The following is a 109,400-nucleotide window of genomic DNA, read 5'->3' as shown; positions in this document are numbered from 1 at the left end:
AACTGAGCTTGCTTGCTTGCAAAGTCAAATCAGGTAGCTTTTCTGTGCTTCCAGAGGCCTGGCTTCCCCCTTATACCCCTGCATGACGGCTGGATGAGCCCTCACCCTGCCTCTCACTGGACTCCTGACCCTTGTGCCAGGACGGGTCCTGGTAGGCGCTCATACGCTTGTGTCAGATTCACACACTTCAGCCACCTCCCTGCAGCCAAGGCTCCTCCATACCTTCCTCCCGGCCATCCGCACCCATCAGCTGCCAAGGTGGTGGCGTCTGTCATTTAAGCATCACAGGCAGAGTAGCCTCAGTAGGGGCGGGGGCTGGGCAGGGGACTTTAATGTCAGGCTTGCTGACTGTAGGAACACGTTTGATAACCATCAAGAGATGGTAACCGCAGAGGATCTTGGTGCACCCTCAGCCCCCCCAGGGGCTGTTTCTCTGCCTCCTGGGGATCTGATGTGGGCTCCCTACTCCGCTCCACCCAGTCTGACAACCAGGTTCTGTATTTACAGGATCTTTTATCCAGGGAACTCAAAGAGCTCCGTCACCAGGTGGCAGGTGCAGTTAAGCCTGTTTTATGGAAGGAGAAGTCCAATCCAAGGAGGGAAAGGTGATGGATCCAGGTTATTGGAAACAGCCGGGGTGCCAGGGACAGACTGTGGGTCCCCCGCCGAGAGGGGCTCTCCCAGGCATGTTCTAGTGGGTGACTGTGCCTTAGTCATCGCTGTTCCCCCACGCCTATTACAGTGCCCGGCTCCTCATGAATGCCCAATAAACGTGCACCAAGTACCTGCCTGACCGCACCTCCCCAATCTTCAAACAGCCCACTCCCCTGCATGGCCTTCGAAGGCAGCAGCTGGAAGCCCCCTGTGGCCTGGCTTGCAGTCAGAGCTGAACCCTCCACAACCTCGCCCTGGGGCCCCTCACACTCCCACACCTTTGCTCAGGCTGTGTCTGGGCCTGGAATGCCCTTGTTTCTCTGCCTGATGAAATTCTAATCTTTCACAGAGGGCCTCAGAGGTCTCTTGTCTCATGAAGGCTTGCTTCTCTGCCTCCAAGTTCCCAAGGCAGAAGCATGGATCCCACATCCCTCTCTCAGCGTACTTCTCAGGCTGGGTTCTGGAACCAAAATAAGAGTCCCCTATGGTGCTTTATTTTTTTGGGCTCCAAAATCACTGCAGATAGTGATTGCAGCCATGAAATTAAAAGATGCTTACTCCTTGAAAGGAAAGTTATGACCAACCTAGACAGCATATTAAAAAGCAGAGACTACTTTGTCAACAAAGGTCTGTCTAGTCAAGACTATGTATTTTCCAGTAGTCATGTATGGGTGTGAGAGCTGGACTATAAAGAAAGCTGAGCACAGAAGAATTGATGCTTTTGAACTGTGATGTTGGAAAAGACTCTTGAGAGTCCCTTGGACTGCAAGGAGATCCAACCAGTCCATCCTAAAGGAGATCAGTCCTGGGTGTTCATTGGAAGGACAGATGTTGAAGCTGAAACTCCAATATTTTGGCCACCTGGTGCGAAGAGCTGACTGCCCATTTCCTGAAGGCTCTGCTTTCTGAGAGCCAAAGCCCTCCAGGTATGAGGAATCTTGGGTGACCGGCTTTGGTAGCACACAGACGGGGCGAGAGAGAGCTGCAGAGGTTAAACATGGTCACCTGCCGGGCTCAGGCCTACCATCTGGCAAGCTCCTCCACCAATACCTTTGAGGGCCCAAAACCCGTTCCTCTGGGCATCATACCAGCATGGCTGCACCCGCCAGCCCGGGGCCTCCAGATGCTCACAGACTCTCACGTGCCATCCCTCGGGTTGTAGGACCTGGTGGTCAGGAGCCGTGGGCTCAAGAAGATTGTCTTCTTGATGCTGAAGAATGAGGCGGGAGGGGAGGATGGGATCAACGGGGGATGGCCTGGGTCTGCCCCTCCACCCCACTGGTCCAATACTGGACTTGCCTTTAGCAGCTGAGGTGTATGTGTGGCTGTGTGCACAACTGTGTCTGTGCAAAACATGGACGGTAGACATGGGCTACCACTTGGGAGTGAGGTGACCTCGGGCAAGCCTCAGTCTGCCCACCCAGGGGTTGAACGAACTGCCTCTGGGGTCCTTTCAGAGCCCACCCAGGGCGCAGCCTTCCCACTGGCCGTAGCTGCCCCATCTTTGCTCCGATCACCCTCCCAGACCCTTCCCAGCCCCCAGGACATGCGGGAGAGTGAGTTATCTGCCTCCACACCCAGCGCAGTGCCTGCTCAGTCAGGGTATTTATTTATTTATTTATTTCAAATTTTTTGGTCTTAGCTGCAAAGGGTCTTAGCTGCAGCACTTGGGATCTTTGGTGTTGAGTTCGGGCTCTGTAGTTGTGGCATGTGGGATCTTTAGTTGGGGCATACAAACTCGTACTTGCCGCATGTGGGATCTAGTTCCCCTGACCAGGGATTGAACCCTGGGAATCTTGCATTGGGAGTGTGGAGTCTTAACCACTGGACCACCAGGGAAGTCCCCCTGTTCTGTTCTCTGTCTGAAGTGCTCCAAGCATTCATGTCCGGCCCCCTGCTTCTCTGGTACTCCATCCTCCTGTGTCTAGTCCTCAGGACCCAAGGAGGCTGAGGTTATTTGTAATTCAGGCAATTTCTCAGCCTTCCTCTTCTGGCCTGTCCCCAGCTCCCAGCCCAGATCCTCCAGAGCTGGGTCCCTACCAACCCTGTGCCCCGCCCCTAACGACCAGCCTTCCTCCCAGGACAGGTTCCTTGGAACCTGAGCCACCTTCTGCACCCCGCCCCCCCACAACCCACTCCCACCCCAGCCTCCACAAAGCTTCCAGAAGGACCTTCCCTAAGCCCAGGCTGGGGCCTTGTAACCTGCCTCCAGCTTATCACCTGTCAGTGGCTCCATCACCCCCACTATCAAGTCCAGCCCGGCCTCAAAGGCCCTCTGTGACGTGGCCTCCACTGCCCCCTACCCAGCCCCTCCCTCCCTCCCCACCTCCACTCTAACCATGCAGAAAAGAAGGAACGCAGCAGGCCTGAGACAAAGGCCTGCTTGCAAGGCTGGACCAGGGCTGGCATCTGGACACTTGGATTTCAGGAAGTTCCCATCACTCCTTGATAAGAGTGGTCACTGAGGGTAAACTGCTGGTGCAACCAGCGTGGTTGATCCTGAACCCCTGCTTTCCTTCTGGGAGTCTGGATTTGGGTACATGCCAAGCAGAGGGTACCTCCATGACCAGCCCCCAGTGAAAGCCTTGAGCCTTGGGTCTCTAACGAGCTTCCCCAGTTAATGACTCTGCATATGTGTGGTCATAGCTGGTTCCTGAAGACGTTAAGCATGTGTGACTCCACTGGGAGAGACTCTCACAAGGTCTGAGCCTATAGAAATTCTGAACCTCAAGAAATGGCCCTTGATTTTTTTCCTTTTTTTGCCATGTGACATATGGGATCTTAGTTCCCGGACTAGGGATCAAACCTGCGCCCCCTGCACTGGAAGCGCAGAGTCTTAGCCACCGGACCACCAGAGAAGCCCCTCCATTTGCTGGTTAAGCTCCATATCCTTTTGTGAAATAACGGTGAGTATGACCCTGGGTGGCACCCTGTGAGTCCTCCTAGCCAATCATGGGATCTGGGGTGTCCTAGGGCCCCAGCTCACTGATCCTTTCTCGAATACTCCGTGGGTGTTTGGCCTCCATGCCTTTGCTCCCGCTGCTCCTGGTTCGTAAGCTGATCTCCCCATTTCACTTGGCGGGCCCGTCTGCACCTGTATGTCCAGGACACAGGCGACCTCCTCCAAGGTCCCCCTGCCCTTCGCTGTACGTCTGTGACCCGGTGCTGTGGGCACTGTCTGGCCTTGTGCTGGCTGATCCAAGGATCCCTAAGAAGTCAGGGGGTGGTTATTCCTTTCTCAAGTGCTTCTAGGCTTGACCAGGGGAGGTGAAGGAGGATCCTTTCTCGAATGTTTTGTCACTAACAAGCTTGTTGTGTGCATTATCAATGAAACACTGGTTATTTGCACAAAGCTTTTGAGGCTATGGCTGGCTGTGAAGCATGGTAAGCCTGAGGGTCAGGCTCGTGACAGTTGGCAGGACACCGAACTTGGTTCGTGTCTTGATAACAACACTCCTTGCAGAGTAGGGGCTCCGGCTGCCCCCTCCTACCGTGGTCTGGAGCAGCTGGCAAAGATGCCTGGCTGGGGACTTCCCTGGCGGTTCAGGGGTTAAGACTCCGCTCTTTCGCTGCGGGAGGTGAGAGTTCAGTCCCCGGGGATTGGGGCGGGGACTAACATCTCTCACACTGCATGGTGCAGCCAAAAAAAAAAGACACCCTGGGCAGCAGGGAAAGAACCCGAGAAGGAGAATCATCCCCAGCTTTGGCTGGCTCCAGGGCCCATCCTGGGGTCGTCACGGCTGTCCCAACCGTGAGGAGGGAGGTCAGGTCACCAAGGGCCACGAGGCTCTCTGAGTGGACCTACTCCGGCCGCAGGCCCAGGAGGGAACCAGAAGGGGACTGTCGATGCAGCCCATTCAGCCACGGCCTCAGACGGGTTCGGGGGCAGGTGCGGGGCGGGGCGAGGCCACGATGAACCCACGATGAACCAGGAGCGGCTGTTCGGGGCAGCGGCCAGGAGCAGGGGCTGTCGAACCCTCGAAGCTGCCTCTCTGGGGACAATAGGGTTTCATAGGGTTCTGGTAATGGTTACGTGAAATGATCTTTATCTCAAATGAATTTCTTCAAAAAAATCGTTTGAAATATTACGGCTGAATGAATGAATCTGTGTTACACATTTCAGGATAAAGAGGACATCCTCTGGGTCTCTCCCCGGGCCTGAAATGCAGTGTCCGTGTCTGACCCTCACCTGTGGTGGTTCAGGGATGTCTTCAGAGCTTGGATAGCATCATCCCCTCCCTGGGGCAGCCCTCCCTTGCTCTCTTAGAAACAGAGAGGGAAATTTGTGGTCACTTCCAAACACATGCCAACACACATACACACACACAAATACACAAAAATACAGACCGCACAGGAGACATATACAGGCACACATAGATCAGGGACACAGATACACAGAGTCCTACTAAGACACACACACTCCCAAGGAGCCCCTGCTGGTCCTGGCCTAACCTCCGATTGTTGTCCAGGTGTAGCAGAAAGTTGTCATTGCCGATATTTCAGCATCTCTCATAATAGTAGAGGTGCAGGTTTCCTCGTGGGGGGAGGTGGGGTAAGGCAGGGAGGGGAAAGAGAATCTAGCAAGAGCTCCCCCTGGGGGCGTTCCCAGGTAAAGGCAGGAGGGTCTGCAGGGTCACTGGAGTAACAGTGAGGGGGTTGCCCATTAAAGACTTAGAGCAGGGACCTCCCTGGGGTCCGGTGGCTAAGACTCTGTGCTCCCAGTGCAGGGGTCCCCAGTTCAATCCCCGGTCAGGGAACTAGATTCCACATGCCACAACTAAAGGTTTCACCTGCTGAACTAAGACCTGATGCAGCCAACACAGGAGACACACAGAGGCACAGAGATACACAGAGACGTACTAAGAGACACACGCATGCACACACACACTCCCAAGGAGCCCCGGGGAGCCCCATGTATGTATATATCAGATACTGACTGTGTGTGTATATATATATATGACAGTAGCTATAAGTCACATATATATGACACACACATATATATATGACAGTAGCTATGTGGTGTGGAATTCGCTCAATTGTGTCTGACTCTTTGCAACCCCATGGTCTGTAGCCCACCAGGCTCCTTTGTCCATGAAATTCCCCAGGCAAGAATATTGGAGTGGGTTGCCATTCCCTTCTCAAAGGTATCTTCCCAACCCAGGGATCGAACCTGGGTCTCCTACATTGCAGACAGACTCTTTACCATCTGAGCCACCAGGGAAGCCTGCAACAGTAGCTATAAGTCACATATATATGACATATATATATATATGACTGTGTGTGTATATATATATATATATGACAGTAGCTATGTCATATATATGACATATATATGTGACTGTATATGTGTGTATATATGTATATGACTTACAGCTACTGTCACCCTAGAAATGCTCAGGTCGGGAGGGCCATCTAAAGCTGGGTGAGGGGAGCCAGAGGAGGCCACAGGGAGGCCGCTGGGACCCCAGGCGTGGGGAGGCTGCAGACTGCAGGGCCCACCCACTGAGCTGGGAGTCAGGAGCCAGCTCCCACCCAGCTCCAGAGGAAAGGCCTGGTGGCAGTGGGCCCAAGCAGCCAGACTGACCAGCTGCTCAGAGCTCAGACCTGAGCCCACTGGCCCATGGGCAGGGGGCGGATGAGCAGGTGGCCAAGACAGCAGCTCACCCAGTGTTGCCTCAAATGTGAGGGGGCTCAGGGGGGCTCCTGGAAGCCAGGCTTTCCCCATCCCCTCAGCCAGAGCCATTCTGTACTGTCTGTTCCCCACACGGGGGCTCCGTGGGCAAAGTAGTTTGCAAAAAGAATTCTGCTGCCAGAAAACAAGCCAGGCAAATGAAAAGGACAACTGGCCTGGCCGACTTCCCAGAGCCCGTGTCTCACTCGGGAGGAAGTCCAGGATGGCCAGGGAGCAGGTGGGAGGCCCTGGGATCTGGCACAGCAGTCCAGGTTCCCTCCCGCCTGAGAGGAAGGCCTGGAAATGGGGGGCAGCTTGGCTCAGCAGCGCTGGGCAGCCCATGCTCACCCAGTGATGGGGAAATAGCCAGGCCAGGCTGGGTTAAGGGAGGGGGCCAGTGGCCGAGACAGCACAGGGTGTCATGAGAAGGGCCTGGGGGCTGTTGGCAGATGGGGCCCTAGTCCCACTTGTGCCCTTAGCTCGGGGAAGGAGCTTGGCTCAGATGCTATTCCGCTCTGGGTCCCGGTTTTCTCTAGTAAACGATGTGACCACTGATGAATTCATCTGACACGTGCCAGGCCTGCGGGTCCTGGTGAGCTGGATCATGATGCCTGTCCTCCAGGGGCCTGATTCCCAGTGGGGAGAAGAGCCAGTGCCTGGACCACGCCAGGGGCTGCGCCCACGTGACTCTCAACCCCACCTCAATTTTGCGGCTCCCCTGCCTGGAGCCCATTCTTGCGATGGCTGCTTGGCTCATTCTCCATCCTCCCAGTGAGGCCCTGTTCTTCTCAAACCACCCCGTTGAGAACTGTCCCACCATCTCCTCCCTCCAGTCCCCCTTCCCTGCTTCATCTGCCCACTAGATCACCATTGAACACACCCTACATTTTACTTGTCTGCGGTTGTTATTTATTGCCAGTATTTCTCCTCTTAAAAGTAAGCTCTCTGAGGGCAGGGATTTGACCCATTTTGTTCACTGCCATACCGTCAGTCCCTAATCGAACATCAGGCACATAGTAGGTGTTCAGTAAATATCTGTAGAATGAATGAATAACAACCATCCCCATTGTTGTCTCCATTTTACAGATAAGAAAACTGAGGCTCAGAGACGTGATTTATCCAAAGTCACACAGCCAGTTCCTAACACAGCCAGGGCCTTCTGATTTCTAAAGCACATTTCTCTTTCCCTTTGACCAGTGACTGCCTTAGACCTCAGAGGAGAAGCCGGGGAATGGCGCTAGGCAATGAGAAGGCCCATGGCCTTGACCAGAGCCATTCTAGAGGAGAGGTTTGCCCTGACTCACTTGGCCTTCTTGCTCTTGCTGTGGGGGCATCTATGCGGGCTGTGCCAGCCATGGCATTAGGCCAGGGTGGCTTTGGGCAGAAAGGGGAGTTCGGGCCCTCCAACACGTGGGGCCATGGCATAGCGTGGGCTTCCTAGAGCAGTAGGAGGTATACGCTGTTATTTGCTGCGGGAGGAGGGAGGCCGTATGGGCCACATCTGGGGCAGGTTGGCCTGGCTCCTGTCCCTCACCAGGCTCCCCCAGGCTCAGCCCAGGCAAGGCCCTGGCTCCCGCCAAGGTGGGGGTGGGATGAGAGGACAGAAGGACCCCTGCCCCACATTCTGCCAGGAAGAGGTGACTCCCTTGGGCTCTGACTCTGCCCTGGTTGATGTGATCTCTGCCACTTTCCCCAGATCCCAGCAACACCTGTGCCTAGATTCTGACAACCGTGCCCTCTTATAGCCGGCCCAGGGTAGGAGAGAGAGTGCGGGCCTGGGAGCAAGACTGATCCCCCAGCCAGAGATGCTTAATCAGGCACTCCACTTCTCTGAACCTCAGGCCCCAGTCTGTTCCTTTCTTTCTTCAAATTCCAATAACAGGGACTCCCCTGGTGGTCCAGTGCCTAAGACGCCACACGCCCAATGCAGGGAGCCCGGGTTTCATCCCTGATCTGGAAACTGGATCCCACTTGTTGCACTAAGACCTGGCACAGCCAAATAAATATTTAAAAATTCTAAAAACAGCCTCAGCAATGCTTTCCTCACCTGTCAGACTGTTCCCAGGCTCCACGCCTCTGGTGGTGCTGGGACCTCCACCTGGCAGCCCATCTCGCCTGTCCTCTCTCCCCTAACTCTCATCTAACTCACACACTCACACACACACACACACACACACACACACACACACACACACACTCATAAATCCTTCAAATCCTAGTGACAATAGCATCTCCTCCAGGAAGTCCCCCTGGACCCCAGGGTGGGCTAGGTGTCCCTTCACTGTAGCCTGTAAATTCTGCTGCCTTTGTCATTAGCACTGTCTCCCTGTTCCCTGCCAGACACAGGCCAGTGTATGAGCTCCATCTCTGGGGCTGGCCAGAAGTGTATAGACTGAGTGGGTGGAGTCCAGAGGACCGCCTTGGCGTCTACCCTGGACGCAGGGTGCCCAGGGAGAATCACTAGAGTGTGGCCGGTGTGGGGAGACAATAAGGGGGCGGGAAAGGCCTCAGAGGATGTCTCAGCATGAGGAGAGCTCTCAATCCACTTCCTCCCCGGGCCTGGGACTCTGGAGAAGTGGGCCCCATCATCAGGGGACATGAGGAAGGTTTTGCAGAGCTCTCTTATCAGCAGTGACATCTCAGATCGCCTTGACATTATTCACCTTTCAGTTCATGACTGAGGGGACCCTCCTGAGATGCAGGATTCGGCCCCAGAATAAAGGGAAAGGAAAGGAAACTGCTCGTACTTACTGCCTGATAGTCAGGCTTCCCTGGTAGCTCAGACAGTAAAGAATCCGCCTGCAATGCAGGAGACCTGGGTTCTATCCCTGGGTTGGGAAGATCCCGTGGAGAAGGGCATGGCAACCCACTCCAGTATTCTTGCCTGGAGAATCCCATGGACAGAGGAGCCTGGCAGGCTACAGCCCATGGGATCGCAGAGTGGGACACGACTGAGTGACTAACACTTTCTTTCACTTTCAGTCAGGCCTTTGGCACTTTATACCACCTAATAGTTCACTAAAATCTCTGAAAGGTGAGACATAGGGTGATCATCACCTTTACAGGAAGCTGGGCTTGGAGAAATTAAGGGACTTGTCCAAAGTGAGCATCTGGTGGATGGTGAGGCCAGAGGGTCTGACACACAGTGATGCCCTTTTTCACCCCCAGGTGGCCCCCAGGCATTGAGCTAAATGTCAGGGGAAGAATCTGTCCCCAGAGGGTGGAGGTGGGTCAGGGAACCCCAGGGCTGGGAGGAGCTGGAGGAGACAGGAAGACCTGTCTCTGCTCTCAAGGGGCCTAGGGCTACCGGGAACCTGGCCAGCGGAGGTACAAAGAGAAGGGTTCTGAATTGTGTTGCTCAAAGTTGGAAGCTGGCAGGGGTCTCCTGGTCTTGGGTCAGCTTGATATTAGATGGAAAGGCCCCCTGACTGCTCCCTACCTGGCCCTCCACCCCCAAGCCCAGTGGTCGGATTCCTCACTGGAGGCCAGAGACCTCCCTGTGCTGGTGGAGGGGATGTCCCAGCATCCTGCCCACAGTGTTAGGGACCAAGTCCGGCCCCTGTGAGAGAGCTGCATGACTGTGGGAGTGGCCTTGCGTCCCTGGGCCTTGGTTTCCACATTTTGTCAAAAGTGGAACAGTGGGGCTTCTCTTGTGGTCCAGTGGTTAAGAGTCCGCCTTGCAATGCAGAGGACACGGGTTCGATCCCTGGTCTGGGAAGATCCCACTTACCACTGGGCAACTAAGACTGTGCTCCACAACTACTGAGCCCACGCTTGAGAGCTGGGGCTCTGCAACAAGAGAACCCTCTGCTCACTGCAACCAGAGAAAGCCTGTGCACAGCCAGGAAGACCTATCACAGCCAAAAATAAAATTAATTAAATTTAAGAAAGAAAAAAAAAAGTGGAATGGCGCCATCTATCTTGAGGGACCACGGTGAGGATGAAATGAAGATTGATATGGAGCCTTGCACTTAACTCACTGGCTCCCTGGCTTCCTTCCCAAATTGGTCCACAGGCAGGCAAGGCAGGTCTATCCGAAGTTGAGCTGGAGGGTCCAGGAAAGCAGGCCTGGGGTCTCTGAGGAGCACTGCACTTGCAGCCTGCTCTGGATTCCCCCTCTGCACAGTTCCTGTGGCTGTGTGACTCTGGGCAGGGTACTCAACCCCTTTGTGCTTCAGCGTCCTCACCAGGTAAATCACAGATGTATGAGTGGCTGTTTGTTTTTTTTTTTCTTTTCCTTTTTAGGGTGAAATGTGGAGGATGGTAAGAGTCCCTCCGCAGGGTGACTGTAGGTTTGGGGTGAGGGGCTCTGCACTGGAGGTGACACACCCAGGCACAGCATGAAGTGTCCAGGGTCTGCCTTCTTGCTTTCTGGGACGACCCCCTGGCGGCTGAGAGGGACTGGCCCAGCCTGTGTTTTCCTCCAGGGCCTGGGGTGATAGCACCGAAGCCCACATGCTCTGGCCTGGCTTGGCCATTGGAGTGGGGAGGGGCTCAGTACTGCCTTGCTTGAAGCGAACCCACCGAACAGAAAATTCCCAGGGGTCCTGAAAGGCAAATTTTAGAGTGCTCCCTCACTCTCCGAGAGGATCTTCATTGTTTTGAAAAGTTCCCCAATCAGATTCCATTAACAGGACCGACCCCTTCCCTGGATGGTGGGGGGAGGTGGGGGAAATCTTGCAAGGTGGGGACTGTGGAGCTAAGTTACAGGAGGAGCGTGGGGTTCAGGGTGTGAAGTGGAGGCGCTGGGGCCTGGCTGGACCATAACTTCAGTGACGGTGGGGACCCACCTGTTCTTAGGTACTGCACCTTGGTACCCACACTGCAAGGCACACAATAGGTGCTCAATAAATGTTTGGGAGTGAAGAGCCAAAGGAAGTCAGGTCCGAATAACTCATGGTTTTTCCCACTTGGGCTTGATGAACCTGAGGAAGTGGTTGTGGCCCCCTACTCCAGGCCTGGGAGTAAGGGCAGGGTGTGGACAGAGCCGGGCGGGCCCCTCCAGCGCCGTCCTGGGGTCCCGGAGCGGGCAGTCGCCAGGGAGCCTTGTGCACACATGTGGCCACGAGAGGTCGCCCCGCACCGTCAGCCGCCGTGAATCCAGCCTCCCAGAGGACCCCTAGCGGTGGAGAAAGGAACTCGCCTCGCAGAAAGCAGGATGCGTTCGCAGCAGGGTTGGAGAATGACCATCTGGAGAGTCAGCTGAGGGACACTGAGAAAGGGGCCCTTGGGACACAGAGGAAGAAATGAGTCCAGAGAGGGGTGGCTGGTCCCGGGGACACACGGCTGGTCCACGGCCATGCCCAGAGGACCCCTCCCAGGTCCTCATCTCATGGATTTGAAAAGGGCCTCCTGTTGTTGGGCCACTTTGCCTGGGTTCCCCCAGACTTCTGGACTGCAAGGTGGAGATGGGGGTCAGGAAGGGCAGGGCTGGTAGGCAGGGAGGATGGGGGGTGGCCATGGGGTGCACTTGGCTTACCCAAGGCCACTACCCTCTTGGGTAGTAGCCATCTCCTCCTTCAGGGCAGGCTCAGCCAGTCACGCTGTGGGTACAACTCGTCTCCATTGATGTGAAAGCATCACCAAATGAGGCAGGTACTCCAGGGGCTCTGGCTTGGCTCTTGCTGACCCTGGAAGCCCATGCCCTAGGGGCAGGCCTGGCCCTGGGCACCCAGGCAGTGGGTTCTGCTGAGAGGCAGAGAGGCCAGGCCATGCTGGGCCTTGCAGGCCAGGTGACGAGCTGGGTTTGTCCTGGGCCATTGGGAAATCTATCAGGTGGCGGTTAAACCAGGGAACACGTGGTCCTTCTAGTTCAGTTCAGTTGCTCAGTCGTGTCCAACTCTTTGTGACCCCAAGGACTGCAGCATGCCAGGCTTCCCTGTCCATCACCAACACCTGGAGCCTACTCAAAGCCATGTCCATCGAGTTGGTGATGCCATCCAATCATCTCATCCTCTGTTGTTCCCTTCTCCTCCCGCCTTCAATCTTTCCCAGCATCAGGGTCTTTTCCAGTGAGTCCATTCTTCACATCAGGTGGCCAAAGCATTGGAGCTTCAGCATCAGTCCTTTCAATGAACACTCAGGACTGATCTCCTTTAGGATGGACTGGTTGGATCTCCTTGCAGTCCAAGGGACTCTCAGGAGTCTTCTCCAACACCACAGTTCAAAAGCATCAATTCTTCTGCACTCAGCTTTGTTTATAGTCCAACTCTCACATCCATACATGACTACTGGAAAAACCATAGCTTTGACTAGACGGACTTTTGTTGGCAAAGTAATGTCTCTGTTTTTTAATATGCTGTCTAGGTTGGTCTGGGTTAGTAAGATGTGGGTGTGGAGCTGGGTTAGGAGGCTGTGGTCACCTGCACCTGTGACACAGCTCACAGCCCAGCTCACACTGACTCCAGGGCAGGTGACTGGCCCTCTCTGGCTGGCTCCTCTCAGCCCTCCAGGCCGGGAGAGGAGGCCTTTCTCCTGGCTCTCTGGCATCACAATCCTGCCAGACGCCCTCCCTGGCTCCCCACAGCTGGTCAAAGGGCAGGTGGGCATCTCCCCCAGCCTTGTCCTTGCTCTGCCCACTCCCACCCACAGTGACTTCAGCTGCAGTGCTCTGACCCCTCCTTATCTCCCTGGGGCCTGCAGAAATCCCTTCTGGGCCCAGTTCAAATATCACCTCCTCTGAGAGGAACTCCTGGCCAGTGTGGGCATCGAGGCCTCACCCTAGCACCCCCATCCCATGGGAGTTCCACGCTCACCATGCGAGTGGGGTTGTCGGCCAAGGCCCAGGGGGTGGAGCTGCCTGAATGCAGGGACTGGCCCAGCGGCAGGTATATCATCCAGCGAGAGGGGTGTGGGGAGAGAGGACAGGGGGGTCCAGGGAGGCTGAGCCCCACTCTTGAGTCCCCGAACTCGAGTTCAACATTCTCACTCATTGGTCAGCGAACTTATAGGTGTGACACAGAAGAGCTTGTCCTGCCCCAGCACTGACGTGGCCATGTACACGGGCTGGGCAGAGGACTCGCCCCCGCCCTGTTTGCCCTGGCCCGGCTGCTGGGCTGTGGCCCCAGGCTCTGTTGGGCAGCACCCCCTTCTCCACGGATCCCTTGCCACCCTTGAAGTCCTATGACTCCTGAAGCCCCCATGGCTTCTGGCCAAGCTGCGGGGGTGGGGGGGTGGGTCAGGCATGGGCTGCCCTGGCTGTGACAAGGCCACCTACAGGGACCCGAGAGGAGGGGGAAGCCAAGAGTAGAAGCAGGACCACGGAGAGGAGTCCCAGGAGCTGGAGGTAGTACCATGGCCGCTATTCAAACAGGTGCAAGGCCAGGGAGCTGGACCGCACAGGGTAGTCAGAGGTGGCATCTCCTGGACCCAGCCATGGAGGGAGGGCATCTCCCGGAGGGCTGTCCAGAGATGGAGTCCAGAGAGTGTCCAAGGCCCCAGGGAAGCCGTGGAGCCGGCCAAGGGAGGGAGCCCTGGCCGGTGGGGTGGGGCGGGGTTAGGGGCACTGACAAGAGAAGGGGCCGCAGGTTAAGGGGCCAAGGGACCAAGCGGAAGACAGGTTTGGGCTCTGGATTCCTCAGGAACAGAATGCTTACCCCGCCCCACTCCTGGCCCTTGGCAAACCTCCAAAGATGCGGGTCCATCATCAAGGTGGCGTTGCCCCTCCCAGCTCCACAGAGGCTCTGAGTTGGGGGTGCGGGAAGTGCAAGGACCACGCAGGCAAGGAAGGACTGAGCCACCCCTCTGCACGCATCCTTGAGGCCCTCCACCCAGCCCTGTGTTCCCAGCACTCAATGGATCACCGTGCACTGTTGCCTCCCCGGATTCAACACCATCCTGGTGCAGGCCTCGCCCTGAAACCCCAGCCTGCCCCTGCCACGTGGATGCTGTTGCCTCCTTCACTGCCCCCCACTTCCATCCTTCCTGCCATGGAGGAGGCCCACAAAGGCCTGGCCCTGCCTGCCTCTCTGGGAGCCATTTCTTGGCTCATCTCCCCCACCTTTCCGCTCCATCCAATGGCCTTCTTTTCTGAAAAGTGTGTCCACACCCTGACTTCTGCCTCAATTCCTTCCCCTCCTGTTGAACTCCATGTCCACTTCCGCTGTGTCCCTTCTCTGGTCTCAGCACCCCTCCCGGGCACACCCACCCCCCACGGTCGCACATTGCATATGGAGCTGTCCCACTGGCCCCTGTGTCTGCCTAACTGCAAGCTCCCACCGTCCTGCGTCCCTGGGCCCCAGCAGAAGCAGCACAAAGAATGTGCGGAAAGGTTTTGCAGACAAGGATGAGGACATTCACTTGATAAACACTGGTTGTGTACACAGCCTTGCGCTAAGCCCTGTAAGTGAAAGTGAAGTCACTCAGTCGTGTCCGACTCTTTGTGACCCCATGGATTGTAGCCTACCAGGGTCCTCTGTCCAGATGGGATTTACCAGGCAAGAATAATGGAGTGGGTTGCCATTTCCTTCTCCAGGGCATCTTCCCAACCCAAAGATCGAACCTGGGTCTCCTGCATTGTAGGCAGACGCTTTACCGCCCTGTTCAGAGGTTACACAATGCAAGGCCCTGTGGCTCTCAGAAGAGCTCTAGACCACACGGTGTTCAAGGGGGAGGTTCTGTGCCTGCCCGGGGCAACGGGGAGCTTTGGCGGGGGGCTCTGCCCAGAACACTCCTGAATAACCCGCCGGCTTACCTGCACTTGGCCTGCACAATGTTCTCCAGGAGCCCCTTTAGAGTTCATCTCCCCTAGACTGTGCTCCCAAGGGCAGGGACCAGAGTGGGGCCCTATTTCCTCTGCACAGGGTCTGGCATCTCTGGAGTTTATTAAATACTTGCTGAGTGATGTCTGGAAAGAGCATCAGGCCAGCAGGCCAAAGGCCAGCCTGGGGCACAGGGTCCTGGCTGATGGCTTGCTAGCCAATGACGATGCTCTGGCAGAGGCTTTAATAGCAGGAGCTCAGCCCTGACCCTCTTCCTGGGGCTGCTCCATTTGCTCAATCCTCCCCGTGACCTCTGGGCTAGGAGGGCAAGGACTTCACTCTTTTTTACATCTGAAGAGAACAGGGCTTAGGAGAAGGGACTCACTCAAGGCCACCCAGCCAGCAAGTGGTGGAGCTGGTGTTGGAACTCAGGTCTGATGGCAACCCCGATGTTCTTCTTGGTGTTCCTTAGCAAGCTCTTCCAGCCTTGGGAATCAACTCGCGCTACTTCTGAGTCTTCATATTTTCTTATTAATCAGATCAAAGTGGAGTGACTTTCTGAGTTCCAAATAAACTTTAGGTCTCCTGTGAGGAGCCTGGAAATTTGGCTGAGGGCATCAGAAATAAAGGGACGCCCCTGGTTCAGCCATCACTGGTTTTTTTTTGCTCATGTGCTCTGTTGCTCTGAGCTTCCTGGAGAATTTTCTACTAATTTATCACCCATCCATCCATCCACCCATCCATCTGTCCATCTATCTAACCATCCCTTATCCATCCATCCACCTTCCATCCATCCAACTATCCGTCACCCATTCATTCAACTATCCATAATCCATCCATCCAACCATCCCTCATCCATTCATCCATCCATCTTCCATCAATCCAACTATCCATCATCCATCCATCTATTCATCCCTCTAAGCAGCCTTATTCATTTGCTCACTAGTCACAATGCACCTCTGATACATAGCAGGTCCTATGCTAGAGAGATAAGACATAGTCTCCACCAAGTCAATAAAACGTAGCCGGTGTAGATACAATGATGAGGCACAGTGGGGACACAAAGTGACCTGGAGTGTCCAGGGACTGCAGTGGGGGGAGGAGTCCTAGAGGAGCTGGCAGCACCCTTCCCACCTGTCTGAGGCTACTGATGTGTAGAGGAGAAACCTCTGCCCCAGGCCAGCCCCCATCCCAGCACATCCCAAGTTCTCTATGAGGCCATTTCCTCACTGTTGGGGCAGAGACCCTAATAGAATCTGCCTGGCTCACTTCCCTGGGCCATTCTGAAGCTCGAAGGACAGACATGGCTTGGAGAGTGCTCGGCAAGAGCAGAGTCCTCACAAGTTCCTGCTATCGGGACAGTCCTTCCCAGCTCAGGGTGGAAGGACAGCATCTGGTCCCGCCTGTTCGGGATCCTCAGTCACTGGACGTATGTGTGGTCACCCTGTGTCTCACGCTGTGACCCTGCAGAGCCCAGATGCCAACAGGGCCTTGGAGGCAACTACCTACCTGGCCCGCTGAGCCCTGGCTTCCAGATTCCCACGTCTCCCAGAGGTCATGGGGGCTCCCCAGACTGGTCCTGACCCCAATTCCTGATCAGCACTTCCCACCTTCAGGCATTTCCACCTTCATGACCACCATCTCCGTGGTGCCCTACCAAGGAGAAGAGGCAGGACAGGAGCCGGGAACCCTATTTTGCAGCCGAGAAGCCGAGTGGCTGTCCCGTGGCGCACAGACCTTTGGAGAGCTGGGCTCTGGTGCCCTGTGGGCCTGCGGTGAATCCTGGTCGAGTGACCTGGAGCTTAACCTCTCTGGGCCTCGATGCCTCATCTGTAAAAGGGGCGCTGACAGTATCTCCTCACAGGGTGGACGTTTGAACTACAGGAGACAGTTTGGAAAATGCTTCCCAGGTGGCGCTAGTGGTAAAGAACCTGCTTGCCCATGCAGGAGACATAAGGGACACGGGTTTGATCTCTGGGTCAGGAAGATCCCCTGGAGGAGGAATTGGCAACCCACTCTGGTATTCGTGCCCAGAGAATTCCATGGACAGAGGAGCCTGGCGGGTTACAGTCCATAGGGTTGCAAAGAGTTGGACACAAGAGAAGCAACTTAGCACGCACACGATAGTATCTCTTCACAGGGTGGACATACCAACTAAATGGGACAGTTTGGAAAATGCTTAGGGCAGTGCCTGGCACGCTTCGGACCCCGAATAGTTTGGAAGTATTATGAGTACTAATTCAGATCCTCTACCTCCTAAGCTTGCTCCCTTTCTACCCCGCCCCCGCCCCGCCTTCCTAAGGATTAAAGACAGCAGCTGGCAGTGGGAGGCGGTTACTTTAAATATGAGATGGGGAGAACAAAAGGAAAATAGAACAGGGTGGTGGCTTGTGGCTAAAATTGAACAATTCCCCTCCCAGACTTGGGGGAGGATCTGAAGGACATTATTGATGTTCCCTGCTCCTTCTTCTCAAGGAACTAACAAGCCCTGCCCCTGCAGCTGTGTCAGACCTGCTGGGGGCGGGCGAGATGCTGGCTGGGGACCCCCACCACCCCAGGGGACACCGCCTGCCTGCCCCAAAGGTTCTGTTCTCGGGAGAAGCAGGAAGTAGGTTAAGCAGGACCCTGGAGCCTCTCCGCATCACTTCCGAGACAGTATTAAATATTCACCAGATTTCTCTGCGGGCCCACCGCCAGCTTCAAAGGCAGCCCGCTCGCCCCCTTGGCAGCGTGCCCACCGTCTTGGTTGCCGTCTTGGTTGCCGTGGGGCCCTGCTACCCAGCCCCTGCCCTTCATCTGCTCACACTGACTGCCTCGGTGCCCCTTGCCCCGCTCCCACCCCCAATCCTGGGGAGGCCTGTGCAGGTCCTGGCGGAGGGGACCAGTGTTCGGTTCTCTCATCTGGCCAGCACTTGCTGCCTCCCAGGCAGAGGGCCGGGGCCCCGAGGGTGGGGGGCCTATGACGTGGCCCTCCAGATGTGTCCAGAAAAGGCTGCCCGACTTCCCTTACGCTGAGCCGGCAGAGGGACCGAGGTGTCTGGGCAAGTCCCCGCTGCCCACACACGGATGGCACCAGAGGGGCCTGGGCTGACGGTGGCGGCAGGGCTGTGGTCACTAATTGCCTGGGGCTGCAGCAGTCTGAACAGAGGGAGATGGGGGCTGATGGCAGCGGGAGGGAGTGGCTGGATGGAGGGGTCAACAAGCTGTGGGACCCCAGCTCTCTATGGGGCAGGAGGTAAAGAGAGCGGGCCTGGGAACTCAGCTGGTGCCCCGATGAGCAGGACTGGTGAGGCCAGCAGGCGGGGGGGTCTGGGTCCCAGCTGGAGCTGCTTCCTAGCTGGACTCAGGCAAGATCTCTCGCCCACCCAGCCTCAGTTTCTTCATCTGTAAATGGGGATGACCACCTTGGAGGTCTGTTGAGGATACAGGACACCATGTCATAAGGGAGCGAGCCTAAGCGCCTCCCAAGTGGGGGACCCTGAGCGGCTTGAGTCTCCTTGTCCTCGACCTCTTCCTCCCTCCGCCCTCTTGGGAACTCCACTCGCACATCCGCCACCACTCTCAACACCCGTCTTGGGCTCCCTCGGGCACTGCTGTTCTGCACATGCTGGCCCCCCTCACCTGAGGCTGCCCTCCCCAGGTATCCCCCCTCCCCATCTCATCCCTCCCCCGGGGAAGCCATAGCCTAGCTCAATGCCACCTCCTCTGTGACACCTTCCCCAGCACCCCGGGGACAGTGACAGCGCCTCCTTCCCTGAACCCCACATTCCCCTGAACCCCACCCTCCCTCTCCCTGTAGCAGATGACGGGTGGATGAGTGCGGCCTGCTTTTCCATCCCTGGGTCTGCCTTCCTCGGTGGACTGCCAGCCGCCTCTGCCAAGGCTGGGGTGTCCTGGTGTGTCGCTCAATGGTCACGACCCTCTCCTTTTCAGTCCTTGTCAGCAAATGCTTGTTGAATCTCTGGCCGTGAGCGGGGAGGGGCCTGGGAGGATGGTCAGGGTGACCACGGCTGGCATGGGTCCCAGCGGGGAGAGAAGGAAAGCCACCGAGGTCAGCAGCGTCGTGCTGACTTTCCACCCTGCCTTGCGGCGGCTGGGTGTCAGACGGGTTCCCATCTCCAAGGTGGGGAGATCGCAGCACCCCCAAGGACACAGTGTGCATGGGGGGGGGCACCATCTGCTCCAGGGGCAGGCCTGAGGCTCTCAGCAACCTCAGGAGCTGCTGCGTTTCATCCCCATTTTACAGACAAAGCCACTGAGGCTAGAGAGATTAGGAAGAGCAGGGCTGGCCGGAGTCAGGCCTGTGGGCCTCAGAGCCCACACTCCCCGGATGCCACCCTACCACCTGGGATTCAGGCTGAGCCTGGCTTACTTCATGGCACCTACGTGTGGCAGATTAGAGGCGAGAACAGCTGCCAAGGCGGCAGTTAATAAACTGTAGCTATTCCAGGCCTCAGCGCCCACCTCCTTGTATTCCCATCTGCCCGCCTTGCCAACCGCCCCCCGCAGCACCCGGTGTGGCCCAGGGCTCGGGTCAGTGCAGGTCCAAGGGAAGGGAGTTGCCCCCACCCCCAACCCCCATCCCACAAGTCCCAGAGGGTCAGATGACCAGTTAGGTCTAGATAACCAGCCTTGGGGCAGTGACCCTGACCTCCTCCTCTTTCTCAGGACCCCACGTGCAGCAGCAACTCAGCGAACACTTGTGAAATTCACCAGTGGTCCGCTGGGCTCCCCTCCCTACTCAGCCGCCTGGGTCTCTGCGTAGAACTTAGAGGAAGGAGGGGATACCGTCCAGCAGAGCAGTCGACAGATTCCATGACAAATGGACTCGAAGCCTTAGGAGGCCGTGACCAGGCCAGGGCCCAGGGCTGCCAGGCCTGGACGTTCTGGTGAGCCATCTCAGGAGGGGAAGGTAGGCTGGGGGGCAGGGCAGGCTGGCCCAGGTCTGCCCAGACTCGGCATTTCTAGGGGTGAGACTCAGACTGGGGGGAGGGGGCTTCTCAGGTCTGCAGGGCGGCCCCTCACGCCACGTATTTACTCCTAGCGTCACTTGGCCCGGAACACCTCCTCCCTGGGGAAAAGCCCTCTCTCCCTTGAGAGCTGGCTTTCAGGGCCCACCCCGCCAGGGGCTCCTCGACACTCCCTAGGCTGGGCGTGGAGGCCTTCCGTCCACCCCCACCATGCCCCGTCCTCTCTTTTTCAAAAACTTAATTTATTTTTGGTGGCCCCGGGTCCTCCTCGCTGCGCAAGGGCTTTCTCTCGCTGCGGCGAGCGGGGGCTGCTCTCTAGCCGTGGAGCTGGCTCCTCCCCTTGCGGACCACGGGCTCTACAGAGCGCAGGCTCCGCAGCTGTGTTGCAGAGGCTGAGCTGCTCCGCGGGATGTGCGATCTTCCCGGGCCAGGGATTGAACCCGTGCCCCCTGCACTGGCACGTGGATTCTCAACCGCTGGACCAGCAGGGAAGACCCTTCTTTTATTTCATCACTTTTCACGTCCAGTTGAAATAACTGGGTTCCTGCGTTCCTCCTCCACAGACCGCGAGCTCACTGAGGGGGGTCTGTGGCTTCTCCGTCTTGGTGTCCCCACTCCCGGGGGCCCTGGCCCTCAGCGCTGCTTGAAGAAACATCTCTGAACGGAATGACACAATGTGAGGCTGAAAGCGTCTTTACAGTGGCCCAGTCTGGCCACCAGGGTGCCTAAGTCAGTGACCCCGGGGGCCCGCACCGTGAGGGAAGCGGGAGGGGCAGGGCCTGGGCGCTGAGACGCCAGCAGCCTCACCAGGTTCCTGGGACCCCCGCACAGCCTGGCAATACTGAGCCTGGCTCCCCAGCCCCGCCAAAAGACTATAAGATCAAGGTCAGTTTTTGGTTATTTTAATTGTAAAATCCAAGACATTTATATATAAATAAGACCGCTGTGTAAAATAGGATTCACCCTTCTACTAAAACCCTTCTCCCCACACTCAAAAAGAATATAGAAAACCCAGCAGAGATAAGAAGTACAAATCGGCATGCGGTCCCTGATGAGAAGTAAGTGGCAGGCCAGGTTTCCCTGCTGAAGCAGGCCTCGCGGCGAGGGCGCTCCTGGCCCAGGCGTCTCACCGGAGGTCAGTGACACTTCCAGAAACCGCGCAGGCGTGGTTCCCGCACCCTCAGCCACTGGTTACCAACTGCACACGTGGAGGCAAGGTGGGGGGAGGGCCGGGACGGAGCGGGGGTGGGGACAGGCTGCTTGGTCCTCATGCCAAAGCCAGGGGGCCGTGGAGCTGTGGGCCCGACGAGACGCGGCGGCTTGTTCAGCCCGGGGCCAGGCGGGGAAAGGGGCTTCTGGGGGTGGGGGTGGGGGTGGGGGGTCACTGCTTCTCCAGAAGTCGAGGAGAGAAGCCCTTAGTGACCCCCTAAGCGGAGAGGCTCCCTCGAGGCCATCTGCACACGCCCCGTCAAGACAAGGACGGGCGGATGCCTGCCCACAGTGCTGGGTGTGGGCAGGCGTGGGGGGCTGGCAGGTCCCTGTGAGAAAAAAATGCCACCCCCGCCCCACCTTCGACCCTGTCACACCCCCCAGCCCCCCCTGCTGCCTCCTCACACCCGGGGACTCGGCGTGAGATGGTTGCGGATGCACACGCGGGGCGCAGCTCAGGACACGGAACACAGGACAAGGAAGAAAAGACCCCAGCTTTCCTCTAGAAGGTCAGGACCTGCCGGTGGCTGCTCCCCCCTCCCAGGGGAACAGCGGGGTGGGGTGGCGGGGGAAAGGGTTGCGGGGGCGGGGCGGGGAAGGGCGGGGGGACAGTGTGTCAGGAGCACTTCCAGACACACACAGCCAGGGTCCCCCCGAAGTACAGGTAGAGGAGGTTCTTCACCTCGTGTGTGATCTCAAAGCCGAAGCCTTCACCGATCACCACGTGCCAGGAGGAGCCGAACTTCTTGTCCATGGTCTCTTTGATCATCTTGGCAGCGCTCTGCAACAAGACCAGGCTCGTCGGGGGCGGGCGGGCGGGGGGCAGCTTGGGGGAGAGAGGGGTCAGCAGGAGAGAGGCCTTGTAGCCTCGGGGCTGCTGTTCAGCTCTCGGAACCTTCAGACAGCGTTTCCGCCCCTCCTAACCAGGGGTCGCGACACAGCTACGGCGAACCGGACGTTCTACCTCAGCCGTCGGAAGACACGGGTGAGGCGGCAGGGCGGGGCGTTGGACCTGAGACGGGGCCTCCGGCTGGAGCTCGAGCTGTGCCCCCGGTGCCCGCGCCCACAAGGCTGCTGTCAGCCCTCAATGAGCCAGCGCCCCCGAGTGCGCGCTCCGAGTGCGCGCTGCGGATGCAGCGATTGCCATCATCACGGTGCAGACTCAGGGCTACCTTCAGGGCGCACAGAGGCTTTCCCTGGCGTGTCTGGTGGGCTCTGGGAGAGAAGCCGGCCTTGCCTCTCTCAGCTGCAGCAGCGGCGCCCCCTGTCCTTCCCGAGCTCGCTCTTTCAAAAGGTCTGGGGAGGGGCGGAGGCCCGGCCTTCGCGGGGTGAAGCCCCAGGCTCCAGCATTTGCTGCGCGCTGGCCGCGCCCGCCGCCATGCCAGGCGCCTCACCCACATCATTTCAGGACGTCTGTCCTCAGGACCACCCAGCGAGGAGGCAGCATCCTCGCCTCTGGCACAGACCGGGAAACTGGGGCCGGGCGATGAGAACTGGCCTGTCCAAGGTTAAAGAGCTAGCAAGGGGCTGGAGACTGAGATTTGAGCTTGGGCCTGCCTGGCCTGAAGCCTGGGTGCACAGTGGCCAGGGTCGGCCTCCCCCACAGGCTGCCACCACACTGGCTTCCTTCTTGTTCACCAGCAGACTGATGAATGGCTTTTCCTGTGTCGATGCCTACCTGTCATATTGCCAGCACCTAGAACAGTGCCTGGCACAGGAATGGTGTTTAACATCTTTTCTGAATGGATGAATGGATACATGAATGAATGCCTGGGCGGGCCTCTGTTCTCCACTGGGATGGAGCCAAGGGGAAAGGTAACCTATTTTGCAGCCCACCTGAGACGGGGCATGTGGACAGGGGCGTCACAGAAAGTTCCCCAGCTCTTCTCCCTCTAGCACTGGGTCAGTGCCCGAGATAGCACCAGCTTCTGCCCTCACCGGCCTTCCACGCGCTCCGAATGCCTCCCAGGAAGGATTTAGCCTGGCCCCAGCGGCACTCTCTGTAGCTGGATGCGGGGACTGGGGCCACAGGGGTCACCCAAGGCACGAGGGGCCGCACTGATGGCAATACCTCGTTGTTGTTGGAGAACTTCTCACAGGCCGTGACGCACAGCTCCATGGTCTCCACTCGCATCTCCTCCGGCATGTCCGAGTGCTGGAGGCGGGGCGGGGACAGACAGACAGAGCCTCAGCCTGTGAACCGTCTTCTGGGCTGGCCTCTCGTCCCAAGCTTAAGGCACGGGCAGAGCCCAGAGAGATGACCCGTCTGCTGACGGAACCGAGCGAGGCCTCGTGGGCTCTTACGCCCGGGGCCCCTGTGTAACCAATGCATCCCAGCGACATACAGGGGAAGGCGGCTGGCCCAGGCAGAAGCACGCCGGCCGCAGAGACGCTTCACCAGCAGCCTCAGGGCACAGCTGACTCGCTCAGATCCTGAAGAGATGGTGTGGCCGCGCTGAGGGCCCCCTGCTGTTCTTCCTAGCCCTCTCTGGGTGCCCTCCTCCCCTGGGCTCCGTCTCCACCCTCGCCTCTTCTCCAGCTCCTGCTCTCCAGGGGCCCCGCCCTGCTCTGTGGGTGCAGACACCTTCTATGCGGGCAGGGTTCCCACATGTTCACCCTTACTTTAACTTCTTTTTTGGGGCTCCGGATTCCTATGTCCAACTGCCTACTTGCCAGCTTCAGAGGTCTGAAAGATAACGCTTGATGTTCCCCCACAAATCTAGTCCTCCGTCTTCCCCCTTTTGGTAACCGACATAGTTTTCTCTCCCACACTCAGGACAAAACCAACCCTGGCAGTCACCCTTGGCCTGCCTTCCCTCACACCCAGCATCCAGTGCACTGCTGAATTCTACTGCTCTGCCGTCAACATCTGTCGAGAACCCTACCCTGTCTTGCCATCTCTGCTCCGTGACCTGGACCCGGCCACCCTCTCTCTCCCTGGGCCTCTGCAGTAGCATCCTGGTTGGTCTCCCTCCTTCAACTCGGGTTCCCTAAAATCCACTCTCCATCCAACAGCTGGAGGGCTCTTTCAGAAACATTAAAAAGATCACTGGACTCCTACTCCTCTGCTGAAGGCTCTTTACTGTTTCCCTTTGAAGTCAGGATGGGATCCCCATTGCTTGCTGTGGCCCCCAGGCCTGGCAGGCTGACACTCACGTCCTGTGCCCCCTCCCTTAGCACTTATTCCAGCCACACTGGCCTTCCTCCGGCGCCTCCCAGATGCTGAGCCTGCTCAGGATTTCCATGCCTGCTGCTCCCCCTGCCTGGAGAATGTTCTCCAGACTCTCACAAGGTGTGCTCCCTAACTTTATTCAGGTCTCTGTTCAGAGAACCCTTTCCAGAAGCCAACCTTTACTCTCCAGCTCCTTACTTTTGCTTTATTTTTCTTCAGGGCATTGTGACCTGAAATTATGTTCTTTAAACCTTTTTTTCATGTGGGCCAGGCCTCTGTCTTGTTCACTCCCATATCCACAGTGCCCAGAACAGCGCCCGATATGTAGTAGGTGGCCTAAATAATTGTTGAATGAATGAATGGATGAATGAAAGAATGAATCACTGTGGGCGCCCTCTTGGTCTCTAGACTGGCCAGCAGAGCCCGTCACAACCTCCTCCCAATGCTATCCTGCAGCGGACAAGCTCCCCATTGCCTCTTTCTCTAGGGCTCTTGGGCCCTGCTGGCCACCTGCCTCCCTCCCCTGGGCCTTACCCTGACCAGAGGGAAGGTCTGCAGCCGTTTATAATCAGCCTCATCTTTCTTCCCTTCTGTTTCTCCCATGATACTTCCACTGTGACCAGGAGGAGAGAGGGATGTTTTCAGGAGGTGCTGGGACTGGTAATTAAGACACACCCAGGAGATTCAGGAAGCAGACCCTGCCAGCTTGGCGGAAGCAGAAAATGTCTTTCCCCAAGGGGTGCTGCAGAAAACAGGAAAAACCAGGAGAAACGAGTTGGCTTAAAAACTATACATCACAAATTAGAAATGTCTCAGTAACAATCTGACACCTCCCCGTCTCAACTCCTCCACATCCTTTTCCAAATGGCCAGCAAGTCTGGAGACGGGAGGATGAGTCAACACGAGATGCTGGGACCCAGTTAAGAACACGCTGATACGATGCTGCAAGCCCACACTGTCATCATCAAGACAAATACTGACTGCGGGCCAGGCCGAGGGTAGAGCCTTCAGCTTGCAATTAACGAACTTGGCTTCTCTGCTAGGCCACTATGTACATCATCCTTGCTTCTCGGCAGATGTGGTCAGGAAGTGAAATGTCAGGTTGTGCTCAACAGTCCTGGGCTTATGGGCAAGCAAGTGCCTCCTTCCACAGGTCCTGGCTCTAGAGGAGAAATGTGACCAGTGATGCTCTGCGCCTTCCATGGTGTGCCAGGCAGCCTGGCTCTCCTAGTCCACTCCCGCAGGCCGCCCTGTCCTGTCCGGCTGGCCCAGGAGCTGGGAGGTTCAGGCCTTAGTTCCTGGTCCTTCCGCTCACTAGTTATGTGGTCTTGGGCCTCAGATTCCTCATCAGTAACATGAAGATGGTCATGTCTACCTCGTGGGGCTGTTACAAGAATCAAATGAGATGGCGTATGCCAGGCACGTAGTAGGCACTCAGCAAATACCCAGCAAACTGTCTTTCCCTCCCTCTGGCTCCCTGGAGATTCACACAAGGATATGATGGAAAAGTTATAAAGCCTAATACACATGCGTAGATTTCTTTTTTCTTTCCAAATCTTACGGAAAAACAGATGGGGCTTTTCCTTAAAAGATGGGCCTGGATCCTAAATGACTGGAAGCAGTGCTTGAAACTCAGTGTTTCTCTCTATCCTACAAGTCAATTTATCCTATAACTAAAAGAACTTTTAATCTCAGAAGTACAACTAATATAAATGAAAACGAACCACCACATCATTAAACTCCTTTTAACTGTCCTTATTGGACAAATGGGTGTCCCTAATGGCTCAGTAGAAGAGAATCTGCCTTCAATGCAGGAGCCACAGGTTTGATCCCTGACTTGAGATGATCCCCTGGAGGAGGAAATGGCAACCCACTCCAGTGTTCTTACCTGGAGAGTCCCACAGACAAGAGGAGCCTGGCGGGCTATAGTCCATGGGGTTGAAAAGAGTTGGATAGACTGAGCTGGTATGCAAGTACAGCCAAATAATGTTATAATATTCCAGCATCACTCACATTTCCAAATTAATTTTCACTGCACAGCCCCCAAACCCTGAAGATGCCCAGTGTAGTAACCAACGGGTAGGTAATGACAGGTGACATCAGTTGGGTCTCCTGCGGGCCAGACACTGTTCCAAGTACTCCATGTGCATTTACTTGGCCCTGTGCCACCAACCACCCCATGAGTTAGGTCCTGCATGTAAGGGAGGCGTCACTACTCCGAAGGTCACTCAGCTACTGAACGGCAGAGCTGGGGCTGACCCGGGATGGTCTCTGGCACAGGTGATCCTAACACCCTCCTCACAGCAAGCACACGAGGTGGGTGCCCACACACCTTCCCCCCTGAGGCATGAACACTAGCACGGCTCCCGTGATCCCAGAAGTGAGAGGAACGTTAGAGCTTCCCTTTCGGTGTCTCCCCTTCCAGTGCTCACTTGATCCTTGTTTGGTCAAGCCTGAAGCTTTCTGGGCACATTTTTTTCTGGGCGGTGCTCTCAGGTTTATCCCCCTCTCTGGTGCTGCAGAAATCCTCAGCACTACTCCATGCGGTCGGCTCCCTCGAGGGAAGCTGGAGGCCTGGCGTCACCCTCTGCCTCCCCTCCCCCCCATCGCCTGGGTATGCTCTGGTTTCCCAGCGGACAGACGGCTCCTCTTATCTCACCATCCTGGGCATTTGTACCACCCGGATATTAGCCGTGTCTGTTTGTCTCTACATATAAGCTGGCAAATGACCAAGTACGATCTCATTGTACTTTCTGCTTAAGTTCCTTTATTTCACAAAAGGCAGTGAATCATCTTGTCCTTTCTTGTTCCTATTAAGGCCCCATTCCCCCCATCCTCCTTGCAGTCTTTGGTAAAGGCCACTTTGTCACCTCCTCCCCAGCATCATCAAGGGGTGACAGAAGGTGGGGGCTACACTGATGTAGAAGGATTATACCCTTTGTAAGCTCTGCTGTCTCCCGAGACTTTCAAGTGGGAACAACTTATGACACTGAAGCGGCTGCTTTAGGCCCCTTCCACCTGCATATTTCAATTCGATTCAATCCGGCCTCTGGGCTAACAAGTGCCAGCATGGAGGGGAACTCAGAGGCAACTGTGTACACGTCTGCCCTCCGGGACCTCACGGTCTGTGACCACTGCTCGGACTCTGCTTCAGCACGTGGAATCCTGGATGAAACCACACTTCAGAGGTGTTATCAAAGCCCATTCTTCAGGAACAAAGTGGGAAAGCCACTGGGACAGTTTTTTTTTTTTTTTTTTTTCGGGGGGTGGGATATCACCTGATAGAGAAGAGAAGGTACAAGACTATGAGGTAGGGCATTAAGGCTAGAGTACCAGCTCTGAAACCGAAACCAGTTCTGCCCTCTTCCCTGCTTTGCAGCCTGAGGCAAGTAATTTAACCTCCTGAGCCTTGGTGTCCTCCTTTGCGAAGTGGGATGATCCCACTTTCTCCTTCTCAGGGAGCTGTCGTGAGCACCAAGTATATATGCATGTGAGCGTTTGGAAACCGTAGGGCCCTCTGCACCCAGCATCACGCTGCTCTAACAACCACCATGTTATCAGCCGGGACTTCGTCCACATCATTCGGCCACGTTTATTAAGGATCATGACTGCAAATGGCTTTTCCTAACCTCTACACACACTTCTGGGGATCCAAAAGGGATGAGACAGAATGAAAAGGAACAGTTATAGACAAGGTGTCTCCAAATGTAAAAAGGTAGAATTTTTTATGACATTGTATCATTATAGTACAGCTATAGTCATTCAGCTCCGATTTTAAAACCCTGCTGAAAGAATGTTACCCAAAATAGCACAACTCAAGTTTTAATAACCTTATCAATCTTCCATGCAAACGAGTGTGTGCCTGACAGGTCCAGGCCAGGAAGCAGTTGCGTCAGGTCTAAAAGAGAGCCCTTTAATAATTTAAGTGTGCTCCCAGCCAGGGCACGCGAATCTGCTGGGTAGCAGAGCTTGACTCTCCCCGGGGCCCGTCTGGGTACACAGAGCCAGCGTCAGCCTTGCTCCCTCTCTGCCCTTTATTCTCCTTCTCACCCAAGGGCCCTTCTGGAGCCTTACGCAGCCTCGCCCGTGTCTAACGCGAGGCTTCTCCTCGGCAATGAGCTGGGCTCCTCATCTCATCATCTTGTCAAAGCCTGTGTCCTTTGTTCTTTTGTGGGCACTGACCTCAGTCACCATTTATTCTTTTGCTTCTGAAATGTTTGGGAAGAATCCTTAAGTGGGTTAGGGGATGTGGGAAGGACAAAGGAAAAATGAACGAATTCTGGTAAACAAGGCCAAAAGGGTCTGCCAGCAGGCCCCTCACCAACCCCTCCAGCCACTCAGCGCCTGGAACAAGCTTGGTCCGTAGACCACGGCTTGCCGCCTTGACCTCTTTCCAGCATCGGAGAGATGGGAGGACATGTGTGGAGCATAGCTTTATGGTTGTGAGTACAGCCTCCACAGGAAGGTCTGGCTTCACACCTCGGACTGTCTCGGATAAGTGTTTACCTCTCCAGGCCTCAGTTTTCTCATCTGGAAGCTGGGTCTAAGAACAGACTCTACTTCACAGTCAATGTCAGCTTTTGTTACTGGTGTGGGAGGAAGCGTCCTTCTTTGAATCCCAACCAACTAATCAGCAAAATGCTCAGGCAAACAAACCAACACTCATTGAGCTCCCGCTCTGTGTTGTTAGTACTGAGCCAGGAAGGAGTCACAGGGAATTCTGCAAACACAGTCGGGCCGGGGGGCTGGGGTGGAGTGATACGGTGCGTTCACACCTGCTGTCTCATTTCATCCCAGAACAACCTGTGCGGGCAGCACCCACTCACAGTTCTCAGACAAGGCACCTCAGAGAAGTCTGGGGGCTGGCCTGGGGGGACACAGCCAGCAATGACACAGCCAGGATCGGAATCCTTATCTATTCTTCTCTACCTTTTGTGCTTCCTCTCCTGTCCCAGGTAAGAAGGAAACAAGAGAGTAACACAAACAATGTCCATCCTTGGCAGCCGGCGGTTCAGACTCCTGCCCACATAGGCCTGCTGGTTCCAGCCGTAGTGAGGCTACACACACCCTCCGGACCTCGAACATCCTCCTGCCCTCCCCTGACAAGTCCACCCTCCGCCTTCTGGCAAACAAAAGGTGAGGCTCGTAAGGTGAGGAGAAAGGAATCTGAGGACTTGAAGGCATTCATCTAAGATATCGGGGAGGTCAGGAAACAACACGGACCATCTAGGTTTCACCATCAGTTTGAAATGCATCATCTACTATAAAAGAAAGTTTCAAGAGTAAGAAAGAGATGATTGCAGGATAAAGAACAGTCCTCGAGAAGACAGTTACCTTTCATGTACACAAAGGGTTTTTGTTTTTGTTTTTCACATCCCCCTTATTTTTTTTAATTTCACTGAGGTCTGGTGAAAACTGATGTGCCTTAAACCAGGGAGAGGGAAGGAAAGAAAGATGGAGAGATGGAGAGATAAGAGATCAAGACATTTTCTTTATGTGTAAGATGATGTAATAAACCATACTGACTCACATGGTACTCCCTCACGGACATACCCAAGTTTGGATGCAATCCAAACACTTTAGTCAAGATACAAAGTACAACAAATAGCATTAACTATCACAGTCATCACAGGGGAACAGCTGCTTACTACAGACAGTGGATTACTAAGTCTCTTACCCGCCCCTTCCCCACCTCCCCTCCCTTTCACACCTACTCCCCCCTTTCCTACTCAAGAGAACAGATTTGAACGTAAGTGACTAAGAATGATGTTATCACAAAAATAAACTGGAATTAGCACTGAGTTACTTTTTAAAAAAATCATTCATAATCACTAATTACCGGTGATGTCTCATAGCCAGTCACGACTCAACAGTGTGTCGTGAGTCCAGACAATCTCCCGGGGATGAAGGACTTGATTTGCTCTCCTGTAGATACCCCCAGAGCAGTTTCCAGTGTCTGGCACATGGCAGAAGCCCAACAAATATCTAAACTCTAATTAAACTGTATTTCATTTGTCCCCTGGGAAGGGGGGCCCTATCAAATCCCTTCAATAACATCTATTGAGCACTGACCTTAAGCAAGGCAACAGGATGGGTGTTTTATGTAGAGGATCTCATTTACTCCCCCTAAGAACTCCATCAGATGAACACTATTATCCCTACTTCCCTGATGATCATTCAGGCTGAGCAAAGCAAAGTGACTTCCCACCCAGCTAATAAATGAATGAGCCAGGATGCACTCAGCCATAAATGATTTTAGGACTAAGCTTTTTCAACTGCTCTGCTATAAGCAAGAGAGTCTCTGCTTTCAAGGAGCATGCAATCTAATATGAGGGAACAACACACATACACAAGGAACTAACTATGTTCATGGCAGAGAACAGGAATGCCACCAGACAGACACAGAACTAGAGGAAAGAGGAGAATTCTGGAGGACAGGGAAGAGGACAGTGAGAGTTTGGTGGCAGAGGCAGCATTTGAATCAGACCTTAAAAGGTGAGTGGGAATCCTGACTGATGGGCAACGTGAGGAAGACATTCCAGGCAGAGTGATGAACAAACACAGTGATGTGGAAGCAGAAAGCTCAAAGTGTTTTATGGGAAAGTCCAACAGTCCAATATGGCCAGAGGACAAAACCTGGCAAATGAGAAGAGAGGAGGCATGCTGGGAAAGAGGCTGTGGTGGGTTATGGATGTGGAGAAGAGCCCTGAGACCCAGGCTTAAGAAATACGGATATTTTTAGTGGAGAAAGAGAAGTCCTTTGGAGGTCTCCTGGGGGCTGGTGACATGGCTGTGTTTTGACAATTACTCTGGTGGACTGGGTTAACAGGAGGAGATACTGGGGGTAGGAACACCAGTTAGGAAGCTATAGCAATGGCCTGGGTGACAGGCATTAAAAACTTGAACCAGGATGATGGCTTCAGGCATGGAGAGACTATGAGATCCTTGCAGAGGCAGAACCAAAGATGTAACACTGCCTAAGTGGGATAAGCAGGGCAGAGGGGCAGATGATGCCCCAGAAGGATGGTGATCTAACTGAGAGAGACAGGAGAATTCAGGTAGAACAGATGGACAGACAGAGATGTGGGACGCTGTGATGTTTGAATTACTGAGTTTAATCTGTTGGCGAGATATGCAAATGGAGGTATCTCCTCAGGAGCAGAGGATCACAGAATCATGGATTACCAGGGGCAGGAGGGGAGCCGTCAAGTCCAATCACTACATCAATAAAGCAATATCTATTCCAACGCCCACCCCCAAAGTCTCACTAACCATGGAAGCCCAGGAGAAATACCTGAGCTGGAGATGTGAATTAGAGGGTGAAATGGAGAAACAGAGTGATTCTCAGGGGGAGGGAAATGCACGGAAATATGAGACAAAGGAAGGAAGTTCATGTTATTCTCAGAATCCACCGAGGAGATGTGCTATAGTATCCTAATTCTGTATATACTCAGGCTGGACTCCAGGGAGATTAGAGAACTTGCTAGGGTCCTGTAGCTGGGAATCCAAATTAAGTTTGCCAAGTCCTTTTCTCCAGGAGACGTGAAGGACAGGGAAGCCTGGTGTGCTGCATGCAGTCCATGGGGTCGCAAAGAGTCGGAGGACAAGACTGAGCGACTGAACAACAACAAAGTCCTTTTCACTACACTTCAAACTTCCCATGAGGATCACGTCCTCGGGGAAGTCTACAGTTGGGTCAAAGAATCACATCCTGGAACGTCAGAGTCAAAGAGACCTTAGGGATCATTCAACCTCATTTACAAATAGGGAAACTGAGGCCCAAAGAGGGAAATGACCAGCCTCGACTCCCAGACAGTCGTCAACTGTCCAACTCAAACGGTCTGGAAGGAGGCGATGGCGACCACCCACCCAGCCGCGGGAGGAGGGGGTTACTCTGCGAACGATGGGGAATCAAGGTGCAGGGGGAGTCGGGTTAGAGAGGACGGGGGAACGTGAAGCTGAAGGGCCTGCAGAGTAGCGACGGCGAAACTGTCTCGACAGAGCTCGCAGGTCCCCGAAGTGGTGGTGGGGGGTGGGGGGTGGGGGTTGGGAGGATCTGAAACTGGGGACCAACAGGCAGAAGGCTGAGGTGGGGCCTCCGCGGTGGGCGAGGCCCCGCCCGCCCCGCAATTCCTCCCGGCCCCCTTTCGGGCCGGCCCTCCCCGCCCAGTTGCCCGCCGCACCCCGTGGCCTCACCTGCTCCCGAGGGGGCCGGAGCTAAGGCCTCAGCGAGCGCACCCCCGCGAGGGTTGTCAAGGAGCGAAACAAGAGTGTCTTAGCAACAGCGAGGAAGTCCTGCCCCCTCACCGGACGTTACGGGACTTTTACTTCCTATTGGTGAGCCAAGATGTCAATCAACACTGAAGGGCCCTACAACGGGAGATTGTACGGAAAGAGGCGTGGCTTACAGATTGAGGAGGCGGGGCTTCACTTATAGTTGTCTTAAGTGGGCCTGAGGAGTCGGGCATAAACAGAAGTTCTCATTTTGGAGAAATTTAGAAGAGTGGTATTATCTGGAGAGTTTCTTTTAGTCATTTGAAACAGCAAATGCAACTTGTTAGTGTCCTGACACTAATAGGCCACACTTACTGCAGAAAGGGAAGAACTAAAGAGCCTCTTGATGAAAGTGAAGGAGGAGAGTGAAAAAGTTGGCTTAAAACTAAACATTCAAAAACAAACAAACAACAACAACAAAAAACTAAACATTCAGAAAACTAAGATCATGGCATCTGATCCCATAACTTCATGGCAAATAGATGGGGAAACAATGAAAACAGTGACAGACTTTATTTTCTTGGGCTCCAAAATCACTGCAGATTGTGACCGCAGTCATGAAATTAAAAGATGCTTGCTCCTTGGAAGAAAAGCTATGACCAACCTAGACAGCATATTAAAAAGCAGAGACATTACTTTGCCAGCAAAGGTCCGTCTAGTCAACACTATGTTTTTTCCAGTAGTCATGTATGGATGTGAGAGTTGGACTATAAAGAAAACTGAGGGCCAAAGAATTGATGCTTTTGAACTGTGGTGTTGGAGAAGACTCTTGAGAGTCCCTTGGACAGCAAGGAGATTCACCCAGTCCATCCTAAAGGAAATCAGTCCTGAACATTCATTGGAAAGACTGATGCTGAAGCTGAAACTCCAATACTTTGGCCACCTGATACAAAGAACTGACTCATTTGAAAAGACCCTGATGCTGGGAAAGATTGAAGGCAGGAGGAGAAGGGTATGACAGAGGATGAGATGGTTGAATGGCATCACTGACTCGGTGGACATGAGTTTGAATAAGCTCCGGGAGTTGGTGATGGACAAGGAAGCCTGGCATGCTGCAGCCCATGGGGTTTCAAAGAGTTGGACACGACTGAGCGACTGAACTGAACTGAACAAAAGCCTAATATAAAGTAGCATCATGTAGGGCTTTTGCATGAGTATTGCACCTGATTCTCTCCACAGTTCTTTTAGGTAATAGTATTCGTAACCACATCCATCTGAACTAAGGTTCAGAGAGGTTACATAGTTTGTTAAAGGAAAAAATCAAGGTTAAGTTCCTGGAGAAGGAACCCAGGGCTCTTGCACTGCGGCACACCCTCATAGAGCTGCCTCAACCTGGTCCGTAGGAGACACTGTAGCATCTGACTTAAAGATATAGTTGCCCAGAGCCTGCCTTTTCTTTCCCTTAGGAGAAATTAATCTGAATGTATTAGTACAATTAGGGAGAACGGAAAGGGGGGAAGGGAGAGAACCCTGCAGATTCAAGGTTTTGATTGGTGGATCAAAGGGTCAGTGAAGTACTTCATATTTTAAACATTTACCCTCCCATGATGGGTACTCTGGATGGAACTCCACTTCACATTCATTGGCACTTGCTGGGAACTCAGCCCTCGCCAGGTTGATGATTCGCCCTCTCTGATGATTCAGAGAGGAATAAGATGGGGACCTTGGTCCCAGAGAAAGCATGGTCCAGTGTGGGGAAAGCCATGTCAACAAATAGACCACAGAGTAATTCATTCTACCGGAGCTCTGATGGAGGTGTGGTCAAGGTCCTGGTTCTCTCCAGGAAGGGAATAACTAACTCAAAGGAGGTGGTGATTGTGTTGACTGAGTCTAAGGTGACTAGTAGGCTAATGAAGGGGGGAGAGCAGAGTTCGCTGGGAACCTCTGGTGGCTCCAGGAGGCCTGGGTAGAGGATGGGGGCTAGTGAAGACTGTGGAGGTGAAGATGCAGAGGGAAGTAGAGTTTCTTGTTTGTTTGTTTTTGGCTGCTCTGCACGGCTTGTGAGATCTTTGTTCCTCGACCGGGGATTGAACTCAGACCACAGTAGCAAAAGTGCTGAGTCCTAACTACTGCACTGCCAGGGAACTCTGGGAAGTAGGGTTTTGAATGCCGGTTCAGGGAGGTGAGGTGAGAGTGGGGGAAGTAGCTGCTGGAGGGTTGTAGGTAGGGCAGAAACATGGGCAGATTTGGGTTTTGGACGATTTCTTGGATGGAGAAGATGGCAGACTGGATTTGGAATAGGTAGATGAAGGTAGGGGCAGCAGGTTTAGTTTTGAGACTTGCAAGTTTGAGGTTCCCTAGGCCTTTGGCGACTCCCAGCTTGCCTCCCTGGTGTGTTCTGGGGTCCACGGAACATCTGACTCAGCCTCTAGATTCTCCCAATCCTCCTTGCCAAGTTCCTCCAGGAGATGGAAGGTGGCCTTTGAGGGGGATGAAGTTCTTGCTTCCGCCTCTCATCCAAACTTCTCCCCAAAGGGGTCCACATTTTCTGTCTTCTCTTTCTCACCTCCCATTCATTCTGCAGCCCACTGCAATCTGGCTTCCACTCCCACTATGCCACCAAAATTCTTTCTTCCATGGTTACCAGTGACCTCCTGAAGAGCAGAATACAATAGACCCTTGTAGTGTTTATCTTATGGGAACCATCCCCTCTGCTGGAGTAAAACTGTCAACTAAACTCATCTTCAGAGAGGGCTGCAGAGCCACCAAACTGATAATGATTCCATTGTCAATGTCCCTGTAGATTCCGATGGCTCCTGTGTTTCTCTCTCCAGATTAGGCTTGGAATTATAGGCCTAAATATCCACCTCCCCCTTGGCTGTCTCCACCAGAATGTCCCACACACCCTCTACACTCAGTGTAAACTGAATCCATCATCTTCCTCCAAACTCCTCTCCTGCATCCCCACCTTGGTCAATGGCATTACCCCCATCCCCAGTTGCCTTCATCAGAAATCAGGGCATCTGGGACTTCCCTGGTGGTCCAGTTGTCAAGAATTGTCCGCCTACCAGTGCAGGGGATGCAGGTTCAATCTCTGATGGGGGAACTAAGAGCCTACATGCCTTGTGAGGCAACCAAGCCTGCCAGCCACAATTACTGAACTCACATGCTCTGGAGCCCCTGATCTGCAACTGAGACCTGACATGGCCAAAAATAAATAAATATTAAAAAATAATAGAATAAAAAATAAATCAGGGAATCTTGTCCTTCTCCCTTCCCACCTGAAATCAATCACGAGCCTTCTGATTCCAACTCCCATGTCCTGCTTACAGTCCCTTCTAGATGGCACTCCTCATAGACACAGCACCACCATCCCACCTGTATTTTTGCAACAACCTCTTAATAGGAATACCTGACTGCAGTCTTGGCCTTCTCTGATCCGCCCTCCATAACACAGTCAGCATGATACTTCTCATACCCAAATTTCACCACTGCATTTCTCTCTTTTAAAAAAAAAAATTACGTATTTATTACTTTTGGCTGCACCAGGTCTTAGTTGCAGCAAGTAGAATCTAGTTCCCCAACCAGGACTCAAACCCAGGTCCTCTGCACTGGGAGCTCAGAGTCTTAGCCACTGGACCACCAGGGAAGTCCCTTCCTTCCTCTCTTTAACAACTGTTTCCCTCCTTCCACAGTTGCCCATTGCCTACCAAATGACATCCAGATGCATGGCCTGGCATTTGAGGCTGCCCCCCACCATGGTGTGGGCACCTCCATCACCTTCTGTACTTTATGCTCAAGCCACCCTAGCTCTCATGGCTCTCCACACACTCCATGCCATTCCTCACCTCCCTGCATCCTCTCTGCCCATGTTCTGCCTCTACCCATTCCTCCTTTTGACTCTATTAGCCCATACACTTTTGGTCTTCTCTTGCACACATTGGAATCCTGTCACTTGCAACCAGAAGAGTCCTCTGTACTCCCATCTCATCCAGGGCACGTGCCTATCACTGCTCTTCTCCACTGTTTTCTACTTGACTTTAATTCTCCGTCCTTCCCCATGAGTTTCCTGAGAGCAAGGGCTTTGTCTTGTTCATCTCCGCATTGCTGTGTTGCACACAGGACCTAACAGAGAGTAGGTGCTTAGTAAATGTTTCATAAATAAATGAGGTAGATAGGATCCTACCCTACTTCTTCAGACTCAGCTCACATCGATCCCCAAGATCCAGCCTATGTTCTAGCTGTACACTTTCATGCACTGCCCCTGCGGTTTAGGATGGTTGATGGTGGACACCCTGGAATCAGTTAGCAATTGCATTGGCTGCAAGTCATAGATAATGGAAAAATCATGATTTAAGATGACATACATTTGTTATTTTTACAATTCTGGAGTCAGGAATCTGAAATGGATCTCAATAGGCTAAAATCCAGGTGTCCCCAGGGTTGTTTTCCTTCCTGAGTCTCTGCAGAAGGCTATTTCTTTCCCTTTTCCAGTTTCTAGAGACTTCCTGCCTTCTTCTGACAGAAACTCTTCAGCCTCTTTCATTTCTGAGGACCCCTATGATTACCTTGCACTCAACCAGATAATCCTCATTAATCTCTTTATCTCAAGGTCATCTGATTAGCAACATTAATTCTATCCACAAACTTATTTCTCTCTGCCACATGAGAACATAGTCACAGGTCCTAGGGGATCAGGATGTGGACATCTTTGGGGGAGGGGCATTATTTTACTTCCTATAGTCAGTATGGGTAAAATTTTCACACATAATTGAAAAGAAAGTCTATTCTGTAGTTGCGCTGTTAGGTCAAATCTGTTTACAATTTTGTTCATATGTTTTATCAGTTCAGTTCAGTCTCTCAGTTGTGTCTGACTCTTTGTAATCCCATGGACTGCAGCACGCCAGGCCTCCCTGTCCATCAACAACTCTCAGAGCTTGTTCAAACTCCTATCTATCGAGTCAATGATGCCATCCAACCATCTCATCCTCTTGTCTCCTTCTCCTCCTTTCCCAGCATCAGGGTCTTTTCAAATGAGTCAGTTCTTCACATCAGGGGGCGAAAGTATTGGAGTTTCAGCCTCAGCATCAGCTTCAGCATCAGGACTAATTTTCTTTAGGATTGACTGGTTGGATCTCCTTGCTGTCTAAGGGACTCTCGGGAATCTTCTCCAATACCACAGTTCAACAACATCAATTTTTAGGCACTCAGCTTTCTCTATAGTCCAACTCTCACATCCTTACATGACTATTGGAAAAACCATAGCTTTAACTAGACAGACCTTTGTTGGCAAAGTAATGTCTCTGCTTTTTAATATGCTGTCTAGGTTGGTCACAGCTTTTCTTCCAAGGAGCAAGCATCTTTTAATTTCATAACTGCAGTCACCATCTGCAGTGATTTTGGAGCCCAAGAAAATAAAGTCTGTCACTGTTTTCATTGTTTCCCCATCTATTTGCCATGAAGTGATGGGACCGGATGCCATGATCTTAGTTTTTTGAATGTTGAGCTTTAAGCCAACTTTTTCACTATCTTCTTTCACTTTCATCAAGAGGCTTTTTAGTTCCTCTTCACTTTCTGCCATAGGGGTGGTGTCATCTGCGTATCTGAGGTTATTGATATTTTTCCCGGCAATCCTGATTCCAGCTTGGACTTCATACTTACACTGAAATTTTTTTCTTCTGCTGACCCTATAAATCATTTAGATAGGTATGTTAAAATATCTCACTACAATTATGGATTTGTCAACTTTTCCCTTTATTTCTATCAGCTTTTACTTTATATAAATAACTATAAAGCTGTGTTGACACACACATGCAAATTTATAATTGTCTTTTCCTAAGAGACTGACTCTTTATCATCATGAAATGGGCCTTCTATCTCTAGCAGTGCTTCTTGGCTTTAAGTCTACTTTGAAGTAAGTATAGCCATGTCAGCGTTCTTTGTTCATTTATTTGTTTTTGGCTGAGCTCTGTGGCATGTGGGACTGAAGTTCCCTGACAAGGGCTGGAACCCAGACAGTCTGCATTGAAGCCCGGAGTCTTAAACACTGGACCGCCAGGAAAGTCCCTACACCAAATTTCTTTGAATTAGTGTTTGCGTGGTACGTATTTTTCTATCCTTTTAATTTCAACCTTTCATAGACTTACTTTAAAGTCCAATTTGACAATATTAATATTTTCATTGGAATATTTATCTTTTCACATTTAATATAATTAACCACTGATGTTAAATTTAGGTTTAAATCAATAACTTGACTATTTTCTACTTATCCCTCCCTTTCTGTGTTCCTTTTTCTTTTTTTCCTTTTCTGGCCCTCTTTGGATTTTTATTATTCTGTTTTTTTTTTTTTTTCCCTATAGTTAACTTGTTAGTTGCATATTTTTTTTACAATCTTTTTACTGATTACCCTAGGAGAATTCAATGTTGATACTATGCTTGTTAAAGTCAAACATAAAATTAATACTATTTTCAGGACCGTGCAAGGATATTAGGATATTTTAGTTGCATTTACCCACTTTTTAATTCTGTTGCTGCCATGAATTTTAAAGCTCACAGGACATAATTTTTTCCCAATCAATATTAGCTTAGACTTATCCACATGTTCCCCCTCTCCTTTGTTCTTCATTGGAATTTCCATATTTCCTTTTCCTTTCCATTTTCCCCTTCTCCCTAAAGCGTTCTGTCCTTTAAGAGAAACTCTGTTGACAACAAAAAGCCTTGGTGATAAATATTCTGTTTTTTTGTGTATGTGTCTGAAAACATCTTTTTATCATCTTTCTTGTGGGATCTTAGTTCCTCGGCCAGTGATTGAACCCAAGCCCCAGCAGTGACAGCGCGGAGTCCTAACCACTGGACTGCCAGGGAATTCCCAATGTCATCTTCATTTTTGAAGGGTCTTCAGTGAATGTGGAATTCTAGGGTGCCAATTACTTCCTTTCAGCATTTTATTGTCTTCCTTTGTTCATCCCTTCTCTTGAGAAGTTAGCTGTTGCTCTGGTCACTGCTCCTTGGAACATCATGTATCTTTTTTCTCTGGGACCTTTTAAGAAATTGTCTTTCCTTTACAGCTGTTTCACTATCAAAGCCCCAGTTACGGTTTTCTTTGTGTTTCTCACCCTGGAAGTTCCCTGAGATTCTGTTTATTTATTTTGGCTGTGCTGGCTCTTTGTTGCTGTGTGCGGGCTTTCTCTAGCTGCGGTGAGTGGGAGGCCCTCTCTAGTTGCTGAGCAGGTTTGTCCTTGCAGTGGCTTCTCTTGTTGCAGAGCACGGGCTCTAGGGCGTGTGGCCTTGAGTAACTGGTGCAAAGGCTTAGCTGCCCCATGGCGTGTGGAATGTTCCTGCACTAGGGATGAAAACTGCGTACCTTGGAAATATTGTCTATTCAAATTTGATTTCTGCCCTATTTGCTCCCTCCCTTTCTGGAGCTCCTCATATTAGAGATTTTCATTATGTTCCATATGAATCTTATGCTTTTTCCCCCTGTACTTTCTGTTCTTCCCCCTCAGTCTTCATTAAGGACTATTTCTTTTGAGATCTCTGATGGAGTGCACAATTCCTTCTTCACCTGTGTTTGATCTGCTGTTAGACCTGTGTATTAAGCTCATAAGATCAGTTAATGTATTTTCAGTTCTGGAGTTTTCATTTGATTATTTTTTAGTTTACAATTCTCTTTCGAAATTCTATTTGTCATCTGAATTCTTAGATATATTAACCATGATTATTTTCAAAGCCTGGGTCTCATAACTCCACTATATGAATCTCCTATAGGGATTTTTAAATATTAGACTTTTAATTTTGAGACAATTATAGATTCACATTAAATTGTAAGAAATATAATAGAGTTTATGTTCCCTTTCTAGTTACTATCAGTGGTAACATCTTGCAAAGCTATAATACAGTTTTATTACCAAGATACATTGATACAATATTATTTCAGTTTCTGCAGCTTTCCTTGTACTCATGTGGATGTGTGTGGATGTGTGCATATGTGTCTGTCCTGAATATAGTGTATTTATTTACTTCCATGCAATTTTATCACATGTGTAGGGCTACTAGCCCTTAAAAATTTTTTTTGCACTCTTGATTTCCAGTCATTCAGTTTTGTCTCTAGATACGTCTGATCATTTCTTATGGACTGCCAAACCTCGTGTGGCAAAAATACATGAGTTTGGATGATGCTTTCTTCCTCCAGAGAGAATTTACTAGCTGGAAAGGAAGAAACGCCCCTTGGAGACCTCTGACCATGAATGTAAAATGAGAGTCAGCACACATCACAGCCCTGTGCTTTTCCACATCAGCGTTCAGATGTGCAGGTGCTGGCAGGAAGCAGGTGGACAGCGGGATTTAACCACGGTTGGATGGTACCAGCTGAGTGGGACAGAGGGAAAGAGGGTATTGTAAGTAAATCGGTGGAAGAGAGGATAAACAAAGCAAATCTGCCTGCAGCTTCATTTTGCTCAGTGCTAAGTAATGAAAAGCAATGTTTTAAAACAAATCTGGATTCGTTCTGGAGTCGAATGCAGAAAGCACAGGAGTTTTTCAGGTTACTCAGTGGACTTCAAGCATGGTTTTCCTGTTTGAACTGCTGCTTCCAGCTATCCCCTTGCTTCATGGGGGTGAACTCCTCTTATTGGAAGTTTGGGAAACTTTGGAAAAGCCTGAGAAGGCTCTTCTTCTGGTGTGACTTCCTGTAACTCCAGACTGGCCCCCTGGCATTTCCCGGGGGCCATCTGAGGACAAGATCTAACTAGGAGCAGTGACAATATTGACGGGGCAGGAGGGTGGCGGCTGCGCCCCTGCGGTGGTCTACACGGAGAGGGCTGGGGCCCAGGTCAGGACCTCTTAGGGTGGGCTGAGCCCTGGAGGGGTGGCTGGGGGTAGCAGACCTTGACGCTGAGAGTCAGTCTAGTCTCTGATGCGAGTCCCAGGAGTCCAGGTAGACCGTGAGGAGGGGACGGGTTGAAATACAACAGGGCTCCTCCCACTCCACCACCCCATCTCCCCAGGACCCCAGGGGATGCTCTGGGGACCCAGGAAAGTAATTCAAGCAGATTGGGTCTCAGGGAACAAGTCAGGAACCTGGGATCCCGTAACTGGGGCATGAGGTGGGGATGAGGTGTTAGGAATGAGGCCAAAGCCCAGTTATCAAAACTGGGACACTTTCCATGTGGGACCCGTGTTCTTTACATCCTTCCTGCAGAAATCCTGGAAATAGGGGTGTGTCTGCCCCTGGGACCTGGCAGAGCCTGTAAGGTTAGGGGGGCACAGGTGGGGCTGGGTGAGGCTTTGGCATAGTGAGGTGGCACCCCTTCTGTCTTTGCCTACTGCCCTGCTCCAAGTAGTAGCCACTTCATTCCTGCCCAGCACCCCCAGGGTAGCCCCACCTTTGCAAGAAGAGCCTCAGAGTAAACATCACGTTTATTTTGGACATTCAAATTTACAAAAACAAAAAGTAACAAAAACCTTGACATAGCATACACACACACACGCGCGCGCACACACACACATACAGACACATGTTGCATCTCATGTCACTTTATGTACAAAATCAGGCGGGGCGGGGGAGGCGGGTTGCCAGTAGGATGCACTAATTTCACAGTGTCTGACAGCTCGACATGCTCATTCATTGCTCAGCCTGGGCCCACATGAGCCCCTCCCCCACCCAGCAGGGTCAGGGGCCGGGGGAGGGGTTTGGAGTGGCAGGCAGTTGGGACAAAGACGGTGAAGAGAATGATTCCATCTTTTGGGGAGTGGGGAGCAGTGTCCCTTCCCCAGTTTTCTCAGAGCAAGGATGCTGGGAAACATAGTAAAGAGGGGACCCTTTCAGGGGGCTAGGACCACTGCATCATGGAGTGAGCACTGAATGCAGAGTCAGAAAACTGGGCTCAGGTCTCCCAGTGTCCCAGCTGGGTGGCCACGAAGACTGCTCATCCTCCCTGGGCCCTGGCATCTTCATCTGTAAAAAGAGGGCTTCGGAGCCCTTCCTGTCCACACCTGTGGTCCCAGGTCTTGCACAGATGTGGCAAGGTGATCGGCCTCTTGGGATGTCGGTTAGGGGCACCATGTGCCACAAGGTGGGAAAATCTGGCAGATAAGAGCTCTGAAGCATCTGGCGCAGGGCTGGGCCCAAAGCAGGGGTTTGAGAAGGGGCAGCTCTCTCCCCTTTGCAGCCTGGGACTCTTGGGAGACACCCAGCTTCCTCTCCACTTTCAGCTCTCCTGGAAACTCCAGCCAATGAGAGAAGGGCTAGGCTGTGAGCACCCCGCACAGGGACAAGCTCCCTGAAGGGGCTGAGAACCCTCTCTTGGCCTCACCCAAGGGGACCCTGGCCCAGGGGCCAGTCCACCCCTCACCTTTGTGTTCCTCTGGGTCAGGGTGAACAGACTCAGGAGCAGTGGATGGCCAAATCCCACTCCACAGGCAATGGCAGCACCTGTCCCCTCAGGCTGAAGGGTGGGCCTTGGATGTCACCGACTTTGAACTCTGGGTTCCATCACTTGTGGGCTGATTGACAATGGGCAGGTTACTTAACTTCTCTGGACCTCCATTTCTCTACTTGTACAATGGGGCTGAGAACAGTCCTACTTAGAACTGCTGTGAGGGTGAATGAGTTGATCCCTGTGGGGTGCCCAGCATGGCAAGTTTATAAGGGTGTAACAGACATGGTTCCAGCCTCATTTTCAGCTGGGAGTAGCTCGAGGACGCAGCCGAGCACCTCTGCTCCTCCCCATCTTTTTGGCGTGCCCGGGAGTAGCTGAAGATCAAAGCTGGAGTCCAAACAACAGGCATTCAGCAAAGAAGGATAATCACTAGACGGAGGAGTGGGGACTTGGGACATTCATCATTCTGGAATGGGAATAGGGACCCAGGCCACTCACCGATGGCCCAGACTCAGAGCCTACATGACAACATCTCTGGTTTTGTTCCTGTTCCCTCTGGAGGGCTGACCAGGGTGATTCAACACAGGTCAGAAGTTTCACGATCACCATGACAAAGCATAAAGGACTTGGGATGATGTTTCTGGGTGGGCTTGAGTGACCAAACAAGTTCTATCACCTCCTTCCTAAGATTCGTTCTTTCCCTCTAAGGCCTCCACAAAAGCTGCTCCCTCAAAGACAATAACAGAAACCCAATAAAGCCCAGTGTTCCTGAAATCTAAGTTCCAAATTTCGCCGTCACCCCAGCAACAGCGTATGTCATTATGAGATGCTTGACCCAGCACTGGGGCTGATGTCATTGGCTGTTGCCAGGGCAACTAGATCTGGCAGGTTCTGGCTAAAGCGTGCCATCCCTCCTCCTAGGGGGAGTTGGGCTGGAAGTGCAGAATGGTCTATTTGCACTCTTGAAATGGAAACGAGGATCCGGGGGCTGGAAGCAACAAGTCTTGGAAAAGCCTCCATGGCCCTGTGCCCCACAGTCTGTAGCTCAGGCATCATGCCTCAGGCTAAGTGGATGTGGGGAGCAGAGACAGGGAACCAAAGGAACAAAAAGCCGCCAGTGCCCATCTGACTTAAGTAACCAACAGCTGTCCAGACACCCGGTAGGTGAGTGGGGAGGGACCCCAGTGTTCTCAGCTCTCCATTCCTGCCAGAGTGCCTGGAGATCACACCTCTCCCACCCTACCTTCCAGGATCAGGGGTGGGAATGCCAAGATGTCTGTATGTTTCATACAGGAAAGTGGTCCAGTGTTGGAAAGCATTGTTGGAATGTTGGAAAGCATTCTGACCCCTCAAATGTCAATCCTCTTAGGTTTAGGCTGGACTCAAAAGACTCTCACGGGCAAGAAGTATGGTGTGGGGGAAAAAGCACTGGGTTCTAGTCCTGGCTCAGCTCCATTGAGCTGTGTGACCCTGTGCAAGTCACTTGCCCTCTCTGAGCTCCTCCTCATATGAGCAATAAGAGGTCAGACTGGGTGGCTTTTCTCAGCTTTTGATATTCTTCCACTGTCTTGGGGGAGCCGGTGGGGACTCAAGGGTAGGGCCCAGGCAAGCCACCAGCCCTTTGAAACACTCAGATGGGCAAGGGTGCCAGGCTGGGGGTGATCCAGAAGAGCTGACCTTAACAATCTGTGTATGAGGTTGGTCTGCTTTGACCCTTGCCCCTTGCCCTTGACTCTCTGGAGCCAGTTGCTGACCCTGACCCGTGCCTAGCCAGATCCCATATGCTGCCCAGCCCCAGGGCCTGCCCCTGCTATGCTCCTTGACCCCTAGGTAGGTTCTCAGGCTTGTCCCACTCTATCCACCTGGAATCATAGACCATCCCACTTTTGATCTGGAGACCTCTCAGAAATTACCAAAGCTCGCAAATGAGGAAGGCCAGCTGGAGAGGACAGGGACTGACAGCAGACTACACAGCAGGCTGGCAGCAGAGAAGACCAGAACCAGAGGCGCCTTCTCATCCAGAGCCCTGCACACCACTCCATGCTTCTCCCTGCCCTCTCCGCTTCTTTCCTTCCCCAAAGGCTGCAGGGACATGCAGAGCGGGTCGGTACTGTGGCTCTGCCAGAGCCTGGGTCTCCTGGGGCACATGCCTCTGTCCCACGCTGTCCCCTCTGTGCCATGCTGTCCCCTCTGTCCCATGCTGTCCCCAGCCCAGGCTGAAGTGGTCCAGGCCCTGTTCTGGTCACAGAAGGCGCAAGGTGACCATACCAGTGGACGCAGCCATGGGTGGGCCTCCTGTGATCTTGGTCCCCAACCCTTCAGGCTGGAGCTGGGAAGGGAATGTCCTGGAAATTGAGGTGGGGCTGGGCCAGGCATGGAACCAACATTCAAAGCAACCATTCAGCACACAAAGAAACAAGGAAAGAGGAGGAAGAAAGGGTGCAGGTGGGGGTGGGGGTTGGGGGGGAGAAGCTTCATCAAGATTTCCCCTGCCCGTGACTGGCAGCTGGTGGAAAGATGGAAGGGGGTGATTCTGAGTCTCCTGTGTGGTTCTGTCATTTCCTCTCAGCTGGGGGACAGCTCCACAGCCTGCGATGGCCTTGAAGAGGAAGGGGGCACACCTGCCTCATGGAAGAAAGGGGACAGATAACCATCCCTGCCACTGAGACAGTGAGCCCTTTGCCCATACACAGCCCCATGGATGGTGCTGTGAGATCAGTGGAATCAACTGTGGTTGACGGGTGAGGGGACACAGGATGAGAGACAGCTCCACTCTAACGCCAGTGGTGGCGGAAGAGCCATGGGCTCTGCGATGCACTCCCTGGACTCACCCCAGGCCCTGGACTCACCCCAGGCTTGACCTCTTGACTCGAGCTGCTTGTCCCCATTCAAGTGGGATCAGAGGACAGACATCAAAGGCAGGGCATTCTGGAGGTGTGGGTACAGGTGGGGGAAACGGGAGGCATGGCAAAACAGGAGGAGTGGGGCGAAAAAGGAGACCAGTGCGTGTGTGAGTAGGCTAAGGAGGGAATGCTCTCCCGCCCCGGAAGGTCCCCGAATTGGCAGGCAAGGGAGGGGGCCCCCCCACGAGGTGGCCCCTCATGCCTTGGCCCTGCCCTTGCAGACATCAAAGGCAGCCTTCGTTGCACCCCCAAAGGCCTCCACTAGCTTGTCCTCCCATGGGAGGATGTTGCCCAGCAGTGGCCCCGTACAGTTGGCAATGCCCAGGACTTGGGCTGGTGTCAGGGCGTGGTCCCAGAGGTTAAACTGGGCAATGTCACCCACGAAGGCCTGGGTGGCATCAAATCGGCCGCCTAGGGTATCCTGGACCAAAAGAGCAGAAAGAAACAAGAAAGACATGGAGTGAGGGAGCAGAAAAGATAAGCAGGTGCTCAGAAAGTCAAAACTCTGTCCCTGCTGAAGCTCCGCCCCCTCCAGGTTCTAGTCCCGCCCCAAGGTCCTAGCCCCGCCCCAAGGTTCTAGCCCCGCCCCAAGGTTCTAGCCCCGCCCCAAGGTTCTAGCCCCTTGGGCCGGTCTCACTCAGTCTGCCCATCTGCAGAATGGCTGGGTCAGACTGAGGGCTCACTTCTGTGCTCTCAGGGACGCTCCGCCTACCCCTCCTCCTGAGGCGCCCTTGGTGGGTGGGATATCTAGCTGCATCCCACCCTGACCCTTACCTGCTCCTGGCCCAGGATAAGGATCCCATGAGGCTTGATAGGGTGCCAGGCGGCCAGGTTCTCACCAGAGCCCCGCAGGTCCCCATCCTGGTAGGCAGACCACAGGCCATCCCTGGTGGTCCAGGTGATGCAGATGTGGTGCCAGCCATTGTCCTTCAGGCTCAGGGGTAGCTGGGCCACCTAGAAACAGGTCCCCCAGCCCTGGGTCAGAGGTGCCACAAGCCCCAAGGCTGGAGCAGTGGGATGAGGGATGGGGAGACCAGTGTCCCTCCTTCCAGGGGCTGACCCAAGGTCTGACCCTCCCTGTCCTCCCAGCCCAGTGTCTTTCCACAATGTAGCAATATCATCAGGCACTTCATTCAGATCACAAGGGACTACTCAGTATTGGTTTTCAGTTGTTTCTAGGTAGTTTATTCACTCTGACAGGCCTGTAAGGTCACGCAGGGTGGGAGTTGTATCTCACAAGCCTCCCTTCCCTGAATATCTCACATAGTGCCCAGCACACAGCTGGGCTCAAGAAGTGCTGGGAATGATGGAACAAGCCTTGGACTCGGAGGCCAAGCGCTGTCAACCAACACCCTGTGGGACCCTGGGGAGGTTGCTCGTTCCCCCCCGGGCCTCAGTCTCATCCATAAAGTCAGGGGCTTGGGCAAAGGATGGCAAATATGCAGCCACCTCTGCCTCCTACTCCACCCAAGGCAGACATGGCTAATCAATCATGAGCCTAGACTCAACCTCGGAATCTTTCTCATCACAGTGCTCTTGGAAGGCACTGCTGATTGATTGGAGTTGGCCTGTGAGATGAAAGGTACTTGCTGCTTGTGGATTTGGGGCTCCCAAGGGCCCTTTCATCTCCTAGGTTCTCCGAGATCACAATTTATTACAATATTCTCTGAGGCCTACTTGATGCCAGGCCTTGTTCTGGACACCGGGGGATATGGATCCGGTCCTAAAATGAGCTGAGTCTGCACAGGAGGGGAGGACTTCAGGGACACTATCACAAGACAGAGTAACGTAGGGGCCATGTGGGAGATACAGAGGCCGTGAAGGCCCAGAGGCAGAGAGGAGTGTGGGAATAGAAGATGTGAAATCTAAACACATCTGGAAGTATAATGAACTCTGGAAATTCCACTGTATGGCCCCCCAACCAAGGTGGGGGGCGGGTGGCCAGTTTGCACAGCAGGGGCAAAGGATTAGAGACTGGAATAAAATGAGAACTGTGAGTAGCTTGTGAGGCTGGTACTCAAAAGGCACCAGAATTTCAGGAAATTGGGTTGCCTTGTGCCCTGTCCAGGGTGCTGAATTCCTTCTATTATACTAGAACCGACTGCTACCATGGGTAGAGCCAAGGATGGCAGCCAGGGGGGTTATGAAGGGGAACTGGGTAGCACGATCTAGATGTCACCCAGCTACCCTCTGATGGACTTAGAGGGTAAGTGTGTACTGGGCCACAAGGGAAATTCACTGTCCTGTAGGCTTATCTCTTTCCTCCTCCTCCAGGACACCCATGAAAGGCACCTCCTGCTGAGCAGGGTTCTGATGGGTGTCAGCCACTCCCAGCAGTTCTATGTGGCTATGGGCTGGTCACAGGTGCAGGATATGTTCTCTGCATTTCCCAGCGCATCTCAAAAGACCAGCATGCCATCAAGACCCAAAGCAATATGTCAGGCTGGGGAAGATATCTGCAGGGAATGGCGTGATAAGATGCTCATCTTGCTTCCCCCTTAATCACCATGCCCCTGCTACATCACTCCCCCTGTCTCCCCAGCTTGTCCTGCCCTGTCCACTCCTGGGAGAGTGGTGACGGGGTGGGAGTCCTGGGCATGGGGAAGATCGGTGACCCAAGGGCAGAACAGTGGAACCCAAGACCCCCAAATCACATCATCACCCCTTCACCAGCTTTGTGGCCAGGGTGTGTTATTTGCCTTCACTGAACCTCAGCTTTTCCATCTGCAAAATGGGGATAATAGGGTGTCTACTTCCTGGGGCTTTTGGGTCAAGGATGATAATATGGGTAAAGTACTAGCACGGGACTTGGAGTAATAAAATGGGGGCACATTTATTAAAGTCTGTTAAATGCCAGGTTCTGCTCAAAGCCCTTTACATGTATTTAAGCCATTTAATTCTTACCAAAACTATGTACAGTTGAGGTTATTATTATTCTTGCTTTACAGATGAGCAAACTGAGGCACAGGGAGGGTAAGTGACTAGTTGAAGGTCACACAGTGGGTTAGCGGCAGAACGAGGATTCAAATCCAGCATTCAGGCCAGAGCTTGACCATGGCACCAGCCTACACGCCACGTGAGGGGAGGGGCATGGGGCTGACTGCCGGGGGGAGGGGGACAAGGAATCCACGAGCACTTCTGCCCTTCCTTCCACCTCCCTCCCCAGAGAGGTCCTAGGACCTCATTTGCTTCTCTCTTCGTTCAGAAGAATGAGCAGGGCCCTGGGGGCCCCATAGGTGCCCTGCTGTAGGAAGCACTTCCAGTCCTGCGCCCACAGCCAGGTTGCTGGGGAAGTCTCTTAATCTCTGTGATCCTCACATGCTCCTCTGTAAACGGCAAACCACTGACAGCCTCTCTTGGACAGGAGCTCTTATCCTATCAGCCCCAGGTCTGGCTTATCTTGAATTCCCAGAACGCAGCCTGGCATGGGTTCGTCCATCTTGGAGGCATTCCATGCGTGCTGATTCTGCTGAGCAGGAGAATGGAAACGGCCGGCCCGTCTGGGACCAGCACAGTGCAAATGCTCCTGGAAGGGTCCCCCCTGCCTCACCCCGCTCCCTCCCTCGGGCTCTGCCCAGCCCCCACTCACCTTGTCGTTGATCAGCAGCTCCATGGGGTCATGGCCCGCCTCCAGCAGCACGATTTCGTTGGCCTGCCCGGGCACGGAGTAGGAGAAGGGGGTGCCCTGGCCAGTGCCGCCGGGCCTGGAGCGCAGCCACATGCAGACGGTGAAGGCGTAGAGCTCGGGCAGCGCCTTCCGCACGCGGGCGTACATGTAGTTGTTGCGGATGGGAATGCTGATCTTGAAGGCATCTGGGGGACTGTAGGCCGAGGACCCTGAGCGGGGTGAGCAAGGTGAACACGGTGGGGGTCAGCGGACACGGATGGGGGTGGGGGGCAGGTCATACTCCAGAATGAGGGCTACTAGCCCCCGGGTAACCTCACCTTGTCTGTAAGCCTCAAGGGTGGTTCTCACCAAGTTTAAAAGATGAAAGCTCCCTGAGAGTTCATGAGTTCTAAATTCCTATTTTTCAGATGAGGAAAATGAGGCCTGGGGAGAGGAAGTGAACTTCCAAGGTCACGGAGCAAGCCAGTGACAGCTGAGGACTGAGGAGCCAGGTTTCCTCATGCTCACACCTGTACAGTGTCCAACACGTCATGATTTTATGACCCTTGTCGTGCCAGGCCCAGGTGTTAAACAAATGACAAAATTCTGATGGCAAAGGTACTCTTGAGGGTGGTTAAGAGCATGGACTTTAGAGCCAGACCTGATTTAAGGTCTAGATTCACCACTTACTGGTTGTGTGACCTTGGGCAAGTCACTTGACCTCTCTGAGCCTTATTTCCCTTATTTATAAATATTTGTTTATAGTCTTATTTATAAATATAATAATTTTAATAATTATAATAAAACAAATATTATGAACATATACATTTATACATTTTATTTATTTATTTATAGCATTATTTATTATTAGGGAATAATAAACAGAACCACCCTTGTATGGTCTGTGAAGAGTAAACCAGCTGACATATCAAGTAGTTAGCCCACTCCCAGAAAATAGTGGGTGAAAATGTGCCAGAAAATGCTAACTGGTAATGGTAACGAAACACCCCAATCATCCTGTCTGTTTCACAGCCTCTTCCCCACCACCCTATCTAGCTTTAACCTCTGGGAAACTTTTTCTGAGTGAATCTGCCACCCTGAGGACCATCCGAGGACCAAGGATGCCCTCACCCACCATGCCTTCTGTGGGGCCTAGGACCCACCATGCTCCAGTTCGGCTACACGGTCCTGCAGGGCATCCAGCTCCTTCTCCACCTCCTGCCGCTGCTGTTGGCTGCTGTGACCGAGGGCCACGCGTTCCTTTTCCAGCGCCAGCACCTTGGCCAGCAACTGCCCCTCCAGCTCGTCCATCTTGGAGTGCAGGGTGGTGGGCATCACAGGCGCAGGGGCTGGGGCGGCCGAGAGGTTCACCCGGGCTGGGAGCTCTTGCTGCTTATGGACAGAGAAAGGGACCTTCGAAGTCAGTCAGGGGGAGGATGGAAGGAGACAAAGTCCCAGAGATGCCCACTGCCCCTGCTTGAGTGACCCCCGTTGAGCCTCAGCTTCCCCGTATGTATAATGGGATGGCAATGCCTGCTTCAGGCAGTGAACGTGCACTGGGCGCCCAACAGCAGGCTGGCTCCTGTCCTCAGAACATCTCAGCCTCTGGGGGCCAGCAGTGGAGAGCTGCAAAAGTCCCCCAGAGGGTCCGACGTGCAGTTGGGGTTGAAAGCCACTGCCGAGCCCTTCATCACGGGAAGGCTGCACCCTGATGGGTCCTTGAAGAGGTGGGCTGTCCTGATCATCACTTATTTACATGCTGAACTTTTCCCAGATGGCGCAAGACTCTGTGTGGGTGCTGGGCAGACCCAGGGGCACAAACCAGGGGCACTGGAAAAGGGCTCCAGTGCTGCTGTGATGTGTGGTTAAGATCACAGACTTCAGAGGCAGGCAGCCCAGGGCTCAAATCCAGCTTGAGAACCAATCTGCTGTGAGGCTTGAGGCAAATGCACCCATCTCTCTGAACCCTTGCTTCCTCTCAGGCAATATGGCACAACTGTAACTATTTAGAAGGGTTGTGGGGATGATTAGGTGGTAAATGCCTGTGAACAGCGCCTCTTTACTCTGCTGTCTAGAGCAGGGTGTTCAAGGGTGGTCTCAGACACCCCCCTCCCACCCAGGATGAGCATAAAGTGTCTTAGAGTCCTCCTTTGGTCTGTCTTTAGACCCCCACGGGAAGGAGAATTGGGACAGAAGGAAGGGGGTCTTTCCTTTCCCCTCCCCTGCTGGAGGAAACCCCTTCTGGGATGGAGGAAGGCAGCTGAGGCCACAAGTCCTGATTCTGGGAGGGGAGAGTCTCTGGTAGACACGTCATGGGAAGATGAGTAGGAAATGAATAATTCATTGAGCTTCTAGGAGCCAAATTAGACCAGTTCTGCACTGCTCTCCCCTCCTCCATGCTCCCTACTGACAGCCTGATGCTTCCTCACTGTCCTGGGGCTCTGCTGGTTCCCACTTCACCTGCCCTGGGCCCCGAACACAGGCTTAGCCCCATATCTGAGCTCATTGAATTCTCACGATTCCTTCACTGAGCAAATATTCACTGAGCACCTACTGTGGGCCAAACAGAAAACCAAGAGCACAACCAAGCATTCCCTGAGCACCCTGTGCCTACAGGGATGGCCCCACAGCTCAGGGGCAAGCACAAGAGACCCCTCTCGGCTTCACTGGCCCAGCCCTGACCTCGTCAGTCATTTGCTGTGTGACACTGGGCAAGTCCCTTAACCTCTCTGAGCTCTTTTTTTTTTTTTTTTCTCCTAGCACTGTGACGAGAGGATAAATGTGTCCCCTGCTTCAAAGTGCTGGGGGTGGAGAGGACAGTGCAGGCCAAGGGTCACTGCCACACTCAGCACCAGAGAGAAGGGAGCTGCCACCACAGACAGTGATGGGACCAGGCACTGGGTTCCGCCACTGCACCCCGAGAGCAGGGGCAGGTGGGTTCATCTCTCTGGGGTCATTTTTCCTCCTCTATAAAGTGGGGACTTGGAACGTTGGACTTGCAGGCCTGTGGTCAGGATCAAAAGATGGTGCATAGCGGGAGCTCCAGCTTGACCCGGTGTGGCCACCTGTATCCCCCACGGTGTCCCACGTGGGAGGGCACAGCCATCCACCTATGCAGACATCTGCTTGGTCCACCAGGTGGGGAGCCCAGGGGCATGGATGGATGAACTGCTCAGTACACACGGCCCCACCCTATTACACGAATCTTCACTGTCCACTGTCTGGAGGGCTCCTTGGAATTCCCCAGGTGCCCACGAATCCTGACTCTGGTGCTGACTAAACACAAAGCCTCAGTTTCCCCTTCTGTAAAATAGGGACAACCGGCCCCACTCTGCCCACCCGCAAGACAGATGTGGGAATGAAACAGTGGAAGTAACAGGTCCTTGTGGACGGTAAAAGCAGAATGCATGGGACTTCCCTGGCAGTCCAGTGGTTTAAGACCCCATGCTTCCACTTCAGGGGGCCTGGGCTCGATCCCCGGTCAGGGAATGACGAGCCTGCACATGGTGCGGTGTGGCCAAAGAAGAGAAAACGATGCAAACTGTGAGGCCTGAATACATCAAGTGACAGGGAGCTTGCTACCTCCAGAATCTTTCCTTGGCCACAGACAGCTCATGGAGCATCAGGGCCAGCCACCCACTGCATCTGAGGCAGTGGGACTTCCAGGAAACCTTAGGCTGAGGCAATTAGCTCATGAAGTGCCATCTACGTCAGCACTGGAAGGGCCGGGGCCAGGTCTCCTAGAATGGGCCCCCTTCTAACCTCACTGACCCTCTATCCACTGGGCCTACCTGGGCACTTCTGAAGGAGAGTGTGCCAGGCATCCCCCTGCCCCAGCACTTTCCAGGTATTTATTCATGAATCCTCATAGCCACTCGTTTTGGTTGGCACTCTTAGTGTCCCCATTTCACAGATGGGGAAACCAAGGCAGAAGTCTTTTTGAGGGGCTGAGCAAAGCTGACCCCTCTGGAGCCGAAGCCTTCTCTCTCCTGCAAAGTGTCCTCCTCCTTCAGAGGGAGAAAGACCTGCCAGGATGGAACAAGGACGTCAAGTGCTATTTACACAGACGCCATTGTGAGAAGGCACGGCACAGGCTGAGGGAGGTGGGCACACAAGCTGTTCTTTTGTCAGAGCCGCCAGCTCTGCCGCCAGCAGGAAGGCCAGGGAGGAGGTGGGCTCACCGGATCCCATGTGGCCCCCTCCCCACACCGATGTCTGCATCAGAAGAACATGACTCCCCCCACTTACCCATCTGTTGCAGGCACAGGCTGTGATGCGTGGGCTCTGGGCCTGATGCCAACTGGGCCCCCAGCCCAAGATGGTGGGGAGACGACGCCATCACCCCACGCGGGTCCTGATGGGGGCTTGAAACCCACACTTGTCGTGCTTGGAGTCCGGGGTGGGGTTTGGTGGAAGTACGTGGGGCCTGGAGCCAGAGCCCAGGGTTCCGGTCCAACTCAGCTAACGTGCTGGGCTCATTAGCACTCGGTAACAAGATGCTAACAGAGGCAGCTGTCCTCACTGCCGTGCACCGCGTGCCAAGTCCTGCACTCCGGAAGTACCGTGCAAACATTCCACCAGCCCTCTCAACTGGGGAATTAAGGAGCTCTGCTTTTCAGATGAGACAGCAGAGGCTCAGAGAGGTGAAGTCATCTGCCTGAGGTCACACACTGCCAAGTTGCAGAGCCAGGACCCCAGTTCAGCCCCTTCTGACTCCAGAACCTCTTCTTCTTCGGTCTTGCCCTGACAGTCTGGGTCTCAGTTTGTCGATCTGCCAAATGGGTACAGTGCCAGCTGTCCTGCCTGCCTCAAGGGCCGGCAGAAGAGGTTTCAGTGGCCGTGAGAAGGCTGGGACGATCTGGCAGGTGGTGTCAGGCCCTGGGGTGGGGCAGCTTCACAGAGGGGCTCGGACAGAGGGACCTGCCTAAGTGGGGGAGCTCTGGGGCTGGGAGGGAGTGGGGAAGACCTTGCCACCTTGTCCCCATGTGGGGTCTGCTCCTTTCCTATGAGGGGCAGAGGGAAGGTGCTGGTTTTCACAGTCAAGGCTCCACCCTCTGCACAGTTCCCCTCCGCGCAGACAGCACAGGGCCCAGCTCCAGGGGCAGTAGGGCAGAGAGCAGGCTTGGTGGCTGTGGTGTGGGTCAGGCCACCTATCTCCCACGTGGGCTCATCCCCTAAGTCCTGTGTGAGTCTGCCCCAGCTCACACCTAGGCTCCATCAGCCCAGTGACCTTGTTACGGAAAGCCTCCCTGCCTCAGTTTCCTCATCAGCAAAAAGGGTACAAAAATAATAGCTCATAGCCTGCAGTGAGAAATGTTAACAGATATAATGCCCTTCGAGTTGGCAAATGACGGGCTATGTGTCAGCTATTATTATGATTATTACCAACACTCCTTAAACATCTTTGAAGGAGCCCATCCTCCTCCATCTCCAACCATAAATGTTTTTGTTTAATCATTATATTGAGAAAAAAAGCAAGTTACAGAAGAACAGTTGGATATCATTTATACAAAAGTGCAAAGATTCAAAGCTAGATCATGTATTTTATAAAAGCATAAAGAAATGCATGGAGTGATAAATACAAGTTCAGGACAGCGGTGACCCTCTCTTGGGGCTGGGACAGGGGAGGCCCTCAGGGACATCAGTCGGTTGCAACTGTCCTGGGTCTTAAGCGTCAGTGGGGACTTGGATGGTAGTCTTTACACTTTTGCATATGTCTTGTTTTAAAAAGTTGTTTTGGCTGTGCTGTGTATGGCGTGGTTGTATCTTAATTCCCCAACCAGGGATTGAAGCCACATCCCCTGCCTTGGAAGGCAGATTCTCAACCACTGGACTGGCCAGAGAAGTCCCCAGTAATTTTCTTTTAAAAAATGGGGGGAAAGATCCAAAAGCAGAGTCTTGAGGGTAGAATTGAGCTCTAAATCTTAACCCCGGCCCAGACCACCATCCCCAGGCTCCTACTCTGGCCTTTCTCCACACAGCAGCCAGAGAGGCAGGCAGCTCAATGCAGATCCAACCACGCTGCTTACACCCTTCAGTAGCCCTCCTCTCCCACCATCAATACCCTGCCCCTCTACTCTCAGCCCTTACTACACACCCCAAGAGGCTACCCTTCATTCCAACTAAAAGGCCCACCTATCCCCAACTCCCTCTCACTGCTGGGCCTCCGCACATGCTGTTCCTTCTGCCAAGAACACTCTTCCCACCCCCATTCCACCTCCTCTGGCCAGTACCTCCTCACCCTCACCAGATGGCAGCTTCCCTGACGCCTTAGCCATGATGCTCCAAAGGGAGAGGGAACAAGGGTATCTCTGGAGGGACTGCAAGTCCTCACTCCATTCATTCATTCATTCATTCATTTGTCACTATGTGCTGGGGCAACACAATGCACAGGTACCAGCATGACTCTCAGGAAACTGAGGCAGGGAGGCTTTCCGTAACAAGGTCACTGGGCTGATGGAGCCTAGGTGTGAGCTGGGGCAGACTCACACAGGACTTAGGGGATGAGCCCATGTAGGAGATAGGTGGCCTGACCCACACCACAGCCACCAAGCCTGCTCTCTGCCCTACTGCCCCTGGAGCTGGGCCCTGTGCTGTCTGCGCGGAGGGGAACTGTGCAGAGGGTGGAGCCTTGACTGTGAAAAGGCTCCCCACTTACTAGATGTGTGGCCCTGGGCAAGCTATTCAACTCCTCTGACCCTCAGTTTCCTCAACTGTAAAATGGGAATAATAATATCTACATCTTAGGATATATGTAATGACAAAAATGAAAAAATACATAAAGCCTGGCATATAAAAATGGCTGATAGGGAGTCATAACCATTATTATTACTTACTATTATTGAGAGGCAGGAGAGCATGAAAGTGAAAAAAGTGTTAGCTGTTCAGTCATGTCTGACTCTATGTGATCACATGGACTGAGGCTGGCGGGCTCCTCTGTCCATGGGATTCTCCAGGCAAGAATACTGGAGTGGGTTGCCACTTCCTTCTCCAAGGGATCTTCCCAACCCAGGGATCGAACCCAAGTCTCCCACACTGCAGGCAGATTCCTTACCATCTGAGCCACCAAGGAGAGCATAGTGAGTAGTAACTGGGTGGGATGTGGGCCAGGGAGCCAGACTGCTTAGGACTGAAATCCCAGCTGAGTGACCTGGCCAAGGTTCTTAACCTCTCTGAGCCTCGGTTTCATCATCTGTGAAATGGGGAGAGTAACAGTCCCATGGTTCTTGTGGGACTAAATTGTAAGGCTCTCAGAACAGGCTGGCAGAGAGGGTGGGGTGAGTCGAGGGAAGCTCTTACAGAGGGGCTGTCCTGCTCCCCCTTCCTCCCCAGGAGCCTGCCTGGCAGGCTTCTCTGTCTCCATCTCACCCCAGCAGGGGAGGGGCAGGAGAGCAGGTGGCAGAGGCCAGACCGATCTTTGTCCTGGTTCCCACTGCCACTTTGCAGTTGGAATGGAAAACAGACAAATGGACCTCTGTACACTGAGGGTGCCTAGAGACGGCAGTCGGCATGCAGGAGGGGAGGTCGGGAGAAGGGGGATCGGCTCTGTGAGGGTCTGTCCATACACCCTCCCGGGCTCTGAGCCTCAGAGCAAGCGACTAGACACGCCATCCCCAGGCCCCCTTTCCTCTCCCTTTACATACTCCCCATCAAGCTGCCACAGAATCCCTTCCTGGCCCTGCCTGCCCACATACCTTCTGGGCCCTGGCCCAAAATCTGCAGCAGAGACCAAGGACCCCACTCTCAGCCCATTTTCATAGAAAATCCTGACTGTCATCTTGGCTCAGCATTCCACATGCTGTGTGGCCTTGGGCAAGTCACTCAGGCTCTCTGAGCCTCAGCTTCCCCTGGAGTCAAATGCGAGGTGGGCAGGGGCACCTAAGAGCTTCCACTTCAGGTTTGCTGCCTCGATCCCTGTCTCAAGTTCTGCGGGGATCAAGTGTCTGACTGTCCTGGGGAAGCCCAATGGCCTTATCACTCGGAGGATGGGGAGCACCAGCCCTTGACCTCAGTCCACCTCCCACAGGCAAGGACTTCACAAAATGGCCAATAAACATAAGAAAAGGTGCTCAACATCATGAGTCATCAGAGAAATACAAATTGAAGCCACGATGAGTCCACTACACACCCACCAGAATGGGGAGTGTCTTTAAAATGACCACAGCAAGGTTGACAAGTTTCACACCAGGTGGGTGTGCGAACGCTTACTGCCACTTTGGAAAAGCGTTTGGCAGAGCCTCCTAGCACTAAATATATGCCTCTCCTGGAACCCAAGCAACCACTCATGGGGATACATCCAGGAGAAATGAGGACTTTTAGCCAGCCAGGGATATCACAAGGACACTCACGGCAGCTTGATTTGTAATAATCCCAAGCCAGAAACAACCCAAACATCCGTCCATCAGAGAATGGGTAAATAAGGTGTTTCCCACACTGAAACACTACGCATCGGTGAAAAGTAAACCTCTAACACACACACGCCATGACTGAAGGTCAACGTGCAGTGAGGACACCAGACATGAGGGGTGCAGCTCGTCTGAGTTGACCTGAGGGAAGTTCAAACACAGAGAAGACTGACCTGCAGCGATGAAAACTGGAATAGTGGTGCCTCTGGGGAAGCAGGGATTTTGGGGTCACAAAGGAGCCTTCTGGGGTGCTGGAAAAGTCCTGATTCTTATTTGGATGGTGCTTTCATGGGTGTGCCCATGTATTTTCATGCAGCTGCACACTTAAGATCTGTGTCTTTTTCACAGACATAGAGAACTCACTTGTGGACACTGTGGGGGAAGGAGAGGGTGGGACAAACTGAGAGAGGAGCATGGAAATATATACGTTACCACATGTAAAGTGGGCAGTCCGTGGGGATTTAGTGTATGACTCAGGAGCTCAAGCTGGTGCTCTGTGACAACCTAGAGGGGTGGGGTGGGGTGGAAGGTGGGAGGGAAGTTCAAGAGGGAGGGGACATATGTACACCTATGGCTGATTCATGTTGATGTACGGCAGAGACCAACACAATATGGTAAAGCAACTATCCTCCAATTAAAAATAAATACCTTAAAAAAGATTTGTGTCTTTTTAAAGTATGATATGTGAGCTCTTAAATATCTTGAATGTAAGATACACCTTTTAAAAAAAGGGTCACACGGAAGCCCATCCCTGTCTTCTGCCCAAGTGGCTCCTGCCAGGCTTGGAACAGGCAGGAGGGGTCTTCTTTCCCAGGGGGAGTCCTGCTAGGGAGGAGAGGCCTCCAGGGCACAGATGACAATTCCTAATCAGGAAACATCTGCCCAAGAATTCAGAATCTGAAGCCCAAAGGGCCTGAACCACACCCAGCCCCTCCTTCTACCCATTTTACAGATGAGAAGACTGAGGCCCAGAGAAAGCAATTAAAGTCACAAGCAAGAAGAACTCAACTTTATGCCATACAGTCCTCCCATTTCAGAGATATTTAGAGCTGCAAGGTGGTTAGGGAGCCTCTACCCAGTGTATCATTTTATGAAGGAGAAACGGAAGCTGGGGGTAGGGAGGGCAGGTGGTGATTTAGCTGGCTCTGGTTTCTCCAGAGTCTATGAGCCTCCATTTCTTTATCTGTAAGATGGGAATGTGTACAGGCTGCTTCATAGGGCTGAAGACTGAATTAGCTATATGCACTAAGTGCCTAATACATCTTACTTGTTATTATTTATTGCTTTCAGCCTCCTGACTACCTTGCCAGCCAGCAGGACAAACCTTTGAGGACTGGTCCTCATCACTCTTACTGTAGATGCTCTGATTCAGAAATGGTCCAGGCTACTACACAAGAGGCACTTTCCTCACCTGTCTTCCTCACTCTCTTAAAGGAAGGTGAGGCCTGATCCTTCAGATGAACCTAGAGTTAATGATGAAGAACAAGGACTCTGGAGCCAGACACTGACAGAGGCAAATCCAGGCTCCAATGCTGTGCCCCCTTGTGCCAATTTCTTAGCCTCTCTGAACCTTGGTTTCTTCATTTGTTAAAGGGGGATAGAATCGTACCTCCCTCATGGAAATTTTATCAGGATTAAATGAGATAATGCACAGCACCTGACACATGATAAGCTCTCAGTAAATGTGAGCTATAATTGTTATAATATTCCAGGAACCTCTGTGACTATCATCAAGGTGTTCCTTTTCATCACTTCCACCCCAAGATGAGGAGAGGCCACTAGCTTGCCACGTAGGATTAAGAATGTGGTTTATGTCAAAGAATTGCTACTTAAATCAATTTAGAAATTCCATTTTACACATAAATTAGTGCAAAAACAGAACACTGCAACATGCATACATGGCTGGTTGCCACATAAATAGTCCTTTTGGAAAGTGGTTTTTGGCCACAGCCATAAAAGTCAATATCATCTGACCCAGTAATACCACTCTTGGGAATTCAGCCTAAAGAAATAACTCAATTGACTTAAAAAGAAAAAAACAAAAAACAACTATCTGCATGAAATCGATCCTGCAATGAGCATCCAGAAGAAAAAATAATTAGAAACAACCTACATCTCCAGCAACAGGAGACAGCCAAAGGACTGATGGATGGAGAAGGCTGAGATGGATCCAGGATCTTATAACCATCATTAAAATGGTAATTACTAGCAACCCCAGCAACTCGGGAACAATGTCCACATTCTGATAAAGGACCAAAGGGGGAAGGGCTTCAGAAACAAATAAAATGGTGGAACTAAATGTAATTCCCCTCCCCAATCTTTTGACATTTTTTCAGTTAACAACAACAAAGATAAAAACATAAGACAAGCGATTTTTCCTAAGCCCTCAAATGTGACTCCAACTTGAGCTCTGCAGGGAGAGGGTGGGCCAGAGAGACCTTTCCTCCCTTTTAGTAGTCAGTCCAGTGGGGTGGGGAAGGGGGTGATGCAAAGAGGTGGAGAGGAGCAGGGGTGTGCTGAGATGTGCAGGGGTGGGGACAGGAAAGGGACAGAGTGTAATCAGGGAGGACCTCTGGGAGGAGGTGTCCTCAGAGCAGAGCAGACTTAAATGATGAGTATAGATAAGCTGGGGGTAATCTAGGCAGAAGAAGGAGGAACTGGGAAACATGCTGGAAATGAAATGGCAGCCTGGGAGCAGGCTGGAGTCGGCTATCACAGGGGAGCCCAATGGTGGGCTTAAGGAAGATCCCTGAGGTGGCCTGGAGGAGGATGGATGGAAGGGTGTGCCTGATCAGGTGGGAAACCAGCAAGGAGGCTGCTGCAAGCACCCACAGAGAAATGAAGCTGACGGGGAGGAGGAGGGAGAGACAGGAGCCGAGCAGGGCTTCCCAGGGTACACCTGAGAAGCAGGTTGGCAGAGGACCTGAGTTCAGGTTGGGACATGATGAAGGCAGGGGGCTGGTGGGATGCCCGGGGGAGGTGCTCAAGAAGCTGTGGATCTACTGGTCTGAAGCTTGGAGAGAAACCTGGGCTGGGGACGAAGCTGGTTTGGGGGCACTATGGTGGAATGGTGTTGGAAGCTTCAGGGTGTGGTTGAGTTCTGCCAGGGAGAGTGAGAGGAGGGCCAGGAAGGGTGCACATGTTAAAGGAGGAGGACCCAAGAGGGGACAGAGAAGCAGGGAGGGAGGACAGGCGGGTGAGAGGCACCTAGAAGCCCAGGGCATGGAGATTTGTAGGAGGGAATGATCTCTGGGGTCAGATGTCAGAGAGGGGTCCAGCAAGAGAAGGACTGAAATGTTCCTGTTCAATTTATCAACTCAACACCATGAGTACTTCTGGTGAATCAAGGTAGGAGAGAGATTAGTGGTGATAAAGGAGACCCTGAAGGCCATCCTTTTGAAGTTTTTGGAGAAGGGAAGGTTTTTGAGACGGGAAGAGGGAAGCTAGTCAGTGGCTGAAAGGTGCATGAGCTGAGACCAGTAGTCTGATCCCGAGTCCACTGGGCTCCAAGTCCCAGCCACTGTCAAACACCCCAAAGAGACTGTCTCTGACTGCTGTCAGGCCCAGAAGGCAGTCCTGGTGGGCAGGCAGCCCCTCCATGTCCCCTGCACTCAGAAAGCAGGAGTGTGTACAGGGAAGCAAGACTTCTTCCACCTAGGAAGCTGATCTGGTGCTGAATCCCAGCCACTAGGATCCCCCCAGTCTCAGCGGGCTAACTGGAGTGGAGCCCACCCTGCCAAATGCACAGATGCTGGGGGAACAGGTCCAGAGCAAGCCAAGCCCTGCCAGCCCCAGAAGTGGGAGGAACCACGGGAGCCATCTGGGTGTGGGGGCAGGGGCTAGGGCAGGCAAGAGGAAATTGATTGAAGACCAGATTTTTTTTTTTTTACATTAATAAAATCTATTTCCTAAATGGAGGATTTGTTCTCATTTTATATTTTGGCTATTTAAAAAAAATTAGTAATATTAGAACTTAATGATAAAAACAGCACTCAAATTGAGACCTCTGTGAGAGGTCTGTTAGAGGAGGTCCTCTGTGTGAGGAGGTCTCTGAACCCCAGGTTTGGGGTTGGCTGTGATAGCTGCCTGGCTGTGTGTGGACACCCTGCGGGGTGGGTGCAGGCACCATCACAGACTTTTTGGAGGGCCACTGGGCCACGGGGAAGGCCAGGCTTCCACACAGCATCTCCTGTGCTGCTCCGCCAGGGATTTAACTGAGAGCCATGGAGAGGGAAGAGTCCCTGCCTTTCCTTTCTTCCAGCAACTCTCCCCGCTTCACCAGCTGCACTCGGTGTAGGGGGAGGTAATAAAGGGGGCAGCCGGTGCTTGGGCCTCATTCTGCCCCTCCTTCCATGGATCCCATTCTGCTGTGAACCCCCTTCCCTGCAGTCTGGAAGTCATGGATGCTGGAAGTGGTCAGGGTCTCTTGGATGTCTGTCCTGACTAATTTGTCCTGCTCCCCCTCCAGGTGGTTCCAAATAGGTTCTCAGAGGGAGGGAGGGGTCTGGCAGCTTCAAAGGAGAAATGGCTGGTCCAGGATCACAGGACAGCCAAGGGCGGACTGCCCCTATGGGGCCCCTCGTGTCTGACTCCAAGCCTGAGACAGGAACATCTGAAAAAGGTGACTGGAGGGGGAGAAACCCAGATGGGACCTACTCTCCACTCAGCCCTCAACCCAGAGCTGCCGGCTTCCAGGCATCTTGGCAGGTCCATCGCCATCTGAGCTTCTGCTGTCCATGTCCATGGTCCGAGCCCAGTTGGGGGACTTAGAGGTGCAGAAGGTAAGGAGCATCCGGGTTTGGTTTATGAGACACTGTTCCCTGCCATTCCTCAGGAGAAGAGGACCCCCGAGTCCCTCAGACAGCCCTCCTATCTCCTGACCACAGGGGACTGAGTGTGTGGCTGGCGCTGCTTTGGGGATGGCTGAAAGAAGGAAATGAAACGTACATTTAAAGAGGTCCTGGTACGTGCCGAGCATTTTCAAGTATCTACATTTTAATCAATCCACACTACAAGTGGGCACCGTTATACCCATTTTACAGACTCAGAAACTGAGGCTTACAGGGGTGCCTGGAGGAGAAAGGATCGGGAGCGAGCTTTTCCCGCGTGCTCCCTGCGCCGCAGTCAGGGTGAATTTCCGGCCTGTGTGCCCTCCCTGACTCCTCCCTTCTTCCCTGGGAGGAAGGGCCAACCATCCCCTTTGCACAGACGGAAACCCAAGACTCAGAGACTCGAGGGCGACCCCCACCACAGGGCACCTGAGCCGGCGGTGGCCGCGGGACCCGGGGATGCCCTCGCATCCCACGCGCGGCCCCTCCCACCCCCGGCCGGGTCCCCGACGGCGCGCGGCGCGGCGCTCACCTCGATGCGGTCGATGCGGTCCCGGAGGGCGCGCACCGCGTCTTCTAGCTCGAGGATGAGCGCGGGCGAGTCCCAGGGCCCGTCGGCCATGGTGTCGCGGCGGGGCCCGGCTTCCTGGAGGCCGCGCGGCAGGCCGCTCTCGCAGCGGCCCAGCTTGCCGGTGAGCTCGCGGATGGTGTCCTGGTCGGCGCGGATGCGCGCCTCCTGCTGCAGCGCCGTCTGGCGCAGCTGCTCCGCGGTGCTCTGCAGCAGCAGGAGCTCCTCGCGCTCGCCCGGCGCCGCGTCCCCCGGCTCGGCCCCCGACGGGCAGGCGGCCGCCAGCGGCGTGCACAGGAACCGGCTGAAGAGCGGTACGGGCGGCAGCGGGTGCGCGCTGGCCGCCGGCGCCCCGGGCAGCGCTGGGGGCCCTGCCGAGCCGCCCGCGCCGTGCAGCGCGCTCAGGCTGCGCTGCGGGCCCGGGGACGCGGCGGCGGCCGAGGCGTTGTCGGCGCCGCCGGGCAGCGCCCGCGCGGGGCTGGCCGCCAGGGGCACGCTGGCGATGATGCAGATGACGGCACCGAGGAACGCCAGCATGCCCGCGGCCAGCAGCACGGCCAGGAACTTCAGCGTGAGGCGGGCGGCGGGGGCGCCCGAGGCCCCCCGGCAGGCGCGGCGGCGGGGTCGGGGCGCGGGGCCCGGGTGCGCGGGGCCGAGCGGGGCCCGAGCGCAGGAGGAGCCGGAGCCGGAGCTGTGGCCGCGGCCGCTACTGCCGCCGTTCTGAGCCCCGGCGGCTCGAGGAGGAGAAGGCGGCGGGCGGCGGGGAGGGGGAGCGGGGCGCGGCGGCCCCGCCCCGCCGGCTCCCCCGGGCCGGCCCTGGCCCAGCCCCGCACCCCTTCCGTGCCGGGCGCCGAGTGGGGGCGCCGCCCGGGATGCGGCGAGGGGCGGGGGCGTTGCCGGGAGCCTCAGCCAGCCGCTGTCGCCTCGCAGAGGGCGGCGACCCGGTGGCCGGGCGGCGGGACTCCTGGGCGACCCCCGCCCCACCCCACCACGGCTTTCTGGCCCCCTCCCCGAACCCACCAGGCCGTCTGCTAGCTTGCGGGGAGCTTTTCTCCACGTCGGGCTCTGTGCTGAGGGAGCCAGGGGCTTGATCACAATTAAGCCTCACCGTGGACACGTTCCCAGTACAAATAAGAATGAGACCCACAGGGGTCAGGTCGCTGTCCAAGGTCACAGGGCTAGTATGCGCTGCAGCAGCATTTGAGCTCGGAGGCATCTGAGTGGACCCAGACTATGCAGTGGAGCTGGGGTGGGCCTAGGGAGAGCTAGGAAAGAGGCCAGTGTTAGGGGGGAGGGGATTGGAGATTTTGACCCAACCTCTAGTTATACTATGGCCACCCAACTGTCCTTTCCCATCCCAACCCCTTGAAAGAGCAGAGGTGACTCCTCTTAGCCCCATACAAAAAAAAAAAAAAAATTTTTTTTCCCCTGTGACTTCAGAAGGTAGCAGAAGTCCCCCCCTCTGAATCTTCAGGAGCACAGAACATCAAGGGTCGCTGAGAAGACCCCTCTCCCACTGCAGTCTACATGGCAAAAGCCAGGTGGGCAGGCGGACCCGGCACTGGAAAGAACAAGTGGGCATGGGAGCGGGCTGTGGTGCTGGGGTGATGCAGGAAACTTTTACTTTCTCCTGTTGAAAATGTCTATATACATTTTGTTGCAAATTAACTCTCAATGAAAAATGTTTTTAAAAATTCTACCATCCTTCAGAATCCAGCTCCATCTCCAATTTTCCATGAGGCATTTCCTGGCCAGCGTGGGTTTCCAGGACTTGGAGAATGTTCAGAAGGCTGGGATAGAGGAGAGGGGCTGTGGTTCATGGGAGGACGTGCCAAGGCCACACCCAGTTCAGTCCTGAGCCAAGGCCGCACCCAGGCCTGTCTCCCTGCCAAGCCTGCATTCTTGACTTGAAGGGAAGGCCCACGGTGGGGCTCTGGACCACCAGGGATGCAGTGTGGTCTCAGCAAAGTGGTGGGGAGAGACCAGAACATTTCTCAGAATCAACAGCCCTGGGAGGCCCTGTGTGGCCGCTGAGATCCTGCCCAGGGGTTCTCTGGGTACGTTTCACACACTCCACCCCACCCTCAACCTCAGGATCATGCCTGTCCTGCTTACCTGATCTCTGGGAGTCGAGGGTTACCTGACTTGTAAAGTAGGAGCAAATCAAATGCCAGCTCTGTACACAATGAACCCCCAGAGCTGTGTGTGCATGGATGTGAGTTAATACTCATTGGAGCAGTGACCTGGAAACCCGCCAAGCAGCACAGCTTGGAGGAAGCATCTCCCCAACAGAGAGGTGGGCCAGGCTCTCTGAAGGTGAAGGCAGGCAGGCAGTCGGGAGCCACAAAGTCCTGCAGGCACGTGAGGCGTTGGGACTCCTGGTACATCTACCTGTGTTCTACGAAGACAGACGCACTCACATTCTATCTTGGAAGGGCAGAGAAGGCCAAGAGAGGGGCCTACTGCCCAGAGCAGAGGCCTCTGTGGTTTGGGCATCAAATGGTGCCCCGTTTATGTAAGCTGTTCCGTGAGCAATGGAATAGTTGGATACATGGGTCCAGAGGCTGGAGTTGAATTTTGCTCAAAGTGATCTGTTTATCCCCTAGAATGACTTTTTAAACCTATGATATGAACATGTCACTCTCCTGCTTACAAACCTATTAGTGGCTCCCCGTTGCCACCCTTTTGGGGCTTCCCTGGTGGCTCAGCGGTAAAAGAATCTGCCTGCAATGCATGAGATGCAGGCTCGATCCCTGGGTCGAGAAGATCCCCTGGAGAAGAAAGGCAATGGCAACCCGCTCCAGTGTTTTTACCTGGAGAATCCCAGGGACAGGGGAGCCTGGAGGGCTATAGTCTACGGGGTCATAAAGTGTCAGACACAACTGAAATGACTGAGCATGCGTGCAGCCCCATCCCTTTATGGAAGAAAGTCCAAATTCCTTAAGAGGCACTAGTACCTAGTGGTTAAGGGCAGGGATTCTGAAGCCAGAAGGCCTAGTTCAAACCTGCCTCTACCTGTTACCAGCTGCGTAACCTAGTTTGCAAAGAGGGTAAAGTACCAGGTCTTTGACAGCACCTGACACCACCCTCTCTGTGCCTCAGTTCTATAATCTGTAAAATGGGAGAATATTAGTAGTACATGGAAAGCCTTAATAAATGTTGGGCCTTATGATGTTAGCTTTTCTTGGTTTACAAGACTTGGCAGGGCTCCCCCTCCCAGCCCCATATTCCATCTTCACTGCTTGGAGCAGCATTAAGCTGTGTCTGACTTCCCCCACACACCAGACTGTCTCCTGTCTCTCTCTTTTCTCATGTTGTCCCCTGCCTGGAATGCCACCCCTCCTTCTTCCTTGATTCATCTCTATCCCCAGCATCCAGCATGAGGCCACACCCAGGGTAGCTTCTTGGTGAATGTTTGCAGTACTTGTCCCCCCCACAGATAGCACTGGCTGCTGCTGGAGGCAGAGGGGAGAAGTTAGGACAGAAAGGAAACCCATCTCCCTGGAGCTCTGGGGAGAGGCCCTCCTGATCCCAACACAGAATTCCTCAAGAGATGGCCAGAATAGGATTCTCAGGGGAACTTTCATAAGACTGCAACAGTCCTCACATTTTCTTTCCAAAGCTCACATCTCTGAGGTTATTTATTCCTTCTCTTTCTTTTTTTTTAATTCCTTCACTTTCATTCCATCCGTAGGGAAAGGGAATTCTGCCCTAAATAAACAAATATAGTCATTAATTCAAAATATATGTTTTGAGACCGACTTTGGATGCTGTTAAAGTGCTGCACTCAATATACCAGCAAATTTGGAAAACTCAGCAGTGGCCACAGGACTGGAAAAGGTCAGTTTTCATTCCAGTCCCAAAGAAAGGTAGTGCCAAAGAATGTTCAAACTATCGCACAATTGCACTCATCCCACACGCTAGCAAAGTAATGCTCAAAATTCTCCAAGCTGGGCTCCAACAGTTCGTGAACTGAGAACTTCCAGATGTTCAAGCTGGATTTAGAAAAGGCAGAGGAACAAGAGATCAAATTGTCAACATCTGTTGGGTCATCAAAAAACCAAGAGAGTTCCAGGAAAACATCTACTTCTGCTTTATTGACTACGCCAAAGCCTTTGACTGTGTGGATCACAACAAACTGGAAAATTCTTCAAAAGATGGAAATACCAGGCCACCTAACCTGCCTCCTGAGAAATCTGTATTCAGGTCAAGAAGCAACAGTTAGAACTGGACATGGAACAAAGGACTGGTTCCACTTTGGGAAAGGAGTATGTCAAGGCTGTATATTGTCACCTTGCTTATTTAACTTATATGCAGAGTACATCATGTGAAATGCCAGGCTGGATGAATCTCAAGCTGGAATCAAGATTTCTGGGAGAAATATCAATAACCTCAGATATGCAGATAACACCACCCTTATGATGCTTTTGAACTGTGGTGTTGGAGAAGACTCTTGAGAATCCCTTGGTCTGCAAGGAGATCCAACCAGTCCATCCTAAAGGAAATCAGTCCTGAGTATTTATTGGAAGGACTGATGCTGAAGTTGAAACTCCAGTACTTTGGCCGGCTGATACGAAGAACTGACTCATTTATTTGAAAAGACCTTGATGCTGGGAAGGATTGCAGACAGGAGGAGAAGGGGATGACAGAGGATGAGATGGTGGGATGGCATCACCGACTCAATGGACATGAATTTGAGCAAGCTCTGGGAGTTGGTGATGGACAGGGAAGCCTGGTATGCTTCAGTCCATGGGGTCACAAAGAGTTGAACACTGCTGAGAGACTGAACTGAACTGAACTTGGGCCAGGCATAATGCCAGGCACCAGGGAGAGCTGGAAACAGGATAAAATTACAGTTTTATATTCCAGTGGGGAGGCAAGCAGTAAATAAATGAATAATTAAATAAGCAAGTTAATTTATAACAGTAATGAGAACTATAAGGAAATTGTTAAAGTAACATGATAGAAAGTTATAGGAGGTGTGGGAGGGGTGTTGGGAGATGGGCATTACTTATAAGGTTGTCAGAAAAGGCCTGCATTTAACTGAGACTTGAATGACCTGAGAAACCAGCCATGGAGGAACTTCGGGAAGGACCGAGTGTTCTAGGCAGAGGGAACAGCTAGTGCAAAGGCCCTGAGGCAGAAATGAGTTTGATAGATTCCAGGAACAGAAAGAAGGCCAGTGGGGCTGGAGCAGAGTGAACACTGGGGAGAGAGGAAACTGGAGGGGAAGGCAGGGCAAGGTCATGTGGGCCTTTACGGGCCAAGGGGAGGGAATGGGTTTGATTTTAAGCTCCACTGGTGGGCTTTAAGCAAGGAAGCAACACCATGTGGTTTGTGTTTGTAAAAGATCAATGGTGGCTGTGTGGGGGCTGGGCCATTAAGGGACAGGAGAGGAAACACGGAGACCAGGTAGGGGCCATGCTGCCGTCCAGGTGAGAGGACTGAGCGGTTTGGAGGTCATGATAATGGAGAGAATCGGATGGACCATGGGTTGATTTTAGAGGTAGAGTCTCGTAGTTGGGTCCTTCAGGAAGCAGACACCAAGATAGCATTAGCTATGCAAGTGGTTGATAGGAGACTAAGGCCTGTGAAAGAGAAAGAGGAGAAAGAAGAATTGGGCAGGTTGAACCTCAGACCTCCATGCAGATCTGACAAAGCCTTGGCCTTCTTAACAATGTGTTCTGGAGCCAATGGGCTTCCCCGGTGGCTCAACGGTAAAATAATCCACCTGCTGGTGCAGAGACAATGGTTTGATCCCTGGGTTGGGATGATCCCCTGGAGGAGGAAATGGCAACCCACTCCAGCATTCTTGCCTGGAGAACCCCATGGACAGAGGAGCCTGTTGGGCTACAGTCCACGCAGTCACAGGAGTCGGACATGACTGAGCACGCATGCACTCTGGGGCCAGCAGTGCCTATCAGGGAAGTTTGGCATTGGGCAGAAATGCCCAGTTCCCAGTATACTTTTCATGCCCAGTCATTAATTGAGTACTTTTCCAGAAGAGGGTGGCTTCGGCTCAAAAAGTGGGGTGACGTCCACACAGAAACCTGCACGTGGACATTTGTAGCAGCTCTGTTCGTGGTCGCTAAGACGTGAGAGCAACCAAGATGCCTTTCAGTAAGAGAATGAATAACTAAACAGATATATCCAGACGATGGAATATTATTCAGCAATAAAAAGACAGGAGCTGTCAAATCATGAGAAAACAAGGAGGTACCCTAAATGCATATTACTAAATGAAAGAAGTCAGTCTGACAAGGCAGAATACTGTATGACTCCACCGTATGACGTTTTGGAAGAGGCAAAACTATGGAGATGGTGAAAAGATCAGGGGTTGCCAGGGGTTATGGGGGAGGGGAGGATGAATAGGAGGAGCACAGAGGATTTTTAAGGCAGTGAAACTACTCTCTATGATACTGTAATGGTATCATTTATCGAAACCCACAGAATATACAACACCATGAGGGAACCCTAATGTAAACTATGGACACTGGGTGTAATGATGTAGAATCAGTCATAAAAATCAGTTCATCAGTCATAAAAAATGTCCCACTCTGGTGTAGGATGTGGATAATGGGGGAGGTTATGCATACGTAGGGGTGGGAGGGGATATGGGAAACCTCTATACCTTCTGCTCAATATACTGTGAACTGAAAACTGCTCTAACCAACCAACCAACAAAAACCACACCTAAAGGTGCTGTCCATGGCTGCCACGTCCCACCCCTTGCTCCATGAACATTCACTTCTCCATACACAGCCCGGGAGCAGCCCCTCTGAGGTTCCCTGCGCCCCTCTTCCTGAGGGTATGTTTAGAAGTAGGGGTTGTGGAGAAGGAAATGGCAACCCACTCCAGTATTCTTGCCTGGAAAAGTCCATGGACAGAGGAGCCTGGCGGGCTGCAGTCCATGGGGTTACATGACTGAGCATATGTGCACAAGGGTGGAAGGAGATGGGTTGGTAGTAATAAAGTGGTAGAACTAAAAAAAAAAAAAAAGAAGTAGGGGTTGGTAGGATGAACCACAGTCCCCATCACAGTTGGTCTCAGGGCCCCAAGAAGAACTCACTGCCTCCTACCTCTGCCACCCAGTCTAAATTCCCCTGCCTTCTGTTAGTACCTCTTGCTGAGTAAAACGCAGTGAGGAGGGGCTGGAGAATATTCTTTCCTCCCCCAGCCTAGTAAAGTCCACGCACAACATATCTGCAGGCGGGGAGGGAGGAGGTAGGATTGTGGAGGGAGAACTTCAGACTATAAGAAAGTCATTTCTAAAAGAACAGGGGCGTGGGCGCTAGTCAGGCAGCTAGTTTCTGTTACAGGCCTGTGGCAGAACCAGACTTTGAAATCAGGGCTTAAGGTGACCTGATTCACCCAGTTTCAGCACTGCAGGTCCTGTGTCCCAGGAAACCTCTCAGTCCTGGGTGGATCCAGCTGGCTGGTCAACCGAACTATCCCTAAAGTACACTCCCTCAGTGCTGGTACCGTGGACACCGAATAACACACGACTCTCTCTCTCCCTCTGCCTTCCTCAACCCCTGGGCTGCCCTCCACTACGGCCTCTCCCCCTTTACCTGTCTATCGAAAGACTGTGAACCCCTCGAAGGCAGGAACCGGCCGTGTCACCCTCATCTCTGGGTCTCCAGGGCCAGCCCCTGTGGATACTCAAACTCACGGGGGCTGGAGACAATGCCACCTGGGCTGTGCTCGTGAACCAAAGCACCTCCTTTCCCCAGAGGGTGGAGAGGTGGGGACTGGGGTCAAACAGAGCTGCCTGCGCCCATTCTGGACATCCCCATCCCAAGGGCCTTGTCTCCACTCACGCATGGGCTGTCCCTGGACCAGAGCTGCCTCAGTCTCCCCATCTATAAAATGGGGCTGCGGATTACAACAAGAATTAAAAGACCAGATGAAGTGTTGCATGTGAAACCTCCCAGGGACTCGGAGGCAGGGATTGGTTCTTATTATGCTACTTCGTATTCCCAGGGCACTCAGTAGATGCCCGATACCTGCTGCATGCATGCTCAGTCGTGTCTGACTCTGCGACCCCATAGACTGTAAACCGCCAGGCTTCTCTGTCCACGGAATTTCCTAGGCAAGAATACTGGAGTGGGTTGCCATTTCCTTCTTCAGGGGATCTCCCCGAATCAAAGATTGAACCCACATCTCCTGCCTTGGCAGGTGGATTCTTTTACCACTGAGCCACCTGGGAAGCCCCTCCGATACATGCTACCCTCTTCCTTATTTATTCCTAGCATATATTAGATGCTCATTAAATGTTAATTTCCCTTTTCTTTTCCTTGACTCCCCAGGAGCCTACAGTGCCTTCCTCCATAGTTGCTCTGTCCTTTCTTCATTCCCCTCTCACCCTCTTTCCAAGCAGGGTTGGGGAACCCTTCAGACTGAGGTTCATGTATGTGTTTCATCAACACACCCCAGTATAGGGCTTTCCAGGGAGAAGCAGGGCTCAGGTAAGGCCCGAAAGGCTTAGGTCTGAGCATCAGGTGCTGGGATAAGGAGCCAGGCCAGAGAGGAGGGGCAGCAGCCAGGGAAGAGGGAGCTTTCCTCTCTGGGGAAGCCCAGAGATTTCCATCCAGGGTGTTTACTTCCTTGGAAGCGGGAAAAGGAGCCAACCCACCTCTCAGGCTCAAGCAGGAAGCGAGGACATCTGTTCTCGGCTTGGGAGGAGCTGAGAATCAAGGAGGAAACGGGTGTCCTCCTTGTGGGGGGCCTGGGAGTTGGCTGGAGCATGTGAGCTTGAGTCCAGGTCCAGTCAAGAAGGACCAGAAGGAGTGGCTGCCTGATAAGGCTGCGTCCTCTCTCTGAGGCCGTAAGGGCCGGGGCTCTCACTGTTTCGTCAGCATCCCAAATGCCCCCAGTTCCTCCTCCCGTGCACTTTTTATTCTGCCTGATCCTCACCGGTGGCAACCTTGGAGCGCCATACTGTAACCGTCCCCATTTAACAATAAGAAAGTTGAAATCAGAGAGATTCATTCATTTCCCCAGGGTCCCCTGATCAGTGGGTGTCCATCTAGGAGTTGAACCATGTCGCATGTTCTCACTGGGTTGATCAGCCCCACCCAGTGAGGAAGCAGTATGTCCTGGGAGCTTCCTTCCGCCCTCGGCTTAGTCCCATCCCCTTCTACCCTCTTCTCCAGGCAGTTCCCAGGCAGAGCCCAGGAGCCCCCCTAAATCCATCAGCCACTGCAGCACCCCTCCTGCCCTCACCAGTGGTCCCAGCACCAGTTTTCATTGCATTCACCTGTAACTTGCATTCCCAAGTTCAAGAACTTCTTGAGGTCTATTACCACGTCTGCTTCATATCTGGGTCACTGGCTCCCTGCCTGTGTTTAGGGTGTATTTCCATCCAAGCACAATGGAACCTCAGCGCTGGTGGCTGTTACTCCAGCTCTTCTAGAAAAGGCTGTTTTCCTTTTTGTTTTTGGTGGCACCGCAAGGCATGTGCGCGGGATCTTAGTTTCCCTGACCAGGGATCAAACCCTCGCCCCCTGCATTGGAAGTGTGGAATCTTAACCACTGGACTGCCAGCGAAGTTCCAAAAGGGCACTTTTCTGATGATCCCCAACTCTGTAGATATAGCTCATGGAAGCTGAGTTTTAGAGAGCATTCTTTCCTTAGTCTGTAAAACGGGTAGGAGCAGTTCTGTGCTGCCTACAGAGATGGTAAAAGGCAAAAGGCCTGCTGCTGAAGGAGGGGCAGGGGCAGGTGGACACTGCAGGGCCAGATGGAGGTGTGTGATGGGGCTCAAGACCAAGGGGGTGAGTACCTGGGACCTCACCTGGATGGCTGTTCACTTGTATCCAGTGAGGAGCCAAGGGTGCCTGGCAGCCACTCCTCAAATGCCATCTGTTTCCTGATCTAGCCCAGGGTACCCAAGGTGATCCCTAGGGGAAGACGGGGGCAGGTTGGGGAGACTCTCCCAGAGGCTAGGAGAAGGCAGAAGGCATGGAGACCAGGGTAGAGTGGGCAGTCCTGCTGGATGGACCCTTCCCTGATCCTGCCTGCAGAGCCTGCTGGCTCTCTCCTCGGCCCACCGTGGGGTGGGTCCAGGCTTGGATCTCTCTCCTCACTGAAGTTTGTCGGCCACCAGCACTAGCTGCAGCCACAAACAAATGGTACCCACGCACAGTTTATTTTTCGGAAACTGAGAAACAGGGAGAAAAGGGACTTTGCCAAGATTGCACAGCAAGGAGGAAACATTTGAGAACAATGTTTATCTCTAACACTGGAATCCTTACAATGTTCCTCAGGCCTTTATAAGTAATCATTAAAAGCCTCACAAAGCCTCGGTGGAACAGGCGTGCGGCTATCATGATCCCCCGTGGCAGACAGTGATACTGCCCAGAGAGGTTAGGCAGCTTATTTCAGATCACACAGCTGCCAAGTCAAGGAGCTAGGATCCTAACTCAGACATTCAAGCTCATGATCACTAGGATAGACTGTCTCCCTGGATGAGCAGGGAAGGCCTGGTAGACTGGGATGGGGTCAGGGTATGGTAGGATTGTATTGTATTGTATTGTTTAGACGAGTTATGTCTGACTCTTTTGCTACCCCACGGACTATAGTCTGCCAGGCACCTCTGTCCATGGAATTTCCCAGGCAAGAATACTGGAGTGGGTGGCCATTTCCTTCTCCAGGGGATCTTCCCAATCCAGGGATTGAACCCACATCTCCTGCATTGGCAGGAGTATTCTTTACCACTGAGTATTCTTACCACTGATAAGATCATCTGGGAAGCCCAGGGTGGGAACAGGAGATGAAGGTAAAAGGGCCTGTTAAGAGGCTGAGGCAGTGAAGGGACACACAGAATGAGCTGTGCTTGGAGGGAAGCAGGCAGAAAGAATTTTACTCTCAGTGGCTGCCCTGTTAACCTGTTCTGTTGACCCAAGCTTCCCTACCTCTGGATGATACCTCGGGCATATCTCATAGCTTGTTCAGTCACTTTGGGGCTTTATCCTACTTTTAGATATTGAAACAGTCGAGTCTAATGGCAAAGCTCTAAGCTCTAGCCAAAGCTTCTCCTCTTCCCCGGCTCAAGTCTGCCTTAAACTCAAAGACCTATATAATGGGGAAGGAAGCACGGTGGGACTCTGCTCTAAGACCCCAATTTGGTCTGATCTCCCCTTGCCCTTCCCCCCACTAGTTGCCTCTGGTTTCTCCAGGGTGGGAGACTGGGGTGGGGAGGAGATAGAGGTAACAAGTCTGGCTTGTCTGGTTCAGATGTTCTCAAGAGATCAGTGTTTTTAGGTGGGTCAGAGGAGCGCCTGGGAGCTGGTGCTTTTTCATTAGGGACACTTTTGTAGGTTCTTCATAGATCCCCCATCACTAGGAATGTCCCACCTGTAGTTCCTACCTGGGCACAGCATTCCCTGGCTGGCACAACTCCTCTTCAGCACCTACCATTGAGGTCCACCCACCCAACATGAAGTCTTCCGATAAGATCATGTATCACTTCCTTGTTTCTCCCCATCCGCAATCCTCTTGGGGGCAGATCCTAATCCAACAACCTCAAACCTTCTGCGAAGTTCCAAGCATGGACTCCAGGAAACATGCTTGCATCCTGGCCCCCAAGTGCTGGGGTTGCCGACTGTCCCCAAAGCAGTTCAGCCTCTGCCTGCCTCGCGGAAACAGGGGACTCAGCCAGCCTCTCACCCAGTCACCCACCTCCCAAAACCCAGTGAACACCTGCTACTATGCTCTCCCATTCTCTGAAGCCCCCTCACCTGGCTTGAAATTGGTGAGTGATGTCAACTGTCTCTAAAGACAACTCTCTTTCCCAGCTGTCTCTAAACCCCACCTCCACGTGGCTTCGTAGCCCCACAGCCTGGGCGAGCTGAGGGACCAAGAGCATTTTGGTCCAGCTCCGTTGCAAGTCTACATTCTAGAATGGGCATCCTTGGTATCCATCATCCTCACCTTTGGGGTCTGGACTGAGCTGGGCAGCAGAACTGAGGAGGAAGGGAGGGATTGGAGTGGTTTTTTCCATTCAGGGGTCAATTAGTCACGATGCTGAGGACTAGCTGCGAAGGGATGAGTCAAAGAGGAGGTGCGGGGTTCAGGCCCCCTGAAGGAGGGTGGTGAGTCAGGCAGACTGTGGGGGGCTGCCAATTTGCAGTCTGGAATTTGGTTTTGAATGTGGAGTCCGAGGGCCTCATCAGAGGTGAAGCAGGGCCGTTAATAGCACGGACTTTGAAGCTGGGGCTTCGGGATTTGAAGTCCAGCTCCACAAGTTTGTACCATTTGGAGCAAGTGACTCAACCTCTCTCTCCAGCTGCCTTCACTGCACCGTGGGAGGGTTAAGGCTGGACTGAAACCTGAGTGTGCAGCTCAGAGCCTGGCCCCTGGAGCCCTCAGCAGAGTTCCCTGCAGTCCCAGGTGGAAGGGAGGATTACTTTCACCCGCTCCTCCACATTTTATAGATGGGGAGACAGAGGCATGGAAGAGATAAGCAATGTGCTCAGGGTCCCACTCAGACAGGCAGTCCAGCCCCAGTGACTGAGCCCTCACCAGGCTACGCAGGGAGGATGCTGGCCTGGTGGGTAAGTATGACTGCATGGGTTCACACCCCAGCTTTACCACGTAGGAATTTTTGAGCAAGTTACTTTGCCTTTCTGAGTCCTCAGCTCCTCCCTCATCTGTGTGTTGTTCGCACTGTGCTCTCTGGAAGCTGAGGATTTAATGAGCCAGTCCTTGAAAAGTCCACTCTGTACTCGTTAGTTACCCTTAGAGTCATTCTGAGTTGGAAAAGATAATGAGAGGAAGCTCTCCCCTCGACTTTACAGAAGAGGTTACAGGGGCTCAGAGAGGGTGACTGACCAGCCTGAGATCACACAGCTGGCAGAGCTCAGACTCCTCCACTGTTCTTCCACCACTGACAAGCTGTTTCATGGGAGGAAGGCATCAAGAATTGTTGAGGGGGAGGCTGGAACGCCGGGATGGGAAGTCAGAGGAGTGGTCAATCCTGGCCACACAGGTCAGGAAGATCTGTGTCCTTTCTTACCCATGTGGTGCTTGAACAAATGCTTTTCACATTCATTCCATTCACTCCTCCCAAAGAACCCTGCCAAGCAAGAAGTCCTGGCCTCTTTTACTGCTGAGAAGCTTCGAGGCCTTGAGAGGGGAGTGACCTAGCCACCTGAACCTGGACAAGGGTCTTTTTAAGGTGCCGGAGTTGTGAAAGGCAGGCTGGCAGATGAGCACGGGAGGGAGCCAGGGATGGTGAGAACAGTAAGCCTCCATTAGGACGCCACTGCGTGGAAACAACTGTGAGCACCCGCACAGATGGCCCAGGGAGCCAGTGAGATGACGATCACTATAATGAGTCCCCATGGGGGACAGAGGCCACGTGTGCCTCTTCCAAAGCGTGTCCTATTTCCTTGTTCGCAGATGGAAGTATCCAAGCCTTTACAGAGAACACCTGGGGACCTCCAAATCCACCCCAAAAGAGCATGGGGCTTGTTGGCAGGGGGGCTCATCTTTATGACATAGCACCGAGAACCCCTGCCACCTGCTCTGTCCCATTCCTAGCAGCCCACCCTGGCTGGCTCTGCAAGAGTTTCCCAGACCCTCTGGCTCATAAAGGCTGATGGCTGATATCTGTCTTTTAAATGCCGGCTCATGTCTTTGTCACCCACTGAGCCCATTTTTTGGAAAAGACAGAGAGGACTTTGGTCTTTGGCTCTAATGATCACATTCCATCTAGAGATCAGAGGGGGACCAGTTCCCACATCCAGCTTCAACTCAGACTGGCTGTGACCCTCTTGTGTGCCCGCCATCTGATCAATACTTTCACATCCATCCTGGAATCTCACTGTTCTAAAGAGACTTCAGAAGTTTGGGGAGGGAGAAAAATGCACAGGAATGAGAGATCTGGGCTACTGTCTAAATACATGAGGTTTTGTCTTTAATTAACAGTTAAGTTTTTGCTATTGATTTTTAAATTAAACATGATCTGTGATACCAATTTCTTGAAATTTATTGGGACTGGTTTCATGTCCTACTACAGGATATTCACGATCATTTTTGGAAACCTTCGGTGTGTGCTTGAAAATAACACATCAGATGCAGGATTCTATATATGCTGTTTGTTGTTCTGTGGTTTGTGGCTTGCTTCTTTGTACATTTTGTAATTTGGAATTGAGAGCTCGTGTTAGCAAGGCTTTTATCTGTGAGTAGCCCACATGGCCTTTACTGTGGGAATGTCTCTCCAGAGAGGTTTGCCTTTGCTACTGCCACCTGCTCTGTGGGTGTAAACCACCCCGTGTTTGCTTTTTATATTAATTTCCAGACTTAGGAGTTCTGGGACCGTGTGGGCAATGCAAATTCAAACCTCAAATTTTGTGTGAGGGAACGCCTAGAGTTAGAATTTCTCAAGAGAGACTCAATTTTTATTTTTCCAACAGAGCCAAAAATGAGCCAACTTCTTTGACAACTTCTTCTGCTTTTTTTGCAAAAGGATTATTTCTTTTCTGTTTGCTCTTTCACTGAGGATATGGGTCCAGCTTTACTCAGGTGTCTTAGTTCCAAAACTCTCTCAGCAGGGGCCCAAGGCCTTGTCTCCCCAAGCTCCTCAGTTGCCAAATCAGCAAAGGTCAACAACCTCTCCACCCTTGTCCTCAAGCCACCCACAGACCCCCCCTGAAAGATTGGCAACTGCTTGTCACCCCGATTTTGGCTTCCTCTTTGTTTGTTTTTAGTCCCTGGGGATTTCTCTACTCTCTTGGAAGCTCAGTTGGGTATTTAAAAGAATGTTCTAGTTTCTTTAGTGTCTCTAGTACTGTGCAGCAGTTGGCTCTTCAAAAGCTTCCATCCGTCATACCCAAGATCCGGCTTCCATTCTTCTGCTTCTGAGTGACCCTGGGAAGTCCCTTGCTCCACGTCCTCACCAGCTGATGAGGTTCATCATCCCCCAGCCACCTACTTCACAACCTCACTCAGATGAAAGGCATAAAGTTGGGAGAGTAGGGGTGGCAGGCAGGGGCTGTATATCCCAATGGCTTCAGCAGCTAAGCACCTAAGTCCCTGGGGATCCTTCCAGGATGTCTGGTGATCAGTCATCTCAGAGCTGAGGGGCACCTGGGGGCAAAGGCTCTTCAGCAAAGGGACCGATTTCTCCAGCAGCACCAGGGAGGTGCCTGCTCAGTCCCTAAGTTGTGTCCAACTCTTTTTGGCACTATGGACTGTAGTCCCCTGCTCTTCTCTCCATGAGAATTCCCAGGCAAGAATACTGGAGTGAGTTGTCATTTCCTCCTCCAGGAGGTCTTCCCCAACCCGCATCAGGAATTGAACCCGCGTCTCCTGCATTGCAGGCAGATTTTTAACCTGCTGGAGCCACTGGGGAAGCCTGAGAAAGAACTCACTCCACGTCTCAAACCTCTGGGTGAAAATTCCTCCTGGCTCCTCTGCCTGATTCACATCCAAGGTGTCCCGAACTACACTCACCTCCTTCCCAGGCTGACTCCTCCGCCGGCTCCCCAGCCCGTGACGACAACACCCACTCCTTTACCTGCACCAGATGCCCAGGAGGTTTTTCAGAGGGTCCCTCTCACAGCACTCAAAGTGAAAGTGAAGTCGTGTCCGACTCTTTGCGACCCCATGGACTGTCGCCTACCAGGCTCCTCCATTCATGGGATTTTCCAGGCAAGAGTACTGGAGTGGGTTGCCATTTTCTTCTCCAGGAGATCTTCCTAACCCAGGGATCGAACCTGGGTCTCCCACATTGTAGGCAGACGCTTTACCATCTGAGCCACCAGGGAAGTCCATACTCAAAGCCAATCACCAAATCCTCAGTATTCTAAATCTCTGTGCCCACTTCCTGTCACCCCCCCTCCCACTGCCTGGGCCTCATTAGAGCTCACGCAGTGATTTCAAGTCCTGGCCTATGTCCCTCCTCTGACTCTCAGAGGCTCAGAGCCCATGGATGCCCAGAGGCCAGGACCTCCGCTCACTTCTGCTCCCTTCGGGGCCCCGCCCTATGGGCAAGCTGTCCCTGCTTGGCCTCTCCCAGCGGAGACCTTAAGTGTGAGCCCTCGGAGGACACCAGCCTGAACAGAGAGGGGCAGACAGGCACACGGGCTTGGGCTCTGGCTTGGGGGGCGCTCGGCATTTAGATGCTGCCACTCTGACCCCCCTTCACCTCAGGTACAGCGTAACAAGGACAGAAAAAGCAGCACACTTTCAGCTTCTATGAAATGACAATAAATTTGCAAAATTGTCATTCTCACTGCATCTCAACCCCTCCACCTTACCTGGCTCCTAAACTTCACCCCACAGCTGACCTTCACTCCAGTGATGTCCAGGAATACGGTGGGGTGAGGGGAGGGGGCTAGTTAGGATCACCAGCTCGGCGGGACGCCAGGGCGCCGACCCACCTCGGGCGGGGCACGCTGAGCTCGCTGAGCCCAGCTGTGTGGTCTTGCCCAAGCTTTGGCACAAACCCTCCCATCCTCCGTAAGAAGCTGCCAAGGTCACACTCATTTATCAGCAGCTAAGAGTCGGACGTAGCTTGTCGGACTTGTGACAAGGGGCAGTTGAAATGCTAAACCCTGAACATGATGCTTGCAAGGAGATGCTCGCCCCTCACAAGGGCAACCCCCATGGTCTCAATCCCAGAGAGAAATGGGTGGGGTTGGGGGAAGCCCCGCTCCGCTGTGCCACCTGGGGGGGGGGGGGGGGCAAGGAATTTCTTCCATTCCTTGGCTCTCCTCTGTGATGCTGGCTCATCACCCGGGGCACTGGGGAGGGTGGGCAGGGCTCGAGGGGGGGAGAGAGCTCACAGAGGCCTGACAGGCAGTTGGTGTGCTGACTACTCAGGTTATTGTTGTTTAAGTACAGAATGGGGATTTCGGAGAACGGAACCCTGAACTGGGCGAGATGATGAAGTGCGAGTGGGCCCGGAGGAGGCCAGCCCTGACTCAACACGGAGTCCCCCCCCCCCCACCCCCCGCCCGACTTCTGTTTCTAGACCATTCCTGGACAGAAACACGCTCCTGTTGGACCTCGGCCAGCTGGACGAGTGGCACTGGGGCCCCACGTCGACCGTTCAGCCATTCTCAAGCCTCGCTGATGGTGCTAACGAGGGAGGAGGACCGAGCTTGGTGACAGTCAGAGGAAAAAGGTGGACAGGGGTCTCCAGGTGTCAGGCATGGACTCATGGGGGGCACGGAGAGGCTGGAGATGAAGACCCAGCCTGCCTTGAGGGATGGGAGGGCCAAGACCTCAGACCCGGACAGGAATGGGGGCTCAGACAGGGCGCTCTCCCTGGGTAGAACGTCTGTGTGTGGCGGGGGGGACACACTTGGGACACAACCCTGAGTAGAGTGTGTGTGTCACAGGGAACACTTGTGTGTGTCAGGGGGACACGTGTGTGTGTGTGTGTTATGTGTCGGGGGGACACTTGTGTGTGCATGTGTGGCGGGGGGTACACGTGTGTGTGGCCAGGGGGGTGGGGGACACTTGGGACACGATCCTGAGGGCAGTGGGCTTCCTGAAGACTCTCAGCAGGGCTGCCAGGCCCCTGAGGTGAGGTGTCGGGAGGGCACAGCAGATCATGCAGGTTTTGTCAGAGGAGCTGGGGTCAGGACAGGTGGGGTTGGGGGTGCAGGGTGGAGACACCTTGGAGAGGCCAGCTTTGGGGCTTACACAAGGGGGTGGGGGCGGTGGGGAAGGGGAGGGCTGGAAGGTGACATCTGTTTCAGGCCTGATAAATGAGTGGCTATGGATGGACGGAGGTGCCGCTCACAGCAGACCCGTGAGGGGGGCTCTGGCGTCTGCAGGGGGTTGATGCTTTCAGACCCCTGTGGGCGTCCAACACGCTTCTCAGTCCATTCTTCTCATTAGAGAAGGCGCACAAGCACCCATGAAACAGGCTTCTCTGAACTGAAGCAGCTTCTTGTTAACACGGGCTATTACTGGCAAGGGAACTATACAAGTCTGGGCAAGCTCTGGGAGATGGAGAAGGACAAGGAAGCCGGGCAAGCTCTGGGAGATGGAGAAGGACAAGGAAGCCTGGCGTCCTGCAGTCCATGGGGTCGCAGACTCGGGTACAACTTAGTGACTGAACCACCACCACCACTGGCAAAGGTATAGCCTGTGCCCCCCACCCCAGCCTGCTCCCTCCCAGGCTCTGTGGTGACCCGCTGACTAGGGATCCAGCCCCCGGGGGACCCCCTCTCTGCAGGTGCTGTGACTCCAACTGGGGATTGGGCAGTGGTGGGACCCTCAGCCCTCCCACATGCCCGCCGACCAGGCAGGCTCCAGGTTCCAAGAAGTGGCACACACGCACTTTACCTGTGTAGGGGGGGAACTCCCTTCAAGTTTAGCTTACGAGGTGGAGGTGGGGTAGGACAGGGGGAGCTTGGAAATGGGCTGGAGCACTGGCCCCCCACTGCTGAGGGCGAGGGCCCCCCTTTCCTCGCTGCCATGGGGGAGGCATGGCCTGAGCTTTCTGGACCACTGTCCCAGCCAGAAGAAATGAGACAGACCAGAGGCTAGACCTTAGCTTCGGAATGTGACAATTTATTTGGGGGGGGCCAAAGAGGCTTTTCGCGCCCCCTTCCTGGCATTGATACAATATTGAAGAGCAGCAGAACAAAACATACAAGACGAGAGTAATCAGCACAGACCCCCCTCCCCCGGCCCAGAAACAACCAATTCCAGAACAGAACCGAAATCCACACCCAACACAAGGCGTTTCTCCACCCACGACCTCTGGGAGAGGAGCAGGTGGCCTGGGGGCCCAGCCCCATGCTGGGGCAGCGCCCCACTCCCCGCATCTCCGGTCTCCCACTCACCCTACTAGTTTCCTGTCTTGAACCACTGGAGGCAAAGTTTAGCCAGCTGGGAGCTGGATGGTTGAACCACAGACAAAGGCAACAACACTTCATTTTTAAAATGAGAGAAAAAAGAGACAGCGCCCCTCCCCAAATATAGAGTTATATATGTATATTTTATATATATAGACTTCATTCGTGCACAATTCATTAAATGAGCTTTTCAAAAATTAAAAAAAAATTATAAGATACATTTCTTTAGGCTTTTGTGTTTTTAAATTAAAACCAACAAGAAGTCTCCATCTCTACTCTGCCCAATAGCAGGGGGAGGCCCCAGGACCCTTGGTTCCTTCTAGTGTGGACTCTTGCAAGGGGTCCCTCATTAGACCACCAGCCCCCCTTTGCCTAGCTGAAGCTCTGCATACAATAGGCACTCACCCACTGCTGAAGTGGGGTGCTGACTCCTTCAAGGCGGGATAGGGTGATGCCACAGGCCTGGGAGGTGGGTACCTCAGTCTCCACCCAGCCTGTCCCCCCCATCTTGGTGTCTTGGCAACTATCAATAAGACAGGGCCAGGCTGGGGACACCCTCCCTCTGTCCTGGAGTGGTAGCCCCTAATTCTGGGCTTTCTCAATCTGAGAGGAGATGCAGACAGAAAAAAAAAAAAAACACAACCTTTAAACACTTTCTTTTTTTTTTTCTTTTTTTCAAAGTGATTCCTTAAACCATACAAGCCCCCAAGAGGCTGCCTTGGGCTAGTGCATGGGAGCCTGAAAGTGGAACTGACTAGGTGGGTCCCACTGTCCGGCATGGGCCAAGTGCAAAAAAAAAAAAAAAAAACAGAAAAGAAAAAAACCTCCCAAAACACAAAACCAACAACCACCAACAAAACCCCTAAAGACACAAAAGGCAGTGTGTCCACTTGGGTCCACCCAGAGGCTAGAAAGGCTGGTGGTGTCCCAGCTCCCGGAGCCAACAGCTTCCTCCTTTGGGCTGACTTCTCACCCAAGACTGCCTGGCTCAGGGGAAGCCCCTGGCTTTGTGGTAGCTCCAGGACCCGGTCCCCACCTTTCAAAGGTTGTCCCCGAAAGGCCAGAGCAGCTGGGCTCTTCACTCTAATGAAGCAGCTTTGCCTCTCAGAGGCCAAGTTTCCTGGCCTTGGAAGTGGGGTGACCCTTCCCACTCTGCCTGCCCCACTGGGCTCAGTTGGAGCCCATTTTGATCCTGACCCCTTTGCAGGATGAGAATGAAAAGCAGCTGTGGGAGAATAGAGGCCCCAGTGCCAGCAACCTCCACCACCACTTAATCCTCAGCAGCTGCCGGGACACCAGCAGGTGAAAAGGCCATGCCGCCCAATACACCCATTTCACAGACGGGCAAACTGAGCATCTGGGAGGGGAATGAGACAGAGACGGGTCCCAAATTCCCACCTCAAACCAGACACCAGACCTCATCTGTTTCCTATGACATGGGGGTGAGAACAGGGTGGCATTAAGGGGAGATGACCCCAGCCAATATTGAACAAGGAAGGAGGTCGGGTCTTGAGGGGTCTTTCACATACAAAAAATAAAGCCAACCAAACTGCAACTTCTGCTTGGTAATTAGGCAAACGGAAAAGCAGCAGCAGAGGAGGAAGGACCCACGGGAGGCTGATCTGTGCAAGTGTGGTGGGGGGCTGCGGGGCCCGACTCAGAGCCACCCTAGGAGAGAGGTAAGGAGGGCTCCACTTGCTCTTGACCTGGTGCCCACTTGGGCCCCCAGGGGAGCTGCCTGCCTGGGAGCCAGCCTCTGCTGGGGAGGGCTGCACAGCTGGGGGTCAAGGGCAGCAACTCGCCTGTGGAAAGAGATGGAGGGGGCACACCCTCTCCCTAGGGCTACCCCCAACCCACCATGATCACCACCAAAGGCTCTCCCAAGTCAACAGCGCCTGTCTTCCTGACACCTGCAGCAACACCTACCTGGCCATGGAAGCTTGGGGGTGTCATGGTCACTGGGGCAATGGGGAGGGACATGCCCCCATGGGGTGGCAGTGGAGGGACCAGATGTACCAAGAGGCTGGCAAAGGAATGAAAGGGGCAAGGAACCCAACTGTACCCACTCACCAGCCTTCCTGGAGAGTCACAAACGCTGGGTCCTGGCTACAGTGGGACCCCTGCTGACCGTTATCTCCCCCAATCTCAGCTCTACCTGCTTCGCCCCTGCAGCTTCTGGCAAGTTCCTTTGGGAACAGAGGTCAGATGGGAACAGAGGTCATCCTTCCATCTGAGCTGGGACAAGAGTGGAACCTGGGCTGAGCACAGGAGGGAGGGCTTACCTTGCCTCGGGCCAAGGAAGAGGGGCTGTCGCCATGCCCGGGGTGGGGGCGCCCTCCCAGCGGGGCCTGGGCCTCTGTCCACGTTCCTAACATTGCCGCCTCAGCTGTGCAATCGCTGCGTTACTAGTTTTTCTTTAAATAGCTTTCTCCCCACCCTCCCCAACCCCATAGGAATCCCACAATATTTTTTTCTATTTCTTCCCCCCCCCCCTTTTTTTTTGATTTTTTTTTTCTGTTTTTTGCAAAACTAATTCTTTCACTTTCCTGTCATAAAATCACCTCTGAAAACACAACTTCTTTACAAAAAAGGTCACGAATGACACGGACTCTCAGGAAAACACATTTCTATGGTCTCTGGAAACACCTGTAACTGGCACCCAGGTGGATACGCACCTGGGGTGGGGGTTGGTGGGGGGGGGGATCCCCTCTAACGACAAGAGGAGAAATACCAGCCCTTATTTGGGGCGAAGCCAATTGGCACTTGGACGGCCACAGAGCCAACAGAAGGGCGGGATGGGGAGGGTCAGAGGACCCTGCCACAGTCTCTGGCAGGGACAGTCGGAAGACAGAGTCCTCCCCATGCTCAGGACCAAGGCATTTGTTACCCACCCGGAATTCCCTTTCTGCGTCCTCCTGACATCACGGGTTCTAAGCTGACATACCAAGAAGCCACCTCGAGCCACCAGTAAGGACTCCCACTTGTGCCAAACAGCCCAGGCAGTGCCCCAGGGCTGGCCAGCGGGGTTGCGTTCCCCGTGCCCCAGACCCCAGGTCCTGCACAGGACCGCTCTCCGGAAGGACCCCGGGCCCCCTCTTCCATCCCCGGCTTGGTCCAGCCTGCCCTCCCAGCACCAGGCCTAAAACCGGGGTTTTGGTCTTTGCCACTGGCATGGACGACTCATGTTCCCAGGCCGCAGCAGAAAACGAAGCTGCCTAGAGCAGTGGAGGCCTCCTGCTGCTTGGAGAAGGCTGGGCTGTGACAAAGCCTGGGCGATCACAAGCAAGAGAGAAGGGGCGGGGGGCTGGGGGCGAGGGGGAGAAGCCGGAGACGCTAGGAACCGTGTCCAGGCTTCCTCCTCCCCGCAAACTGCCAGGAGGAAGCAGCAGCTTGGGACGGTGGTCTGTCTCCCCTCGGCCTCAGTCCCCATCATGTCAGGCCCGACAACCCCACAAGAGAAGGGCGGGGGTTGGGCGCCCCGCCCCTGCACACGCGTGCCGGGAAGCTCGGCCTCCGCAGCAAACTCCTGGGACCTGGATCAGGTCCCAGGCCCGGCTGATGGCCAGGGAGGGTCCGGGGCCCCACGCAGATACGGATACACGCGGACGCGCCTGGGTCGGCAGGCGCATGCGCAGCAGGAAGTCCGCGCCGCAGGTTCTTGTAGCACCTTTGGTTGAAAACTGAGGGACCTTTAGATGCCGGGAGGCCATGGCAGGCGAGGTTCGTGCCAACCCCTCCCACCTTCAAGACAGAAATTAGGAAAAAGACGGGTGGGTGGGAGCCACGGGGGCCCGCTTGGGTGGTCCAAACATGGGCCCAGCTCCTGCCGCCCTCACAAGGGAGGCGGAAAGGGGAGGAGAGGGGCCACGGCCGCCTTCATCTCCACCTCTGTCCTGGCTTCCCCATCCCTGCCCCTCCTTCCCGGGTTATCTGGAGGAAGGAAAGGGACGGTGCCCATGCTGGGATGGGGGTCCCCTAAGGGGCCCCGCAGCTGCCGGGGGTTAGCACCGAGAAATCAGATGCTGTGCGCGAGAGCTGGAAGCAAGCTGGATAGAGACAGGACGGGATGTGGGGAGGGCAGCTGAACCCTAGGTTCTGGGGCTCCCTAGGAGCCACCCAGCAGGCCCCACTGTGCGTGGGCAAGGAGGGTGCCAAGAGACAACAGGGAGGACTTCCCGGTGCCCTCGCCCCCCACCCCAGCCCCACCCCGTTCCAGGCCTGCCCCTCCCATTGGGCTTCAGGGGGTCTCCAACTACCCAGCCCCATCCCGGGGTCAACGCCGAGCCTTTTGAAACAAGCAAAGCACAGGCGGGGTTGTCTGAGGGTGGGGGGGTGCGGGGGCGGGAGCAAGAGTATGACTTTGGGCAGGAGGGCGCCCCCCAGTCCCCCCTCTTGGTGGAGCCCCCCTTACTTGCTCGCCCCGCTGCTGCCACCCCCTGCTGCGGCGCCTGCTACCCCAGCAGCCACCTTCTCGAAATCCTCTGGGTTGCAGAATTCCTTGATAGTGACCGTGAGGAGGTTGCTGGTGACGTCGGTGACGACCACGTTGGAGCAGGGTGACATCTCAGGGCGCCAGTCCCCCGCCTCGGGCTCGGAGGCGGCGCCGGCCGGCTCAGGGGCGGCGGGAAGGGCCTGGCTGGCAGCTGCAGGGACCTCGGGAGGCGCCCGCTTGCTGGTGGCCGCCGCCTCGGGCGGGAGGGACAGGTCAAGCACCTCGGGCTCCCGCCAGTCGGGGACCGATGGGCTCGTGGTCTCCGGGAGCAGCTTGGGGGGCGCGTCCTCCGGCTCGGAGGAGTGAGGGGCGGGCGAGGGGCAGCCGGAGGAGCTGGAGCTGCGAGCGTCGTAGGGAGCACTGGGGGGCGCCAGGAGCAGCCCCTGGCCGGGGGAGGCGGCGAGGTCGGTCTTGCCGGCTGGCGGGGGCTGCAGAGGGCCGGGCGGGGGCTTGTTGTAGAGCGCGAACGTGCCGAACTTCATGTGGCGGACCTGCGTGCGCAGGATGCTCTCACTGAACTTCTTGCTCTTGCCGATAACGCGGTTCCGGGACGGGACTTTGGGGCGGGCCAGGGCCCCGGCCCCCTGCCCGGCGCCGCCTGCGCCCGGGCCCTTGTCAATCACCTTCAGGTTGAGGATAATGCGGTTCCGCTTGGGCTCCCGCGGCTTGACCTTGCGATTGATGATGCGCACGGTCTCGGAGAAGGGGGAGATGGGCGGGCGCAGGCCGGGGCTGCCCCCCTGGGGGTCTGGGCGGGGCAGGGGGCGGCGGGACATGCGGTGGCAGCGGCGGATGTCCTTCTTGAGCCGGTGCACCGCAGCGCTGGAATGGAGCTTGGGCGAGGAGGCGCTGGCGCTCGGCTTGACGGAGAAATGCACATCGCTGATGCGGAGGGCCTCGGCCTGGGCCCGCGCCTGCGAGACAGAGGAAGGCAGGTGGCTGAGGGTTCGGGCTGCCCACTGACCTCTGGACACCCCCTGCCTCGGCCACGCACGAGTACTGGCTCAAGAAACAATCCTGACAGCACTTAAGAAAATCAGCCGGTGCTCCTACCCCTGCCTGAGCGATAAAAAGAAACAGGTTCAGACAGGTGATGCAAAGTGCAGAAGGCTGGGGGGCAAGGCAGACTCTTATCCAGGCCCAACTTGCAAGGCTTGACTTTCCCAGCTCAGCTGTGGGCCCGAGGGACAGACTAGTCACTGTCGTTGCTGACACACAGAAGTGGAACTGCCAGGATGTTGCATGAAAGAAGCCCCGGACCACTTCTGACCAGGGAAGATCGCAGCCCAGCCTGGCACTCCTCCATGGACGAATTCTTAGTGACCAAAAGCAGAGGGTGATCTCTCCCTGCCCCACCCCTCTGGGCCTATGTGTAGACGCCCTGAGCTCTTTCTCTGCCTCTGAACAAGCTGCACCTCCAGCTCGGTCTCACCTCAACTCTGGGGGCAGACCTTTGGCCCTCTGCTCCCAGCCCCTGGCACTTCCCTTCCTGGGTCTGATTCATCTGTCTGCGCAGGGTCTGAGCAAACTGGTGTCAATGGATTTCACAGCCGGCACCTAAAACCTCCTTGGCATTGGCTTGGTGGGGATGGGCTAAGAGGTGGGATGGACCTCACCACAGTCTCTGTGCCAAGATGGCCTGGGGGCAGGATGGCTGGACAGAAGTCTGTGACGAGTGAACAATATTTACTGTCCCAGGCTCCTGAGCCCAGCTGCACACAGTCCCAGGTGTGAAATGTGTAAAGCCCCAGGACTCTGCAGCAGCTCACCTGCTACCTCAGGGAAGGTGCAGGATGTGTGTGGCAGGGCCCTCAGAGACCCCAGGTCCAGGGCAGGAGACTCACAAGGTTAGGTAAGCCATCCTCGGGGGCCAGTCCTTCCCTCACTAAGCAAGCACTAAGCAAGTGCTAATAAGCTGTAGCGTGGGGCTACAGCTGCGACCACACACAGCTTCTATGTCCAGGGGGGGCAGCACTCCAAGGAAAAGACAGGTAACAGGCAATTAGGGTACAGGATGCTTCAATGCAAGGAAGAAAGTACAGGCTCCAGAGGAGGACGGATTAGGTCCCTGTCTTGGAGGATGAAGCATCAGTAGGAAAACAAACAAAAAACACCCTTGACTTTCCTGAGCTATGCCCCAAGCGGCTGTGGAGGCTCAGGTGGCCTGCTGAAGGGGTACTGCTAAGACCAATGGTGGAGGCAGAGAGAGCCCAGGGAACTGAAAGTAATGGCTGGACAGAGGGTAGAGATGGATGATCATTCTGGGTTCTGTACAGATACCCTGGCTCCTGGTGGAGGAGATCGGTAGGCAGTGACTGTCTTCAGCCAGGGGAGGTAGGGTGGCTGAGAGGAAGGGCACATTTCCATAGGTCAGTCTCTGGGCTCCCCAAGAGTGCAATCTGTGGTTGGGGGTCTCTCCACCTCCCATCCCCACGGTGCTGGATGCTTAATCAGTACCCCGGAGGCAGCCTGGTAGACAAAACTAGAGTGTATTTGACCACAAGCCCCAGAAGAGGTTATCTGTGGACTTAGATGCTTAATAAGTGAGGATGTCATCTAGAACGTGGGAGAGGCACGTGTCCTCCAAGTTCTGTCTCAAGTCTCCTCCTGGGGTGGCTTAGTTAACAATCCCTCCAGCCACTAGGTGGCAGCAGATGAGGCCCCCGACCTCCCTGTGCCAGGGCTGCCAGCTCCTCCAGCTCAGAGCCAGTGGAGCCAGGGGCTGGTTCCCTCATACCCCTTCCCAGACAAAGGCAGGGGAAAGCCAGCCTTCCTTGGCATGGCAACAAGGGCTTTTTGCAGCTTCATCCCCGAGGGAGCTTAGGGGATTCCCCACTCTTTCCAATACCCCGGGGGGGTTAGTGTTTATTCCCTCTGCATGCTGCTGGGGCTCCAGGACCTCTGTAATTACTGTTCTGCCAGAGTCCAGCAGTGATGCATGGTCCCTGGGGACTGGTGAAGTGTGTACACAAGGCAAACGTCAGACCCAGGATGAAACCCCGGCTTGGTGGGACTCCTGGGACCATGAGATAGTATATGTTACCTGCTTAGCAAAACGCCTGGCACACAGCAAGCACTCGAGAAATGTTAAGACTTATCTATCCAAGGGGTGGTGCTTTTGAGAGCAACCTTTTTCTAACATATGCCTTCCAAACATTCTACAAAAAAATTTCTTACTTTGTAATTTCTAAGTGTTTTTTCAAAGGGGGTTAGTTTATCCTCCTCCTCCTCTCCCCTCCCCAGGTGGAGAATTCTTTGAAGGTGAGACCTGGGTCTGCCTGTGAATTAAAAATGGTAACCACAGCCAATGCATTTATTGCACCCTGACTGGGTGACGGGCACAGCTCCAAGGGCTTGGCATGTACTACATCTAGATAACGTGGAAGATAAAGCCCTGGACTCCACCACTCCCTCTCTGTGATCATGAGCAAGTTATTTAACCTCTCTGGTCTCAAGTTTTTCTATGTATAAAATGGGGATAATGCAACCCACCTCATGGGCTCCTGTTCTCTTCAGAGGAGTTCCCTGCAGAAAGTGTGATTTGTTTACTATACACACTGCCTCTTGGGTTCAGACCAAGCTGATCTCCATCACCCCTTGCAAATCTCTCATGCTGCCTGAATATCTATTTCATCTCATCTCCAAATCAAGGTCCTCTCATCTGCCTCTCCGCCCCCTGCCCCACCAACTCTGCAGCCTTCGGTTTCCCGTGTGTGTCCACCTTTTTCCCTTAACCTGATGTATACTTCCCTGAGGGACAGGGTTAAGAAAAGGAGACATGATAAAGCCTGGAAGCTAGGTGATGGGAGCTCAGGTAAAATCACCTCCTTTCCCTGGGCCTTGATTTTCTCATCTTCAAAAGAGGGGATACCATTCCCTACTTCGCAGGGGGTTTTTGAGCAATAGAAAGGAGATAATCCATGTGGGGGCTCAACACTATGAGGCCCACAGCCAGAGCTACAGCTATTAAAAAAAGAAAAGCATTCTGAATCAATCGTCATGGCCATTGCTCACTTCCCCGCTAGAGGGCACTCCAGCTGCACTGTCAGAGGCTGTCACACAGCCCCCGGGCCTCCAGCTGCTCTGCCCCATCCCTCCCGAGAAACATCAAGGGTTAAGATTGCTCCATGGATCTCCTAAAATGTGTGTAATTTGGAGACAAGGGTCACAGAAGGATGTAATTCTGGAAACCATTATTTCTTTCACTTCTGCTTTAAGTCCGAGACAAACTTTATACCCATGTACAGTCCTTTTGAGGGAGGTGGGAGGCTGGAAAGTCCACCAACTGGGCTTTGAGCCTTTCGAACAGATTGGAGATTCTGAGGCCCTGCCATTCTGCCTCAGCCTTTTTTTCTGCAGAGTCCCGTCTGCCCTGCCCATGCCAGCTGCCACAAAGTCACAGGTTGTCGGGGTGGGACCGGGCCTTGAGAAAATCTTAGCACTAGTGGGGAAGACAGTGCTTGCCCATGGAGACCGCCTGCAGCTTTGCCTGCCACCTTGGGTCATCTCGACTTCCCTTTCCCAGACTCTGTTCTTTCTCATTAAAAAAAAAATAAACACCAAAACCCTCTAAGATGGCTTCCTTTGGAGCTAGGTCTCCCTCCCTTGCCAAGGCCAATGTGCCATGCTTTTATTCTCTCTCCCTCCATCCTCATTAGAACCTCCACACACAGCCAGAAGTGGGGCTAACAGAACCAGTGGCCCAGCCTGGGTGATAAAACTCCAAGGGAAGTGACTTAAGGTCAAATTTAAGTTCGTTCCTCCTGTCGGAATGGAAGGCATGCAGAACAAATCTAAGAGAGGCAAGCTGGAGACAGGGAGGCAGCCCCCGACCCTAAAAGCCTCTCCCTGTTCCGATGAGGGGGATCACATCCACTCCTCCTCTGGACGTGAATTCCAGGTAGAGCCCCACCACTCAAGGCTGGGGGAGTGCAGGGCTCTCACGTGCAGAGGCCACCTCCCTGCCACCCCCGCAGGTGGACCGCTCCCACCTGCCTCATTCACCCTCTTTCTGCTGGCCTCCCCAGACCCTGGTTTTGTGAACAAGGATCATCCTCCCTCCTCGTCCCCATTCCCAGGCCCCTCTTGCAGAGAAGCTGGAGCTGGCCAGGGCCGCCTGCCAGGGGCTCGTTGGGGGCTCACAACCACCCCCTGCCCAGCTGGGGCCCCCTCTAGAAAGGCCCGCCCGCCTGGGCGGCCGCGGATCTGTCCCTCCCCTGCAGGCCCCGTGTTGCGCCCGGGCTAGGGGCCCGAGAGGGGGCTGCTGGGGCTGGGCCAGGTTACCTTCAGGAGGAAAGTTTTGGGTTTGGGTCCCCTCTTCTTGGGCCCATACAGCTCACGCTCCCGCTCCCTGCGGCCGAGAAACACCCGAGGTTAAAAAGGTTAAAAACGATCCCCTTCCCGGGCCCCACTCCGCGCTGCCCTCCCCGGCCCTCCCGCTTCCCCGCGCGGCGCCCCAGCCGAGCCTCGGCCCCGCCGCCCCTGCCAGCTTCCCAAACTCACTTCTGTTCGAAGGCTGCAATGAGCCGCGAGTCCAGGATGTTCTCTTCGGGCTCCCAAGTGCTGTACCTGCCGAGTTACACATGCACAAAATAAAAAACAAAACCAGAGAGGCAGAGGCACATGCGAGTGAGCAAATGTGCGCACCCCCCCAAGGTAAAAAAAAAAAAAAAAAGGCCCCGGTGTCCGCTGCCTCCCTTCCCCCCTCGCTCCTGGATCCCGTGACACTCACTTGATGGCCCACCCCTTCCATTTCACCAGGTACTCGATGCGTCCCTGAAAAAGAGAAGGAAAAAAAGGGGAGAGTGGGGGTGGGGAAGATGCGGGGACGCGAGGAGGCGACGGCGCGGGGGTGGGCGAGAGAGCCCGGGTTAGCGGGACCGCTTAGCCTAGCTGGCCCACGGACTCGGGCCTCGGCTGCGGGGCGAGGCGTCCCGCCCTGAGAGGCGGCTCACCTTTCGGATCCGCCGTTTGATGATAGATTCGGCCGCGAAGACCCGCTCGCCCACTGCAGACAGCTCCATCTTGCTCAGCGGCACCCACAGCCCATAATACTCCCTGCTCCCGCGGCCGGTGCTGCACCGCTCGCGCACGCGCCGCAGCGCTCAGGCTCGGCGGGCGGGCGCGCGGCAGGGCGCGCGCTCGCGTTCCAGCTGCGGGCCGTCACGTGACCCTCCGGGCTGGTGCGCCGTTGCCAGGACCTCCTCCTCCCCCGGGGCGGTTGCTAGGGAAAGTGAGCGCACGCGGGGCCGGGGCGCGCGCTGGCTCTTAAAGGGGCCTAGCCTGGCTCCGGGAGCCGCGGCCCCCAAGTCCGGGAAGGAGATGCTTGGCCTGTGGGAAGCCGGGTTGCGGACAGTGCAGTCTTACAAACACTCTCATTCTCCCCTCCATCTTCCTGGCCCCCGACCGCTGACTACCTTTCCCTCTTAACCCTTCCTTACAAGTCACTCCTAGGCCCTGGGCGGGGAAGCGGGGTGGAATTTCTACAGTCGCTGCTCAACCTCCCAGCAGAAGTTTGCAAACAGTTAAATATGATACAGCAGAAATGCATTTGCTGTTGCCTTGCCAGGCCCTGCGGGAATTTCTTTAAAACACTGCTCCCCCCCCCCCCCCCCGCCCCACTCCATTATTTATGTATTCGTGGGAGTATGGTTTTGTAACCAGTTCAGATGAATTAAAACAAAAACGCCACCGCAGGAAAGGGTGGAGGGAGGCGGTGAATGGGGCCAAGGAAGGTCGGGGTGATCCCTTGGAATTGTTTTCGGCCGGGGTCTTGGGCGGGCACCTGCCTTCACCGGGAGGGAGGTCGGGTGAAGACGCAGCGAGCAAGATGTGGCGGTGGTTGGGGGGTGGGGGGGTGGCGGCGGTCCAGGGAGGAGAGGCCGCGGGATGACTACAGGCTTCCCACGTACCAGATTGGGCCCGAAGCGGGTCATCCTTGGGTCACTCGGCAAAAGCCGCCATCGCGGTCAGGTCTGTCTGTTTTCTGATTCCCAGGCCCCCTGGCCGCGTCACCCTCTTGCCGCCTACAGTTCCTCTAATGGTTCCGCCATTGCTAACGGGGAGACCACAGCCCAGCTTCCTATTTGGGGAGCGAACGGGAGACTTCGGCTGTCCTGGAAGGGGCACAACGTAGTCCTGCCGCACAAACCGCGCCATTTCTTTTATTTTGAATTATCTAAACTTTATTTTTAAAAAAGAACACCAACAGCCCTGTTCTTTGCAATTTTTTTTTTTAAGTAAGAAAGAAAAAAAAAGGAACTGTCTATAATCTCCATCCAACCGTTAACCTCTTCTTGGATCTTCTTCCCGCCTCTGTCCTATGCCTAATAAACACACGTACCTATGCTTTGTACGTTATATACATGTAGTACAGATGTGTATTTAAATACTTTCTTTTCAGCAGAACGGGCCGCTTTGTTCACACTAGCTGGAATCCACTTTTCTCCCTTAATGATACAAAGCGGACCTTTTTTGGTGTCATTGAGTACACATTTCCCAATCGTTTGTTTGCTGTGGCACAGAGTCGGAGGTGGAGAGGGCTGGGGATGTGGTTCCGATCAAGGCTGTCTCTTGCTCTCATTATTTATTTGTTGGAAAAGAAGATTTTTTACATGTCCTGTGGTGCAACCCCAATTCTTGTGGTTTCAAGTCAACCACGTCAAAATTTCTGTTTCTCATCCCTACCAGCCTGCTAATTTGTCCAATTATTACCTTGGGCGAAATCCCCCTCCTCTCTTTAAGTCCACATGCTCATGAGAAATAGCTATTTGCTGTCCAGCCCAAAGTGGGCTTCTGTGTAAGTATAGAAGTGCCCTCCTGGGGGTGGTGGAGGCGGTTGGACAGGTGAGCTATGTGGATATGAATGTGTGTGTGTTCTCAGGCTGCAGAACACAGGCAGCTGGTTGAAGCCGGTAAGCATTAACCCATTTGTTGGTTCTTTCAGCAGCTCTTGTGAGTCCTTTTCAAGGCTTTGTGTTCAACTGTCAGAAACAGCAGTGCCCAGGCTTGAGCAGCTCTGAGGTGAGACAGGCATCTGCTATGCAGTGTGAACAGTGCTGGGATAAAGATGTATTCATTTCTTATGGCTGCTGGCACGTTACCACAGGCCAGTGGTTTGAAATAACACAAATGTTTTATCTTACAGTTCTGGAGGTCGGAAGGTCCAGATTGGTGTCTTTGGGCTCTAGGGAGAGAATCCATCCTTCTTCCAGCTTCTAGAAGCTGCTGGCATTCCTTGGCTCACTCTAATATTTACTTTTGCCTTCCCTTGACTGACTGACCACCTCCTTCTGATAAAGATCTTTGTGATGACATTGGGCCCACCCAAATAATCAAGGACAATTTCCCATCTTGACATATCTTACCTTAATTGTATCTGCTGAGTCCTTTTCACCATAGAGTTACATATTATGTAAAGTATATAAGGTATCATATTCATAGGTTCTGGAGATTAGAATGTGGACATATTTGGTGGGTGGGGCCTTATTCAACTTACTACAAAAGGTATGTTTAAGATGCCCTGGGAGTCTAGATATATTAGTCAAGGCTCACCAGAGAAACAGAACCAATAGCATGTATATAGAGATACATAAGACTTCCCTGGCGGCTCAGAAGGTAAAGTGTCTGCCTACACGGGGTCGCAAAGAGTCGGACATGACTGAGAGACTTCACACTCATTCAGAGATACCTAAGAGGAGATTTCTTATAGGAATTAGCTTTATGATTATGGAACCCCAAGAAGTCTGCTGTCTGCAAACAGGAGAACCAGGAAAGCCAGTAGTGAAAGGCCTGAGAACCAGGGGGCTGCTGGGATAAGTCCCCAAGTCTGAGGGTCTGAGAATTAGGAACTCTAATGTCTGAGGGCAGGAGAAGATCCATGTCCCAGCTCAAAAAGAAAGGGAATTTGCCATTCCTCCATCTTTTGGTTTTATTTGGGTCCTCCATGGATACTGTTATCCCTTTGCCAACAAAGGTTCATATAATCAAAGCTGTGGTTTTTCCAGTAGTCATGTACAGATGTGAGAGTTGAACCATAAAGAAGGCTGAGCACTGAAGACTTGATGCTTTCGAACTGTGGTGCTGGAGAAGGCTCTTGAGAGTCCCTTGGACTTCAGGAGATCAAACCAGTCCATCCTAAAGGTAATCAACCCTGAATATTTATTGAAAGGCCCGAACTGAAGCTCCAATACTTTGGCCACCTGATGCGAAGAGCTGACTCATTGGAAAAGACCCTGATGCTGGGAAAGATTGAGGGCAGGAGGAGAAAGGGATGACAGAGGATGAGATGGTTGGATGGCATCATGGACTCAATGGGCATGAGTTAGAGCAAACTCTGGGAGATAGTGAAGGACAGGGGAGCCTGGCGTGCTGCAGTTCATGCATGGGGTTGCACAGAGTCAGACACAACTGAGTTACTGAACAACAACAGTGAATACCATGGTGCCCTTCTACATTGGTAAGAGTGGACTTCTTTACTTGGCGTACTGAATCTAATGCAGACAAGTGAATGATAGTGCTTACCAGCTATTTGGGCATCCCGTACCCCAGGCAGGCTGACCTGTAAAATGAAACATCCTGCTAGATAAGGGAGCATCCCACTGCCTGGAGGAAGGGAGGCTGGGAAGTCTTCTCAGAGGTGGGGACGTTTAATGTGGGACCTGAAAGATAAAGAGGCGTTGCCTGCTAGTGAAGAATGAGAAAGGCATCTCAGGTCAGTGGAGCAGGAGCTTCTGTGAGAGAAAGTCCCTCCCACCTCTTCCACAGTCTGACACCTCAGTTCAGTTCAGTTCAGTTGCTCAATTGTGTCCAGCTCTTTGCGAACCCATGAACCACAGCACGCTAGGCCTCCCTGTCCATCACCAACTCCCGGAGTCCACCCAAACCCTTGTCCATTGAGTCGGTGATGCCATCCAACCATCTCATCCTCTGTCGTCCCCTTCTCCACCCACCCTCAATCTCTTCCAGCATCAGGGTCTTTTCAAATGAGTCAGCTCTTTGCATCAGGTGGCCAAAGTATTGTAGTTTCAGCTTCAACATCTGTCCTTCCAATGAACACCCAGGACTGATCTCCTTTAGGATGGACTGGTTGGATCTCCTTGCAGTTCAAGGGACTCTCAAGAGTCTTCTCAAACACCACAGTTCAAAATCATCAATTCTTCGGTGCTTAGCTTTCTTCATAGTTCAACTCTCACATCCATACTTGACTACTGGAAAAACCATAGCCTTGACTAGATGGACCTTTGTTGACAAAGTGATGTCTCTGCCTTTTAACACGCTGTCTAGGTTGGGCATAACTTTCCTTCCAAGGAGTAAGCGTCTTTTAATTTTAGGGCTGCAATCATCATCTACAGTGATTTTGGAGCCCAGAAAAATAAAGTCAGCCACTGTTTCCACTGTTTCCCCGTCTATTTGCCATGCCGGATGCCATGATCTTAGTTTTCTGAATGTTGACCTTTAAGCCAACTTTTTCACTCTCCCCTTTCACTTTCATCAAGAGGCTCTTTAGTTCTTCACTTTCTGCCATAAGGGTGGTGTCATCTGCATATCTGAGGTTATTGATATTTCTCCCGGCAATCTTGATCCCAGCTTGTGCTTCCTCCAGCCCAGTGTTTCTCATGATGTACTCTGCATATAAGGTGTTCAATAAATATTTCTTGGACACATGAGTGGGCCATTGAAGGAATTTTTGAGAGTAAGTTTGACCGTATAACATATGTGTGAATTCAGACCCAGCAAACACTCTCTGGGTGTCCCCTTCCCTCCCCATGTTGAACTCAGGGAACACAAACATGGAAGAGGTGGGATTTCTACCCTCCAGGAACCGAGGTGCATGGAGGGATGAAGGTGTAAACAGATGTGATGTGATCTGTGCCAACTTTTAGTTGTCAACTTCTCTGAGCTTCAGTTTTCTTCATGCCTATCTTGTAGGGCTTCCCAGGTGGCTCAGTGGTAAAGAAGCCACCTGCAGTGCAGGAGACACAGAAGACATGGGTTTGATCCCTGGGTCAGAAAGATACCCTGGAGGAGGAAATGCCAACCCACTCCAGTATTCTTGCCTGAAAAATCCCATGGACAGAGGAGCCTGGTGGGCTACAGTCCATGGGGTCGCAAAGAGTCGAACACCACTGAGCAACTGAGAACACACATTGAGTGATAATAAGCACATCCTGTAGTTTTATTGCGAGGATAACGAGATAACACAAATATGGCACCTGGAACTCTGTTGGGCACATAATATGTGTGTGACAGTGGAGGTGTATGTATGTGTATGCTCCAGTCTGAAGACACACACACACACACACACACACACACAATGTACATACTTACAAGCCTTTCTTCCACTTAAACTCAGGTCTAGAAACTAAAACTGTATTGGTCAAAGAGGACACCAAACACTTTGTATAGCAATCATCGTGTTTCAAGGACTCTTCCAAGTGCTTTACATATGATATTAACTAATTTACTCCTCAAAATAATCCTATGAGGTGGATACTATCATTCTATTTCACCATTGAGAAAAACACGTTAAGTTCTACATTCATTAGATGCCCCTCATCTCCTCCTGGTACCAGATGAGATCCATCAGGTGATGTAATTTGACTTAACAAAACTACAGACAAAGAAGCTGAGGATCTGCAGTCAGGTGTCAATATGAGTCTCAAAGAATGGAAGCACATGTACTGCCTTCCGAAATATTGTACTGTGAAATTATGTGCCCCCAGAGAAAGGCTAACTATTTTTAGAAAGAGACCAGTAGAGACTTTTGGAAATATGCCTGAATATAGTCATAATTGGGCAAGGGATACAGGGAACGCCAATTTTGGCAGAGGGATCTTTTGGAAAAGCAGCTCTGACCCAGTCATTCCTCCCTTTAAGACTTTTCAACACTGGCAGAAGCTAAAATATCAACAGGGAGAAACCCCTCCAGTGGCTCATCGCTGTCTCTAGAAGGCAACGAGAGCTCTTCCTCATGGCGAAGGGGCCCCTCCCGGGGGTCTTCATTCCCTGTCCTCACCCTACACAACCCTCTCCTTCGGTCTCAGTGAACCACCTGCTGTCTTCTGAATGGCCCCTGCTTTTTCACACTTTCGTATCTTCAGTTCATCTGGGACGCACCTACATATCTTTCAAAACAGAGTCCTGATTTATCCTCCTGTATGAAACTGTCTCTGTTCCCCCAGGTAGAACTGGCTAGACATCCTTGGCCCCATTTGGGTGTCTGCAGAGTTCTCATAGCACAGAAGAGTTCTGTTTGGTCACTTGCTATCACTTCCTGTAAAGCATGACCTCCCCAAGGGCCAAATTGCATATACCCCCTCACTTCCCTGACACTGGGCAGCCAACCAACTAACATTACTGAGTGCCACTAATGTACCCAGCACTATTCTAGGTGCTGGAGGTTTGACAGAGAAAAGACAGATGGATCCCCACCCTCCAGAAGATTGTTAAGAAGGTAGCTGCAGACATGGAACACAGAAGACAAGGGCATGATTTTCAGGCATGCGAAGTGCCAGGCTGACTGAAGCACAAGCTGGAATCCAGATTGCTGGGAGAAATATTAATAACCTCAGATATGCAGATGACACCACCCTAACAGCAGAAAGCAGAAGAGGAATTTAAAGAGCTTCTTGATGAAGGTTAAAGAGGAGAGTGGAAAAGTTGTTTTAAAATTCAACATTCAGAAAACTAAGATCATGGCATCCAGTCCCATCACTTCCTGGCAAATAGATGGGGAAACAATGGAAACAGTGACAGACTTTATTTTCTTGGGCTCCAAAATCACTGCAGATGGTAACTGTTGCCATGAAATTAATAGACATTTGCTCCTTGGGAGAAAAGCTATGACAAATCTAGACAGCATATTAAAAAGCAGAGATAAAAAAAAAAAAAAAAAAAAGCAGAGATCACTTTGCTGACAAAGGTCTGTATAGTCAAAGCTATGGTTTTTCTAGTACTCACGTACAGGTGTGAGAGCTGGACCATAAAGAAGGTTGAGCATCAAAGAATTGACGCTTTCAAACTGGGGTGCTGGAGAAGCTTCTTGAGAGTCCCTTGGACAGCAAGGATATCAAATCAGTCAATCCTACAGGAATTCAAACCTAAATATTCATCGGAAGGACTGATGCTGAAGCTGCAGCTCTAATACTTTGGCCACCTGATATGAAGAGCCTACTCATTGGAAAAGACTCTGATGCTGGGGAAGACTGAAGGAAGGAGGAGAAGGGGATGACAGAGGATGAGATGGTTGGATGGCATCACCAACTCAATGGACATGAGTTTGAGCAAACTCCAGGAGACAGTGAAGGACAGGGAAGCCTGGTGTGCTGCAGTCCCTGGGGTTGCAAAGAGCCGGACACGACTGAGTGACTGAACAAAAACAGCAATGCAAGACTAAGATCGTGTGGTAGGGAAGAACAGAGTAGGTGGACGGGGTGCTCAGCTAGGGTGGTTAGGGCAGGCCGTTTAAGGGGCTGGATCTGAGATGAGTCCTGCACAAGGAAAAGGAGGCAGCTACACAGACCTGGGAGAAGAGTTTTCCAAGCAGAAGGAAGAGCAGGTGCAAAGGCCCTGAGGCAAGGACATGCTTGGTGTATCTGAGGGACCAAAGGAAGTCTGTGAGCCTGAAGTGGAGACTGAGGTCTTCCAGGAAGGCAGAGGTCCCATGTGCAGAGTCTTATGGGCCCCAAAGGAGAGCTTAGGCATTGTTCTCAGATCTGTAAGGAAACTCCAGGAGAGAGCTCATGGCAAGAGGAGATGGATGGGTCATGGTGTTAGGGGAAGCACACTGATTGAAGCCACCCACCCCGGCCAGGCACCATAGTAACCATTCCCATGAGTTGTTTTATGACAGGAGATCCTGGTAAGGAATACGGAACTAATAAGCCACCACCAACCGAAGGAGTTTGGGAAAGGTCGAAAGGAGACACCGCGTGTCCGTCCACTTCCCAGAATCCCTCTCGCTAGCATCCATCTTGGCTGAGCGTTCACCACCGGGAAAGACTCTGAATTAGAATGATTGGCCAAAGACCACCAGGAAACTAATCCCATCACCATAAAACCCGAAACTGCGAGCCATGTGGCAGAGCAGTTCTCCTGGGTTTCCTTACCCTACAGCTCTCTGCCCGGGCGCCCTTTCCCAATAAAATCTCTTGCTTTGTCACCACATGTGTCTCCTCGGACAATTCATTTCCAAGTGTTAGACAAGAGCCCAATTTCGGGCCCTGGAAGAGGTCCCCCTTCCTGCAACAATGGCACAGCGAGGTTGAGGCTGATGTAGGGCAAAGCCTTGGGTGGTTGGAGAGGTTCTGAGCACTGAGCAATGACTGCTTCTCCAATCAAGCCCAGTCCAGCCTCCTGGATGTAAGTCCAGGAAGGCAGAGTGTGCGTTAGTCACTCAGTCATGTCCAACTCTTTGTAATCCTATGGACTGTAGCCTGTTAGGCTCCTCTGTCCATGGGATTCTCCAGGCACGAATATTGGAGTGGGGTGCCATCGCCTTCTCTAGGGGATCTTCCTGACCCAGGGATCAAACCCGGGTCTCCTGTATTGCAGGCAGATTCTTTACCATCTGAGCCACCAGGGAAGCCCAGGGAGGCAGTAGACTGTGGTTAAGAAGGGAGAGCTGTGTCAAGACTCTCCAAGCTTGGGCACCCTCTAACAGAGAGATGAGCAAGGGAGAGAAGGCTATTCCCCTGGTCTGCTGGTTCATTAAGCTTCTCTGCAAAGACACCCCAGAGTAGAAGGGTTTGTTTCTCTCTTCAACAGCTGTCTGGCTTGTTGATTGCTGGTGGTCCCCAGCAAGATCAGCAGGACTGAATGGGGGAGAGACGGTCCAGGCTACGATAGGGTGAAGCTGACTCCTGAGCCATGACAGATAGGATCCATGGATGATTCCCGCTCCTGTGGGCCCCCTGGCCCTGGCGAACCCTCCCTCTTCTAGCGAATGCAAAACAGATGGGAAGAAATGCAAAGTTCCCAGCAGTTCCCTTTCCTCTCCCAGCAGAATGGAGCTAGCTCTGTGCAAACTTGCCCTCTTCCTGCTCTTCCTGTTTTGCTGGGAAACTTTTTTCTCTTTTCAAATACTTTTCAATTGTTTGGGAGGAGATGTTAATTTCTCCAAGTTCTTTTTCACTACAAGGAAGGGTGAGGGCAACCTGACAGGTGATGCTGGGAGGATGCACCTGGGAGAAAGAGAAGCAAGAGACGAGTGCTTCTTGGGTTTCATCCTGAGAGATCTGCCAAGTCGCTTGGCCTTCACACACACACACACACACACACACACACACACACACCCGCCGCCAGCAGTGGGCTAGCGAGAGACCCAGAAGAGGCTGGTTGCTGCTCATCTCTCTGTTAGAGGCTGGAAGAGTGCTACCTGCACTCCCCACCATCCTGGCTTCATTCCCATTTCTGCTCACAGTGGGGTCCAGTGTCACCCTAGAGCTGGCTAACCTGGTCGGAGAAGTAGAACTCACTGTGTTCTATCACCTTTGCCTTTCCTTCTCCGTCTTTCCCCAGGGGTCTCAACAGTAAAAGAAGTGTTGGTTGCTCAATCATGTCCAACTCTGCGACCCCATGGACTGTATAGCTCACTAGGCTCCTCTGTCCGTGGGATTCTCCAGGCAAGAATACTGGAGTGGGTTGCCATTTCCTTCTCCAGGGGACATCTTCCCAACCCAGGGATCGAATCCTGCATTGCAGGCAGATTCTTTAGTCTGAGCCACCAGGGAAGCCCTGGCATCTCCAGGGTGGGTGCTAATAAAAACTAAAATCAGGGACTTCTCTGACAATCCAGTGGTTAAGACTTTGCCTTCCGATGCAGGGGATGTGGGTTCGATCCCTGGTTGGGGGACTAAGATCCCACATGTCTCATGGCCAAAAAAACAAAACTTAAAACTGATGCAATATTGTAACAAATTCAATTAAGACTTTAAAAATTGTCCACACACACACCAATCTTAAAAAAAAAAAAAAAAAAAGACCAAAACCTTACTGTGACACAGCAGTTCTGGGGCCTGTTTTAAAAGATAAACTTCTTGGGGTTAAATTAGAAAGAATTCCTCTGATGGATTCACTGAGCTCTGCCTCTAAGTTGCATGCCTGGCAGAGAAAGCTACTGTACCCAGCTCTGCAGCTCAGATAAGGTGGGAGGGAAAGGGGATTTCCAGCACTTGGGGACACACCTAGGCCTCCCAGCCATCGCTGGGAGGGATTTCCCAGGTGCGTGATTTCTCAGGTGAGCAGGTAAACCACAACCAGAGGACAAAAGAATGTGTCGGCCTGATTTTGTCGTTTAGAAGCAGTCATGCTGGTGGAGATCCCCGGCTGAAGGAGGCCGTCCCTGACTTTTGTCACCAGCCAAATTCATCAGCGTTCCTCCAGGGCTGAGAGAGCATTCTAGTATTGTGTGCATACCCTGATTTGTAAGGTCAGCTCTTCCACCTGGGCAATCCTGCTGTCAGGCACAGGCCTTCACCTGGAGGGGGTGGCCCATGAGGACTTTGCCAAAGAGAATTTGTACCTGATCTTCCTGTTCTGAGCCCTGGAGGGAGCAGGAGGCCTGGGGCACCTCAGGGTAGGTCTGCATGCCACCATCTCTCAGAGGTGGGACATCCCTCTGGGAGACACTGTGAACCACAATCTTAGTCTCATGGGGGCTGGGAACAATTTTGTCCTCTGGGTCCTAGGGGACCCATAACAGGTGATGGGTGTTTGCAGCAGGCAGAGTCGGCACCCATGCGCAATTTCTGTGTGAATTGTAGGGGGCCAGGTGGTCAGCTGAGGGGCCTGCTGGGATGGGTCCTATTGTTGACCCCACAAAGATAGAGAAGTAAGAGGTGATGCATGCATGCATGCATGCTCAGTTGTGTCCAACTCTTTGCGATCGCATGGACTATAGCCCACCAGGCTCCTCTCTGCATAGGATTTTCCAGGCAAGCATACTGGAATGGGTTGCCATTTCCTCCTCCAGGGGATCTTCCTGACCCAAGGACTGAACACGTGTCTCCTGCATTGGCAGGTGGCTTCTTTATCACTGAGCCACCAGGGACGCCCCAAGAGGTGATGAGACTGTCTCACACAACTCAAACCCATACACACATATACACATTAATATGAGTTTTTGGATGCCCTTAAAAGGAGATTTTGTGTGCCAAAAAGATTATTAAGGGGTTTGTTCAGCTTTTTAAAAATGAATATTCAATTTATTAAAGTTATACACAAAAGGAAAAACCCTAATTCATCCTTAAGCTCTTAATTTTGGCTTACATATTAATAATTTATTATTTTAATTAGAGGTCTAGCAAAGTTTAGCTATCACTTTTAAGAAGGTTTGTTAATTTTGGTCTCATTTACAAACTTAACTCCTTTAAACATTTCATATTGCATTATCCAGCATACATGTTTGCTTAACTTCTTAAGTAGAATAGGCTGATAAATCTTATCAAGTAATTAAGCAATTATTATAAACGCAACACGTTTAGCTTAAAACTATGGCGACTTTAAAGTTCAATGAGCCATCTAGTCCTGTGTATGAAAGAGTAAAATCTTAAGTGCAGATCAATTACCAGATTACATATTTTAAATTGGAATCACAAGGCAATCTATTCTAATAAGCTAAGTTCTCTTTAACATTGTAAGGATATAAAACAGCAAAACTGCCTTCAAATGAAAATATTAACATTTCAGTTTTTGTTCTTTTTACATTTCTGTACTTAAGTTTTCCTGAGAGTAAAAAGTACTTAAGCAATTTCTGAGGATACCTACTCAACCATTCAAAGTCACATAAACATCTGAGACGTTTAGCCAAGATTCTCACCTGTGATCCTCCCGTGCCATTTAAGCATCTATAAACGTGTTTATGTCTCGAGATCTCCCTTGTGGGGTGATCTCAGAGTTCTTGGTCCATTTCCTTGGGCTTGAATCATACCATTACCTAATTCTTCCCTCTGTTCATAGAAATTTGTAATTCTGACCTTAGTTTCTACATCATTGATTGGATTTTGTATGATTCTGCCTCTTAAAATGTATAAAAATGTCTCAAGTCCTTCGAGTTTGATGAGATTAGTAGCTAACGTTTATGGGAGGCCAACTCTGCGCCAGGAATAGTTCCACGTGCTTTTCACTATTGATTCATCCCATTCAAACATCTCTTGAAGTAGGTGCTATTAACTCTCCCATTTTACAGATAAAGAAACTGAAACACAGTGAGATTAGGTCATTTGTCCAGGGTTACATGGGCAGTTGGGCTTCCCAGGTGGCACAGTGGCAAAGAATTCGCCTGTCAAGGCAGGAGATGTGAAAGACATGGGTCTGATCCCTGGCTCGGGAAGATCCCCTGGAGTAGGCAATGGCAACCCACTCCAGTATTCTTGCCTGGAAAATTCTATGGACAGAGGAGCCTGGTGGGCTACAGTCCATGGAATCACAAAGAGTCTGACATGACTTGAGCAAACACATGGGCAGTTAAAAGATGATTCGGGTTTCAGAGCCTAAAATCCCATTACGACTTAGGCACACTCATGTCCCATGGGTTTGATGTCTGCTATTCAGACATATCTATTCTGTTAGCCTTGATAAACTGAACTCTACATTTTGGGAAATGGCCCTTGCTTCTCATTCTGATGAGATGGGAAATGTTTTAGCAAAACATAAAACAATGGAGATGTATCAGTAAGCCTTTGAATCAAATAAAGCATCCCAAAACGCAGTGGTTTAAAACAATACTCATTTATTCTTTTTTAAAAACAGCTTTATTGGGGCTTCCTTGTTGATCCAGAAGATAAGATCTGGCATTTCCAATGCAGGGGGCCTGGGTTTGATCCCTAGTCAGGGAACTAGATCTCATATGCCGCAACTAGGACCCAGGGCAGCCAAAATAAATAGATATTTTAAAAAATGAAATCAGCTTAATGATATATAATTAACCTATAATAAACTTACATATTTAAAGTATACAGTCAGTGAGTTTTGCATAAACCTGTGAAACCATCGCCCCAATCAAGAGACCTAAGAGAGAACCTACCCAGCAAGAACAGTCCGTTTCTAAAATCCACTGGTAAATCATTTAAAACAGTATTTTCAAGCTCCTATCATATTCCAGACACTCTCCCAGTGCTAGGGGCCATATTTTGTTATCATGGCAACTGGAGCTTATATCATCATTGGAATAGGTTGATGATGATGTCAGCCTTCCTCTGGCACGATCAATACACTGGCCATCTGGAAAGGCAGGACACTTGGATGCCCTTGGTCCTGGGCAAGGCGGGGGCCTCAAGCTTTAGAGAGGCCCAGATCAATTATCTCCCAAATATCCTTTATAGCTGGTTTTCTAAATTAGGACCCAGGGCCCAATCTACTTACATCCGTACATCTTTATAAATTTAGAACAGTTCCTATTTTCCTAACATGAATCGAGGGGACCAAACTATTGTCCTGTAGAATGTTCTACCTTCTGGATTGTCTGATTGGTTCCTGGTCGTGTGGTGAATTCAGCTGGGCTTTTTGACTTCTCTTCTCACCAGTGCCCCCTCAGTCTGTCTGACATACCTCACTTGGATGGAGCAAGCAGCCCTTCATCCCCCAAAATGGGTGAGGATAGAGAAGATGGGAATTATGGAATTACAAGTGTCACTGTTATAGCCACGCTTTCCGGGAAACAGACTCACTCAGAAGGACAATGCAGATAGTGGAGTGCAGTTTATTACGCCGGCGGGCCCAAGGCAGAGTCTCCTCTTAGCCAAGGACCCTGTCCAGCATTTGTGAAAATCTTTTATACCCCATGCGTACGTGTCCAGACCCACCACCTACCCCATGTGTACGTGTCCAAACAGTCAATAGTCAATAAGCCCGCAGTTACATTCCAACCAGTTAATAATCGATAAGCCTGTGATTACATCCTGATAGATACGAAAAAAGTTTATGACCTGTCCGGAGACAGGGGTGATTATGGTATGCTTCCTCTTAGGCAATGAGTAGCCTGGATGTGATCTTCAAGATTCCCCTGTCTGGAGGGGGTCTTATCCTTCCATTGTCGTCCCCACAGGCACTAAGCAGAGAGTTCAGAGTCCACTGGAGAGGCAGCCGAGCACGGCCAGCACGGACAGGCCTGAGATGGAGTCCAGGCCCTATGAATTCCTTCTTCATCACTTCATGGCAATTTCTAGAACATTTCACCAAGTAGCTGGTGATGTGACGTTCTTTTCAAGCACACCTGGAACATTTATGCAAATTGACCATTTAGCTCATCAAAAAGGAATATTTGGTTAATGACAAAAAGTTGGATTGAACAAATAACATTTTCTGACCACCACATAATTCAGGACAAAGTTAGTAACAAAAAATATAGAAATAAAAAACCCTCTTTAAGTAATTCATGGATAAAAAGAGAGCATAGTAAAATTTTGAATATGCTTAGAAGTGAATGATAAGGAAAATTCCACACATTAGAACATGTGGGAGGCCTCTGTGAGATAAAAAGGCCGAAAATCAATAAGCCAAACATTCAACACAAGAAGTTAGCAAGAGAACAGCTGAATAAACTCAAAGGAATTATGAAGAAGGAAATGTAAAAGATAAGAATAGACATAAATGAAACAGAAAACATCCATAAGGTACATGTGACTAATGACACCAAATTCTGGTTCTTTGAAAAGAGTAAGAAAACAGGCAAACCTCTGGCCAGTCTAAATAGGAAACAGAGAGGTGGCACCCAAAAACTATCGAGAGGAATTGAAAGGAAACATGGCCCCAGACAGAGAAAACATTTAAAATATATCAAGAGACTATTAAGAGCGTTTTTTGGCCAATCATTTGGAAAATTTAAATCAAATTAAATTTTGAAAACTTTGAGTGTGCACAACTTTTTACCAGTAATAAACTTGGGCTCCAGAGAAATTTCAAATGTGAACAATGCTATAACCATTTAAAAAATTGAATTGGTGACCAAACATCTTTATATCAAAGAGTATCAGAAGGCTTCCTTCGTGGTCCAGTGGTTAAGAATCCTCCTTGCAATGCAAGGGACACCGGTTCGATCTCTGGTCTAGGAAGATCCCACATGCTGTGGAGCAACAAAGCCCATGTGCAGCAGCTTCTGAAGCCTGGATGCCCAGAGCCTACTCTCTGCAACAGGAAAAGCCAATGCAATGAAAAGCCTGCACACTGCAACGAAGAGTAGGCCCCACTCTCCACAACTAGAGAAAGACTGTGCGCAGCAACAAAGACCCACTGCCACCAAAAATATAAAATCAAATGAATACTTAAATGGATCTTATAAAAAGAGTGTCAGAACTGAACTTAAAAAAACAGGAGTTTTACCAAACATTTAAAGACTTAATAATTTCAGTCTAACACAAACTCTTCCAGAGAACAGAAAAAACAATCCCCAATACTTCCTAACTCATTCTTTATGAGGTTGGCTGAATCTTGGTATCCAAACCAAAGACGGCTGGAGAAAGGGAAATACAGGCTAATCTTTTTCTTAAACAAAATGTCAGCAAATCAAATCCAACAATACATACAAAAGATAATGCATCATGATCAAGCTGGGTTTGTGCCAGGAATGCTTTGGAAAATCAAGCAGTATAATTCATCCCATTAATAGATAAAAGGAGAAAAACCACATGAGCATCTCCACAAATGCAGAAAAGATGTCTGATAAAATTCAACTTCCATTTATGATTTTTTAAAAATTCCAAGCAAACTAGGAACAGAAATTCTCTTAAATCAAAGATTTTTTTAAAAATCTAATTAAACATGTTAGCAAATGATAAAATGTTAAGATCAGGAAAAAGGCAAAGATGCCTGCTTCCACCATTTTTATTCGGCATTAAAATACAGTAGAGCCAGGAAAAATGAATAAAAAGCATAAAATTGGAATACAAAGACCAAAACTGCTGTTATTTACAAAGGACTTGATCACTCTCTTCTATATTAGGAGTTGCTAAGAATTGTGCCTGGCACACAGTAGTAACTCAAAAAATTATTTGTTGAGTGAATTAATTCATGATTGATGGAGAAAACTGTGCAAAAATGATTCACTCTGACAGTGATTTGTCAATTTCTATTTGTGATTTTTTTTCATTTTTTTGTTTATATACTTTGAAGCGATGTTGGAAATGAAGGTTAGAATTTTTCCATCTTCCTGATGAAAATGGTGTCACTTGCATCAAAGATAAAGTGACTCACTTTGTCATTAGCTATTTTTGGCCTGAAGTCTCTTTTCCTCTCTGAATATTAAAATATGTACACCTGATTTCTTTGGGTATTTTCCCAGTATATATTTTTCATTTGTTTACTTTCCAACTTGGATGTTGTTTTGATATCAAACCTGACTAACCCTCACCTTTTTTATTGCCATGAAATTTACATACATAAAAGTCATCATTTATTTCTTTTTTCTCACTTGCATCTTTTTTCTTCCAGTTTATTGAGATATAATTGACAATACAGCAGTGTATGAGTAAAAGGTATCTTGAAAAAGTATCTATTCAGGTCTTCTGTCCTTTTTTAAATCAAGTTATTTTATGTTAATCATTGAAAATGAACAATTCAGTTGCATTGAGTACATTCACTAAGTGTTGATCGATCCTCACCTCTGTGTGTGGGCTAAGTTGCTTCAGTCGTGTCCGACTCTGTGACCTTACGGACTGTAGCCCACCAGTCTCCTCTGTCCATGGGATTCTCTAGGCAAGAATACTGGAGTGAGTTGCTATGCCCTCCTCCAGGGGATCTTCCCAACCCAGGGATCAAACCCAAGTCTCTTATGTCTCTTATGCAGGGCATGGGCAGATGGATTCTCTACCAT

At 52.5% G+C, this 109,400-nt stretch overlaps 3 protein-coding genes across 7 annotated transcripts; all 3 read right to left on the bottom strand.

Moving 5' to 3' along the window:
• Positions 1–20,880: 20,880 nt before the first annotated feature.
• On the bottom strand, positions 20,881–32,674 carry DNAL4 (dynein axonemal light chain 4). Of its 4 annotated transcripts, none has more exons than XM_061124534.1 (5): positions 32,572–32,674; positions 24,910–25,117; positions 23,275–23,358; positions 21,886–21,984; positions 20,881–21,349 (listed from the first exon to the last, which is right to left on the bottom strand). In XM_061124534.1, exons 2-5 carry the CDS (start codon positions 24,976–24,978, stop codon positions 21,131–21,133), a joined length of 471 nt encoding a protein of 156 aa, XP_060980517.1. In that variant the 5' UTR covers positions 24,979–25,117; positions 32,572–32,674; the 3' UTR covers positions 20,881–21,130. The 4 variants fall into 4 exon arrangements, with proteins under 4 accessions (XP_060980517.1, XP_060980520.1, XP_060980518.1 ...); XM_061124537.1 differs by having other exon boundaries at positions 20,881–21,192; XM_061124535.1 differs by lacking the exon at positions 24,910–25,117 and having other exon boundaries at positions 32,572–32,665.
• Positions 32,675–42,023: 9,349 nt separating this feature from the next.
• NPTXR (neuronal pentraxin receptor) lies at positions 42,024–84,418 on the bottom strand. The gene is made up of 8 exons (XM_061123926.1): positions 84,384–84,418; positions 83,819–83,903; positions 78,740–78,803; positions 63,245–64,350; positions 50,642–50,867; positions 49,461–49,708; positions 46,646–46,825; positions 42,024–46,292 (listed from the first exon to the last, which is right to left on the bottom strand). The coding sequence occupies exons 1-8, from the start codon at positions 84,416–84,418 to the stop codon at positions 46,068–46,070; spliced, it is 2,169 nt and encodes a 722-aa protein (XP_060979909.1). The 3' UTR covers positions 42,024–46,067.
• Positions 81,794–93,738, bottom strand: CBX6 (chromobox 6). 2 transcript variants are annotated; one of them, XM_061124533.1, is made up of 5 exons: positions 93,505–93,738; positions 92,325–92,368; positions 92,096–92,161; positions 91,877–91,943; positions 81,794–87,507 (listed from the first exon to the last, which is right to left on the bottom strand). In XM_061124533.1, exons 1-5 carry the CDS (start codon positions 93,526–93,528, stop codon positions 86,509–86,511), a joined length of 1,200 nt encoding a protein of 399 aa, XP_060980516.1. In that variant the 5' UTR covers positions 93,529–93,738; the 3' UTR covers positions 81,794–86,508. The 2 variants fall into 2 exon arrangements, with proteins under 2 accessions (XP_060980516.1, XP_060980515.1); XM_061124532.1 differs by lacking the exon at positions 93,505–93,738 and adding an exon at positions 92,548–92,699.
• Between the last annotated feature and the right edge of the window lie 15,662 nt (positions 93,739–109,400).

The sequence above is a fragment of the Dama dama genome, chromosome 22 (assembly GCF_033118175.1).
Source record: "Dama dama isolate Ldn47 chromosome 22, ASM3311817v1, whole genome shotgun sequence".
Lineage (NCBI taxonomy): Eukaryota > Metazoa > Chordata > Mammalia > Artiodactyla > Cervidae > Dama > Dama dama.
This window is presented reverse-complemented; position numbering and strand designations above follow the sequence as displayed.

Coding starts and splice junctions, on each gene's coding strand:
- DNAL4 (XM_061124534.1), bottom strand. CDS start 24,978: ATGGGAGAAACAGAAGGGAAGAAAGATGAGGCTGATTATAAACGGCTG. Junction 23,359..24,909: donor AGACCTTCCCTCTGGTCAGG/GTAAGGCCCAGG, acceptor CCCCGCCTCCAG/CACTCGGACATGCCGGAGGA. Junction 21,350..21,885: donor GCTTTGAGATCACACACGAG/GTGAAGAACCTC, acceptor CCCCACCCCCAG/AAGCCCCTTTCCCCGCCTGG.
- NPTXR (XM_061123926.1), bottom strand. CDS start 84,418: ATGGCGACAGCCCCTCTTCCTTGGCCCGAGGCAAG. Junction 78,804..83,818: donor CAGCTCCCCTGGGGGCCCAA/GTGGGCACCAGG, acceptor CATCTGGTGCAG/GTAAAGGAGTGGGTGTTGTC. Junction 46,293..46,645: donor TTATCCTGGGCCAGGAGCAG/GTAAGGGTCAGG, acceptor CTTTTGGTCCAG/GATACCCTAGGCGGCCGATT.
- CBX6 (XM_061124532.1), bottom strand. CDS start 92,616: ATGGAGCTGTCTGCAGTGGGCGAGCGGGTCTTCGCGGCCGAATCTATC. Junction 92,369..92,547: donor TCAAACGGCGGATCCGAAAG/GTGAGCCGCCTC, acceptor TCTCTTTTTCAG/GGACGCATCGAGTACCTGGT. Junction 91,944..92,095: donor ATTGCAGCCTTCGAACAGAA/GTGAGTTTGGGA, acceptor TCTCGGCCGCAG/GGAGCGGGAGCGTGAGCTGT.